Raw genomic sequence first — 144179 nt, 5'->3', positions numbered from 1 at the left:
TGTTAATAAATTGGAAGCCTACATTGACAAGTGATGTTCTAAAGAGAACTTAATTTTGTCCTACTGATTATGATCTGGAGTCTTTCTTGTTCTTAGGCAGCTAAGAAGTCAACACAGAATCAAGCTCCATGTATGTTTCTTTACTTGGGCCATACTGACGTCATTATTATGTGGGACTAACACAATGAAGACATCTCAGAGAGAAAAGACACCAATACGATGCGTGTTACAACACAGTTCTAAACTTTCCTTTTCTCTTATAATGGTAGTATGGTAATATGCATCAGGTCTATGTTTGCCCTATCTATCGACTATTTTCTTTTAGCTAACCTTATATATTGACGATGTGAGTTTATTTAATCACTTTGCAGGTAAAGTCGTCCGTCGTTTTAATGTTGTATATATATAAAAAAAAATAAAACAATAGTTATTGTCAATTTGGATATTGGAATATGAGACTAAAATGAACATTTCTTTTTTATTGTTGGTATTGATTTGAAATCAAGCATAATTTATGCTGTTTTTTAAAGTGTAGTCAAATGGTTACTTACGAACGCATCGTATTGTTCTGAAATATACATGAAAAAGCATTGCCAAATCTATAGAAAGAAGTTTTAGTTTGCTTGGTGAACGCCAAAAAAGGATATAAAACTTTTTAGTGGACACAAGTTTTGTGCATTCGTAGACTAAAAAGGAAAAAATACCTTGTCTTAATATTAAAAGGATTATAAAAAAAAAGTCGCATTGTGGTTCCCATACTTAATATCAGTCAGTTTAATACTTAAAAGTGACGTCTTAATTGTGTTAAAACTTGTTACCTGGCTCTTAAATGAAGTAGAAACGGACGGCAGTTTAAAAGACAAAAATTGTGGTCATTAGTATAATTATGCGACCGGAAAAAAAATTGAAGTAAATGTTATAGATCGCCATCCATGACATTTGTTTGATGCTAAGTTTATTGGTCTCTTTGATATTTAACGATCAAAGAATCTTTACGTTTGTGTTGAAGATGAAGGATGAGTACGAATTGAATGTACTTTAGCTAAAAAGTAATATAGAAAAGTTCATAAATGAGTCGATTCGAATAATAGAGTAATCAAGGGAACCAAGGTTATAGCGGTAATCAAAAGAATGTAATCCAGGGAAAAAGATCAGACATGTGTACAGACGTACACAACAAAGAACACAAAGTATCATACATACAAAGTAACAAAAGCAAATGAGCCACTCGGACTCCACTAAAAACTGGGAGCGTGGACCATGTGCACCAGTAGATTAAGCGTCCTCTGTTTTTCTAGAAACACCCACCGAGTTGCTAATAAAAAGTCAAGTCCGGGATAGACAAACGAGGAAAGGAAAACTATCACACTATAAATGTGTTTTGTTTTGATAGTTGTAAGCTTATATCAATTTTCAGTCAATAATTTAAAATATAATTATTAAATACAACGATAGCAAATATACTTACTTAAATGACAGAAATATGATCAATGTAGAGCCACATCAAACTGATTGTATTACAAGCTGTAAACGAGACAAATTGGATTATGCAGAAAATCTATATTACAGTTACAACATATTAGTTAGTAAGGAAACCAAGTACCTTTAACCAGCGTAACGAAATACAAAGAAAACAATCATACAATAAACCACAATGGTTATTTACTTTTGTTTCTGTGTACTCGTTAATTTAGTTATCTTCAATAGTATGTGTCTATTTTCTTTGTCTGTTCGTTGTCCCTAAATTTTGTTCTTTGTCTGTTCGTTGGGCCTGGATTGTGTTCTTTTTCTGTTGGTTGGTCCTGTATTGTGTTCAATGTATGTTGCTTGTCCCTAGATTATGTTCTTTACCTGTTGATTTGCCTTTATTTGTGTTCTTTGTCTGTTCGTTGGTTCTGCATTTCGTTGGCCCTAGATTGTGTTGTTAGTCCGTACGTTGGCCCTGAATTGTCCTCTATTAATTACCGTTCTAATTCTGGTTTTATTGGTTTTTCTGTCCATAAATTTGAATTGATAGACATTCAATGAGTATACATCAAAGCTTATGGACAAATCTTCAGTTAATTCATTTTTGTTATTTTCAGTTCCTGTGAATATCACTTAATAATGTTTCATTTGGTGATGTTTTGTACTCATTACTATGTAAGTTTTATTCATATTGAATGAAAATTTATAATTTCAGTAATATGGTTTTTGTTTATATAATGTTAGTTTTTTTATCAGCCCCGTATTTTGTCCAAATGATGTCCTATTGGGCCTGGGGTAGCTGTGGTGGGCAGGGGCAACACATAGCTAGTATAAAGACATTGAACAAGGTCACTGTGAAACAAAAAATATATCACACGACAATGTTATCATCCCCAGTAATGCTAAAAGACAAAAGTGTAATAGGTGTACAATAACTGTTGGAATTTCCAATGTTTATTTTGTTGAGTAAATCACATTATACAAGACATATTATATATTGGACGTGATCCAGAAAATTCCAGGAGCAAAAATAAGAACATGGTGACAATGACCTCTAATAACCTTGATGATTATAGTCCCCTGAGTGTAAACTAAAACAACGTAATATAATTTGACAGAGGTCCATACACTCATGGTAATATTATGTAAAGAAGTGTATAAAATCCTAAGGTTTTTGAATCCTTTTGTCTTTTGATCACTTAATTCATTATTGAATAATTATACATTTGGCAATTTGTAACCGTATCACATACATTTTCTACCTACAATAAAAGGTTTTTTTAAATGTGACAGTACAGATTTTCTTTTGTTACTTTGTATGTATGATTTTAGTTACTTTATGTTCTTTGTTGTGTATGTCTGTTTTCCATGTCTGGTCTTTGTCCCTGGATTACATTCTTTTGATTACCGCTATAACCTTGGTTCCCTTGATTACTCCTTCCAAAGTATTAAGACTGCATGCGGCCATTACGATGATCTTTTATTTTGGTTTTGTTTTATTTTTTTTTTTCTTATCTTAACAAATCTTATATATTCAGCAAGGAAAACTCGAATAAAGGTAAATATTCAAATGAAGCTTGGTGACTGATTAATATACCGACGTTGTATTAACTGACAGACTATCTTAACAATTGAACATCAAATCTTAAAAGATAAATTCAAATACAGTTGAAAATATCTACCTCATTATATATTGTAAGTTAAGTTTTGATGTTTTGATGTCGATGAGTTCTAGGTGATTCATTCTGTTGATTTAAAGACAGTTACGTAGCGGTTTTTATAAAAAAATCTGACAGAAGGTGATTGTCAGAATACCACCGAATTCACTTTTATTTTTTATTCAGAATCAGTTACAGACCACATAACCAGTCATAGTTTTTTTCATTTGGGTGTTTCCTTTTCAAATTATATCGATTGTACATGAAATTAACACTAAGCAAGAATTATCGTTCTTGATTTTGTTTGCTGTAGTTAATTTTAGTGGGAGATAAATGTATGATAAATGGACGCTTACACTACCGGTGCAGCTGGTCCATGTTTCGGGTTTTTAGTGACACAACAAAGAACAAGATATAACAAAAATAAACAAACAATACTGTACTGATGTTACTTACTGAAAAGTAATGACTTGATTGACAGAACGAACATTGAAGTGGCAGTCCATGTAAAAATCTGGCAGATCCGATGATATTGGTGGTACGGGGTAATTTTATCCCACTGATCACACTGAGTGTAATGTACATATGTATGTCAAATAATATAATTTTGTTTTGAATATACCATGGATGGCTCTGAAAATGACTTAAAATTTCTCTTAAAAAGCAACCAAATTTTGCTCAACTTAAAGAGTTACCTCTTTTTTTAATGCTTCTTATGTAATTTATTTCTTTTTAATTGTTGCAGTTAATCAAAATCCAACTTTGAGAAAGGATGACTTATGATGTAAAAAAGGATAAAATTATTTTGAAAACAAAATTTGTCATGTGCAACCCTCTGCCTGGTTTTTGCATGGACACCCACTTAATCGTTTACATAAGGAAAGATACATCCCGTTAAAGGAGAAGACATGAACGAGGTTGTTCGCCTTGTACGATCAATGTATCTTTCTTGGAGGTTTTAGCATTTATGTTATAAACGTTATTAAGATGAAATAGCAACAGAATGTTGTACCCGTCTCTGTAAATCAGGAATGTTGACCCCGTCACTGTGAAACAAGAATGTTGACCCCGTCACTGTGAGTCAGGAATTTTCTTTTTTTCGATTTTACACCGATCTTATTACTGTAAAGGAGTTTTTGATTTAAAGGTTTGTTCAGTAATAACTTTATCTCTCCTGTCATAAAAATCTTAAAAGTATCCGAGAGTCTTCTAGATATGGTTCATCGAATAATCTTCATCAATGTTATGCAGTAGTAAAAGCATTTTTTATGGTATATTTTTTTTAAATGGCTACATGACTGGGGTTTCAAAACTTTACGTAAAAAAAGAACTCATATGCATAGGAGAATGTGATAAATTACATTACATTAAGATCAAGAATGCATAGGAATTCTCGACAAAACTCTATGGAAATTAATTACTATGTTCTCAGTGCCACTTAATCTTAAACTCAACAACAAATTCTACAAAAAATAACAATCATTTTTAATTTGTTAACCTGTATAAATGTTATTTTTGTTTCAATTCTGTACGGAAAAGGCGACGAGTTCTTATTGAAACAGTCCAATTCCTTCTTTCTGAGGCAACATCCCTCAGCCCTTTTTTACCACTGTTAATACGATATGCCAGAGCCTACCAGAACTACACGATTGTATTGAACCCTGCTAAACTTCTGACAAATAAGCTGTCGGAATTATTTTATAATACAATATTACAAAAGCGTTACAGTCGACATTATGAACTTGTAGATGTTTAAGCATGGGCATTTCTAACATGAAAACATATTCGTTCACATTGTCTTAGATTTTCTTTTTTTGTTATTACAGATATGGACCAGACGCACTGTTGGAGAACGCCTGACTTTCTGGAAAGCCCAGCACTGTTTCAGTTGCTCGTATGATGTTACAAAACGAAAAAAAGGTTGATTGAGTGATTGTTGGGTTTGCTCAGACGTTAAACCCCAACAATCAATCAATCAACCTTTTTTCCGTTTTGTAACATCATACGAGCAACTATGCTGCTGTTTCTAGAAAGTCTAGAAAGGGGTTTTCCATCAGTCCGTCTGGTCCATATCTGTAATAGGGGACACTGGTATAAACAACCTTTCCATCAAAATAGAAATAGTCTCTCCGAGGCTGTATTATTGTACATACCCCCGAGGCTGTATTATTGAACATGCCACCGAGACTGTATTATTGTACATACCCCCGAGGCTGTATTATTGTACATACCCCCGAGTCTATGTTATTGTATATACCACCTTGGCTGTATTATTGTACATACTCCCGAGGCTGTATTATTGTACATACCCCCAGGCTGTATTATTGTACATACCCCCGAGGCTGTATTATTGTACATACCATCGAGGCTGTATTATTGTACATACCCCCGAGGCTGTATTATTGTACATACCCCGAGGCTGTATTATTGTATATACCCCCAAGACTGTATTATTGACTCTGGTTTCATTTTCGTTTTATTCGAAATGATCATCAGTTACGACAAGTCTAGATCGTCAGTTTATCTTAGTAGTTTCCCACAGTTTATACACTCTTACAAATTTATTTATTACTATGGAAATGAAAAAAGTGTAATACAGTCTTACACGTCGAAGTATCGTTTCAAGTGGAAACTTCGACGTCAAGGCTATAACAGATTACATGTTGACACAAAAATTACATATATCATTGCCACAATTTTTATCCGCCAAACTTTCTTATAAACAGTTTGATTACAAGTATACCAATTTTATTCTAATTTTTTAAGTCAAGCCCTTTTTGTTTTCACAAATACTTGACTTTGTAAGTACCCTCTTCCGTTGATGGTATTGGTGAAATAATCATTTGGTTTTCGGGGGAGCTATTGACCTCTTTTGATAAAGTTCTATCTCCAGTAATTTGTCCTCTTCAAAATGCAATATTTATATTTTACTAAAGAATTTATAATTTTAACCGTACATTCGAAATTGACACGGGAGATAAAAACCCAAAGCTATAAATGCAAATGGTTGCTGTGTTACTGCATTATCTGAAAAGTGTTTCATCATAGTGCTGACCTTGGAAAAACTACTTATATAAAATATTTTGTTTCAAAAAGCAACAAAGAACATCCGGGGAAATATTTTTTTTTGACTGACTCTTGACATCTATACTTGTAGTGAAGTACAGAGAGTACATGAGTACTTTTTTATTATGTCAGTAAAATAATAAGATACACTACAATGGGTTTGTATTTGTTGGATTTATGCTTTGTGTATCTCGTTTTTGTTTAGTTTCGTGCAATTAAAGACTAGAGGGTGACAATATTCACGTTTCCCATATCGAATCTACTTTAGACGTCCTGTGTGGTCTTTGTATTGGTAAAGGTCAAAGTAACGTCTTCGTCATATCAAATAGTAATCAAGGGAACCAAGGTTATAGCGGTAATCAAACGAATGTAATCCAAGAACAAAGACCAGACATGGAAAACAGACAAAAACAACAAAGAACATAAAGTAACTAAAATCATACCTATAAAGTAACAAAAGTAAATGAGCAACTCGGACTCCACTAAAAACTGGGAGCATGGACCAGGTGCACCGGTAGGGTAAGCGTCCTCTGCTTTTCTAGAAACATCCGCCGAGTTGCTTATAAAAAGTCAAGTCCAGGGTAGACAAACAAGGAAAGGAAAACTATGACCCGTTGAATAAATTAGTTATCAACCTAATTTCGAATAAATAGCCAACTTTAATATAGAGTACTCATTTCCTCCTCTTCAATTTTATAAAGAGATTATGTCCGTCATTAGTGACGTCATAAACAACATTGGGAATTTTCTGCCTAGACAAGCGAGATGGTGGGGATTTTTTTTCACAGAGAAGATTTTGAAGGTTTTGAATGTATTGTTTTGGTTATTCCGTTATGTTTCCTTTACCAAACACCTTTTCGAAAACAAAATTCTTTTATTCCTTAACCTAAACTCATTTTTTAACGGACTTGCCTAAATCCAATGCACATAAAATAAACATTGCCCAACCTGAAATCTACTCACCGACATTACAAATTATAGTAATTGATAAAACACAAACTTTAACGGTACGTGGAGAGGATCTAAATTGTGAACAATAAACTGACGTATGTGATAATTAAAATATCAATACACAACAAGGTTCTCCGACTAGCTCACAAGACGATCAATTCTATATTGAAAACATGTAGGATTTGTTTTTATAAACTTCGGTCAGTTAGACCAACGAACATTTAGACAAGAACAAGTAAAGCATACTGATGTACAAGATATACAACCTATTCGAAAATCCCTCTTTGACTTGATACATACGTGAATTCAACATATCAAGACGCTAAACTTATAGACAGAACAGGTTCGTCCGTAGGTGAAAAGCTAGCTGATATTTCATTATTTAGACAATCCCATTTCTACAACAGAATTGAAAATATGCCTTTTCAAAAGTAGAAAGGGGACGACAGGAGTCGAAGACAACCTTCAGAAATAAAGCTGAACTCTCAGGAAAGATGACAAAAACATATGTGAAAAGCATATATCAGGGAGAAATGTCAAAAATAACTAGGACTCTTTTGACGGAAAATGTTTAATTTGTTTATTGCAAAAAGAAACAGTAAAAGTAAGAGAAAGTAGGGAAATTAACCTTGATAATTCTTCTGTAGTACCCAATAAACACTTACCAGATTATAAACAGAATTCACTAAAACATAGAAACTTCAGATGATGGGACCAAAGTTTCTAATATGACTTGCTTCTTTAGACCACATCTATTGTTAAAAAGTGAGAAGGTGTTGTAAGAAAAAGAGCAAAACGAATTGTCCTTTATAACGTCAAGGGTAACGACCCGTATTATAGGGTAAGGATAGCCGTTGCTGCCTATGTTGAGGGTAACGACCTGTATTATAGGGTGAGGATAGCCGTTGTTGCCTACGTTGAGGGTAACGACCCGTATTATAGGGTGAGGATAGCCGTTGCTGCCTAGATACTGGTAGATTACGTGGATCTGGAGTAGGTTCTGTCAAAGATATCTGAGTTTTTAGCAAATTTTGTACCCCTAGTTATGATTGTCCTTTTGAATATTCTGATCATATTCCATTGTCCATGTCATTAGAAACTAGTTTGATGTTTGACATATCATGTCGAGTCTGTCTTCATAAGCGTGTTCTAAACTGGTCAGAAGAAGATGATTTTGAACTTACATGTATCAAACTGAAATCGATAAACTTTTTGACTTTTATGTTCCGGTATTTTATGCTGTAACACAAACAACATAGAGCAGTATGCGCGTATTATAACGAATCGTTTGCACATCGTTTGCACATGGCAGCATACTCGTGAATTCCGTATGGAGTATTTCGTTCCTTTTACAACCTTATTAGAAGGGAAACGATTTAGGTAATTATAATTACAAACAATGGAAGGCCCGACATGAGTGAGTCGAGGTGGATTAAGTCGACAGTGGGACAAGGTCGAGTATTGTCAGATTTGGTTTTTTGCAGATCTCAACGATTTAATACATGAAATTTTATCAAGTAATTATGAACTTATATATTCCTTATATACTTCCTGCAGATGATACAACTATTCTTATTACGACGCTTAACGGTTTTTAGAAAAGGCTAAACATTATTAATGCATATGCAGAGAATTGCAAGCTTCAATACAATGCATCAAAATAGTGTTTTACGTTTTCTGCCAAAAAAGAACCGTAGTTTAAACGAGAAATTGGGACAGAAAAGATAGCCAACAAACTCAAGCAAAACCTTCACTCTCTGTATTATGTTGATTTAAATCCACGCGTTACGTACTCACAAGTAGTGTTATATGGAAGCGTGTAATCCTTCCTACTGGATTTTTTGCTTGTGAAACGTGGGGACCATTTTTTCAATCCGGGATATTAACATTCTTGAAACAACACAAAGATACTTCTCAAGATTCATACTCAGATTTTATAAAAGAAGCCCCGCTAAACCAGGCCTTGAAAACTTATGAAAAAAAATCAATAACGACCCACACTAATGAAATGACCAACTTTTGTGCGATATACGAACATACACACAAATCATACTGAACATAGACTATTATGTCAAGTGGTTTTATATCTAAACAATAACGAAAAATGTTTGTTCCTTATAAAACTATGTTCTTATTAAGGCAGAAAATTGTGAACATTTTCTGAATAGTTGGACAGAAATGTTTTATGAAATAGTCTATATTTAACCGATCAGAGACACCTCCGTCAGCTATTTCGAGCAAGATGATGATGATTTTTTTTATTTCCCTCTTGGGTGGAATGACAGATAACAGCTTATAGGCTGTATAGATATGTCACATAGCGGACTACTTATAAGCTTCACAGTGAATTTAAATCCCCTTCTACGGTCTTATATACTACTTCTCTTATATGTATTTTATTTTGACATGACTTTACTTTGGATTTTATTTGTGTGTAAATAAAGTTTGTCTGTTTGCTTCATTGAATTAGTTTGAGTTGTATATGCTCATGTTTCAATGCAAATAGTTGCAGCATTAACTGAATAATGTTTCATTCATTATGTTGCTGGCCTTGAGGAAAAGTTGACATATTTTGTTTCAAAAAGCAACAAAGAACATCCGAGAGTGTTTTTCCTACGTGTAATTCGGTTTAAAGTACTTTTTATTGGGTCATTAAAAGTCTTGAACTTAGATACGTAGAAAGTATGTGATTTTTTCTTGATAAGATACACTATATTGGATTTATTTTCTTTTCTATATTTTATTCTTTTTTTCTATGCTTTATGTATTTCGTTTTTCTTTTGGCTATATCCACATTGTTCATTCTTTATAGTACATGACATAATTTTAACATTATGATAAACACATGATAGTTTTCAAAGCTAGTGTAATGTACATTTTTTTGTTTTGTAGGCAATCGTTTCTAAACATATTTCCACATGTGTCTTTCTCAGTTTATATCAAAACTAATTTAAGAACAAAACATCTTCTACATTTAAGATGGTTGCTATTGTAAATCTTGCTAAGAATATTTGACTTGTTTTGCTGATGTATGGTTTCACAAAAAAGTGTACAAATTTCGATAGTTATGGATCGACTGTGAAATGCTAACTTCATGGGCTGGAGATTTTGAAATATTACCGCTCAGAAAAGAAAGTCTACGACTAGAGAGTCAATATAATCAAGTTTCTCATTAAGATTCTTCGTAAGACGTCTTGTGTGATCTTTGTATAGATTAAGATCAAAATTATGTTTATCGAATATCAAACGAATATCAAACAGATATCGAATAAGTAACAAACTTTAACATAACGTACTCATTCCCTCCTCTTCAATTTTATAAAGAGGTAATATACATCATTAGTGAGTCATTAACATTTTACTATTACAGTGCAAGTTCTAACAAGATTGAAGTCATCACTACAGAAGTTTTATGGTCGTCATCATGAACTCGTGGATCGTTATGGTGTACCCATCAGCACCATGAAAACTGATGTATTCAACGGGTCATAGTTTTCCTTTCCTCGTTTGTCTACCCCGGAATTGACTTTTTATGAGCAACTCGGCGGGTGTTTCTAGAAAAGCAGAGGACGCTTACCCTACCGGTGCACCTGGTCCATGCTCCCAGTTTTTAGTGGAGTCCGAGTTGCTCATTTACTTTTGTTACTTTGTATGTATGATTTTAGTTACTTTATGTTCTTTGTTGTGTATGTCTGTTTTCCCATGTCTGATCTTTGTCCCTGGATTATATTCTTTTGATTACCGCTATATCCTTGGTTCCCTTGATTACTCTTTCTATGGTTTTAGGCTATATATACTAACGTCATGTAAACAATTATATACTAACTCCATGTAAACAATTATATACGAACTCCATGTAAACAATTATATACTAACGCCATGTAAACAATCATATACTAACGCCATGAAAACTATTATATACGAACTCCATGTAAACAATTATATACTAACTCCATGTAAACCTTTATATACTAACTCCATGGAAACAATTATATACTAACTCCATGTAAACTATCACATACTAACTCCATGTAAACTTTTCTTTTAATGGAGCCTGGGTTACTTTTTTCTTTGTATATTGTAATTAGATTATTCCTTCAGCGCCTGCATATAAAGCTTTCGTATCACAACTCATACGTTATGCCGGAGCTTGTCGTGATTACCCATACTTTTTGTATGGCGCTAGATGTCGTACAATTAGGCTTCTGGAACAGGGTTATGTTGCTACAAAATTGAAGTCATTACTACAGAAGTTTTATGTTCGTCATCATGAACTCGGGGAGTTGTTTATTTACTTTTGTTACTTTGTATGTATTGTTTTAGTTACTTTGTGTTCTTTGTTGTGTATGTCTGTTTTCCATGTCTGGTCTTTGTCCCTGGATTACATTCTTTTAATTTCCGCTAGAATCTTGGTTTACTTGATTACTCTTCCATAGTCTTTGTTGTATGTGACCATTTTCCCTGTCTAGATGTTATCCGTGCATAATATTATTTTGATTACCTTTCGAATCCTGGTCCCCTTTATTTCCATCTTTAGACAGGATTATATGATTGAAGTCAGTGGTTTATGACTTTTTATCTAGTAACAGTATGGAGAATGTCTAGTTTGCAGGCTGTAGATAGCGTTTGTGGGTATCGGTTTTAATTGGTCTCTATGTTATGACATACATATTTATATCGCTAAATCTTGCCAGTTACTGCATGCCAGATAACTTTCTTTTGAATACAAAATATTTTCTTTTATATAAATGGAAACATAGACACTTAATTGTCGATATTCTATGAATAAACATTTGAAGTGTATGAAAGGAATGAGGTTCCACCCTACTTTCTATAAGAAACGATGACTTTATTCTTCATTTTCTTGGGGGAGATTGTTGTTTTGTTTTGTTTTTTATTTTCCTCACTCCTAAAATCAATTAGTTGCATCTACAAACATATGGTTTAGAATTTTTTTTTTCGCGTGCGCTGTTAAACCTAGATTTAACCCACCATTTCGTTTGAATTGCCTGTACCATGTCAGGACCATTGCAGTACTTGCTGCTCCGGTGGTGTACTTTCTATTTTGCCAGATTTGTTTTGGACTTGACCTGGTCATAGATCGGATTAGTGTTCGGTAATTTTGTTGTTACACTTATTATTTGCATATATTATTGTGTAAGTCGACAAAGCACATGATCAATGTTGACTTGATGCATTACATTCATGTGTGTATGTCAACTACTCTTTACCTCGATAACGGAAACGGGATTTTTATATCTAGAGTGATAATGGACTGGGTCTTCGTCTTCTTTTCCCTCTCTATTTTAATTTAATACCTTTATTTTTTCTTTGATAAAAACTAAGGCAAATGGAAAATACGCATTTGCAACCAAGTCCAATCATTTCTTTGAAAACAAGAGTGAAAATAATGTTCCACCGTTTTCAGTTTTATTTTTGTGTGTGTTTTTGTTTAATTAAATTTAGTTGTTGTTTGTGAACCTGTTTTTTTTACTTTATGTTTTGTTTTCTTTTTGTTTTTTGTTTTTTGTTTGTTTTGGTTTTTTTTGGGGGGGAGGGTCAGTTATTGTTTTTTTGTTTTTATTGTATTCATTTTAACTTTAAAATCTGAGCTTTGGTATATTTAATGATCGTTTTTAATATTTGACTAAGTTATGCCACATAACCATCTTCTGGGCAGTTTATGCTTCACAAACCGCTAGTATTGGGCAACATAGTTTGTTTTGTATAAACTAACTGTACTGAAACGTCATTAAAGTCGATTGGTCCACAGACAGCAATTCATAATGCTGTCAGTTATATCAGATGAAGCTAATGATTTTTTGTTTTTTTTTTTTTTTTTTTTTTTTTTTTTTTTTTTTTTTTTTTTTTATTTTTAAATGTTGAGTACTTTTAGACAACGATGAGTGTTTATTTTTATAATTGAAATGAAAAAAAGTGAGTTTTGATATTCTACAATTCATAGTGTATCGATGAAATCATAAGTGCTGTATAATGGTCCCTTAATCGACGTTTGTTTGGCATTCGTTTGAAATTTGTTTGGCATTCGTTTGAAATTAGTTTGACATTCGTTGGAAATTTGTTCGACATTCAGCTGACATTCATTTACATTTGTCCTTCCGTTTTCGTAAACAACGTTTCGCCGTCGCAGCGTACTCATAAAAATCGTTTTGACCCATCAGGGACAATAGCAATCTCAAAATTCCTTAGTTTCTGAATTGGTCCGTGGTACGAACATGTCATACCTACTGTTCAATTTTCCTTTTCGTAGACGATACATTTTGCAAAATAAAGTAACTGAACAAAAATAAATTGAGTAACTAAATGATTAACTGGAAGGGAAATACAGTAAGAACGAAACGATACATCGTGATGTTTAAAGTTATTGCATTTGCACTTAAATTCAAGGTTCAACATTATCTTTCAACATATATGGGTTCAATTTCAGTTACACAGCAGCAAAATTAAGAGCAGTTTTTGATTTGAGTTTACAAGTAGAACTTTCTCAAATTTATCGCATGCTACGCTTTAAAATGTGTTTAGATATACTAATTTGTCTATAGTCAAAGGGAAATTTGTGGTGAAAGTGAACAGATATTGTCGAAGAAAAATCTTCTTTCGTTTCATTGCAATAAGTAGATTGGTCTTCAATAAACGACGAGGAAACCCTCGCACATCAATCATAGTTTGGTAAGTGGACAAAGAATTTGAAGTACACAAGGCATCTCAAGTTATACAAATACAAAGACACAAACAACTCATAGATATTCTTTCTTTTTAACCAAACTCGACCTGACTACAAGGAGAACCTTACTAAAAGAATTTGAAGCGAATCAATTTAAGAATAAATTTTATGTTATTACGACGGACCAACCGAAAACGGGTGAAAATTGAAGAGTGGTTAATGAAAGGTAACTTGAGCTATTGTTTCGTAATATGTCAAGATTGAATATAAATAATACTGAAAATTTCGGTATCATGTATTCTATAAAGGTGTAACCTCTGGAGCCAACCTTTCATCGGGAGAATCAAAACAAAATACATCGGAAGATCTATGTCCAAATGTAAATTATATACATGAAGTACTCAAAACAAAACATATTTAGAGAAAAAAATAAGCTAAGTCCAACACTAAGTGGTTACACGGCATGAAGCATTTTTTCTTTATTTTGTTGACGTGTGACGTATATATACAAAGTTTTAAGGAAGCTGCCAACCAGCAAACTTAATGGGTATCGGATCTTCGAGTCATGACGATGCAGCACAAACAAAAAAATTATATCCAAACCATCTGACACACATCATGAGCACTTATATAAATATATATATAATTTCATTTGTGGAATAAATTACGTCGTAGCGCCGTTGTCGTGTGGCTATCCACTTTATCACTTTCTACCATTTTAACCTGTTTTACAGACATCGGTTATACCCTGTTTTTTTTTGTTTTTTGTTTTTTGTTGTTTTTTTTTTTTTAGTTTTAATCGGAAGAACGAAATTTTAGCCGAGAAGTTGAATAACTCAATTATACTTAATAATTATGTGACATTACAAATAATGACTTTTCACAACTGCCACCCCGTGAACATGGAGTGTCCATCGTCTCCATTTATCTGTTTAGTATGCCATAATCCTGTTTGTATCCATACTTCATTTCCAGGAGACAGGTTCAGGACAACAATATTTGTCGCCGATCCCTTGTCATCGTGGTCTCCAGCGTCCGAATACATTGTGGCAATTCGTACGCCATCTTTTACGATCTCAGAAGAAAGGAATTTGCGTATTTCGGCAGTAATAGTCCATGCAAATACATACGTCCCAGCGTTCTTTGCCCTAAATATACCGTCCAATGGGTTGTATGCATTTCCATTGTTAGTTATCACATGATCGAATTTAATTGTCTGGTGGTCACCTACCCCAGTTTGCGTAGAACTTACATAAGCTGAAAATGATGTTTTAGTGGCCTGTCCAATATCTGACTCCAACAATCGTGACTGTCCTGAAAAAGAAGAATTATTGATATCAGGGTCTATTTAAAAAGGTTTCCAATAAATCCATCCCTTTAAATGAAGCGTCTTTAATTTATGTGTATATGAAATATCAGCAAAGAAGCGTCAACAATACATCAAAATCCGAGTACATGACCTGAACACGGGAAACCAAGACAATCTGCATACACAATATAGCAAACCGGTAAAATGGATTCCATATAAAAACTGAAAAAAAATAGGAAAAACAAGACGTAAAAAAATCCTAAAGCACTAGCAATATGAACTCCCACAAAAAAAAAAACCCGGAAGTGACTCCAGTATTCTAGAAGTGCTAGAGGTCGTCTGGCTATTTTCTGACTTGGTGCCATCTTGCCCTCTAGCATACCTGACATGTTGAAAGTCACCGAAAATAAACACGTGCTTTAAAATATTTTAAGTCTCTTATTTATATAAAAAGAAGTTTAACCCATCGGAAATCAAGCGATTTAATCCTAAATTTTAGTTAAATATCTAGAAAACATTTTTAATGAAGACATTTAAAAAAGTGACCAGTCATTTTGAATTAGGTCACTAACTTTACGAAATATAAATTGGTAATGGCAATTCGTTGGTTAATATAATATTTTCGTTTCGCAAATTAAAATCCGTAATTTTATCAACCGGGTATACCCATTCAAAATGCTGAAAACCAAATGTAAAGTTCATTGCGAGACCCGACAGGGTAGTCAAGGACGTTAAAAAAAACCCTTAGTTAGTTAGTAAAGTTCATTTAAACTGCTTTTACAAATGATTTCCTTTTCCGGTGCACCTGGTCCATGCTCCCAGTTTTTAGTGGAGTCCGAGTTGCTCATTTGCTTTTGTTACTTTGTATGTATTATTTTAGTTACTTTTTGTGTATGTCTGTTTTCCATGTCTGGTCTTTGTCCCTGGATTACAATCTTTTGATTACCGCTATAACCTTGGTTCCCTTGATTACTCTTCCAGGGTCGCTAGATTTTCTCTTCGGGTAGGTCATTTGTTCTTCACATTAGTCACCTATCCCGTGTTAGGGTAAAAAAATTGTATACAATGTTTTAATGGTGTATTAAAAACTATAATTCTGCCGATTTCAAAGAACGTCGGAACGACCGGTATTCAATATAGCGCTCTGAAATAAGAAGTTGGGGTATGGAGGAACGGAATTCCAACCTCTTACGTTGTAGGAGTATTACACCATATACTCAAGGTAAAATAATTAAGTATTTTGATTCTTTTACTGAGTTTAAGTCAGGAATAGATACAGAGTGACAAGCCTGGTGGATGCCCCTCCTCTTACTTGGGATTTTTTTTTGGCGTGAAATCATGATTTTTCGCAAATTCCATTTTTTTTTTATCTCAATATCGCTTTGCACGGCCTCCAATTCTATTTACGCTCCACCCCGCTTGTATCCGTCCCTGAAAATAAACCTTCTAATTCCCTCTCCTTTCAAGATAAAGGACAATCTTTCATGTCGGGACGATTTATTGGGCACAACCCCAAAACGTCTGAACACCTTTTGTTTCAAAAAATTAAACACGTTCACACGCAAATTGTACACGTATGCAAATTCCAGGTAAATGTTCACGAATGCAAAATCAAGTCGATACTTACGTCCATTATATTTACATGAAGTTTCTAGTTCCTCAATCCTATTCTCCAGAATTTTATTTTTTGTTACAAGTTTTTGGAGTGTGTTTTGTATTTCGTTCACGGATCGTAATAAACTTGAATCCGTTTTCCCTAGGCCTGAAAAAAGAGCAAAAAACCACACGAGTTTCAACCTTATCATATTGGACCGTTTGAACGAGATAAACGGTCATTTGAAACATGTGACTTCGGTTGATTGAAGATTAGCTCGCTGTAAGATGAGCCAAAATGTGAAATCGAAGAATTTCTTCTCGGTTTTGTAATGATTATTAACAATACAGCTAAGAGTACCGTAATATTTTTTTTTTACTTTATTTCACAATTCAGGTGTAAAGATCATGTAGCAACACATGTGGATAAACAATTTAATTCATCAAGTTCGTCACATTTACATCTGTTATACTATTACTACTAAATAACTAATAATATATTTGTTGTTTTGGGAGTAAAATAGAAAAATACGGTAAGTATCGAACAGTTGCATATTTAAAACGTTAAACTTGTTTATATATCATTTTAAAGGAGACGTAACACATTTTTTTTCAATTTTGGGTTTATTTCATTTATTAGCGAGCACCGCGAAGCGGTATGAGCTCTACGGTTGTTACATGTACTATCTAAATTTCCCTTAAGGTTCCCCAATGTACTAACGAAGAAAAAGTCATGTCCCGGAAGTAACAGAATTTTAGAAAGTGTCTGTCCTTACGGAGAAAATTCATCGCTTCCTTAAACCAAACAAATAAAAATACTTTGGTTTAGATTACGTTTCAGTAAGAATAAATTCATCTGTTCTGATAGTTTTCGAGTCTTTCTCTATTATTTATACTAATTAAAAGAAGTGAATATGATGTTTTTAAAAAGTTCGGGAAACACGTGGATGTACGTACGTGTATCTTCGCTGTTCCACTGTCGCTGTTGTCAAAAACCTACCCGCCTTGGAAAAAAATATAACTCCCATTACACTCTCCAAATCGAAGCATAGCTTTTCTAAGATACGAAAGGCAATCATTTTCTTGTTTGGTCGTCTGAATTTTGTTTACGTCACATGATATGTGTAAAATATTCCCATCATCCGTGGAGAACTGTAATATTTATGGTACCTGTACAGATTGATCTGACGGGCCAAAACAGAAAAGGATGTTACTAGAGATGCCCTTAAGGAATAAAAAATGTAAAGTATTGCGAAGTGCTTTAAAGTTATCGACCAATTTGAAGGTGAGGGGTATGGAGATGGAACTTCGAAGAAAAAAACTAATTTTTTTCTCATGTTATTCATTTATTGAAAAAAAAACTTCCCCATTTATTAAGAAGGCAGATTTTCAAACAAAAACATTGATTTCGCTAGGTACTGAAATATAAATGAAAATATTAGCATATGCGAAAATTTTCATCCGGGTCAATCCGACCCCCCCCCCCCGTAATGTTCTTTATTATGTTTACGAAACTCGTACCGACGGTACATGTAAGCTCACGGTGCTCGCTGATTTAGGCAATGCCTACCCCATATTAGACCTAATATATATAATCAAAACGCCTCTTGTAGTCAGCCACGTCGTTTAAAGAGGTAGACCTAGGGTAAGAGACATAACTCTAGAATTCAGTAATATGTTTGCATTATATATTCAATTTCACCAGAATGAAATCAGTCTAAGTTACTTTGCTGCTCATATGGGATTGGTGTTAAATGCTGAATACAAACGTTCCAAAGATTTGTAAGAGTTGTGTTCCTTACCCTAGGTCTACCTCCTTAATTGAAGACAAATTCAAAATCGACTTGACCCAAGCCATACGAATTTAATTAGCAATGTGGTCACGTGACCGTGTTACGTCATTGATTCTCAATTCATATATCAAGTGGTTGAAATTTGCATTACCAAGGAGTTATGATAACCCATAAGGTTTTCGTGGTGAAACTTCCTTATGTTTTATTTTTTTTTTATTTTTATTTTTTTTCTGCTAAAATTAAATATTTTAACTAACCTATAAAAAAATATTGTCCGTACCACAAAAATCTCCTTAAACTCACCTAGGGTAACCTATTATATACTGTGTATTGTGTCAAATAATTCTTCATGTAAATTGTTTTATTTCAAAATCCGTAAGACAAAAGTAATTCAACACCTGCTTCGACACCTGCGTCACCAGTCGCCGATCCATGTTAAGATAATAGAAGCCGCCCACTCTTTCTCTTGGCATTAATTAAGTCGATCGGGCTTTTTTATTGATATAACACAGAGTCAAAGAAAGAAGGATACACAGATTGTCACTATTTTAGTTGTACCCTCCTGTTAGTGAGCAAAGTATTTGTGTATTCGCCACGCGAGCATGTATACCTAACGAAAATGTAAAGCTGACAGAAAACGAGAAGAACTTAAGTCTTCTTACTTTCTAAACACGATTATCGCACTAATACACAGATCAGTGGACCACTCTACATCATATATACAATCTGTTTTCGAAGATTTATTAATTTTTTCGGGCACGTGTATACATTTTCAATGCACCCAAATGGATCTTTTCCGGCAAATAAATGGAAGTCGATATATAAAAAAAAAATTCGGTTATTTTATTTTCTGATAGTTTAGGCAAATAAATGGGCAATGTATCATGGTTCTTGGTTGATGATTTACAGCGATTTCATTCTGGGTAACAAATATGACATAGCACTTCTATATATGGTAATTGAGCGCTACTTCCTGTATTCATTTATGCAAATTAATCAGGTCGTTGTAAAACACAAATAAATCATTGTAACTTTATTTAGCGCTAACTTGATGAGAACACGTTTGTTACACTCGTATTTAAATATACTATAGTTTTTAATAAATGTAAACGTTTGTAAAAGGATATTTGTGTGTGTGTGTGTGTGTGACGTTTCCTTTAAGTCAAATCTGGCATTGTCTTCAGTAATATTTGTTTGTTGACTTAAAGGTTTTAGGTACTCTAATTATTTTCCGCGATAATTACAGGCTCCTCTTATTCTCACCTTCTTGCTATGAAGAGAAAGTCAAAATTAGATGATCTTTTCCGGCGATTAAATGGAAGTCGATATATAAAAAAGCATTTCTGATATTTCATTTTCGGATAGTTTAGGCAAATAAATGGGCAATGTATCGTGGTTCTTGGTAGATGATTTACAGCGTTTTCATTCTGGGTGACAAATATGTCACAGTGTCAAAGATGAAATGTTTCCGGCAAGTTTTGCGTCTTATAACTTAATTTACATTTTTTAATTTGAATTCATAATTAAAATGATAATTTTAATGGCAGTTAGAAAGGTGCAATATCTAAAAAAAGTAGAGTTTTCTAAATATAGATAAATTAAAAAGGGTAAAAAAAATGTCTCAAACATGATTTTAACGCCTCGAAATCCGACTTCAACATAAACCTAACATAATGTACTTCTAACAGTGAACAACGCGGCGATTTACATGCATGCAATACGCAATTATTCAGATTGCAATATTAATGCGATCAAAGGAAGATACTTCGACCGAACCGAAAATAATTTATCTTATAAAATCATAAAAAGGCAGCGTCTGTTACTCGTGTGTTTTTTACCCTTATATTCTTCACGTTGGATTCTTAAGCCTCATTCTCATGGCAAAGTTTGCTTATTTAAATTGCATGTATGTAATTTTACCCATGGGTGCAAATTCGTCCATGTGAACGCATTTAGTACTCACGTGTGTACATTTTCAATTGGTCGGGACCAAGTGCAAATTAACTTTTGCACATGTGCAAATGTATTTGGGTGTGTATTTTTCTAATCTGTTTACATTTGAACGCAGACCAAAATTAACGTACGGGAGTTCTCAACAAATACAGGGAGAATTCTGCGTGGACAAAAAACAAAGGAAACATTTGGCCATATTATAGATAAGCATATTAGTCATTTATTGTTCCACTGGAAAGTTTGTTTGTTTGTTGGGGTTTAACGTCCGAGCAGCAATATTTCAGCTATATTCAGACGATCCACTGGAAAGAAAATCTAGCTGGGTGGAAAAGGTGATGCGCTGAAAAATTGAATGATAAAACAAATCTGTCGCATGCAACTATTATTTTCGATGTGCTCAAGGTTATCAATTCCGGTTTTTAAAGGAGCACTATTCTTTTAAAATACATTTATAGATGATCTTTTTCACGCCAGATAATAGTTTACCGGTCTACCGACAGCGGATAACCGAGCCACAGTCGTGTCAGAGACAAGACTTCCCGGAACTTCCCGTACCGTAGTAGCATAAAGTGCTCATCTGAAGACAGTTTAAGAGATAGATTTGAGTGATTTCTGAGTTTCCCTATGAAAAGAACTATTTACAAGGTCGTGCCATTAGATATATCGTGCTATTATTTACAAGATACAAAAAATGTTGTAGACTAAAGGCGTTTCCCGAAATGGATCCAACTTGACATTATGCAAAATGGCGGGGTGCAGGCTATCATTTCATTATTTTGTGCCAAACTACATTTATTGCATATTGTTAGGGACATTTTCTAACAATAGAAAGGTGGTTCTTTACCCGGAACCTTCTCACTATACATGTACATGTAATGACGTTATCGAATTTTGTATAGAATTAGCTAGTTGTAATTATGTCATCAAAAGCTGTAAAACGTTGAGATTTTACATCTTTTGATGACATTTTTTACCAACATCCACGTCATTCTGTAACTGCATTTTCTGTCCAATCTTTCTTTATTTCTTTATCTGTTTTGTTTATCATGGTTATATCACATTTGAGACTTGTTATCTCGGTATGTAGTTTCTTCCTCCATATATAAGTTTTCCTTCCTTAAAAACTTTTTTTTTAATTTTATGTGAATCAGAAGGCAATTTTTGTGTTTTTTTGTTTTTTGTTTTATTTTTTTTTGTAAATTGCCAATACTGAGGACTACAGTTTTGTCTACTTCTGTAGCATATACTGAATTTAGGAATACTTTATTCATATTTGCTGAGGATTCAACACATTTGCTAATTGTACGTGTTTTCATGATAATTGATCCTTTACTAAAAAGAAATTTGTAAATGTGTGGGTTCTGGAAGGATACATGGATATACCTGCCATTGAGCATGATTATACTACACGATGACACAATAACAACTCTATTTACATAGTCAACAAAATTTATTTCACAAATTTGACAAAGATTTTTTTTACAAGAAAGACGACCATGATAACTAAGGAAATAAAAAGAAATATATAAATAGTAGCACTACTGTTACCAACAACAAAAATAATATGGTTCATAGATATCTGCTTCACAAGCCAAAATAATGAAAAGTACAACTTGACCCATAATGCATCTGTAATGGTCAGGTGACCAATAGATGCCATGGTAACATGAATATGTAAAACTTGACCCATGATGCACCAGTGGAAATCATGCAACCAGTAGATGCCATGGTAACATGAACATGAAGTAAGACTCATGATGCATCATTACAAGTCATGTGACAAGTAGATGCCATGGTAACATGAATAAATATGTTGAAATGGTTATTAATGACTTATATTAAACTAATATGCTGCAAATTAATGGGCACATACTGACATATTTCAGATAACAAATGGAGACAAACTCAGATCAGTTATGTTTATTATCTATTAGAAAATGAATGAAGTTTTGTGAGACTAAAGAGCCTTTTTACCTTTCAATGTTCATTTCAATTCATATATTAGGACAATTTGAGTCAGATATTCAAAATCATACTGTCACAAACAAATAGGTCTACATAAAAGTCTGGTATATTTTCATTACTTCATATTCATTTCGGTTTCTTTTGTATAAATTTCATTTAATGATTAAATCATTTAAAAACAAATCCAAGATTTTTTTCCTCAACTTCTGAACGGTAAATAACTATTCTTGCAACAGAAATATAAACAAACTTAAAATTAACAATCAACTAAAATTTTCTTTACTCAAATCATGAAAGTTACTTTGGTCATAAGATAACTTTGTGAAATTGATACAAAATATTTACAAATTATTTCTATATTTGCCAATAAAAGTTCATGTTAAAACTTTTCATTCTCAATTTCTATTAAAATACTAGGCCTCCATCAAATAATGTAATGAGTGCGACTAGAAATAATGTGCTCAATGCTTTTATATACAAAGCAACAAGCCTTCACTTAAAGTGAAAAAATATGGGTACAAATATTTCACACATATAATTTACATCTCAATATTCAAAATAGTAACAAAATAAATCCTAGTTTGTCTTAGATTAACAGTCAACAGACACAAATGCTTAATAGATACAGAACATTAACAGTCAACCGACACAAATGCTTAATAGACACAGAACAGAGATAGTGGTAATATGATGATGTTTATTGATGGCGACACTTAATTGATTCTGAATTATGCTGCAAAGTAACAACAATTTCAATGATAAAAATATGATAATGATTCTATTATCCCCTACAATTAGGGCCATTAAATTGAACCCTTGTTTCTCATACTTTAAGAATAACAGTAAAATAAACCTTGAACATCAGGGTATATATGTGTGTGTACCCTTGACTCACATTCTTCTATAATTAGGCAATTCACAATCAATTATAAGTATCTTATGCCTTGACCTTTTAATTGAGTATATGCTGCCTGAAGACATCTTTCAATTATATTTTCTCCAAAGACACCACTTTAAAGGTTGAAAGCTGAAGATATGCTTAAAATACAAAAACATTCTTTATGCAAAACACACATGTCTATAAGATTAACATAATCCCTGCTAAAAGAAGAGGCTCAGGAAACCAACGATTTGATTTGAATTGCCTAACCCTGTTTTCCTATCACAGGCCAAACAAAGCTTATATCAGTTTCATCAGCCATACCAGTTATTGGGTTGAAAAAACAAAAAGTATTTTCTTTCCATAACGCCATCTTGATATAGTTGTTTACAATTAATAACAAATGTACTTTAAAGTTCTCTAAATTTCCCCTTAAAGGACCTTCCAGGTTTTTCTATTCTGGGGAAGAAGTATTTTTTACATAAATCATTTTTTATCTTATCAATGTATCAGCTATTCTAAATGGTACTTCATAACTGCATACTAGAATAAACAGAGAAACTTATACACTTATAGGCCTCAATAAAAAGGTAAAACTTTACATAGGGCTTCACTTAAAAGACATGACCATCTCAAATGCTATAAAAAGTTGTGGGGATGACCAATGAAGTACACACTATTTTCTTTTTTTTTCAAGTCAAAACATCACTATTCCTTTTCCAAAATCAAAATTGGAATGTGATTTCAGACACAATGTACACACTGAAAAATATTGTCTTCTTAAAAGTTTTGCATTTTTCAAAACTATCACTATGTCTTATATCCATAAAGATATATAACTGCTAACTTAAAAGTGTCACAAACCTCAGACTGCTAAATTGCAGAATATCTCAGTAAGTCTTGTTAAACCTTATATAAGAAACCTCTAACAATTTCAACAAAACCATCTTCTCATTACAAATCTTTATACAATATTTCAAAGAAAAACATTCTTAAATATATATATATATATATATATATATATATCTTACACATTTATACAAGAACATTAGTTTAGAATCTGAAATTAAAACAATACAAAATATATTTTCTTCTCAACAAACTCAGGTACCAATAACTATTCGGCAGAAAAAATTCTTTCTCACGTAATGTAGAACTAATTATCTTAAAGTTTTTTTTATGTCATTTATGCATGAAGCAATTATGCAAGGTGATAGCATTGCCCCTTTTAATAAATAAATTTTTGCAATGATGTTCTTAATTTGTATACAAACACAAACAGGGCCAAAATTATACGTTGTTTCCATGAGAACAATCTTATGACAGATTTTACATTTCAAAAGTAGGTTTATATTGAAGATGTTCAAAACAGAAGCTATCACAGAAACATATTGCACTAAGGCTATACAAATAGGGAACATCTGAAAATTTATCTATATACAAAATATCTACTACAAGTCATTCAAATACAAAGTAAATAGACAAGTTCCTAAAATATCTCCATATCACAAAACACTAACAATGTGTGAACAAATTTGGGTTCATTTTACAATTTAATATCAAAACTCATATAACAATACGAGACACAAAAAGTCACTGGTTTATTTCATTCTTGTAGTGGTCCTCTCTAATACAAGGCATGTATTTATAACAAAAAAGTTCCAACAATATCATCTCTAGGTCTCTGTCTGCCCATCGCTCCTGAACAAGCCCAATTAGCTAACTATTCTGGCCTTTATCTATTACTTTCTTCTATTGCTAAAGTCTAGAAAAGCCCACAAATCACTTATTTAGGAGTCTCCCTCTTCCATTGGTTCTGACTCTTGTTCAATAGAACTACTACAAAATAAAATGTAAAATTGATTACTGTGTACATATTATAGCTAACAGACCAATTCAATTTGACCTTCACTATAGAGGAATATTGGTGAAGAGTCAAAGTTTTATACATCTTTGTACCAACAGAAAGTGCTTTATAAAAATACATTAAAAGTACTGCTCTTGTTAAAATACATTTTTTCGCACACTTTCAGTGGTAAGTCAAGTGGTAAAGACAGAAAAGGAGCATGTTAAAGCATTGGCTTCTTAAAATAAATTGCAAATAAGCCTCTATAATAATAAGAATTATACCTCCATACTAGAAGAAGAGGAAGAAAAATTGTACCTCATTACTAGATGAAGAGGCGGAAGAAAAGAAAAATTGTACCTCCCTACTAGAAGAAGAAGGATCACTACTATTATGGCTAACTTACAATACTTTAGAAATGTAAAATAAAGTTTCCCACAAAAAATTTACCAAGTCTTGTGATTAAGGGTCTCAACTGAATAGAATCAAGTCAGAAGAGAGTTGATTGCTTTATCTTATAAGTGTTTACCTCCTCTTTCCAGCAACCATTGATAAAGAAGCCAGGGCTGACACTGTATCAGCTTCCTCCATCTCCCGTTTTTGTGCCTCAATCAATGAATACTGAATAGTTCCAAGGTATTTCTGTACTGGCCAATACTTGGCTGAAATTATATTTCGTATAAACAGTTGATTTACATTTAACTCATAAACTGATGAATCAAATTCAATGTTGACACATACTATGTCCCAGTAGTCTTTTTTCAAACAAGTCAATTGCAGCTTTGATCATTGTAAGTAAATCTCTGGTATGGGTTTCATAAAATCTCATAACTGAGATATTCTTCCAAGCCATGAGTTTCTCCTCATCTTTATTTTCAAGCCATGAATTTTAGGTTGAGGTAAGATTAGAGGACAGTATGAAGATAAGATTTATTATGAAAGTAGGCCATATTAGTGTACAAACCTTGTAATTTGAGAACTTCTTCAAAAGTGTGTAAGGCGTGGGCACATGGTGGTCTCTGTAATTCCTCTTCTTTCACAGATGGTAACTATAATAGATATTTTATACCTACAGCATACCAACCACATATTACACATACAAACATATACTGCTATTTTCAGAGAACTTGCCTTTTTCACAACCAATACACATTAAAATTTTGTCTTTTCCACAATCTATTTATCAGAACTATAATATCAATAGCAATTTGTCTTTTCCTCAATCTTTATATCTTAATTTGGACATTGTTAACGTGTCAGAATAATATCTTAATTGATGAGAATTAAGTTTAAGAAGATAGATGACAGATACATGTGCAGGGACCATAAACATTAAAAGCTAAATCACTTATTCAAGTAAAACAAACCTAACTTGGATATATCATTCTTCAATAAAATAAGGGAAGGGTTGAGCACATGTAACATTCTACACAAAAAAACAATACCATACCTCATCACCTGATAAAGCTTTGACACACATCTCTGCAGCATCAGTAATAGAGGACAAATCATATCCACCTTCCAATGCTAAAATTATCTTCCCTTCTGCCAATGACATCAACTCTCTAGTCATATGACCAAAACCTGAAAAATTAGTCAGTGTTTATATAAGCTTAAAAACTCAGTAAAATGTTTGGGTTGAACTTTCCACAAAAAAATAAATTTTTAAGTTGGGAATTGAAATATGACTTGATTTCAAGGTTATTGTGAATTTAACTATGACAGGGTTTCATTGTCATTAAGAATTTAACTATGACAGGATTTCAGGGTAATTGAGACTAATCCAGGTAATTGAAATTTACTACGACTAGATTCCAGGTTATTTAAAATTTAACTATGGCAGGGTTTCTGGGTTATTGAGAATTCAACTATGGCAGGGTTTCTGGGTTATTGAGAATTCAACTATGGCAGGGTTTCTGGGTTATTGAGAATTCAACTATGGCAGGGTTTCTGGGTTATTGAGAATTTAACTATGGCAGGGTTTCTGGGTTATTGAGAATTTAACTATGGCAGGGTTTCTGGGTTATTGATAACTATATTAAGCCTGGGTTTCTAGGTAATTGAAACATATACAAGATTTTCTTTCTTCTATGGAATTCATTGTATATTACTAAGTAAATACATATTAATTTAAAATACACAACTTACATTCAGGAGACACTTCATAACCCCCTAGAGGTGGAGGATGACCTCTGGCTGCGTCAAAGCCTGATGATACCAATACTGCTTCTGGACGAAATTCTCTGGCGATAGGCATTATGATAGTTCTGAAAAAATATACAATGATTATAGCCATTTTTTTGTTTTATTTTTTATTTACAATGCTTTGCTTTTACTATACTGTATGTGAAAGAGAAGCTAAATGTAAACATTTGATAAACCAGTAAAAACATGTTAAAAAATGATGTCCCCTGACAGATTCAGTCAGTTTTCAGGTTGCAGCAGATTTTGACAGTCAATTTATTAATATTTTAATGTAAGCTTATATGACCTTCTTTTATTTAATTTGTTATACATGTATATCTAAAGATAATAATTACATCTAAAACTCCAAGTTCTTATTTTGTGAGGGAAGTAAATATTTACCAACTTCTACTTACCTAAAGGCTGCTAAATATTCTGCATCACCCATTGGGGGTTCGAGGCCACCTCCAAAGGCTATGTTGACATTGAACCCTTGACCTTTATCTGTACCACATTCTTCAATGGATCCAGTTCCAGGGAAAAAGTTACCATTGTCATGACGATGAATAGATATGTAGAGTACATTTGGGTCATCATAAAAAATTTGCTGTGTAGAATTACCATGATGTACATCCTGAAAATATAATGCTGGAATAAACACATAGCTACATCATATAATATACATATTATCATACTTAAAGACTTTTTGTTTCCTTTCTTAGATATATCTGACAGTCCATAAAATGGACCACCAAGCTTTCAAATAAAGGAGGTGACATCATGATTTGAAAAAAGCCATGTATGATTTTCTATTTTCTCTCCAAATAAGCAGGATTCATAATTCATAATTTTTTTTACTACAATAATCAATCACTTTTAAGGACTTGCTAGGCCTATTTTGATAAATCAAGGATAAAGATTTTTGTACCGCAGATTTTTTTACACAGATTTTCCTAAACAGACAAAAATGAAACGCTAGGAGTATGGTCTATTTAGGAATAAACCAAAAATTTAAGTGATAATCAACAATCAAGTTTCAGTACTTTAAGTACAATTTGTTTTTACTTTCATTAATGCTTTGATAAATCAAAAAGTTTCAAGGACCTTTCTCAAATTTCCTCTTCTTTCATGTTTTTGGTTTTCCCATTTTCTTTACTAATTACTTTCATGGTTCTTAAGCAGCTAGTTGAACCCAGTAAATAGATCAAAGACATACAAGTTGTTAACTCACCCAATCCACTATCAATATCTTTTCTAGTTTCATTTTCTCCCTTAACTGCTTAGCTGCAATAGCCACAGAATTGAAATAACAAAATCCCCTGAAAAAAAGATAAGTATAATTATTGTTAACAATTCTTGTATGAATTACTCTAATGGTAGATAAACATGGAGCCTCAAACACAGAGTAAATCTCAGAACTTTTTCGTATTTAATATTATTACATATATACAGAAAACTGAAAGCTGAGAAATCAAGAAACCAGCCTAAACTGGACACTTTTTAATGACTTTTTATCTAAATTTAAAAGTATTACCCAACACATGACTAAATCAAACCAATTTCAAAATCCAATAAGGGGTTCAATTTAGATTTCTCTATATAGAGGTAGATTTCTTCAAGAATGCTGATTTGTACCAATATCTGCTTGACATGGAAATTCTTTGGATAACACCATAATTTTCAGGGTGCCAATTCAATAATTGGCTGTCTCATTAATTTTCACAAATGCACAGATTTATTTTCAAGGATTTTTAATGTCACTTTCACATATACATTTCTGCATCAAAATGGAGATAACTGTATTGTATATGAAGATTTGTCGTTGCCAATCACGTATTTGATGGAGGTGAATTTGATCCAATTACTGGGTCCGTTTAAGTGTTGCCAGTTAACTGAATTTGCCACCATAAAATCAACATTACAATAGGGTTATCTCCTAATTCTGGTAAGGTATTCCCATATTTAGAAGTGTAGGATTCTGATTATAACATTAAATATTGTATAAATGTTTTCCTTTTTTGTGTGTGTAGTAAATATCATGTTTTCTTTTTTTTGTGTGTGTAGTAAATATCATGTTTTCTTTTTTTGTGTGTGTAGTAAATATCATGTTATCTTTTTTGTGTGTGTAGTAAATATCATGTTCTCTTTTTTTTTTGTGTGTGTAGTAAATATCATGTTTTCTTTTTTATGTGTGTAGTAAATATCATGTTTTCTTTTTTTTGTGTAGTAAATATCATGTTTTCTTTTTTTGTGTGTGTAGTAAATATCATCTTTTCTTTTTTTGTGTGTAGTAAATATCATGTTTTCTTTTTTTGTGTGTGTAGTAAACATCATGTTTTCTTTTTTTTTGTGTGTAGTAAATATGTTTTCTTTTTTTGTGTGTGTAGTAAATATCATGTTCTCTTTTTTTTTTGTGTGTGTGTGTAGTAAATATCATGTTTTCTTTTTTTTTTTTGTGTGAGTAAATATCATGTTTTCTTTTTCAGGTTGAGATTTTTTTTTGGCATAACATAATTAATTTCTGCGGTAGACAAACAGTTCAATAAATTAAGCAAAGATGAATAACTATTTTATATTCATATATTGTTTGCATTACATTATTTTTGCATTCAAACTTTAACAGTAAATATAGTAAAGGTTACTGTATTCTTCTATGTATAATTCAACTGTTTCTATACACTAAAACAATGACCTTCTAGAATTTTTTCCCAGGATTCAGAACCAAAGTTGTCAACAAAAACAACATTGAGCCATTTTGTATTTTTTACCTCCATTGTCGGGAAAGGGGTGCGCGGAATACACAGATGTGTGTAATACACGGAAGAATACGGTAAATCACCATGAAAATAAACACTTATACAGTAAGAACTAGACAATAAATGGATGTTTAAACTCACATAGGCTGATGGGATTCAGCATGATGCCCAGGAGGTCTTACTACTGCAAAGCCATTCTGAAAAATAACACACAAATTTAGTTTCTTCAATGATATACTATAGTACAAATACATAAAATGTTGTGATGACTTGCAGAATTCTGAAGAACATTATAATGTCTTATCTACTGCATCAGAAAGCATGCAACAGTAATTTTATCACTTTACAGTAATTTCCTGTTCTTTCAAGAATTTTTTTTTTAATATTTTATGCATCTGTTTTTTTTTTAAGATATAAATCAATTTACTGATTTTTCGCATTTAGTCTGTTATGTTAATGTTTTTTTGGTTTGTTTTTAACAGGACTTCTTTAGTGTCTGATTCAAATACCTAACAATAATTCGTAATGACAAGTATATCACAGCAATTCTCTTCTAGCTATGTTAAATTGTGAAATTTCATAAAATTTTTTTATCCCATATCTTTTTATGTGCAAATAGGTTATACATGTATTCAAATTAAAGACGAAAAATAATCTATAAATAGGTGTCATATGAATCTGTTACCTGTTTTTACTTAAGCATTAATTGCAGACATAATTTTACAGAGGTGTCAATCTTAAAAGATGAATACACTATATAGAAACACAAGTAAGAATGGTAAAATCTAAAAATGGGCAAACATTGAATTATAATCTAAAACTGGAAAAAAAATCATGTAAAAAAATGAATGACTAACCTTCAACTCCCTTGACACTACTTTCAATGACAGGTCAACTACACACCCCACAGCCTACAAGTAGATATACAAGATAATTATACATGATTTAAAATCAACACAGACATCTCCAAAATGTATTCCAATAGAGCTGGAGTGTAAGCTTCACTTAACCTAACAGCCATTCAATATAATGTCCTATCATATCATTTTTCTTTTTAATTTGCTTGATTTTCTGATGTATTTTTTTTTCAATAATTTTTCCCTTCAAAATTCTATATTTGGATTAAGAAGTAATTCAATTTAATATACATTTTTTTTTTTTAATTCATATATTATGATGTCTCTCCAGTCAAGGTCTAAAGATATAAGAGTTATCTTTCTTTGTATGGTATCGCTGTGTTATGATTATCTAATGCCCACAGGTACACTATTTATGGTCTACAAAATATTAATTAACATTCCAATTCCTTAATATGAGAAGTAAATGATTAAAATCAAGAAATATCAAAGTTCACTTCTACCACGTTATGAAGGGAAATTCCATGTCAATAAACTTAATAACCTTCAAATAAGAGGAAGAAAAGAAAACGAATTCCAATAAATTAATCATTAAGAAGATCTCCAAAGACCTCAATAACAGAAAAAGGAAATGTCATTACAATTATCAAAGTTTGTTACTGCATTACATGCAAGAAAATAACCTATCTCAACAAAGCATTGCATAATAAACCCTGTAACTAAATCATTATACACTGATATGCACCACCAAAAAAACTATTTCTAAGTCAATGTAGGAATCAGTTTAACCAGGAATGTTAAGAGCTATTCATCAAAAACAAAACCACATATACATTCATAACATTGGAGACCACTAAAAACAGGAAGCACGGACCAGGTATACTGGTAAAACTAGAAAAGACAATTCCCTTGGCAGTACATTGGTGGGATTTGACTTTAAATTATGTGTCTCAGAACATGCCAATGTTTAAAAGGAGATAATTCATTTGTTCAGTTCTATATACCAAAACCATTTAAGTTATAAAGTCTTGTCTAAGAAAAAAATAAACCAACCTTATTTTTCAACTTGTTACACTACAATCAATACCTTCAGATCAATATCAAAAATTTGAAATAAGACTACAAAATTCTATAGTCTTCAAACTATTCATTTGTTACACAATAAAACATCAAACAAATAATGTTTGATCACAATGCCCTTGATTCACACAAAGAAAGAACTATTGAATGTTATTTTCCTGTACATTTTTACGTCAATGCCTTTATGACGTCAAGACTGCACACTGTATATACCTGGGGAGAACTAATTACCAAATAATTACCCAGGATTATAAGTGGATGCAAAGTACCCAAGACCATTATGTCAATTTTGATGAAAAATTGGTATTGTTCAGTAAAATCAATATTCCCAATTAAATTTGAGGGTTAATCTAATGGTTTACATAACGTATGTTCTATTAATCATGTGATCAGTAAGTAATCTGATTTTAGTCAAATTCAAGGTTGTGAAATCTGCATATTACTACTAAAGATATTTAAAAAAGCACAAGGTCAATTTTATATAAAATTGTCTTTAAGAAAACTTCACTTCAATTAGATATTAGAAACCTAAAGTAATACACTTAACAGGCTTGAGTCGAAGATATGGGTCAATAACTAACTCTGCAACAGTTGACCTCTTTATAAGAAAATATCAAAAATTACTCTGTATTTTTATCAGATTATTTTCACAATCAACAAATGATTCTTATCTAGGCCACCTTACAGGGTAAATATGACACACTTCAAACGGCATGGCAAAATTACTGATCATACCCTCTCAATAAGGCTAAATCGGTCCTCCGGGGGAAATTGTTTTCTTAGTAATATAAGGTCAATTAAAAAGATAGAAGTAAAATGGTATCAAACACAGCACCATTGACTTTTAAAAAGCCCGGGTTGTTGTCTGGTCAAACAACCATACCAAAGACTTTGTCATACTGGCTATGTTCAACCACCAAGACCTGATATAGTTATATTTCGTAGTTACATTGTATATTGGAGTAAGATGACATGATTTCCTGTAGGCTGATGCTTCTGTAAGCTTACATTAAACAAAGAATATAGTTTCTATACAGGGCGCGATAAGCCCAATAGATTAAATGTCATCCAATCCTCAAAATGACAATAGATGTAACTAATTTTGTAACTTAACTGGGTATGGTTTGCAGAGTTTGGAACACTTGGCAGCATTTTCAAAATATAACACATTCAAGGTGTGAAAGAACCTTCGGTGTGGACAAATTTGAAAATTATCAACAGAACTCTTTTGAAACAGGGTGTGAAATAACACACTGGAAAAAACATATTGGAAGTCAATTATAGAAATGGTGTAAAACAGATCAATGGTATGACCTTTGATTTTTTTTACCACCAGAGAGAGACCAGTTATACCAAAACACGGGAAATGTTCCCAAGTCACAAGTATAATGATCATTAATAGCAAAAATAGTTTTATTTCAATTCATAATGTGGCAAAATTTGGCAAGATTTGATACCTACCCACCTAATAGCTAATTAACAGAACATTCAATGTTACATATATCAATTAGGTTTCTGAAGAATTTTGTTTACATACTATATCAGTAACCATGGTAACAGACATTATTACCTATAGATTTGAGAACAGGTGTAAGGGAGAAAATTAAACAGTGGTTTTTTTAATGCTTTCAAATCAATACTACACCTCAAGGTACATGTCCATGGCAAACAGAAAAACAAGGAATGGTTAAATATGCCTGGCATGGATAACTGGTATGAAATAGTAATAGCCAGTAATGGTAAAAAATGGCAAAACTTGAAATTTTACAAGAAGATCTATCAGACATATCATCGTGATTTGCAAAATGTTTTGATTGAAAACGAAATAATATATTTTCAGCTCCTATCTCCTACAGGGTACTTAAGATACACTGTACAACATATTTTCAATGAAACATAATTGAGATGATCAGCAAGTTGCCATGCAATAAAAAATGGGTTTGGAAAATTTAATTTCTTCGAAAGTTCATGCTCTTAATTTAAAAAAATTAGAAAATAAAAAATATTGTTTGTGAATATAAAAGGGTTGGCAGTATAAGTAACATCACCAGAAAATCCAGACTAATATTTTGTTTTTCAACTAGGAAATTCACTTAAGTCTAAAGTATGGTAATTAAAAATCCTTTTAAACACTCCCATTAAAGTATCAGTAGTCTTTGGCTGATAAAATGTTGTGCATGTTTATAACTGAATTTTCAAAGAAATACTCTTTACTCTTAATTGTTCCTGAGAAAGACTTAATCATGACACAAACAATAAAAATTGTCATAAAATTGAGCGAATCAAAGCAGAGCTTTATATGTCATCTTCATTCTGAAATAGTCACTTTGAAAAGAAGATCAAATTTTTCTAAGATTAATCATCTGCTTTTTATGGACTTCAGATAAAAGAACTGAGAAAAATGTTGGCTGTTGTGCAGTGGAACAGATTAGAGTATAAATTAAGGAGTGTCATGGATGGACTAGGACCTTCGCCAGTCAATCTCTCAATGTAGTAGCTTTACAAGAACATAGGGGAGATGTATCATTACAACCCTACCATCCATCTCCAGATTTGCTATTTCATGATTATTTATATTTAATCCATTAAATGTTATTAAATTATGACACTGAACACACTTTAATACATTTGTAGAACTGATACATACTCCATTTTCACTTTCATAGGTAATGTTGATAAAGGACATTAAACAACTCACTGTTCTAGCAGCTATATAGGTGTGCATTTCATTCCACACAGTATCTGAATCAACACCTATACCTCCACAAGGTAACAAGAAAAATCGCATGTTTTCTGAAAAAAAAAGGGGGGAATCTATAAACATATGGCACAGAAAATATATAAACAAAAGTATTATGTTCAATATACACTTAGAATACTGAGAGTAGTCCTACCAATATTCTCAACATTGTAAAACCACCCTGTGTAAGTTCATGTGTCCAAAGTGTGGAGTTTTATCTACATCAGGAAACAGACAGACAGACATGGTGTTTAGTTCATACCTGCTGCTTAAACGATTTGTAATAATGCAATTACATTTTTTCTTTTTTTTTTATTTTAAGTCAAATGAAATTTTCTTTTTTTTTAAATCCAAACAGTAAACTAATCCATTTATTAAAAATTCCAATATCTAACCCAACACAAATCTGATTAATGTTTTTTTTAAAACAAAAAACATTTACTAAAGAATCATTTTTTAAACTCATAAACATTGCCTTACAATCAAAATGGAACAATGCCCTCATTAAACAGAGAAGACAAAACAGAATTACATAATACAGTCACAAATACCTAAAGCAATGTTGTTTCATTATTTTTCATATCCTGAAAAAAGGACACTGAATATGTTCACCATGTTCTTCATGAAAAGTGTTTCTAGAAAACGTTTTTCTAAAAGATGTAACATGTATTTTCCATAATCTGGGATGATTTTACAGTCGTCAAACAAAACTGATAAAATAGAAAATAAATAAACAGTAAAAAAAAAGAACTGTAATGGTAAAATCCGGATTTCCATTAGCAGAATTCCGCTAAAAAGCAGGGAAAAAAATCATCCCTGCATAATGGTCAATTCAAATAGAATACTTTAATTTTTTTCTACACTCACTGCATCTATTCATCCCTCTCAATCCTTAATTTTCCTCCCCCCTTTTTTCTATCTTGTCTAGCAAGCATTTAGTTACATTGTATATCGAAATTGTTGGACTTCTACAAAACAGGTAAAATATTCTGGCATTGAGGAGATATAGCAGTTAGAAATATTGTTGATGAAAGATTTAATGGATGGAAGGACAAAGGAAAAACAACAGCTATATTCTGGGTAAAGGTTTTACATATGATATTCTGGGTAAAGGTTTTACATGTGACATTCTGGGTAAAGGTTTTACATATGATATTCTGGGTAAAGGTTTTACATATGATATTCTGGGTAAAGGTTTTACATATGACATTCTGGGTAAAGGTTTTACATATGATATTCTGGGTAAAGGTTTTACATATGATATTCTGGGTAAAGGTTTTACATATGATATTCTGGGTAAAGGTTTTACATATGACATTCTGGGTAAAGGTTTTACATATGATATTCTGGGTAAAGGTTTTACATATGATATTCTGGGTAAAGGTTTTACATATGATATTCTGGGTAAAGGTTTTACATATGATATTCTGGGTAAAGGTTTTACATGTGACATTCTGGGTAAAGGTTTTACATATATTCTGGGTAAAGGTTTTACATATGACATTCTGGGTAAAGGTTTTACATATGATATTCTGGGTAAAGGTTTTACATATGACATTCTGGGTAAAGGTTTTACATATGACATTCTGGGTAAAGGTTTTACATATGATATTCTGGGTAAAGGTTTTACATGTGACATTCTGGGTAAAGGTTTTACATATATTCTGGGTAAAGGTTTTACATATGACATTCTGGGTAAAGGTTTTACATATGATATTCTGGGTAAAGGTTTTACATGTGACATTCTGGGTAAAGGTTTTACATATATTCTGGGTAAAGGTTTTACATATGATATTCTGGGTAAAGGTTTTACATGTGACATTCTGGGTAAAGGTTTTACATATGACATTCTGGGTAAAGGTTTTACATATGATATTCTGGGTAAAGGTTTTACATGTGACATTCTGGGTAAAGGTTTTACATATATTCTGGGTAAAGGTTTTACATATGACATTCTGGGTAAAGGTTTTACATATGACATTCTGGGTAAAGGTTTTACATGTGACATTCTGGGTAAAGGTTTTACATATGATATTCTGGGTAAAGGTTTTACATATGATATTCTGGGTAAAGGTTTTACATATGATATTCTGGGTAAAGGTTTTACATATGATATTCTGGGTAAAGGTTTTACATGTGACATTCTGGGTAAAGGTTTTACATATATTCTGGGTAAAGGTTTTACATATGACATTCTGGGTAAAGGTTTTACATATGACATTCTGGGTAAAGGTTTTACATGTGACATTCTGGGTAAAGGTTTTACATATGATATTCTGGGTAAAGGTTTTACATATGATATTCTGGGTAAAGGTTTTACATATGATATTCTGGGTAAAGGTTTTACATATGATATTCTGGGTAAAGCTTTACATGTGACATTCTGGGTAAAGGTTTTACATATATTCTGGGTAAAGGTTTTACATATGATATTCTGGGTAAAGGTTTTACATATGACATTCTGGGTAAAGGTTTTACATGTGACATTCTGGGTAAAGGTTTTATATATGATATTCTGGATAAAGGTTTTACATATGATATTCTGGGTAAAGGTTTTACATGTGACATTCTGGGTAAAGGTTTTATATATGATATTCTGGATAAAGGTTTTACATATGATATTCTGGGTAAAGGTTTTACATGTGACATTCTGGGTAAAGGTTTTATATATGATATTCTGGGTAAAGGTTTTACATATGATATTCTGGGTAAAGGTTTTACATATGACATTCTGGGTAAAGGTTTTACATGTGACATTCTGGGTAAAGGTTTTACAAATATTCTGGATAAAGGTTTTACATATGATATTCTGGGTAAAGGTTTTACATGTGACATTCTGGGTAAAGGTTTTATATATGATATTCTGGGTAAAGGTTTTACATATGACATTCTGGGTAAAGGTTTTGTATATGAACCAACTTCATATCACAAGTTTTGTAAGCAAAGTAAATCAAGAAAATAAATGTTTGATAATGAGTCCCTTTGTCATTAAATACATATTTTAGAATGTTTTAGTTACAAAATTAAAAAGCTGAAGTCCGAATAATTGGTTTATACTAACTAGTTTGATTTAGTTTTAAATTTTATTAGTTAATAGAAATTAAGTGCAGTTAAAGGAAAATATTGATGTATACATGAGTCATAAAAGTAGAATGTAGCAGATGATAATATTTCTTAACTGATCCATATTTTGGTTTATAAGAGACTGAAGTGATTAAGTTTCTAAAGTTAATGAAGCTGACATTTCAATGCTAACTACTTCCTGGTAAGATAAGAAAGCATTCACATGATAACGTCTCGAGAAATATTCTTGAAAAGTTCTATTGATTGTAAGTTTTGAAATGCATGAAATGGAATTTTGTTCTAGACAAAAGTGTATTGTCAAAATATTGTGATTTTGTCATTCTAGAGCCAAAAGACATTATTATTTGTTGTGTCAGGAAAACTTGTCATTCTAATCATAATGATGGCAAATAATTTTTTTTTTTAAATGTGAGTAGATTGCAATCCTGTCATGTTTACCATAAAAAATAAACACATCCTTAAATAAATTGACAGTACTAATGTATTACATTAATTATATACACCTGTGTCAGTTAAAAACAGCCAATGATAGACTGTCATGAACTTACATGGTATACCTAACTGCTTTGTTAAGGAACGGTCAAAATATACTTTTATCCTACAATCTCTCAGCATCCTGGATGAGGGAGTCACAATTCAGACCTCTTGACTGCATGTTTCATATGAAATTTCATTTGGTGTTTGAATCGATGCAATGTTTTTACAACTTTTCAAACAAACTTTACTTCACAAGGACAATAGTGACATCATAATACTACTAAATTCCTAACAGTCTATATTTGTAGGAATAAGTTAGAATTTACATCACACTTAACACACTTCACTATATCTAATCAAGTAAGTCTTACCAAACAATGTTGGATCAAGCCGTTGCCTGTTCAGTGGGTTTGTACCATACAATAGTGTGTGAGCTTCAGTGTGACAACTCTGTAACTCTTCCATACTGGCTTTTCTGCTCTTGATTCTCTGATAAAAACAATGAGCGATAATGGATGATTATTCCTATCACCTTGAGCCAGTATTATAGAGCATGGGTAGTACATGTACTAGTTTCATTATAATAAATTCAGCATCCAAAAGATGCTAAAGCAACCATAATTTGTTTCTCTTTTTTTCTTATTCAGAATAGATTCCACCACACAAATAGCACTGTAAAAGTAATGGCCATAATTAAAATTATCAATAATTATTTAGTGACTTTCAGTGTTTATGGTACTTTCCTAGAAGCCAGAAATTTGTTTAAGTTTTAGTGCAGTTTTAGTTGAGTTCAAGATTTATGCTTTTGGCTATAAGATGAAAGTAAACAGCTGTACTAAAGCATTATATGCCCATTATCAGCTTTATTTAAATAGTCGAATAACTTTATAACAATTATTGCCAACACCAGAATTAAACATAAAGTTGCACACATTGTTGTGCTAGGTATACCCCCATTTGTAGACGAAGTTAATGTCGGAAAAAACCTGAAACACCAAACAATGAATGCCCATCTTTATGAAGCCACACACTTAACTTGAAGTTAATCCAAGTACTGGAAGATAATTGTGACTCAATCACATGGATAGGCAAGGTGATTCCAATCCATTCAAAAAAATATAAAAAAATACTGTACTTATGTAGGAAATAGTTGGAATACATTACATCCACCTACATGTTGAACTATGTAAATTGTATTGAAATGATACATGTAGTGATTTACACTTCATTTGAACTTTCTGCACTGTGAACAATAAATTGGAATATTGAATCAATAATGAGATGGATATCATAACAATGCTGTCATTTTTTATTAAGTTACATAAGAATCTCACTGACGTCATGTTAGTCTGACATAAAATATAAATTTTTTTCTGTCACATACTTGAAATACAAGTCTTTTGGCAATAATTGGAAATTTTATTCTAACTTCTCACACAATAAAAAATAAGTCATCAAAATGACTGAAAAAAATGTTGTGAAACAAAAATACAGCATGTTAATTCTTTGCCTACTTGATATTAGTGTAGATCCAACACTTATAACTTATCCTTTGATGATATCAACTGAAATAAAACCTTAAGAAGGAAATCCTTTACAAGATAAAACACACTATAAAGAAAGGATGCTATTACAAAGAGAACAATTGAAATTTGTGACCACTTATCATCTGCAAAAACCTGAAGTTGAGACAGGTGTCATTAACAGAGTTATTTCCACTTTCCCTCCACTACATATTCTGTTCTTATTTTCTGGGTGATTGTGACATGGTACCTACCTCATGTCTAGTGGTGAGACCAGTTTCATGCAACCTCGACCATATACTATGAAGTCTGCCCTCATTTTCAGGGTCATTGTGACATGGTACCTACCTCACATCTAGTGGCAAGACCAGTTTCATGTAACCTTGACCATTTACTATGAAGTCTGCCCTCTTTTTCTGGGTCATTGTGACATGGTACCTACCTCACATCTTGTGGTGAGACCAGTTTCATGTAACCTTGACCAAATACTATGAAGTCTGCCCTCATTTTCTGGGTGATTTGAGTTGTTGTTACATGTACACTGATGTTTCTGCATGATTGAATCATAAGCTAGGCCTATAAATAGATTACCAGTATATAAATAATCATACAGATTCACAAGATAGCGCTGTTTATAGTGGTTTCAAAATAGGCCTAGGAAACCCAATTCACGCTAAAGGCTTAAATATTTGTTCATGGTATAATGAGTATTTCATATTTTGTTCTTGACTGACAAATAACATTTCTGTTATACATCTTTGTAGCCTATGCATCCAATTAAATTACTTCACAAGAATCTGCTGACTGGAGTGCTTATGCACTGAATAATACTTATCACCTCCTTATCATTATCATTATTAGAAAGGATTATGATGAATGGTCCAGAGATAAACCTTTAGTGTTTGTCAAGGTCAACTTCCACAATTTGATGATAATATACAAGGATGATGAGGTTGAGACATTGTATAAAATGCTTTGTCTAGAATGTTCCAGGCAACCCCATTAAATTGAAAACATGTATTTTAAAATCTTTAAGTTGACATATGTGTACAATCCTTCATGATGATATACTCAATCTAAACAACATTAAAGCTTTAAGGAAACTCATAATAGGAAGTTTATCTAAGAGAGGGATGCACTGAACAAAATCATAAATTCCTGATGTCAAAATTTATGAGGGGCAAACAAAACTACTGTCTACCTGTGGTGTATCTATATCGTGTAACAGTTGGATCTGTGTCAGATGTCTGTTGTGGTAGATTAGAGAATGTGACTAATGGACTGGACTGTGTCCTAGCCAATGGTCGATGGTGATGGTGTCTACGTTTAATTGGATGGTTCTCCCTCGGATGGTTCGGCAATGTTGGTTGTGGTTTCACTGTTTCACTCGATGATTCATCCATTTTACTTTCCTTCACAACAATGACATCATCTGAGTCTTGCTCTCGTGATTCTCTCATTTCCTACAAAAAAAGAACAAATTTGACTTACTAACATATTCTATTTAATTCTCTTATTTTAAGATAAAATAATACTTCAAAAGAACAATAAGATTTCTAGTTCTTAGACCAATTTCCTTATCAAACTTCATACATCAACTTTCCATTTCCTTAAACTAGTATTTTTTTTTAATTAAATGTATCCATTAATAAGCCTCAGTATACCTCTTCCTTCCAACATACCTGTTGTAGTTTAGCCTCGGTTTCCTCGTCTACATTTTCCATTCCTGTACGTTGTAATATGACTTGACGTATGTTCTGCTTGACTTGTTGTGAGTGCTGTTGCTGCATCAACAGATTCTGTTGTTGTAAGAAGGGATGACCTAGTGGTAATGGGGCAGATTGTGTCCTGCCTAATGGTTTATGTCTGAAATTATGTTATGTATTGAGTTAATAGGGAATGATCATCAGTATCTGGCAGAAAGTTAGCCATCCATTATAATGGACAGGCACAAGCCTACATCTTTGTATTTTTGAACTAGTAACATGATATTACCTGGTTTGTGGTGACTTACACTTATAAATAGTGAAATAATCTGATGTTAATGATGTCACAGTACAAAACTGTGTTATACAAAATAATTTAGTTTACTCAAACAGAGAGTCCCAATCAGAAAGCTTGCCAAAAGTCAAATTAAATTATTTTCCTGTTAAGGTCTGTTTAATATCTACCAGTGAATTCTAGATGCTGGGTGTGTTAGATTATGACCTTTAAACATCTAGATGTGGGTCTGTTTGATAATTACCTTTAAACATCTAGATGCTGGGTCAGTTTAGATATTTACCTATGAATTCTAGATGCTGGGTGGGTTTCTGATGACGGACTTGCTGTACTAGATGGCATGGGGTTATAGGGACTGACATGTGGCACTATTTTTCCTTGACTCCTTGTCTCTTCTATAAGTTTCATTTGTGTAGATATGTAGGCAGGATGCTGAGGTGGTATTTCTCCTTCCATACCTGCTGTTATTTTGAAAAAAAAATCATTATCATTTAGCAAACAGGCTTCAGCAAATTTTCAAAACAATATATGCAATTTGGTAATGTATGATATATCAATGAACTGTATAATGTTTCATATGAATTCATTCACAATTTGAGTGCATGTACTTATACTATGGTTGTATCTCTTTTAGTATTATTTTTCTGACATAGTTGGTATATTTTGGCTTTTTACCATTTGACCTTAAAGAATGCTCTTCCATGAAAACGCAAGATACCTGATCGCAATTTTGTTTCCCGATTGGCCAAATACTGATAAGATAGTGGCGTTTGAAAAAGAAACTATCGAAATTGTGTGCCATGTGTTAATTCCTGAACGAAATGCAGAAAATTATAAGTAGAAAGAATATTTTACCGTGTCAGCTATCTTTTTTTTTTTAAGATAGCACTTTTTCACAATTAGTATGATATGTTCATGATAATAATAACCAAAAAATATCCTCCATACTTTACTTCTTGGTATGCAATCCTGTTTATTTTCTGTGAACAAGTTTATCCTTTGCAGTCACAAAAATTGTTTTAAGAACATGTATAGATAGGTTTTTCAAAGAAGTTTTTACCACAGACATTTTTTTTCCATATTATGTGCTTCAGGGCATTTTCTAAATGGTTTGTATGTAATGGTAATACAACAGTCCAAAAAATAATGTTGGATGTGAACAAACTGACAGAGGAATTGCATGGGTGACATATAAGGCTGCTTACCAGGCATATTGGGAAAATATGGTACTCCTGGTTGATGTGGGTGGGGCAAGTTCATCCTCCCTGCCTCTAATGCCCGGAGTTCACTGTCTGAATGTGGTGATGAATTATTATTACCCTAAAAACAGAAATTATTGTAGCAGTTATAATATTATATTTGTTACAGGAATCAAGATTCCTAAATCTGTGCAATATTTGTTAAAATACAAACTGATTTACAATAATGTACTGTTTTATTTCTATAAATTTACGCCATCAAGTCAATAGATTGATTCAAAACAATTTACTCATAAAACTAATCTAATTTGCTGTGGTTGTGTAATTTCAAATGAGAACATCATATTTTTGACATCCACCTGTTTTATATACAATAAATTGTTTAATATCGGTGTAGGGAAGAGACAACCTATGAAAATAAAAAATTCAATTGTGCAAACAGTAGGTTCACAACCACTTTAAACTTTGTATAAAAAGGAGAGATAGTAACTTGATTCCAAACTTTGGCATAGCACTCATGTACTTTAGACTGGTGACCTTGAATTACTTAATAAACTAGTTTTTTTCTTTTGCTTTTTTATTGACAAACAAGGCAGTTTCCTGTATGTAAACCACACAACCTGTTTGTGGCTTTTAGATTGTTGTTTCTGTCAGTATAGTCTACACTTTATAATATTTGAAGATTTGTATGGCCACAGGGATAATGTTTACAAACCTGACCTTTGACCTTCTTATCATGATCTCGAAAATTTTGTCCTTTTCAATTAACTGCAACAGTAGGCTAATTTTTAACAAGGAAACTTAGTTCACAACTGTCTTGATGTAAGAAAAATAGTTATCCCACTTTTATAATTCATGTTGGTCATTACAATTGCCAGGAACTGATGAAGTCCTTAAAACTTACCGAAGAAGATGGTGGACGACCTAGTGATATATTTGGCAAGGAAGGTGATAGGTGGAGATCATTTCCATGGTAACCAACAGATCTATATAATGAAGCCATCTGATAGCTACATGAGTCCTGAAATAATATATTGATTAAACTATAAAGATCACCTGTCTTATGTAACCAGAATTTTTCTTCCCTTGAAAGGTCACTGGTTTCACTAGGATCACCTCTGAACATAATCTACCTACACTTTCACAGCTGATTTTAACACTATTATACTCTATATTATTATCACTATTTACTATTTCAAATGTCTTTGTATCTACATAACAAAACAAATTACAGACCAACAGAAAGAACTTATGTGAAAAACAACTTAAAAATGTGTCATTTATCTCACATGTCTCATGTGATTGTTAGGTCAACTTAAAATGTGTCTTTTATCTCATGTGATATTGTTAGGTCTACTTAAAATGTGCCATTTATCTCATGTAATATTGTTCTGTCAACTTTACAGTTTCCGCTCTACAGATGACATATTATCGTTAAACAATCCTAATTTCGGGGATTTGATATATCACATCTACCCAAAAGAACTTAAGATAAAGTATACTACAGACACTGTGAAGTCAGCCTCATATCTTGACATACACTTAGAAATTGATGGTAAAAGAAAACTATTGTCCAAACTTTACGACAAAAGTGATGACTTTTCATTAAGAATTGTGAACTTTCCTTTCATCTGTGGCAACATCCCTTCAGCACCTGCACAAGGAGTTTTTATATCACAACTCACAAGTATGCCAGAGCTTGCCTTAACTATGCAGACTTTTTGAATTGCGCTCGACTTCTTACAATTAGGCTTCTGGAGCAGGGTTATGTTTGCTACAAGATGAGAAGTTTTATGGTCGTCATCATGAACTTGTGGATCATTACAGTGTATCCATCTGCACCATGAAAACTGATTTGTTCAATGTGTCATTGTTATCCTTTCCTCTTTCGTTTATCTTAGATCCGACTTTTTATGGGCAACTCGGCAGATGTTTCCAGAAAAGCAGAGGACGCTTACCCTACTGGTGCACCTGGTCCATGCTCCCAGTTTTCTGTGAAGTCCAAGTTGCTCATTTACTTTTGTTACTTTGTATGTATTATTTTATTTACTTTATGTTCTTTGTTGTGTATGTCTATTTTCTATGTCTGGTCTTTGTCCCTGGGTTACATTCTTTTGATTACCTTTAGAATCTTGGTTGCCTTGATTACTTTTAACCTCCTTCCACTATAGTAGACATGAACTGATACACAGGTAATTTTCTCTTAAACTATTTTATCATTCAAAATATTGTTTCTTCCCTTATTCTATAACAGATTCTACTATTTGTGGGTCATCAATATTGTATGATTCTGGATTCTGTCAAGGTTACATACATAACTTACCAATATCCGTGAATAAAATAAATAATTAAAATTTTCAAAAAAATAGAAAAACAAAAACAACAAAAGAATATTCTACAAAATTTCACTTTCACTTGATATATACCAAGTGTGGAGAAAGAACATGGCTACTGAAGTCTAATAATTCCTTGCCTAATATAGAGATCTTATTTTATTAGCCCCCAAATAAAAGTACAATTCTCTAACTGTAACCTATATCTTAACACCTTGAAAAATTAATTTTATGTCCCTTGTTTTCCATTGTTAACTTAATTTCAGCGAAAATCATAGGAAAAGAGAGGAAAAAAGTTCTCAGCAGGAGACTGCTTTAATTACCCACTAGTATTGTCACGATCTCCAGCATTGTCAATTAAAAACTTACTTCACGTTCAATTACACCAATCATTGATAAAAATAGAAAAAAATTCCTGTTAAGTGAACCAGATCAGGTGTATTGTTTTCATCCTATCAGTCAATCTAGTAGAAATCAATACTTTAATCTAAATCCTTTATAGATATGGGGTTAATGACAAATTCTCAATTAAGACTGGTTACTTTTCTCATTTTATTTACATCAACTCCACACCTACAGTTTATATGCTGATATACAGGCATGACTCAAATGGCCTTGTTCCATAGCAGTTAATGACAAAAATTCCATTAGATACAAGCCTACACTAGACATGACCTATTAAAGGCTTCCTTTGTCCTAAATAACTTATATCATTGGTCTGCATAATAATAAATTATGTAACAACTGACTTAAGTCATGGGAAGACGTCATTAAGAACTGCTAAGTGTTCATTACCATTTTTTTTTTTTTTTAATGCAAAAGAGTTCTAATGTTTCAGAACTATCCCTGGTCAGCCAAGCACAATAGATAAATAACACTGCTGGAAGTTCAGATGGAATGATGTTATTCTAGAAAATTATGGACAAGGGTCATATTTAACATCAAATACATCATATATTATATCATAAAGCAATAAATTTGAAACTTTCTATAATGATATGTAAATCATCATTATTTTGACATTTTCTTCTAATTAAAATACACCCCCAACTAAAACTCTTGATTTGGAAATTTATGACTGTTCTGCACTAAAAATGATTATATTTTTTTTTAATAAAACTTCAAATGGTGAAAAACTATGAAAAAAACATTTAGAAGTACCAGACATCAAATCATAGTTGTTTTCAGTACCATCATACACAGCCTATGGTAGAGGTGGCACAAGGTGCAGAAAAAAACACTGATTAAACAAATGATGCTTTTTAGGTCTACACATTCCATTTTAATTAAACCAAGTCAAGAACAATATTTAACTCTTGCCAATTTCATATACAATTTTATCTTCACAACAAATGAATAACAAACTAAGATTGGTGTTTGGAGGTTTTTGTCTGATTATCCGTATATATTAAGTATGCTATACTTAACACATTTGGCTTCTACATATGTTTTGAACAGAATGAAGAACTACCAATTATAGTTAGGGAAATCAATAACAGACTACTACCTTTTTTGATGGTTGAATTTTTTTTAATCCCATCAATTATCAGCCCAAAACTGGGAACAGATTCTTGAGACGTATGCTGCTTTAGATTCCTTCTGAATGTTATCATTCTATAATCTCCAGATAAACCCATATCATTTATGTTATGGGATAGTTCTACTAATGCATCAAAATTGAATAAAATTGGCAATTGTAATTAGTGCCCTAAAAACAGCAGTAGACAAGGAATTGTTACATCATTATTCTGTCATTCTACAGACCGATTACTGAATTTTATCTTTACAAGCAAAACATATGAAGGCTCTTGCGTCATAGGCAACAAAAATTTTGGTATTTTAATGAATATTTTCAAAAAGTTCAAAGATCTTAAGATAAATTTACAGTTTAGATTCATTTTTCCACATGTTGATGAGGTATAAATCACTGTAAGCGGTACTATACAGGTGATACATCTAAATTAAATTATATTACCAACTCATTTAATAAGGCTATTTTTGTTCCTGAAGATGCACATTCATTTTCTTACAATGCTATCATCACCTCTCTTCACTTAGGAAGGGAAGGGAAAACACTCACTGCAGTGGAATTTTAAATCTTGCCATAATCTTCCACAATCTACCACTCAAATGTTAAAAATTTACACAGGTAAAATAACCAGTGCAGTACTGTAATCTAGACTTCTAAAAAATGGAAATACAACAACAGAAAGAAACAGTTCACTAAAGTCCAGAACTCACAACAACAGGAAGAAAAAATTCACCAAAGTCTGGAACTCACAACAACAGGAAGAAACAATTCACCAAAGTCTGGAACTCAAGACAAATGGTAGAAACAAGTCAACAAAACTTGAACTCACACAACAGGAAGAAATAATTCAAGAAAGTCTGGAACTCGCCACAACAGGAAGAAACAATTCACCAAAGTCTGGAACTTGCCACAACAGGAAGAAACAATTCACCAAAGTCTGATAAAAGTTTGTGACACCATTATTTGAGTTATTGGACATGAACCAATGGATTAACCAATCGACACTGGTATACAATATGTCTCTTCTAAAATGTGGGTCTCAACAATTATAATTGGTTAAAGAGCTAAGTAGGTCACAAGGTAATGTTGAGCCCTCACTTTTAGCTTGAGTCAGAATTTTATACCAACACGGATTTGTTGCTGTTCATAACCTTTCCAAGCATGGTGTTTTGGTCTATTTTAAATTTATGTTTAGAATATAGGAGTGAATCTATGTGGTCTAAAAAAAATTTTCCCTCCCATAATGAAAAGGCAGTTAATACAAACTGCATGTTTTTTTTAAAAAAAACCCCCAACAGATACAGAATGAGCTACAACCATTCAACACTGTTCACACAGGTGCTAGAACCAAAGAAACCAAGTCTATGTCAGATCTTAAAAAAGGAATTCTCATCATTCATCAAAAAGTAGAAACTGTTTACATCAAATCTTCATCAATATATTTACTGAGGCAATGGCCATAAAGATGAAACTTACACTTATCTCAAATTTAAAGAATCAATCATTTAATCAGAAAAACTCGGTAAAGTAGGAGCGAAAATGTGCATGAAACCTTCCAGACAACCAGGTGAAACGTTTGTGTCCCTAGTGGAACAGCTGTTCTTGTTTTGCAGTTTACGTTATAATTGATAATTTATCTATTATATTATAAACTAGAATAATTCAGAAGCCTAATATTTGGCACAGTTCCCTATAGCAAGAAATTGTGTGTAGAATTTTCATGTCCTTTGCCAAAATGTTTCATTAGGAAAAAGTTAGAGCAGTTTACAAGTAAACATCTCTTTAAACATTTGTTCAAAATCAGAAAAGGGTCTGAACCAATTAACAATCGCCAAGCCTTTCAGATGATTTCTATTCCATAACAGAGTTCCTAAAAGCTTTCTAACCACTTTACAATGTTCGTATTATATGGATGAATTGTGTCTTACCATTGCTTCTTTGGCAAATCTGTCTAGTTAAAGGGTTTAACTCTATTGTAGGACAACATGTAGTATTTACTAGATGTACTGTCCTTTAAAGCAACTAAAATAATTTAACATTAAGTTGCATATGTGGTCAAGCTAGATATATCACTACTTGTATGGCATTCCCACATATGTGGTCAAGCTAGATATATCACTACTTGTATGGCATTCCCACATATGTGGTCAAGCTAGATATATCACTACTTGTATGGCAATCCCACATATGTGGTCAAGCTAGATATATCACTACTTGTATGGCAATCCCCCATATGTGGTCAAGCTAGATATATCACTACTTGTATGGCAATCCCACATATGTGGTCAAGCTAGATATATCACTACTTGTATGGCAATCCCACATATGTCATCAAGCTAGATATATCACTATTTGTATGGCAATCCCACATATGTGGTCAAGCTAGATATATCACTGCTTGTATGGCAATGATATATCACTACTTGTATGTCAATCCCACATAATTATAAGTTGGTATAGGAACATGTGCCTTATCTATATAAAGTCACATACCATATTTGATATTACTACACCCAGTGTGAGTTATGATTCTTCAGGTATAGACAGACAGATGCAATGACAGATGGCTGGACCAGGTGATTCCAATAAACCACCCACTACTTGAGTGGGGGTGTAATACCAATTAAAGATCTTAAACCAAGAATAACCAACTGCAAAAAACCCTGAAAGGTCAAGGAAGACATCTTGATTTTTTTAACATAAAACTTCACATTTTTTTTCTATAAATAATCCTTATAAACTTATTGTGCTATCTGATATTTTTATGAATCTTTAACCCTGGGTTAGTGATTGAATAAAGAATATATAACCTTAAGATATTCAGACTTTAATTCTGGGAATGAAATTAGAGATTTTCTTGATAATATAAGGCAAACAAAATATCAATAAAAAGTTATATAGACACATGCGACTTTACATAACTCATCAAAAATGATTCCAAAGCTGAGCAGGAAATATCAACTATAAAAAGACGACGTAAAATTATCTGAATATCCTTATTTAGAAGAAGACACAGAATACTACTTATTGATTAGGCCATTACAGAGGCATTCTGATCAAATTAAAGGATCTATATTAAGATTCTGATCTTCCTTGCACAGCTTAATCAAGAGGATAATTACTAATGGAGGATACTGTATAATAAATCTCATCCCTGATTAAGACAAACTGGTATTTCTATAAAGGTTAAACACCTCATAATAACAATTTAAGAAAAGCTTGTAAATTGAAATGGAAAATCAATCCTCTGGGACAATTCATTGTAAACAAAATTCAGGTTGTTGACTTTGAAGTTGTCCTGAGATCTTCATTCATAACCCATGACAAGTGTACACTCGCAGCAGTAAAACTATATGTCTTGGACACTTTGAGGGGCAACATAAAGCTATCAGCTACCTACTTTATAAATCTACACTGCTAAATTATCTTTCTTACCTTGATATTCATTTGGACTAAAACAGACCAGGGTATGATGCCATATCTATGTTACCACTTTCAAGACTTAAAACCATCAACATTATAACATTACAACTGGAGAGAAGTGATGTCTCTCACTCATAACATCACAACTGGAGAGAAGTGATGTCTCTCACTCGTAACACAAGTGGAGAGAAACTCATAACATCACATCACTACAGGGGATAAGTGATGTCTCTCAGTCATACCATGACAACTGGAGAGAGGTGACGTCTCTCACTCATGACACACAACTGGAGAGAGGTGATGTCTCTCATTCATAACACACAACGAGAGAGGTGATGTCTCTTATAACATCACAACTGGAGAGAATGATGTCTCTCACTCATAACACACAACTGGAGAGAAACTCATAACATCACATCATTACAGGAGAAAAGTGATGTCTCTCAGTCATACCATCACAACTGGAGAGAGGTGATGTCTCTCACTCATAACACACAACTGGAGAGAGGTGATGTCTCTCACTCATAACATCACAACAGGAGAGAGGTGATGTCTCTCACTCATAACATCACAACTAGAGAGAGGTGATGTCTCTCACTCGTAACACACAACTGGACAGAAACTCGCAACATCACATCACATTAGAAGAAAAAAGATGTCTATCACTCATAACATTACAACAGGAGAGAAATGATGTCTCTCAGTCATACCATCACAACTGGAGAGAGGTGATGTCTCTCACTCATAACACACAACTGGAGAGAGGTGATGTCTCTCACTCATAACACACAACTGGAGAGAAACTCATAACATCACATCACTACAGGAGAGAAGTGATGTCTCTCAGTCATACCATCACAAATGGAGAGAGGTGATGTCTCTCACTCATAACAAACAACTGGAGAGGTTATGTCTCTCACTCATAACATCACAGCTGGAGAGAAGTAGTCTCACTCTTAACATCACAACAGAAGAAAGGTTATATCTCCCACCCATACCACAAGAAAAGAGAGGTTATATCTCCCACCCATACCACAACAAAAGAGAGGTTATATCTCCCACCCATACCACAACAAAAGAGAGGTTATATCTCTCTCATAAAAATAGTCATCTCATGAAAATGGAGAGAAGATTGTTCAATATATTTTTGTGTGATGTTCTTCACTGAAAAATTCTCAATAGTCCAATCCCTTCTGCGACTCAATTTAAAGGATCAAAACTTTTGTCACAGAGCTTACTCCATGACACGTACAAAAATATTGGAGTAATTCAGCCTACTTGATTCTTAGAAAATGTAATCACTAAGACCTGTTTTACAGTATTGAGTAATGCAGAGAAATGGAAGGAGGGGAATACACAGAGAAGTCATTCTTCTATACATCCTAAGTTTTTATGTGGTAAAATGATTAACAGTTTGTAAAGAAACAGTAAATGCATAAATTGCATGTCAAATAAATCTCAGAACTACAAGGTAGAAAACTTCATTAAGGATTGTTAAAAGAAAAATACTTGACTACCAAAGATAATTCGGTAAATCAATGCCAAGAGCTACATGCTAGAATAACCTAATATTTGTGTAAAAAACAAATTCTAGAGTGAAGAATTTAATTATCTCTTGTCTTATCACAAACCATATTGGTCTATTTTGGACATAATAACTAATAAACATGACAATACTCTGATATTTTAGGATTAGAAATTCAAAAATAGAACTCAGTGATTGAGAAATTAATTGTTATTCCTGAGAAAAATCACAGAACACTGATAAATCACAATAATAATAGTTACAGAACCCATGCAGAAGTCTGTTAGGCCAAAGCAGATGGGAAAGTGTGAAACTAAAAACACTGATCAATTCAAGGTATCACACAAAAATAGTTTAATCCATGAATGTGAAAAACAATTGCTTTAAGACAAAGGCAAGCTCAGAGTTTCCATATATTAATTTTCAAACTTACAATTGTGAAGATCTTTTAAATTTTTCATATTCAATTCAATCTTCACACAAATTTCCATTAAGTTAAAATTTTCTTAAAAAAACTAACAATCTCAAGCCTTTTCAAGTGAAAATGATGAAAACAAAGAAAAAATAAATAAAATCCTTAAATATATTTATAAGAAAACTGAATGAGAACCTAACAGCAAACTTGGTGTGGCCCATCATGTAGGTGAAAGTTCTAATATCAGAAAGAAATGCCTTATCTCTTAGAAATAAACATTGTCTAGAACAGAAAAGTGTCTAAGTATATACAAGCATTTGAAAATGAAAAAAAATCAGATTCTGGCATCCAGCTAGAAAATTGACAGTGCAAGAATCAACAAAATTTCCTTTGCCCTGGAATGTTAAACTTTGTTCTAAATGTACCCACAATAACACAAAATTTAATAACAAGAATCATTTAAAACCAAAATAAACACAGTGTGTTCCTTTTCATTGATAGCTCTGCCAGTGTTTAAGGAGTATCTTCATAAACAAATCTATTTTTGATCCTAAGAGCCAAAAATATAACTTGTTATTGAGACACAAGAGCTGTAATGCCTATCAATTTCTAACGAATATGCCAAGAATTTAATCGGTATCATAGACTGTTTTGCTGAATTCCTATCATCAAGCCATAATACTTCTAAAGGGATTCTTTCAGGATAGTGAAATACTGCAATAAAAATATAACAGAGAATAACATATTTGAATACTTTGCCAGATCTTACAGAAATGTTGAATACCAGGTGTTAGCATATAAATATAAAATATATATATATAGAATCAAGGGAGACAATCCTGTACAAGTTCATGTCACCAAATTGACAAGTTTTAGGTCTGTCTTGTATTCTTTGCCCCCCATAGACTTTTATAGTATACCTTAAACAAGGAGTTTCAATCTTACTTTTGCCCATGTTTATTCATTAAGGAAATGTCAAAAATAATTTTTAGGTCCATTTTAGAAAAAAAAAGCACTAACTTTGGTACACAAGGACAGGTCGAACTAAAAACAGACTTTTTCTACTTCACTTCTATTTTGAGTTCATAAATAGACCCCTTCTCTGAAGTATTATTTTTCATGAAAATACTGTTTTTCCTCAAAAACAAGTTTTTTGTGTCATAGCTTGATATTTACCCTGTAGTTTTGATGAAAAATGATAGTCATTTGCCAAAAAACAGAAACAGGAAAAGGCAAAAAAGAAGCACTATATTTTTAGCCTCCATGTTTTGACGTACACCTGCTCAGGAATATGTAATACAAGACTGATACCTTTAATCCACTGTAAAGAATATGATTGCCATGTATATGACCATATCAGTGATAAAGACAAGAACATGAAGTGAAAAATGTCAGAAGTAATGGACACACATACAGAAAAATAAGACTAACAGACCAAAACACTGTTTAAACATTGTAGACTAGAGGAATCTTAACAGAGTAATATTAGCAAGCCACTTCTTCAATATATTAATTCACATTTGAAATAACAGACAGTTTTTATACTGATATCCCATTCATCAAAATGACAATATGCTTATATATATCAATCAATCAATCAGTTTTGATCCAAACATATTTTCTACTAGAGAGCATCTATTACACTCAATATCTCAAAGATGTAACCTCCTACTGAATGTCAAGCCAAAGATGTAACCTCCTTACTGAATGTAAAACCAAATATCTGTGATCATGAAAGAGATGTATTTACCATGTATTTAGGGAAGTAAAAAGTACACAATTTATTTCATACATCATAAAGTATCAAAAATACTCATGTAACATGCATGACCCTTAAGTTAAGTACATACTTAGGCCAAAATAATGACTTCAAACCTAGAGAGGATGACATGTTTCTTGTTTTTTTTTTTAATTAAAGGACAGAGCATAGTCATTTATCTAAAATGACAGTGAAATATAAGCAATTAGGAAAATGTATAATTAATTTTAAACTATACATGACCTGAGTTTATAACATGGTACATTCAGGGGCAAATTTTAACATCATTATGGTAAATGATAAAGCAATGATCTTATGTAATGACTGGGGAGATACAGGCAGAATAGGATTAAATTTAAACCTTAGATTAGAGATAAGTTTACTGCCATTTTGGTGCATAAAGCCAATTATATAATTGTATTACATGTGGGGGAAAAACCAAATTGTTTTTCAAATTTAATGAACAAGATCAATCTATACTGTCAGGGATGGGAACCTCATTTAGCAATATTTTAAAGTACCCTAGCTCTATAAAAGAGTTTCCTATACAAGTCTTAAATAAATTCCAAATCTTGTCAGGAAGCCATGTGTGCATGTATGATGACCAACAAAAAGACAGGACAAAAATTTACTTTGACTGGGATGTAATTTGACTATGAGCAGTCATGGGGAACTTGCAAGTCACTTGAATCCTCAAAACTAATTCTTGTGACCATGTCCGAACTAGGCAATAACCCATAATGAAAAGATGTTCATTCAAGTATTTTTTACCATTTTCAATGCTTTTTTTTATTTCGATATGCAGTAAATTCAATACTTCTTAGTAAAAAAAAAAATAAAACTTAATTAGTTTATCTTCCAAAAGAGCACCATTTATGATGTGCAAATGAGACAGGAAAATGTTACCAATAAGTTGTTCAACCCCTATACATGGTCGTAGAACAAGTCATAAATGCTTGCTTTCCAAATTACTTTGTATTGCTATTTCATAATCAAATTGGTATTCGTATATTGGTATATCAAATTATTATGTATAATATAATTAATAATCTTGTCACTTTTAAACACAAAGACTAGAAATAGGCAACTCTTTACATACATAGCACAGTAAGTGCTCCCATTCTACTCCTGAAGAGTGCAAATACTTGCTTTGTCAGGCAAATAACAGTCAAACTGGTAGAAAAAAAACACATCTATTAGGGACATATGCATTTAGCTGTCAGAATAAATTACATTTTATGTACAACTGCTAAGTAACAATTTCTTGGTCATAAGCATGTATGTTACTCACAGACGAAATAAATTTGGCCAATTTCCTTAGAGATGCCATCAAAACAAGTCATCACATAACCAGTACACCTGTTATGATCTGAAACATTCATGATTAAGAACTGTTTTCTGTCTCTCAATCAGCACAACCAAAAGAATATAAAATCATTAGTACACCCCACCCCACCCCTGTCTGTTACATCAGTAGTACACCCCACCCATGTCTGTTACATCATTAGTACACCCCACCCATATCTGTTACATCATTCGTACACCCCACCCCACCCCTGTCTGTTACATCATTCGTACACCCCACCCCACCCCTGTCTGTTACATCAGTAATACACCCCACCCCACCCCTGTCTGTTACATCATTCGTACACCCCACCCATATCTGTTACATCATTAGTACACCCCACCCCACCCCTGTCTGTTACATCAGTAATACACCCCACCCCATCCCTGTCTGTTACATCATTCGTACACCCCACCCATCTGTTAAATCATTAGTACACCCCACCACACCCCTGCCTGTTACATCATTTGTACACCCACCCCACCCCTGTCTGTTACATCATAAGTACACCCCACCCCACCCCATTTTATACAACCAATGACTCACCTCTTTAGAATGAAGTGATGCAAGGCTACCATTGGGTAGAGCATGAGGCCCAGCAGGGGGTGAGTTTGGTCCAGAATCAGAATTGCTACTACAGTCAACTGAAAATAGAAAGTATTTCATTACATACATATTTCAAATAGTTATATTTACTACTTGTTCCAAATGTCTTTCAACTAAATCAATAACACTGATATATTAAATATCTTTGAAGTGTCTACACAGTCTTCCTATTTCTTCTAAAATGCAGTGCTGTATTTGGTCTACCTGACATTAAACAGTGTATTCCTAGGAAATTAAGGACCCACTAAAAATAACTGACAAGAGACTGAAACTGAAAAAAAGATCTGACATTGATAGTTTAAATCGTCTTCTTAAAGAATAATAGTTATGTCTGGGCTTGTGGATTATCTCTGCATTTTTATTTGAACAGTTAGTGTTGTTAAGGGCATGCCACACACAGCATTGAAAACTCATTCTCTGATGCAACAAAACATTCATATGACTAAAATTCTAGATCTTGTTCATGCTTTATTCTATTTGAAACTTCAGGTAACAAACCAAAACCACAGAGACGAGTCTTCACAATCTTTAAATGTGATTTGTGATAAAATGTCACTAATTTCAATCCATTGTCACATATATAGATGTCTACTGGCAGGTTATATTGTCCTAATGTATGTAAAAAACCCTAATTTGAAGATGAATACCTACTTTTAAGTTAAAAGTACCATCACTATGAAATAGAGATTAGTAGAAGCATTCAGTTTGCTTGTCAATTTCTATAAATGAAATTGTGGCAATGACAGTTTCATATGATCTATGCAAGAAGTATAGTAGATACAGAATGAGTTGATATTGGAGCACAGGATGAACTGCACTGACATTGATGAGAATGTATTAACAAATCAAAATTTTTTTGATAATTTGTTCACTCAGTGTTTGGGAAACAGTGAACAAAAAATGGAGGTTCTAGTAAAAACATATTGAAGTGCAATCTAAAAAAAAACGATTTTTTTTTATTTTTTTAAATAACTGGCTCAAAATTTGAAATTTTGAAATACACACCAAACCATGTTTCAACAACCTCAGACACACTGTGTGACTTAATGCTTAAAAAGTTATCGAAACACTGCATCCATATATAAAAACAGTTGTGTACCATTCCTAGCTTCAAGAACCAAACTATACTTCAATACACAACTCATCTTTGCTACCAGAATTCAAGAGAGTTTTATTTATCAGCAAAACACTCCAGTAGGGAAATATTATAAAACTACCTCCAAAGTTCACTTACAAATATCGTCATTTGATACCTTTCTCTTCCTACTTCATAAATGGAAAGGTTGATTTTGGAATACTTACTGGATAATGGTTTGCGTTTAAGGAAACTGGCTTTGTCTTTGCGCCGGAGAATTGGACTGTGGGTAATTCTCCGTTGACTCTCCAGTTTTTGCTTCAATGCTGATCGCACCTTAAGGTTCGGTTCAGAAGCTGAAAACAATAATATCTACATGACAAACAAGCCTCCACAATCAAAACAAAACAAATAGGATTTTCCTTCCTTTATCTTGTTAGAAATGAAATTTTAAACAAGTTTTTTTTTTGTATTCTGATAACATTATGTGGTTTAGCTACACTTATATGTCCAAATAATGATGTTTCAATTATAAATTACTCTCTTAAAAGAGGTCGGAAAATCCCTGAGTACACGTCAACAGCAAGGATAATGCAATGCTACTAATCATTAAAGAACATTGTTTGTTGCTAAGGAAATACAATCTACAGGTATATACTAGCAACTGTAAATTCATCAACAACAGTAACATTATTCAGTATTCTAAAACAGTATGGAGGGGTAATACATGTGGTATTCTAACTTTTAACTCACAACTTTTACTCATTCCTGAGCCAACACCGATCAGGGCTCTGTGGTTTAACTCACGACTTTTACTCATTCCTGAGCCAACATCGATCAGGGCTCTGTGGTTTAATTTCGTACCCACCAAACATTACTAATGAACTACATGTACTGTAGGATTTAAACCAACTGCAAAACTGTTAATGCTACTATTTGACAATTCATATTTTAGGCTGTATTTTATGAATAACATTTGCAAAATCCTGAATTTTTTTTTTTAAACAGAATTTCTATGGAAAGCTTCAGAACCTGTATAGTATAATTTGCTGTCAAATTTTGTAGAAAATACTGAGAATTTGTAAAGGTAAATATCTCTGCAAGTGGGCTGATTATAAGTAAATTATATGGGTATAGAACACATGGGCATTGGTAAGACAAGGAGCTACTTGAATACTATAAACTATACAGATAATACATGTAGAATTACATAAAAAATTATGACTATTGTTGAACTACCTCCTCTTACAGGACTATGTTCAGTTTGGACTAATTCTTCAGATTATATAGGTGAGCAGCAGAGAGGGGATATCATTGTGGACTAATTAAAGGTGAGCAGCAGAGAGGGGATATCATTGTGGACTAATTATAGGTGAGCAGCAGAGAGGGGATATCATTGTGGACTAATTATAGGTGAGCAGCAGAGAGGGGATATCATTGTGGACTAATTAAAGGTGAGCAGCAGAGAGGGGATGTCATTGTGGACTAATTAAAGGTGAGCAGCAGAGAGGGGATGTCATTGTGGACTAATTAAAGGTGAGCAGCAGAGAGGGGATGTCATTGTGGACTAATTAAAGGTGAGCAGCAGAGAGGGGATGTCATTGTGGACTAATTATAGGTGAGCAGCAGAGAGGGGATGTCATTGTGGACTAATTATAGGTGAGCAGCAGAGAGGGGATGTCATTGTGGACTAATTAAAGGTGAGGAGCAGAGAGGGGATGTCATTGTGGACTAATTAAAGGTGAGGAGCCGAGAGGGGATGTCATTGTGGACTAATTAAAGGTGAGGAGCAGAGAGGGGATATCATTGTGGACTAATTAATAGCCTATTGGAATAGACAGTTTATCACTTTATAAAGCATTTCCACTAAGAACTATAGTACTATAAAAGAAGAGTGTTCCAATGTCCCCCGTGAAAAAAAAGTGAGGAAATCTTTAAATTCCCTGAAATTATTGTAAAAATCAATCAACCGTAACTAAAGTTGAACTTAATCTGTAACTTCTCATAGTAAGACTACATACATAATCTAAAATCAATTGGTGAAAGCATTACAAAAAAGTGCAGAAAACTGTAAATTCACTGAAATTTTCTAAGTTCAAGGGCCGTAACTTCCATAAAAATCATTCACCGTAACCAAAGTCGAACTTAATCTGTAACTTCTCATAGTAAGACTACATACAAAATCTAAAAACAATTGGTGAAAGCATTACAAGAACAAGTGCAGAAAACTGTAAATTCACTGAAATTTTCAAAGTCCAAGGGCCGTAACTTCCGTAAAAAATCATTCAATCGTAACAAAAGTCGAATTTAATCCCTTCATAATAAGGTCACATACCAAAAACAAACTTATTTGATAAAAGCATAACAAAAAAAAGTGCGGAAAACGTGTCGTGACAAAAAGAAGTTCATTTTCATTCAACTTTGGATTTTACATAGCAGGAAAAACAATAAACTCTTAAAATTCCCCAAACTAATGAATAAATGATTAGGAAGATTCATTCGTAAGTGAAATCTGAATGGGAAGTTCACAAGAAGATACTACCTAATATTTTGATCCAAAATTCATTAACATTAATGAATAACTGATTAGAAGAAACTGACCAATTTTTGTCAATGAAAGTTAGGTCTATATCAACTCGTTTGATGTAGATCTACAAGAATTTAACTAACACTGAAGTTTGACTTGGTTGGCCTACAAATAACCAATACTCATGCTGGGTGTCATAAAAACTAAAATTAAGAAATTCAATTATTGGAATTGTGAAATTAAGTTTAACATGGGTTACAAGTTTTCACATTCATAAAACTGTTTTACAACAAAAGACAAGTGATATGGAGAATGAAATTAACAGTGCCATGATGATATAGATCGAGCTAGGAACAGAACAAAAACTTGATATACAAAAAACATGAAGTTTAAATGAAGCTATAATAATGAGATTCTGAGTAGCAAGTTTCAATATGTCAAAACATTACTCCATTATGTACTTTAACTGTATCTATCTAAATGGAATCCTAATATTTTTTTTTCATATTGACACTGACTTTTAATGTCACAAATGCCACCAACTTTAATACTAATGGTGAAAAACAAGAGAATTTTGAAAGGTCTACCCATACCTTACAAAGGTATTTATTCCATTAGAGGTGACAAAAAGGATTTATTATGACACTACATCATTCAAATCTTTTATAACACTGGTAATTTTGCATGCGTCATATATCACAACAACTCAATAATATTGTCATCACACTATTGTATGCAGAACAAATCAAGGAGAAATATCCATGCATAAATAAAAACATAACACAATAAAAGTGTTAGTGACCAGTTAATCAGAGAACTCCAAAATGTTGTTCTAGCCTGCTTTTACTGAACCCCTAAGTACTGGATCTAGGACAGGTGCCACATTTAAACTGATTCAAATCATTTATTGTCACTGAAATGATGGAACAAATATCCTGCTAGGAAAATACAAGGTATATAGAATATTCACTATAATTCAAATGTATGTGATGGTAGTTCTTTTGAGGAAGTCATTATTTTTTCCCTGGTAGGAGCACCAGTCTTTAAAGTAAACAACTTTTTTTAGATTTAAAATAAAAAGAACTATGGAAACGTTTACAGTTACGATTTATATTCTGGTACACTTACAGGACTCAAATCTCCCATTTACAGGCAAAGTGAAAAACAAACAGTATATGGCTACATTGAAACTACATACATAAAACCTATGATAATGTTGCCTTGAGAAAGTATATATAATCAATATCAAAGTAAATCCCAAACTTTCAAAATTACTTTAATTAACTATTTATCCATTTTCCAGGGTAAATTTGTTTTTGTCTTGTGCCAATAGTACTAACACATTGAAAAAATATTAAAAGGTTACATTTGTCTTTGATAAGTATTATTGTTTAAGTGATTTTATTTTAGTATTCCAATAAACAGATGAACGTATAATATGATAGTCTGACCATAAAATCTATAGAAATTCTCTATTGTAGAGAACATTATCAGTAAACAATCCATTTGGTGCTAAAAGAAATGGGTATGTCTAATGACATATTCAAAACTCTCAATGTGGATAGTACAGCTGATAAAGACAGAATGAAAAATGGATTCTTAAGCCTTGAACTTTCTTTTCAGAGGTAACAAAAATTGAAACATGTAAAATAAATGCTAACTATATACAGGTCAGTAACACTCTATTTTCCCAATAAAATATATGGTACATTAGTATTAAATTATGTATATGTTTGGTGGCGAGGATACACTAATTGTAAAGTAGCATGTTAGAAATTAGAAACCAAAATTAAATACAGTGAATGCATTCAAAACGAGATTCACACGCAAAATCTTTTAGAAAAAAGTTGTAATTTTTCCAATAAAGACTTTATTTCGGTTATTTGATGTGGGAGACATGATTTATTTATTTGATTAGTCAGAAGTCACTTACAATTTTAAGCACAAAATGACTTCCCTAGAATATTGTGGTACAGGTTCATCAACTCTTCATAAAAGTGTGAGTAGTGTATTTACTGAGCACACAAACATAACTTAAAGTGTGAGAAAGACACAAACTGGAAATAAAACAGGCAAAACACACACTCAGAACTTACCTGTCTTACGCAGTGGAAAATCATCTCTATCATATTTTCCAAGTAGGTGGGGACCAAAAGGGGGAGACAACCCAGACTGAGGAGGTGAATTCTGTTCAACCCTGCAACAATTTATTAACAACCAAAATTACATGAATTTCCTTCAAAAATATGATTCCAATTCCATCGATATCTATGTCTTTAAGCATGTTCTTACAACTGTTTTGCTTATTATTCACACTGTGTTTCTGCTTAGTATTCTTTTGTTTTGACAGCAGAGATTTCATTCTAACTAATACTAATCTAAATAATCATGTAATTAATTTTTATAACTAAACAAGAATTTCAAAACAGTTTATCTCATATAACTTAACCTACTTATCAAAATAATTCAGTTTTCCAAAATTAAAATGAAGAGCCACTAGGTTTGGATGCACTTTTGCTTTCATTTCATAATACTAACCAGTTATGGAATGGAGGTGAGTTCCGTGCTGCAGCCTCACGATGCTTTTTCGTCAACACAAACTCCTGTAACCTCAACTTGACCTCTGATGATGCCACAGCACCTAAAATAAATAACATATATACTTAATATTTCAGTTGCCCGATTGTTTTGATAATTAACGGATACATTTCAATAGAATTTTATTTCTGAACAAATTCATAAGTCTCCTGTCTTATTTTCAATTTTAATTTTTCTTTTTCTTTTTTTTTTTTTGGCTTTTTTAGTGCAATGGTAATTCATACAAAAACAAAGCTGGATACCAGTCACACTGCAACAGTAACAAAGGAAACATTGTTTTTATCAGTATTCAATATTGAATAGATGGATCTAAAATTGTAGAACTATTTTAGAGACATCTGCCTGATACATGTCATTAACTTTCATAGTATTATTTTAAAATAACTCCTTAGTATTATAGATATTGATATTGATGTTTCATCTTTTACATAATAATATAAGTTAATGAAACAATGAAAAAAAAAACAACATCTGTATAACCATAAACAAAGCTGTCACATCAAACAACTGAAAAAAACTTAATGTTTCTTTTGTCATCTAATGCAACTCATTACTATAAATATTACAATGTTATCATTGTCCTTAGATTCTTCATACCATTTGAGTCTTTGAAAAGTACAAAATCTTTTGATTCTGTTTTATTCTTTAATTGTACATTGGGTAAAAACCAGAACAAAAAGAAAGAAGAATCAATTTTACAGTAGAAGAAAAACAAACTTGTTAAACATAGATCTTTCTTCATTCTATAGAAAAAAAAGATATTTCCTACTATTTGCTTTATTAAACAAAGATGATCATACATTTAGTCTTCTACACTTCAGCTGAGAAACAAAGATATTCCTCTACTTGGCCTTGATCACTCCAGTTGAAATAAAAAAAGGCTTTTTTCTCTTTTGCTGACACTTTGTGGATAATTTTGTACTATATGGGGTAGAAAAATATGCTCAGCTAATTATCTATGGTTTCCTGGTCATTACATAGGTTTTATATATCATGTGTCCCCATTACTATGTGCACATGAACTAAAGAGTATGTACTGAACAATGGCCCTGGGCTAAACAATATACAATGGACAACAGTGTTTCTCTGGATTCTGTGCCTTTTTCATGGAAAAACTTTATTAAAAGGACCATCATGAAGATCTGCATCATGTTCTTTAATATTTCTCTCCAAAACTGGACTGATATAATATGTAAAATACAATGAAGAAAATTAAATAAATTTTTTTTCAAGGATTTTGAAAAATTGAAATTTAATATTTTTTTTCGAAATAAAAAAAGTGGTTTTTATTATAGCTTGGAGTTATGTATGGTAGTCCTCATACAGGTGAACAGACAGATAGACAGACAGACAGACAGCCAATATAGATTTGGTCATGGAAGGGGTACTCATTATTATATCTAAAATTATCACAATAATCCATAGTACTAGCAAGGACAATGTTAAGGTTGTACTCTTCATTTCCAACACTTCAAACTGATTTCATACAACAAAGGAACTATTACTGTCTATCAAGTGCAATGAAACTTGTTAAAATAATTTACATTTTTACCAAGAAAATAATCTTTTTTTATTCTAAGTGGATGACATTCAGACAACTTTAAAACAATACCTTTGTTACCTCCTGACTAAGAATTATATATTGAGAGTGACCATATCTCAGTTGTATATATACCGTAAATGCATTTTTATTGCTCAAGTAGAACAGTTTAATTATTTTAAAAAAATCAAGGACACTACTTGCCCAAAATTTATGATTACATCTAATCTTATTTATATCTGCTTCGAAATTTTATAAGCTTTATATTAGAAACACAACAAAAATTGAAAATCTGCTCAGTTGTTGTTCTTATATATGTGAAAAACTACTGTCTGACCCCTATGTTCTATTTTTAGTAATGGCGGCCATGTTTTTCAACGGATCAAAAATCCCCACATCAATTCTATGCAGAATACCCCAAGAAACATTCATACCAAGTTTGGTTCCAATTGGTCAAGTAGTTTCAGAGGAGAAGAGTTTTGAAAAATTGTTAATGATGACGGACGATGACAATGGACACCAAGTGATGGCCATAGCTCACATGGCCTTCAGCCAGGTGAGCTAAAAATTGTTTAGTTTTTTTTAGTCAACCAATAGTAATGAGTACACCTATCTCCTGAGTAATTAGGAAGTTAGAGACATTCCTAGATATCTATCATTTTATCTGATTTGATCACTTGCAGCGAAGATGAATGGACACCCTACCCACATATAATCTTGTAATTACTATTTTTTGCTTGTATAATGTAATGCTTCCACAGAGCTGATTTGGAATTAATAAAAATTCATTAGTGTAAAATTGTACTGACTTGATCTTACTATAAATAAATCTTTATACAGTTTGCAAAGATCAATGTAATTTTTAGAAACATAATTTGATTGTCACGTTGAACATATGATTCTAACATAAGATTTCTAAATTTAGCTTATATCATCTTCCGTCCAACTGTAACAAATCTGATTTCCTTTAAATCCTTTCAATTTCAGCCTGGAGGCCGATCTCTGATTTACGTTCTCAATTAGAGGAATCTATTTTTATTTTGTCATAAATGCACTAACAACTTAGTAATAAGACACAATGTCTTAAGAGGAAGCCACAACAATAATGATATATTTAATACCATAATAGAATTTACTAAGAAAGCTTTTTTTTTTCAAAAGAAAATTTAGATCTGCTCATAAAGGTCAAGATTTCTGTACATATAAAAGCTTGATAATTTAGGCAACAAAACTATTTGTGTTTTAAATATACATTCAGTAAACAACTACATGAAAATAGATTACCAGTAAAAAGAATATCCAAAACCATTCAACTGTTGTTTACATTGTAACATCTTACTCCTGGTTTAGGAAGATCAAAAAGTCCTTATATACATTCATTCTGAGATATTTTTTTTAGGTTATAATAAGAAAAAAATATGGGAAAGCCATGTATTACATCAGCCTCAATGAGGGAGTACCTACTGGAGTTGCAGATGTTTATGGCCATACAAGAGATTGTGTATCACATCCCAAGTATTTCATCCCTTGCTGAATATGTCAATTAGGGCAGGTTTTAGGTCATAATGTACCATTTCCTATCTTATTTTTCCTGTACTTACTTTCTTCATTCTTTGTCTTGTTTTTCAGCTGCTCTAATCTCTCCTTTTCCATTCTTTCTTTTTCAATTCTATGTCTTTCCTGTAATTTTTGCTGTTCTTGCAGAAACTCTTGCTGTTTTTGTAATAATAAAAGATGCTGAAAAACAAGATTGCAAAGAGCTAATACTAACTAAAAATGGTACTTAAAGGTCAAAAACCAGAAAGCAAATGAAGTTTAAAAACTTGTACTGTTCATGTCAATCAAATTATAAAAAAAATCTTCATATACTGGAAGTGCATGTACCTTTAACAAAATATCTCATTCCTACATGGACTTCATACTTAATACATGAATAGCCAATCATTCAAAAACATCATAATGGCTACAGTTTATAGTTCATTCAAGTCAGTAATTATTGTAATTTTCTTCAATTTAAGGCCAAAAAAAATTTAATGTATTTTGTGATTTTTTTTCGATATGTAAATTGTCTGTAATGTAAATCAAGGCAGTCACACATTTTTTGCAATAAATTCTTAAGTTACAATATGAAACTATATACATCAATATCAAGTTCAATTCCCATTTATTAATATTATAGTGTAATTATATATAATTTTTTTTTCTGATTCTCAATCAATAACTAAATCATGTTAGCTTATACACAATCCCTACAAAAAGTACTTGTTTAACTGTGAGTATACCATATATGGTAGCATTATAACAGGCTATGCCAATCTCATTTAATTTGTCACAGAATCAATGCCTTAAAAGCCTACTCAAAAAACATCAAGATCTTTATAGATTTAATACCCAACTACCAATAAGAGGAAGCAATAATTTCTCCCTTACAGTAAATAAGGCTATTTTTAGAGACATTGGAGAATAAATAGATCCCTTTTGCTTAAGATGCTCTACAAAATCAATTAAGAAACAAAAATATAGAAAAATCTTCTTCCAATACAAGACAGGATAATGTTTTATTGCCCGCAGTAAGGTTATTTATAACCTAGAGATGATCGATTCCTAAACAGCGCCAGTCTAATTGAACTATATTTGGACAAGAATCGTGGCAAACAAAAGGAAGTAACCTAGGATAGCAAACAAGTTTTATTTTTTTCATCTCATCGAAACAATTCCTGACTTTCAATGATTAATTATTTTTCGCCCACAAGGTTTCTGAGAACACCTAATTTTTCGTACAAGTCATTGCACTACGGCACAAAAATAACAAATAACAACCTAATATATGAATTCTATGAAAATTCATTTATCAATTATGCCTTTTACATAGTATATGAGACAATATAATACAGACAGTATCTCTTCATTCCACAATACATGCTATGGTCTAAGATGTTGTAAATCAGTATGTTTTTATTCTTGTACTTTTAAAAAAAAATTTTGCAATCGGGGGAGTATCCTCCCACTTCTAAATTAATTCTATATTGCAATTATACTGATGTCAACTTAGTCATATTTTCACAACAATTACAGTACTTCATATCACAAGAAGAAATCAGATAATACAGTATATTTTCAAAAACAAGAAATACTGATCCACTATACATATCTTTGAGAATTAGTCAATGGAGATTAGTTTTTGGCTTCATTTCCATGGTTACTAATTCTCTAGAATTATCTCAAATAGTCATATTTGTAGGTAAAACTTTAAGTTTGTATTAGAAAAGATGTGACATTTTATTGAATGTGAGATGTTTTCCAAGGGACTATTTTGCGCCCTCTTTTCATTACAAAAAAATAGCGAAAAAATGATATGTTGACATACATACAGTATTTGAAATGTGACAAGCTTGTCCAGAGAATGCTGTGTAATATTCCAAAACTTATCCATGACAATTTCTGCTAGAGTTTCAGTTTAACAATTGCATGTAGAATAATACTTCAGTAACATGCAACTTTTGGAAAGCTGATTATAAATGTCTAAATCAAATTTCATCGAAGTGCTATGGAGCCATACAATTTACCTTCTATTCAATAAAAATACATGTACCCTAATGTCACTTCCAGCAATAAAAGAAATGAGTTTATAAACAACCAGTACTTTTAAATCTAGAGGTTATTCTTTACTTAGACATTTAATAAATATCTCTGTAAACATCATAAAAGGCCAAATTACTAAATACTACATCTTTACAAAAGGAATGATAGTAATATTCTAACAAAGGTCAAATCGTGTTAAAATGTCTGTGCACCTCAGATTATGTGACATCCTCAAGTCACTACTATCAAATATAAATCCATTCAAATGTGCGTGTTTATGAGATAAGTGATTACTACATGAAGGGGAAAAGGAGCTCCATCTACCAGGGCACTCATACACAATGATATGAACAGTATCAGATGTTTCCTCTCTATGATAGGCAACCACTGGTGTTCAATTTTTTTTCATCCATATTTTGAAGCACTTCAAGGCAGATTTAACTAAAAAAAGTTTCAATATTTTCCATTTACCTAATCAATTATTTTGAGGATGCTGTTTCAAACAATAATGAGCCTGATCATATTGACTAAAACTTGAAATGGACAATATTTCCATTAGAAACAAATGTGAAATATTATTGTAATTATTCTTTAATACTGTCATGTTTAATAATAAAGGGTGAATTAAAAGCAGTGCACAAAAGTTTTATTGATGAAAAGCTGGGAAACACTACTTAGATATGAATAAAATCAACAGAGCAGTATTACGTTGAAAATAGTTTGTGTACTTAATTTTTTAAAAGTTAAATTTTACTCCTAAATAAACACTTTGGTAGATACTGTAAATGTACTAATTTTCAAAGATTCTGTTTACTGGAAATATTCAAGTGTATCATTTTTGCAAGTTCAAAAAAATTATTTGCATTACAAAATGGTAATAATCAATTTCGCTGGTAATTTTCATGATTTTCTGTCCACCGCAAAAAAAAAAAAAAAATTTGGTACACCACATAATAATATGTTTACAATATATGAAACAGGTTTTAAGTATAGTTTATTTTTACAAGTGAGGATTTTACTACATGAACAATTTTTGGATGCTTCACTTTCTAGATCAATTGCTAACGTAAATTGACGAAAAACATTAAAAAAAAAAAGCCAATGTGAAATTCAACCAGTGGTAAAGATGATAGGGTAGGAAACCTGATGAGAACGAACAATACCCAGAAAAGTCATTGAAGTTGTAATTACCATTCTCTCTCTTTCTCTGACACCAACCTGTTGAACTTTAATATGCTCCTGCATCTGTTTCTCATGTTCCTGTGCCAGCTGCTGCTGCTGCTGACGGAATTGTTGGAGAAGGAGCTGTTGCTGAAACTCTTGCTGTTGTTTCAGTGATGCTATTTGTTGCTGAAGTTGGTCGCTGTTGTACATATTGCCTGGAGGATGCCGTCGGTCAAGTATCGGAGAAGCCAGTGGGGATTGGTTTAAATCTGAAATTAAATCATAACATCAGTACTTCCAAATAGGGCTTCCATTCCATCCTTATGGTAACAATTCTTTCTACATTTTAGAGGTTTTCCTACATTTTTCCAGGACTTGGACCTGTGTCCAATTGTCAATAAACAAGAAATATACAACCAAATAGTTAACTGACACTTTATACCAGAGAAGTCTGCTTCACTCTTCACACAGAGAACAGATTACATGTCCCCACATGGTCAATAACAAAAACATTAAGATAAGAAATAATTCAGAAGTTTGTCCCTAACTAACCATTTAAGTACCAGTCCACATAAAATTCGGACACTACCAATGGTAAAGTGATTCATGGTCAAGAAAACCCACCAAACAAATGATGCTTTTTTAGTATACATATGCTATTCTTTCACATAACAACAACCTTTTCTGTATTCAGATTTGCACTTTTGAGAAAATCATACATTTATCTCCCACTATAAGCAACTAATTGAAGGCAAATCAAGAACGATAACTCTTTACAGAGTGCAAATTTCATGTACAATCTATAAATTTTTTATCTCAAGAGCGCAACAACCAAATGAAAAACTAAGAGTTACGTGATAAAATAATAATTTGGTGGGTTTTTGACATGTTAAATCACCTTCTGTCTGATTTTTAGAAAGACTGCTACTTAAGTTGTAATGAAAATGACTTACCATCTTTCATTGTTCAAAATAACAAGAAAATTCCAAAGTCACAGTAAATCCAAATCAGATAATCTTCCAGCCTCAAAAATTGACTGGTCATAGGAAAGAAATGTTCCTGTACACCTTATTGTATAATACTGAATTCTCTACACTACGCAGAGTTAATACAATGAAGTGCTAATTATATGTTTCTATTTTCTACATGTCACTTTGCGTCATTCATACTCATTTTCACATCTCCAAGTTGTGACTTCCCAATATGCAACCAACTTATAAAGAATCAATATTTATAATTCACGCCGATCTTATGCCATAGTTCAAATATAAAAGAAAAGAAGTGTTTTCTTATGATAGTCTAAAATCACACAATAACGTGCTATTACAAAAATTGTTTTCCAATAATCATTTCTGTTGAGATATATTTTTCAAATACATATATTACAAAAGCTTATTTCAAAGCCTTGGGTGATGTTTTTTCTTCAACCTTTTCTTCATTTATATAATTCTGATTTTATTTTCAGAATTCTAATTTATAATTTTTTTTCTTGAACATTGAACATTTATGATTTTTTACGATTTTCTAGGATCTTGTACTTTTTTTAATCAACAATTTTTTTTTATTTCCTCAGAAAGCAGAGTAGAGTTTCTCTTGAATTATTACAATGTTAATATGTAGCAAAAAATTGCCCAGCTTAATAAAACCACAACCATTTGTTTGACTTCATTCCTATAAAAAAGGATTGTCATTTTTGTAAAAAGAATCTGTCTAGGAAAGTGCTTAAGCATACCTAGGATAGGAAACTTACTCAAAGTCTAGTCAGTCCTGACTACAATTTTTCAATATATTTACTATATGGCTATATAGATTTTTGCTCAAAAGAGCCAGCCCTGCCAAAATATAGCCATCTACCATTCATGGTAAGTAAAGAACATGATATTTGTCACCAAACTGTTTAGTGCTTGTTTTCCTGGTCTATTAATAGCAACAACTACAAACATCTGACAACATTACTTTATAATCTTCTTGATTAACTTAAGACTCATGAATAACTGATCAGTTCCTATTTTCGGCAATATTTCATGTTATGAACAGTTGGTCAGTCACAACACATGTCTAGTTTCATGAAGTATAAACAAGGTTCTTTTAAGGGAGCTGTTCCACAAATACTTAATTTTACATACTATTGATAAATGTAAATAAAAGTTTCTCCCATTGTAAGTAAGTGATTAAAAATGCATGCAAATTTTTAACCATCGGCGGGGGTTTAAATTTCTGCAAGACTTTTCCTGCTATTTCACATTTCCAACTTTTCTACAGATTTCATGGGAAAAACAGATTCAGATACAATGCTCTCAATAGTTAAATTTTAGATTTAACCCACTTGCTAAAGCTCATGGGTCGAAATCTAAAATGTAACTATCTCCAGTGGAGAAATCTTGTAATCCCCTTGAGACTGAAGGATAATCTATGTATCATTCCCTGTTGTGTTCAAGTCTATGTGTGGCTTAAGGTAACTTAAAAAATCTAATTTAAATAAATCTTTCTTATCTTAGAATAGCATGAATGACAAAGTTTAATTCAAATCCAGCAAAGTAATATTTGATTTTAACAGACAGACAGACAGACAGGAAGAACAATAACTGAAGTTTCTTTGGAAAAGAAGACATTCTACTTAAATACAAGAAAACAAAACTGAACAGAGAGAATGCCATAAAGGAGCCATCCTACCTAAAACCCATGTAAGCTGTTAAGCACAACAAATCTGATGAAATTCTTTAAATCGTTGTTTATAGAACTACAGCACCTACTCTGTTTGAGAACATTATAAAAACAGTTCTCAGACATGTGTTCGGTGAACTGTTTCATGGACTTCAACAATTACCATATGGGAAGTCACCACAAACAATTTGGACAAGTTATATTTATCCCTGAATATAAGTGTCATGTCATTTGAGAACAATCCTTCCAAGCCATGAATTTTTAATTTGTACATGAAAGTTACTTCACTATATAAAGAACATCTTTACCTGAATTAATATCAATATACAAAAAAAAATCTATGAATAGTTGAAGTAATATAAAAGGAGTATGCATACTTTGGTAAATTCAGGTGACCTACAGAGCATATTGTATCCGATATAATTTTTTATGCTTTGTCTTTGAGGGACAGAGCTATTTGTACTTTGTAGATGATGCAGAGCATGTTGTTATGTATGACCAATGAAAGTATGCAAGAGTTCCTTAATACCCACTCTCAACTGTCTAAAAAGTTCAAACAATCACTTTGGAATTACATACGTCATATTTGATAGAAAGTTTTTGAACCATTCAATTTTTACAGTTTCAAGACCCCCTACAGAAACAGGACATCTGTGATGCTATGTCTCTCATAACTAGTCTACAGATCCAAAACCCACTAAGACATACAAGTCAGTTACCTTAAGCAATCAAAACTTCAGAAAATATTTTGTCCTTCAAAATTTATTATCTAAAAATAAACATAAATAATTCAATTAAATCTCCATCAGGTTCCTAAGTTGTTTGTTTCTTGATTACTGACATATTAATTAACAGATTATAACTTCAGATAACACAAGACCTTTTTTTCTGTTTTGATGTCCAGAGGTTTGATGTAATAATCTATGCAACTAACATAACCCCTGACTAAGTCCAAGCCATGTCTATACAGACTAACAGTGTGATGGCGGCCATGTCCCAATTCTAGACTGACTGAGCGTAATGGCCACCATATTCGATTACTATAGGCTGAGTTTACACAATGAGGTCACAAAGAACCTTCAGCTATAGGACAAAGTAAAAATTAAGCTACAATCGGTATAAGAAATGACATCTTACTCAGACCTTAGGATAAAATCACTAAAAAATGACCTATCAACAAAATGAAAGCCACAATAATATATCTTATGTATAGTTATGTGTCATGTCTATGTTCTATAACATGCTCTCTATATGTGGAACAGTTTACAATGCATGTAAATAGTATTAATTTGTGGAGCAGATTCTGCCTCCCTTATGTCCTCCCTTTTAACAATCATATCTTGTTTTCTTTCTTCATGGTTTTAATTCCTTCTTTAAAAGATTTTTATACATTCTTGGTGTTGCTTTTACAAAAAAAATAAAAAGACTTTGTTTTCCTCCTCTAAAAACTTCTACTAGTGAAAACATCAAGATCTATTTTAATTTAAGAACTCACAGTAACTCCTAAAAAATTTGATTTTTGGAATATTCAATTTTTATTTAGAGAAATTATAAATTTTCCTGTACCCATTTAAGCCATAGTTCACAGCGATGAAAAAATATCATTGACGAACTTACCAATAACATTTTTCTCATGTAGAAACTTATGTAGCCTGACTTAAAAAAAGACCTTGTTGTCCAGATATACATAGTCCCCATTGATAGCTACATTCTCGTTGTGTTTGATCTGAGCTTTTTACTGCAATTATAGTAGTTCCCCAATCCACACCTCTGTTTTTCAGCCCTCCCCTCTATGTTTTCCCCATCTTACATCTCCACTTTTACTATTATAAGTTTGACAGATTACTTCTCCTGATTCTGTTGAAGGTCAGTCAAGGTCATTTCCTTCACGTCATATTTATGTAACTTTTTCATTCTAATAGGGACTGAATCTTGGTAATGTGAAGGAATCTGAAACATAAATGTCTCAAAATTGTTCTGTTAGAACTTACAAATAATTGTTTGAACTTTTAACTACGCGGGGGTGTCCTTGGAAGTCTTGAATATTCCTAAGTGTTGGTTGAAACATCTCTAATATAACAACACAGATGTCACCATCATGTGCTTTATCAACAAAGTATGTATTTGATAATGCCCTGTTGTGTGAGGGTTTCCACTTCATTCATTCAAGACCCATGGGTGGCCTTAAGCTGACACTTTTCATCCTAGTGGGGTTGTGGTCTCTTTGATATATTCACCATAACCATTCTCATTATATTTGAGTACAAACAAACCTAAAATCATAATATTCATGTATACCAATAGGTGATTAATTTCCATGGACTCAGTCCTATGCTGACTCAGGCAAGACTATGGTTGAAATTTTTGAACATAAGAACTCACAAACTTCTGTAATGATTAGCCTCTACTTTCCATCTTATTGATGGGTAACTAATCCATCATCAACTGTTGTAAGGTTCGGAGACATGTCCACGTTTCAAGACATACAATGTTATATTTAAACCAAGCACCTCCTTTAATTCTAAAATACAGAAATGTTTGTTTATCTCTCTGACAAACCCTAAGATCAATAACTGATTAATATAATTGTTTATTATCAATTTTCTTTCAAATTCCACCATTTTGATCCAAAACATTTTTGATCTTTGATGGCATTTAAATGAGAAGCAATCAACATTATTATAGATTTGAGATAACTTACAGAATCTGATTTTATATAACTTACATTTATAATGAGAGCATCCATAGACCTGATTACACCGACAATATTGGTACTTCTTTTTGTCCATTTTCTGCTTCCATACTGGTATTGATGGAAGTTTGAACACAGATTTAGTTTCCTCTTTTGTCATTTTGGAAGATAAGCAGTGCTGATAAATATGTCAATTTCTTACTAAAACATCATTTTTTTTTCACTGATGTTACACAAAATTGTCATAAAACGGTAACAGATGAGGCCATTATTACTGAAACTAGGTCAAATCTCCTAGTGTCGAATTTAACATGTGAAAACTTGTAGAATCCTTTCTATATATTCTTATGTATTCCTACTATCACTTATCAATGTTCATATGATTTTTAAATTTGAAAATACAATGAATAATAAAAAGCTAAAACACACTGAATTTTAAAAATTATACCGAAACATGTCACAGTTTATGTTCATTGACAAAAAATAATTAATAACCAAAATAGCTATTTATGCAAAATCAGAACAGAATGAATGAAATGTATGAAGTATGCCATAATGGATATTCAATTAAAGTTTCCTAAACTTTTCACGGCTATAATTTCTACAACTTAAGATGCTGTTTACTTCCAATAAAAAATCCTCACAAAAAGTTATAAAACCAACTTGGGTTTACATAATTCACATCAAACCAACTCCAAATATATATTCACAATTCCTGACATCTGAAATTTTTCCTAAGAATGTTTAAGAAACTATTTATAACACAGGCTGACTTTCATTGCAAGCTTGATACATACAACTGACAAATCTAACAGACTGAAAAAAAAAATTCAGTAAAATAGTCTCGTCACAAGTAACGTGTTCGTCAACTAGAACATGGAATGCCTCAGGCATTGAATATTTGTCAGCACGGAAAACAAATGTGACACGAGGACACTTATATTAATATCTTGTATTTCCATACAGGTATCAATGATTACCATAGCATGGTATAAGTTGATGTATTCTTATATCATTATTTTCCCCAATACATCAGATGGTCCTATAGTTAGTAAACTCTTTAAAAAGGGATAAAATGACACTCATGTTATAGGGCAGATGATTGAGCATTTGAAACAAATTGCTAACATGTGCCAGCCTTATCAGACCATCACTGGTAGGTTTTGTCCAAATATGATATTCTATCAAATTTTCAAGATAAACTGTTTGTTAAAAGTAGCTGAACCACACTATGGTTATTTTTATATAAAAAAAAATATATGCCTATGTATTTCCTGTAACCTTGCACAAAAAAGTGATGTCATATTTATCTGAAAGCAGTTATACCTATACATATAATATTCATAAAATTGTCACAGACAATAAATTTAGAGACAGCAAATGTTCTAATCAGTAGAGCAACGGAATATCAACATTTTTCAGTCTTGATCTATTAACTCTATATTCATCTTCGGCCAATTAAAACTGAACAGATATTAAAAAAACATTTCAGATGAGAAATTGTACAATATTGGTTTTCATTATGACCGTTAGAAAAAATTATATTTATTTCCAAATTAAATATGGAAATAATGATAAATCAGTCATATTTTTCCCGTATTTTTTATCGATAATTCAATCTAATGATAAATACCTATAACATAAATATGAACGGAAACTATGAATAAAAATACATTATAAAATATCTATTTATATATAAATTACATCCTTGTATGAAAATATGTCACCAGCAAGTAAATATACAAAAATAACTATTTAATGAGTTTTTTTTTTTATACTTTATTCTAAATTACCTATCCAATAAAATGGCAACTACTAGGAATTTATTCATGCAATAATATAGGTTATAGAACTGTTGATTAAAATAACTTAGTACATATAAATTAAAGGAAAAATAGCAAAAAAATATATGATAACCATCAGGCACCTAATTCTAATTTTTGCTGCATTTAAAGATAATGAACTTCAAACAGAACTACATGTACTACCTTCTTATTTTCCCATTTAATATATCTTACAAAATTGTCTTAAGATTGTCCCTACCTGCCAAAATATGACTTTGTTGACACACAAATCTGAAATTTTCCTCTGCTTTACAGGAACATTGGATAGACTTAGACTAATGGTTGTTTATCCCGATTCACGATCAATAGGACCAAGTTATATTTAGAAATTGCTGCTATATAATCATAGCATCGTATGGATAACTTGTCAATTAAAGAAGTCGGTTGCTATATATAGAAATTAATCAGGAGGCAGCAACAAATTCACTGGACAAGATTTATAATAAATCTATTAACTGAATAATTAGTTTTCCTGTACACCAATACTTATATTCAGGTAAAGGTTATAGTACTCTACAGGACAGTCAGATTGTAAGACAGAGTAGATCCAAACACTTTGAAAAGGAGGGTGCAGCCAGTGTTCTCCAGAAAAAGGGGGTGCTAGGACATTATTTGCCTCTTTTTTTTTTATTTTACACATAAAAATAACAAATTTTCCATTAAAATGAGGGGTGCCAACCTGCTGCACCCTCACTATGGATCAGCTACTGTTAGTGTAGTCAAGTACATTATAAAAAATACATTGTTGTTGTTTCCACACAGAAGACCTACTGTATGATCTTTTATCGCTCTTAAAAGACAAACTTTCAACCTCTAGAAGTACCCATTCATACAATTATCAATATGGTTCAGTTTTCAGGAGTTCAAATTTACCTTCAAGAGTAAAATGTCCTGAACATTTTTCACTTCTGAAATGATAAATCCACTAGAAGAAAGTGAAAGGTAATCCATATGCTAAGAATAAATGTAAAGTTTGTTTTAGGTCCAGAACATAGCTAAATTTTATGGTCCTGCATCAGAAATAAAGGGTCCAAAGCCCTCAGAACAATGCTATTTTGAGCCCTTGCTAAACAGTAACATCATTCAATAAAAGACACTGTTTGGTGATTTATTTCAAATTTGAAGTAACAACTTTTACCAGTTAGTAGAGGTGTGTGTGGTCATATCATTTAATGGTGACTTAATGGTGCATTCATGTTGCTCTTAAACTTGGTTAAGAACAACTTACAGTCATTAACCAATCTATTCTTTAATCCATATTTTTGGCATCCATCAATACCATTGTTATTACAGTCAAAAGGAACTAAGCTTTAAATTGTTCACTTTTATTTTAAATGGTGAAAATCTTTAAAAAATGTCTGCATGTATAACATTTCCAGATTTAAGTAGGGCATTTACATTAACCTGTCTCAATTTGAGACCAAAGGTCTTATATGTAAAGGCCTTAACTTCAGTGTTGGGGGAACTTCCACGATTACAAAAACATTGAACTGGAAGTAGTATATATTTTCAGGTTTGAAATTATTCAAACACCTAAATCACACTGATCCCTCAATCCTTAATACCAAACCAGTAAAACAGAAATTAAAACACAGTTGTATTTGTGAAAATATAAAAAAATTCCCTCTTATTTTCAAATTGACCTCTACATATTGCATACTAACACCAATATTAACATCTTCATATATACAATAAATTTATGATTCTGCCTTCACTGAAAATATATAATTATACACCATAGAAATACTGGTCATGCCCCACTTTCTATGCATATCAGAACAATGCTCCAACCTCCATGCATATCAGGACAATGCTCGCAAGGCTTCTAACTCTACATACATGTAACAAGAGCATACTCATCAGAATAAATGTATATAATAAAAGTTAAACCACTGTCACATCATGCTCATGAAAATATTCATACGTGTGATTATCCAATGTGTGTTAATATACTGATTTGTAATTCTTTATATTACATGCCATAACCATTTAAGGTAATTATGTTCTAGCTCATAAATATTATCTATTGTCTATTGTCATCATGTTCCCAGCTCCACATGTAACACAGGAATAATTGTCTTGCCCCAACCTCTACATATAACATGGGAATACTTGTCATGTTCCCAACTCCAAATGTAACACATGAATAATTGTCTTGCCCCCATCTCTACATGTAACATAGGAATACTCATCATGTTCCCAGCTCCACATGTAACACAGGAATAATTGTTTTTCCCCCATCTCTACACGTAACATGGGAATACTCGTTAAGTTCCCATCTCTACATTTAACATGGGAATACTCATCAGGTTCCCAACTCAACACGTAACACAGGAATTTATTGTCTTGCCCCCACCAAAAATTTAACATGGGAATACTTGTCATGTTCCCAGCTACATGTGTAACACAGGAATTTATTGTCTTGTCCCTACCACTACATGTAACATGGGAATACTTGTCATGTTCCACTCCTACATATAACACAGGAATACTTGTAATGTCACAACTTTACACATTATATGGGAATACTGATCATGCCCTACCTCAACATGTAACATGAGGTTACTTGTAATGCCCCACCTTTACATGTAACATAGGAAAACTCATCATGTTACTAACACTGCATGTAGCATGGGAATAGTGGTCATACTCCGACATTTCCATGTATTACAGAAATATTTGTCATATGCTCACTTCTACAACATATCAATATCTCCATTCTGAGCTTAACATCAAGATCATAAGTAATATAACATCTAAATGTGAAAAGAAAAGGAGGATTTGGAAAAAAGCGCTTTCTCTACTCTTTTAAAATTATTCCCTGGACATATTTTCTACATTTCAGTTTCCCATGATGTCAATCAAAGACAAAATTTACAATGAAAAATGGAAATGTCACAAATAACTAAAAAATATATCCTCCTTCCAGAATTTTTTTAGTTTTCCCATCTGAGATTATAATTAAACACGTGTAAGTCTTATTAAATAGAAAATTACAAATGATAATTAAAGTGAATCCAGTTTTACATCAAGTTCACATGTCTTTATAATATCCTTATTTCTTACATCAATCTAGCTATATCTTTCCTATTTTTATTGAATAGTAAAAAACAGCATTTGTGATGTACCACCTTAAAAACCAGAAAAAATCACATCCAGATCAAAATAATTTTATTTCTATCAGATCAAAAGTCCAGTATTATTCAAGAACACTGATTTTTTTTTTTAAGATATAAAAAGAAATAATCTTTGACAGTTAAATACAATCAATCAATCAATCTAAATAGTTGAATAATAAAAGTAGGACATAGTAAAATGAAAATAGAGGAAAACTAGGACAAAGTCAAATGACAGTAGAGTAAAACTAGGACAGTCAAATGAAAGTAGAGTAAAATTAGGACAAAATAAAATGAAAATAGAGTAACACTTAGACAAGGTAAAATGAAAGTAGAGTCAAACTGGGACAAAGTAAAATAAAAGTAGTGTAACACAAGGACAAATTATATTATATGGCATCAAATCTTTAAGTTCAATAACTTAAGACAGATGGACAGACAAATCAGCAGTATCCTACAAGCTTTTTTAATCAACCACTCAAACGAGCTAATTACTCAAAAAGCAATTTAAATCCCATAACAAAATCTTAATTAAGCATAAAAAAACAAGACAGTGACATTTCCTGAATTTATATGTCAAATGGTGACAATAAGACAGTTGATTAGTTAACTATCATATATTTCAAGCCCAACCAGGAAGTAAATTTCTAAATAATTTTCAAGGATATATGATCGGAATCAAATGAGTATAATCTGCTGGAGGTCAGAAAAACATCAAGATATTTTGCTCAAATCACAAAATTGGGCACATATCTATAATGTTCTGAAATTGTGTTTGTTTTTTAATGAAAAATAAATAAATAACATAAAATCTTGTATTCAAAATTTCTGTCAAATAAAAGAATTTATCAAAATGTATTAATTTTTAAAAAAATGAAAATATGGTAAACACTGTATTGGATTACTTTGCCACTACATATACATTTTCTTTTAGTAATGATTTATTAAAATAATTTTCCACTCAAGATGGAAAAACCAAGCTTCCCAACATACAAGCCTACAAGAGCATGTCAAAATCTTAATTTTACCATAGAGAGTGGAGTAATAGTTTGAATCAAGAATGACCTGATGGAGAATCAATTCCTCCCATAAAATCTGTAGAAAACTTGGATAATGAAAAGTTGCAAATATTAAATCACTTCCCAGAATTTAAAAAGTCACCAGCATTTTAATCACCAGTGTAGAATGGGAAAAAAGATATATACCAAGTGTAGTATGTTATTCATCACCATTAACCATCATATGGTTTGTAAGTCTCGTCATGTGACTCCGTGTTTTCATGAGAATGGGTCCTAATCTACCATTAAAATGCATAGAAATTTGTCAATTTCAGAGCAATGGGTTCAGTACGTAAAAGAAATCCACATTTTCGTGTAAAAATACCAGTAAAAATGACAAATATCTATTTCCACATGATAAATGTCCTAAGAAAAATTGTAATACAGCATTTTGAGATCCCGGAAGTAAACAATAAAATGCAGACTGGTCTTTGGATTACAATACGCTTTACATCAGATATTCTGGTTAGGAAACTGAAACTAGAACGAGACTTACAGACCCTATTGACATAGAAGCAGCAAGATTCTTTAAAAAATGTATATGGACTAGAAATAAATCATTACAATAAAGATGGAAACTGTGGAACTTGACTTCAAGCATTCATCATAGTGAGTTCAATGAACACCAGCCCTAAGTTATCATAAATGTATAGCTAGAAGAGGATCATCTTTCATGTCTTTACTTTTTTTCTGGGTCACGAACTCCATAAAAGTCTTACAAGATGATATACATACCCAGGAAACTAAGTTGTCCCTAGGTGACATCCCCTAGATCAACATTTGGTAAATCGTACAATTTTGCAACTTTATATGTCTAGAAGACTTCAAGGAGACATAACTGATCACATGTTATTTGTAAACAATTTATACATAAGAAAAATCAACTCATAAAAGTGTAGAGAAGGAACTGTGGAAGGCCTGGTGATGAAACATTTTTCCATGAGGTTGAAAAAGACAATTATGTACTCTAAATGTTCCAAGAGGAATTTAAACACAATAAAAAAATCTTAAACAAAAATTTTAAAAAAAGCAACATACAGAATGTTTTTCATACATCTGTAACTTTTAAAAAAAAAATAAGTATAACCTAAAATTTAACAATAAAACTTAAATACCATATGAAATATCAAGTGAATCCTATATAAAGGTCATACCTAGAACAAAGAAAAGTGCTCCTTCTAATCAAGGTTAACATTACAAATAATTTGGATGAAAGACCAGGATAATATGATAATACAGGAAGACCTTCAGTACTAGTATACATGTACTAACCTGGTTTCCTGCTTATGTGAGTAAAATGATTGTTGATCTCCATGGTAGATTCATGAGGAACTAAAGGATCTGAAAATATAGCACAGAAATGTTCAAATTCAAACTTGTGAAACCAATGGATCTGAAAATATAACACAGAAATGTTAAAACTCAGTAAAAATGGTTGGAACTAACAAAGATCAATTAAAGGTTCTGTTAATACAGGTATCTGGTTTATAAAGGGTTCTGTTAACAGAGGTTACTGGTTTTAAAAGGGCAGTTAATATAGGTTACTGTTTTATATAGGTTGGTTAACACAGGACACTGGTTTACAGAGGTCAGTTAACATGATCTACTGTTTTATCAAGGTCAGTTAACGCATATTACTGGTTTATAGAAGTCAGTTAGCACAGGCTAATGTTTAACAGAGGTCAGTTAACACAGTTTACTGGTTTATAGGGGTCAGTTAACACATTTTGGTGTTTTTAAAGAGGTCAGTTAAAGCATTTTACTGTTTTATAAAGGTCACTAAACACAGGTTAATGTTTATAGGTGTCATTTAACACAGGTTACTGGATTAAAGTACATGTTTTACTATCTATAAAGAGATCAGATAACACATTTTACTGTTTACAAAGGTCAGTTAACACAGGTTACTGTTTTATAAAGGTCAGTTAGCATTGGTTACTGTTTTACAGAGGTCCTTTTACACAGATTATTGGTTTATAGAGGTCAGTTAACACATTTTACTGTTTTACAGAGGTCAGTTAACACAGGTTAATGGTTTATAGAAACCAGTGAACACTGGTAAGTGGTTTTACAAAGTATTCTGGTTTATTGAAAGTCATCTTTAGACAGGTTTCTGGTTTATTTTTAGCTTGATGTCATCAGATTTCTAGTTAATATAAAGAAAAATAATTGTTCTAAAAATATCTTTCAGATTTATATAGTAAAGGTTAATAATAAGTTAATAGAAATAAATATATTTCAAAACACCAAATTTAAACACTGCTATTAAATGTTCAAGCTTGTCACAAATCAATAACTAAATTGTCTCTCGGTGACATCACCTTTGTCACCATTTGGTAAATCGTGCAATTTTGTAACTTATCCATCTTTTTTATGCCTTAAAGACCTAAAGAAGACATAACTGATCACAAGTTATTTGTAAACAATTTTCCAAGAATTGAATTATTAAAAATCAAAGTGCTGATAGCACTGGCAGTTTTTGATTCTTGTGAAAATTGTAGCATGAACACAAATTCAAAGATTATATGATGTTAAATAAAATTGTGATCATACATTGTATTTAAAATTCTTTTATAAACTGTTATTTTTATATATGTATAAACTGAAAGTCAAACTATACTACTGATCCAACTTCACACACATTTACTTTTTTTTTTGGTTTAATTTTTTTGTTCCACTTCACCTTTTTCCCCAATTTTTAATCTATCCAAAAGTTATGTGCATTTATATTCAAAAGATATATTAACAGAGTATTTATCCTACATAACAAATATACTTAAATAAAACCAATATCAACTTAAGAATACATTATCCTTAACTCAGAGTTTTCAAAAACTAGACACTTTTATCAATTTGAATTTTCCCACTAATTTAACTTGGTTGAAATCACTGCTCTTCACTTCCTGTTTATAAATGGTAAAATATTAATGATAGGATGGATAATTTAACTTAGGATTGTGTTAAAATGAAAATATTAAACACATTTTATCCTTCTCTACATTACTACATTAGAGATAATTTCCCTAAATGTAAATTTATTACTAAATATCTTTCAAGGCCAAAAAGGAGTTCCTCAAATCTTGAGGTGGTATGAAAACTAGATCTTAATTTTATTTGCACAAATAATAGAATATTATTGAACAGATAAATTGCAAGAAACCCATTCATTAACTTGTTATAAAAGAGGTATTGAATGATATAAAAGGAATTACATTTGGACTATATTTTTGTGTAGTGTTCAGAGATAATAGGGAAGTTCCAGTGATAGACCGGTGACATAAGGTACTTCGAAGGATCAAAAACCCCAAAAACCCACATATGTCAGTGAACTTTACTAATTCTAAACTTAAGGACCATAACTGCTAATAAAATGCTTCCCGGAGTGCTGCTGAATACAACCGCAGAGGATGAACCCTGAACAGATGTGGCGAATTTGAAAATAAAATTCAAGCATGATACAGATCTGATTTTGTTTGTGACACATTATTAAATAATAAAGAAACAAATCTACAAACTTTTATGAAAATTGCTTGGAATGTTTTGAAGTTATTGTGCAAATATGGGAAATCCACTTTTTTATGAATCAAGTCCCAAAACTTGAGAATCAAAAATCGGAAATTCAAAACATTTCAGAAAGGAGTTAACAACAATAAAAAATATATACCATAAGTTTTACAAAAAATATGTACAACCACTAGTTTAAGTCTGAAAACTGTGAAATTGGGGGGATTTCATATTTCGAAGGTCTTAAAAGTTCCAGGACTCAAAACCATAAAACTGAAAAATCACGAAAACTGAAGATGTGCTCATACTTACATAAAGAAAAGAATCGCAAAACATAAAACCAACCTATTTTTGCATAAATAAAGTTTCATAACTCAAAAACAAAGAAGCAGAAATTAATATAAATAGATAGGATGCTCACATCCAAAGTATAAAAAATTCCTTGCAGTATTTTGGACTTATTGTGAACAACAGAAGTATAGGACACATTCACTGTAATATATCTGGCAGATAAAAGAGAACTTGTGTAGTCATGAAAATCATTAGTCAGGAAAAAAAGTAATGAAATTTATATGATTATAACAGGGGTAAACATTGAGTACTTGTGTGTAAAAACTGTTGTATGGATGAGAATCACAACAAATATAGCCATTCATTTTTTTTTTCATTTTTTTTTTATTATAAAATTTTCCTTGCTAAAAACAAATTTGATAAGGAAGAAAGAGCCAATACAACCACATAATGTAACCAATGACTTTACAATAACACAAATTAACATAAAGCTGTAGTACATCTGTGACAAAATATTTCATGTTTTTATTGGTTGATAAAAACAACAGATGGACAGATTTAAGTGCAAGACTGTCCTGAAGTCAGTAGGCCACTATATATGTCTAAGCATGTTTTCCATTCATTTTCTTTAGTCTGCACCAAAAACTTTTTAATCAACTAGTCAACAGACATTTTAAAAGGATTATAATTCTACTTATTAGACAAGACTGCAGTGTTTTTTTTTTGTTTTTTTTTTACAATAATAAATCCCCTAGGCCAAAAAAGTGGAAGTGTTTACTGTACCCTGCAGAAAAAAAATAAGGTTGGTAGGTATTTTTTAATATTTTTTTTCACAACTTCCCCTACCATGAGGGTGGGACTAATCACAGTTTCATTCTAACATATGATAAAACACTCATTGTTTTTCAAATTGAAATCATGGTGTCTGTGAAATATCCACAAACTTTGTATTGTCATTGAATGGGGATAATTACACTTGTCTTTTCCTATCAATGGGTGCATTCTTTGAAAGTTAGACACAAGACTCTTGACTAGACATGGAACCCATGTTTGTTTGAATTAGTAATAGACAAAACTGGAGGGGGACGGAGCAAAATTTCAAGATTTTTCATTTTCCCCTAATTTTTCCAATAAAAATGTTAAAGGTTGGCGTCAGAAAATAGGGTCGGTTTTGGGTACCATAAACATACCTATATTTTTCTTTTTGGCCTTATTACAATCTATCCTCCAAAGACAACATCAAAACAAGAAAATAAAGGAGGGACATGTTTTTTTTTAACTAGTCCAAACAGACCAGTAGTAATAGAAAATTACTACTCCAATCAAAACGTACAAGTCCAGGAAATCAGACTAAAGTGGCAGACTGTTCTTAGTTTGGTTCTGATTTTATTTGCATTTAAACAGTATACTTGACAATTAGCAATAAAATTGGGAATGTCACACCTTTCATGCATATTTTCATCTTTATTCACAAAACCACAAAACGTATGGAATCCTATAATGGTTCTGCAGTGTAATCATTGTACCTGCAACTCATAGACAATTGTACCATAAAGTGGGTGTCATACATCAAAAGAAAGGCTGGGATTATCATTCATTTTTTTAATTTATCATCTTTTTGTAGGGGAGGGAAGGGGATTATTGCGTCTTAAGCTGTCTAGGTATTAGTGACCAAAAACAAACACTTTCCTTGTTTCTGACAATCCATATATTTGTCCCAACCATTCAGGGTTCCAAGCAACATCCTGAGAAGCATTTTATAGTATATAACAAAGCCCATTCGCCAATCAACTTTACCATTAAATGTTTTTTTTGTTTAAATTGAAATTTTACTTATATAAATTTCATTCATATTGTTATATTTCACCTACTAAAGAATCAATCCATATAAAATTCCTTTTCTATCTATATACACTTTCATGTACAGAACTATATTCCTTTCAACATACCAGGAGAAAACCATGCATTCATTTTTGAACTGTGCATCAACAAAATTAAGAACGATAAATCTGGTAAAGTGAAATTTTCAAGTATACTCATAAGTGCAATAACTGAATGAAAATACCAGTGATCGAATTTAAGGGGAAATACGTGCTAAATGCAAGTTGAAATTAATTCCACTCGCGAAAATTTGCAAGTGGAATTCTATATGTTATATAGGTAAAGCCCAGAAATATAAAAAAAAAACTCTGATTTGGCACATGTAAATTTTTAGTACTTGCTAACTTTAGCCAGTGAAAATTATTCTGAAATTCAATCCCTGAAAATACTAATGCTGGTTATGTGTATGTTTCTGAACAAGTTTCAAGAGTAAATTTTGGGATTTTTGTTCATGCATGAATCATATTCTGGCTGATTACACTTGGGGTACAATTGGATTTTACAAGAGCATGCAGCTACCACACAAAAAGTAAAATATTTTTTGCTTGGTTGCATGTTAACTATACCCATCAATCATTTTAAGAAAGGTGAAGTTATATCACATTGACGTCAATGCATATTTAAAATTGGATCATTTTTGGGTCATATTTTTGTCGCGTTCTACTTAATATATATGTAAGAAAGGAATACACTAAAATCAAATCTTTAAACTCATAATTTGGTCAATTGCTAGCAAAAAACTGTTACTTCAATTATGTTATGAATGTGGGTACAACTTATTTTTCTGCCTGCCTCAGGAGAAACTATAAACCATGAAATGATCGGACCATTCATAATGTCGATCACAGATCATACATTAATATTAGTGTGTACCAAAATATTATATAAAGATAAAACTGACAGGAAGTAAATGGCTCACCGATTTCAGTATTCTTGTTTTTGAGGTACAACTCCTCACGACAATATTACAAGTCAATTTGCTATCGGGTATGTGCAAGTCTGTTAGATATATCTGTTAAATGATTATGTACCAAGGACAGCTAACCTTATGACCTTTGCATGCATCATCTTTACATAGACAGGGATCGAATTTAAGAAACCTTCCACTGGGTAAATTTTGCAAGAACTGATAATGTACGTTCACTTAAACTAAGTTTCTTGGTTATTTCTGGACCAAACTAATAATTTGTCTAGTATTCAACATTCAAATTGTAGCAAGTGAAAATAATTTCTACCAACAAAACTGAATTTTAACTTGCATTTGGCAAGTATTTCCCCTTAAAATTGAATCACTGATAGAGTAGCGACCCTGTAGAAAAGATTAGTAAAAATACTAACTAGTCCATTAATAAAGTTTGAATTTTTTTGGCATTTCAAAAGAAAGGATTCAACCAATCTATCTTTTTCAAAGTTAAATTGATTGTTCAGTTTATCACTTTCATATCAGAATCCTACTGCTAATATATCAAGTCCAATTTATAAACTAGATTTTATTCAAAATCTACCCATTTGCATATTCTATAAATGGCATGTATATTGTATATAAAGTAGGAATGAATGAAGGGGTGAACTCTGACTAGACAAGAACACATACCTAATGCAGATTAAATATTCACCACAATTCAAGGTACTATGTGAATATGAAAATAAGAGATGCAGTACAATTGCATAGGAGATTCAGCAAATGCCAAGCAAGGAAAAATGAAACCTATACAGGTCACCCATCGGCCTTCAATGATGGGTAAAACCCACACCATAAAGCAAGCTCTAAAAGCCCCATCAATAAAAAGATGTGAAACTTTTCATAAAAGATGAAAATGTACCTTTTCTACAGAAAAAAACATTAAAACAAATAACTATATGACATGAAAAACAATCACTGGCCTTTCTCAAAAAAACTTTTGAAGAAATATTATCACTGGCCTTTCTCAAAAAAACTTTTGAAGAAATACTATCACTGGCCTTTCTCAAAAAAACTTTTGAAGAAATATTATCACTGGCCTTTCTCAAAAAAACTTCGAAGAAATATTAAAAATCAGAAAGGTACAGAAAAAAATCATTGTCCACTGATACAAGTATGAATTGACATGTACATGTATTATCATGATGATATAGGACAACAGAACAAAAATATATGAACATAAGTCTAACCTGACTTAATTAATGAATCTTTCCTGCTTACCTGTGTCTTGTGAAAAGAAAAATTCCAAATTCAACAAGAATCCTGATATTGATTACTTCAAATTATTTTGCACTGTTAAACTTCTAAAAATAAGCCCATTATATGAAGGTTTTCTCCAAACTTACCCAGCCCTCAGAATAAATCACTGTTTTTTTCACAGCTGAAGTATTTTATTAATGCCATCAGATAAAATAGGATTCAAAATGCTCTTATCAACAGAACAAAGTTATTTTTAGCTCTTCTCGACAAAATTACTCTTTAATAAATTGAAGGCTGCCTTAGCAAAGCACAGTGTGGGGTAGAATTCTATTCTAAAAACCAATGGCATCCTGTTGTTTTCCAAATTAGATATAGTCTTCTTAAAAAAGAACAAGGTTTCGTTCTGTATTTCATAGGGGAATGTTCACAAAAATAAGCAACTCAAATAGTCTCAGCGAGTTCTAGAAATATCACTGAATAGTACTTTTTTACTACTTATAATAACTACAAATAAATAATGATACTAAGAATAATAAATAGGTGACTGAAACGTGTCAACAATTGTCAGAAAATTCTCGCATCTAGTTTGAGAATATGCAAAGATGAAGCCAGATAGTCAGAATTAAAGCATTTCAATATTTATGTATTTGTACATATCTTGGGTCACTATGGGGAAGCCGTGTAATCTTCTACACAGGATTTGACAAATAAAGTATTGCAAACAACAATAGATTTCCTCAAGACTTGACACACCTAGGAAGCTTATAGCAGAGCCCCAACCCCCCCCCCTCCCAGAATTCGACATACTGGAAAACTGTCTTCTTAAAGACTGACATACCAATGAAATGGGCCATCCATACATAAAATCCATCTGGGTTTCTGACAAACCAGAAAAAAAAGGAACAGATATGGTGAAATGCAACAAATCCTTCATACAAATAGTCCTTACTGAGATCACTATTAGGTCTTCAGTAAGTGTAAACACATCTTCAAGTAAGCTCTGAAGAATAGCGGAATTATGATTAATTTGATTAACTGCAGTTACTTTACAAAGGTACTACCAAAACAATGACTTCATTGACTTTGTCACAGCCAACATTATAGAATCACAGTTAGCTAAGTTTCTGGAGCACAACTAATGAGGCTGCTATTAAAATACTCACACTATCAATAATCTATTTATAAATTTATGTACTACACCCCCCTTTTTTTCTTGGAACTCCTTACCATTAGGAGTTTTAAATATTAAGCTAAACAAAGAATTTCAGCACATTGACAAGATTCAAAAAGTGTTGGTTATCTTTAAATATGACATCATAATTCAATGTTAACAACATAAGATAGAACACTTCTCATTAAAATGACCTTCATGAAAACTGATCTCCTACATGCATACAGACATCCAAGCATCCAGAGTGGATCAAATTTTACAGCCTTTAGACATGATTCATAGCAATACCTCATTCATTTCATAGAGAATGTGCATAAATTTAAAGGGGTTAACTATGTCATAATAACATTTGCATACAATGTGTTAAAGAAATTAAGAATACCACTTACAGTTCTGTCAGGCTAATGGTGTTTATATTATCATTAAAACACAGGGGGTCAAACTTTGATTAAATATCTATTTTGGTATGTTACTTTATATAGTAGATGTAATATAAACACAGGTTTTAAGCAAATTTAACTTTGTTTGTTCAGTTAGTTATCTTCACATAGATACTAAAAGATTAAAGCTCAAGGGCAAAAATACAACTGACAATGCCATAGGGGTCACATAATAAGTGTTCAGAAAAATCTTTATAATAATAAAAATAAAAAGAGAGCTCACTTTAATAGAAGAAAAGTTGATAAAAAATGGTGCTAAATTAGGTTAATCCAATGATTGGTCTCAATGCCACTGCCACATCCAAACAAAACAGATTTACATGTAGTAAAATAATATAGAAAAAAAAACAGAAAACTCTTATTTAATACTTAAATATATATATTAGCAATATTTACTATTTTTATCATATATACAGACTTCAAAGCAGTACAATTTTACTCAAAAATACAGTTTTGTTGGTAAACAGCTGGCAACAACTCTTTCTAAGTTCACTTTATATAACTTGAATCTAATCTTGAACATGTTACCATTCCATTTTAAAACCTAACAAGTCAGAAGAATACAAAAACATGTTCATTATTTTTTGCAAATGTTACACACAAACTTAATGAATTATTTGCACAATTCCAAACCTATGGTTTTGTATTATGTGACTATGATGATGGGGTACCAGATGTCCATTAAGAAAAAAATAAGAGTTTAAAATAGGTCAAAGTAGATTACTATACTATGGTACTTGTTAGCTTAAATTTCACGTCCAGGTTCTTTTACTTTCAAAAATCAATAGAGAAAGAAACTCAGTAATACTTAAGACTTGTGTAAGGTAAATACATTTTAGTATTTAGACAGAGCACATAAATGGCTCCTTTCCACCACAATTTTCCAGTCATTATTTCTACAGCTAACTCTGTATAATACTTTTTGTCTAAAAATATCTACCTTAAATTCCATGCCAAAGTCAAGGCCTAGTTAAGGCCTTCCAAACATTGATATGAATTCTATGATTTGAAAGCCATTATCAATAACCACACTATCTATAACTTATCTTGAATTTGTTCAAAACTTGGCAATCACCTGAATTCAATCTATTTTGTAGTAATAGCCTGAGACAACAGCAAATTAACATTCCACAGGAGATGCCAAGTGAGGTCAGCGTATGTATTTCCTACCCTGACCTTCGTCATGGCTCTTGTGACGTCAGAATCTTCACCTTCATAAAGGAAACTGTTCTAAAAAATTCTCATTATCACCCCTGCCTTAATGAAAACTGACGATCACACAAAATATTTGAGCTATTTATAGCCTTAAGATCTATATGTGCCCACAGACAGCTATACTAGCAGAAATACAACCTGGAAAAAACATCATATCAAACAGCTTGTTTTTGCCAAAATTTATAATAGCTGCCAAAATATTTCCATCTCTGAGCCTATTTAGAATGTATTTTTATGCAATTAATTTTCACTAGTTCTGATAAAATCTTTGTGCTTCCCTATCTCTCAGAATAATTATAGCAAACTGACAAACAAATTGATAGGAAAAATATTTCTATGTAATCTACTTTATATTGTTTGCTTGGCATACCTTTGGCAAGCTTGCTTAAAATAGCTGTATTTTATTGTTGTCATGTTTAAAAATAAAAATTTAATACCCTCCATACCTTTTTTTCCTTCCATCACCCCCATAGTGTCAATACATCTTTCTTACATTTATAAAATCAATGAAAAAAGGAATGATAACTGAAAGGAGCAAGACAGGATAGGTAAGCAGTTGTCCATTTTTTTTAATAATTCACAGTACAGATCTAGATACTGTAAATATTTATCTTATCTTTGTTTTTGAATTGCATATTTTGATTTTAAATCAATCTAAAGGCTACTTTCACTTTAACTTCACTTCCCTAACCCATTTCTACTGGCTTGTCTGATACCTATTGCAGTTTGACTGAAAGTCTTTTGTTAGCCTCTGGTGCCAAACAATGCTTAGCATAATGGTAAAATACACAGACCTGATTTTATAAGGTCAACAAACCAAGTGAAAATTTTTAAAATCAGAAGTAAATATACAAAAAAGCGAAAATTATAATGGTAAAACCTAGATTTGAAAAAGCAGAAGAGAATCAGGTTTGAATACTGATTAAAACAAGCCAAATTCCCCTTTAAAGAAAATCAGGACTGTCTTGTAGCCAAGCTAAAGTATACAAAGCCATGAGTCTATTGAACCCTATCTGTGTGTTTCGTTGGGTTCTCCCACTGTAATTTCAGAATACATGTTACTATTTCAGTTAAACTTTAATACATTGACATTTCTTTCTGTATACATGGCAATCAATTTACCATTTATGACATAAATGTTTATACAGAAATAGAAAATCTTCAAATGTGATTTAATTATATCAATAGTACATTTATCAAACTGTAAGAAGGTTAGGAAAACAGATTTTCCCTGTAAAAGGTGATTAACCAGCCCAAAATAGCAAAGCTTATGTAGATTGGAGAACTTGGAGACATAAAACCATATAATACTACAAATTCAGCTGACTGAACATGAAAGGCATAACCATTCAATGACGTCATAAATGATATTTAATATCTAAACTTGTCGAGGTACATGATAAAACTTATAGGTTTCACTTGTTCTGATGGCAATAAACAAAAAAATTCACGAAATACCCAAGCTGTCTCCATACATTGTCTTATTACTTATATTAACTGTAACTGCTTTTGATGAGATTTGGATAGAAAAATGAATTTTAGAGTATCAAAAACTGATGATTTAAGTGCCAGTCTCTGTAAGAATCAGGCAGTGGGTGGAACATGGTATGAAAAAACAATTCATTTTGCAAGTTTAATTTGACCATTTGCACTATCTTAATCAAGGATAAAAGACATGATTTCCTGTATCATTTTGGTACATTGAGGGAAAATTTCATTGAAATGCACTGAAAATGAATCTTTAAAGGGCAGATAACTCAATCATAAACCTCATTTTTCTAACATTCTATTGAAAAATTTCTGAACAAATCCAAGATCAAATAATGGTCTTTTCAAATAGAGAAAGCATCCTTGAATGGAATTATACTATCAGATTGGTGGGATTTTGACATGCTTGTTTATGATTTTCCCCATTTTGCCTGATTCTTACAAAATCTAACACTTAAAGTGTCAGGTACAGTAAAATCTGCCTAAACCAAACCCTGAATAACCTAAAAACCAGTCTAAAACAAACCCTGAATAACCTAAAACCTGTCTGAACAAACCCTGAATAACCTAAAACCTGTCTAAACCAAACCTGAATAATCTAAAAACCAGTCTAAACCAAACCCTGAATAACCTAAAAACCAGTCTATCTGTAGTTTTTGCCATATATTATGAAAATGATCTGTAAAATCCTGCAGTCAGAATTTGAAGAAACAAGGAATAATCACATCTGTTGTAGGCATACCTTTATCTACTTGTTCTGATATTGGTACACAACTATCATATATATATATATATATATATATATATATATATATATATATATATATATATATATATATATATATATATATACATTGCAAACATACTTCACCTAAGAAAACAACCTTTTGTAATCTTTTTAAAAAACTTGGCCCAATACTAATTTGCAAAGAGACGAGACAGACTAACCATGAACTTCACTAAACCGAGAAAGTCATATTTAATGTACATAAATATATCATAATACTACAACGGTATTCATGCGGTTCTGAACTTTGACAAAGACAGTAGTTTGAAATACTATTCCATACAAACTCTTTATTATGTGGAAATATAATACGTTTTTGATGGTCTTATCCACAGCAAGGTCACCTTAACAACACCAATGTGAAGCGTCAGATTGATCCAATATATAAGAAATTCAAACCTGTCAAGATATCCATAACTGGTTTCAAACCAAGGGCATATTATCTCAGTGTTTATAGCAGGTAACAATAGCTTGTGAACTAAGAAAATAGATGTTAGAACTGATTTTTGACCAAGGGATATTTAAATATGCACAGTCATTTCCTTGTAGCAGTTTTAAATGATTAGAATTCTATACTGAAATAGTAAACAATATCAATTTCTTTCTCTTTCTTTAAAAAGATTCCATTTCATTCTGTAAGACCAAAAAAGAAATATAATATTGAATGAGTGCAACAGAATGCCAGAAGTCAGTGAAGATGTCACGTTTGCCTAGAATTGGTACTACTGGTGTCATTTCATTAGCGTGTCAAATAAAACACAATATGTTTGATGTAGTCAGTAATGAAAACTTTATTTTGTTACCATCTCAAAAAATTTCTATCTTCCAAATACAAAATACCAGTCATACTTCATGTTTCAAGGAGTAACCTCAAATCAGATGTAATAGAGCCAAATACATAGGAAGATCTTAATCCAAAAATAAATCGTATACAAGTACTCAAATCCAAAAACATCTAAGTCAAATCAAGAACCAAGAGATTATGTACAATACAAAGCCTTTGTGTGTAAGGGCTTTTTAAGTTTATCATACTGAAAATTTCAATATATGATATATGATATAATTAGAGTCTGATGACAGAGCGAATGAATACTTTTGGGGGTTCCTATTTCTAAATACTTAACTGATACAATGGTCCAAATTGTCAAAGTTTATGTTTGTGATCGTGGATCATTATGGTGTATCCATCTTCACCATGTGTACCAATAGTTGACAGTTGTTGACAACATTTGTTCATGGTGTCATAGTTTTCCTTTTTGCTTTATCTACTCAAATGTTGGTTCCTCAGATTATTCTTTCACAAAAATTAAATGTCTATTTACCTTTATCTAACCACAAGTATTAAGAAGGAATATGTTGCTATTAGAAACAAAAATCATTTGATCATTTCTTTTTTGGAAGGGTATTTAGCTTGAAAGAGCATTAAAGATAATCAAATAAATAGATAACTTTAAGTGAAAAAATGCTTTCAATGGAAAATAACTCTGATAGAAAAAAAAATATCTTAGAACACACCTCTGATTCCACTATAACCAATTCAATGTGGAAGGAAATGGTAAAAGGAAGTAACAAATGACACACATGCAATATCACAGCATTGATTCAGGTCAAATAAACACTTAAAATCACAACTTAGAAGGAAAGATGATGATGACACCACTGACACAATGATAACGTCATATCCCATCATTGTGTCAACACCATCCTATTATTCTGGAAAAAAAATGTCAAAACAAAAGATTAGCAATATTATACCTTACCAGAATTTGCAGATGAATGTCCGATAAAAATCTAAAACCTCACATGTAATACATAACCAAATTAAAATAATACACTTACATGTATTTTCACATATATATATCAAAAAGAAAATCCATAATAATAGGTGCTAATTGATGACATAGGGACAATCTCGCCTTTCAGGAAAACATCACCAGGAGCCATAAACCAGGTGACAGATCTAGTAATAAACAGCCTTTACCATCACACAAATATCCAGAAGAAAATACATAAATTAATTAAGAGCTAATTATGTATAAACAAGCATTAAAAACAACTTCAGGTAATAAGCCAGATAAAAGTCAGGCTGTGTATATTTAGGTTATGGGATAATAAAACTAATTATACTGCTTCAGATTATTCAGTATTTTCATCATTATAATAACACAAGCACTTCAAAAGTCAAAGTTCACAGATATAGTAAGAGTTGCCTGTCCTCGATATATGGTCCCATAACTACATCAAGCATTGCAGTGTACTTACATCTCATTACTACTAACAGCTGATAAAAGTTCCTTTTTGTCAGAATTATGTGCTTTATAAAGATTTGTTTTAAGAAAGGACAAAACTACTGTGAACACCCCATCAAAAGGATACCTCAGTATTTACTAGGACTTTCAAAATGTAAAACCCTTAAGTAAAGCCCAACCTTGACAGAGTAATAAAAGGGAATCACAGGTTTCTATTTAGGACCCTTGTACTCATGCCTTGTGAAAATGTTCTCACCCTAGATAGCAAATCTAATAGACCTTTCACAGTGCCTTGTTATTTGCACAATGTTTACATCAAGTTTCATTAAAATTCATACTGAACAGTTTAAGAGGAATATTGTTTTAGGGTACACAGATAGATGGATGGACAGACAGATGGATAAAATCATGAGTGTATACCCCTCCCACATCTTTTTTATGAGGAGTAAGTGTACATTCTGAATAATATCATATTTAAAGGAAGCTGTAATAATTCTTACAGGATTCTGAGAGAGCAGGGCTTCATTGTCAGAGTTAATATTCCACTGAACAAAAAGATATTTTTTTGGCCTTATATATAATACCACAATTCTGTAATGCTATTTTCAAATATGAAAAAAAAATGTTCAAAAGCTCTGATGTAAACAAGTGAGGAGTATCAGGTAAGACTGTGATATAATGATACTAATTTATATGTACATGATGGGTTCTCTACAGCTTTAATTAATGCATACACAGGGTTTTCATTAATTCTCAGCCCTACATGTTAAAGCATTTATATAACATCTATCCATGAAATACAGCACCAATACCTTATCAATGCTATAACATCTACATACATATTTGGTTTTTAAATCACAACCAACTGACACCATGAACAATTTCTGTGGTTTTTATTCAGGTTTTTCTAAACCAACTAATTACATGCCTTCATACAGGGGTTCTTAGTGGTACTCCAAGGACCAGGACTTCTGACATAAAACCATTAAATTTTCATTTACAAGGGTCCAGGACCTTCCACTCTAGTCATTTAAACTTTTATAGGACTTTCAAGTGGACCATTGATTGAAATTTATTAAAAGGTCAGGACTTCCACTCTTAAAAGTAAATTTAGACCCCAGCTTCAGCTATTCATCCTCCATTTTAGGCTAATATAAATGATGCTAAATAAGACTTATTCATTAGCCTGTTAGTTCATTCCTCTGTATATATATAACCTGTATCCATGGTAAATATGTTGGTTTTTCTATGTCTTTGATCACATGTCTTGGAGAACAACTATGTTACCATATATGATGTCATGAATGACCTATTTCCCATACTATGTTATTCTGTTTCACAGGTGTACCGCCATTAGATTACCATAACAATGAATATTTTTGTAAAGTCAAACAAATAAATCAACAGAAACACTGAAACCAAAAGAACCTGATCAGAAAGAGTTTGACCATAATTTGCTTAAATTCAAAACCGGTTCACATTTTAACAATAAGAACTACATGCAAGTCATCGGTGGTTGTCATAAAATTCATCCATGTTTGTCATAAAATTTACAAATAGCTGTTTTATTGCATAGAAATAATTAACCAAATTTTTATTTGAATTCACAGTGTTCAAAGTTTCATGTTACTCTGACATCACTAATTCATAGCCTTAATCCTCTAACAATTTAAGGTAGTAATTATACTATCACATAAACAAATCCCTAATATAGCTAAGCATAAATATCAATTCCAATATTTCTGAATTTACTATGTTTAAAATTTCATGACACTCAGATGACACATTTTACCCATTAAGTATAGGATATAACTAATTCATGAACAAACAATCTAAACCTCATTAACAATTCATGAGTAAAGTGCACCTTCTTGAATAAATTAACTGATTTTTGTTTTTTGTCTAAAGGCTTTCAGTTTGTATCAATGTGCAGTTATCTTTCATTTTTGATTATACTAACACGGTGCAGATGGGAATAAATACAACAGTATAGTGTAGACATTCAAGTTTTTACCTAGGCAAGCTTGACTTCAATAGATGAAGTGTACATGTAGATGGGTAAATGCTCGATGAAGACACTCCTCTGTTTATATAACAAACCAAAAACTCTTGAGTATATTCCGAAAGTTGGCAACTATTCACATTTTAATAAAAAAAAATAGGGTTTGGTCTAGTATCCAGAAATAATGATGATTTCTGACCCTTTTTCAAACAGGGAACCATAGACAGCAAGCAAAACAAACCTATGAAACTCAACAGATCAGATATCAAGCTTGTCAAATTAAAATATTTTGTTTTTATTTTTTATTTTTTTTATGATATAAAAGAGTAATCAAGGGAACCAAGGTTATAGCCAGGAACAAAAGACCAGACATGGAAAACAGACACACACAACAAAGAACAGAGATTAACTAAAATCATACATACAAAGTAACAAAAGCAAATGAGCAACTCGGACTCCACTAAAAACTGGGAGCATGCACCAGGTGCACTGATAAGGTAAGCATCCTCTGCTTTTCTAGAAACACCCGCGGAGTTGCTCATAAAAAGTCAAGTCCGGGGTAGACGAAAGAGGAAAGGAAAACTATGACACGTTGAACAAATCAGTTTTCATGGCACAGATGGATACATCATAACGATCCACGAGTTCATGGTGACAGCCATAAAACTTTTGTATTGATGACTTCAATCTTGTAACAACATAACCCTGCTGCAGAAGCCTATTTGTTAGAATTCTAGCGTGGTACAAAAAGTCTGCGTAGTCTCAGCAAGCTCTGGCATAATGTATGATTTGTGATATGAACACTCCATACACAGGTACTGAAGCGATGTCACCACAGATGAAAGGAAAGTTGCCAATTTAAAAGGCATGGTAAGTGGAAAACACTGCCTTCTGCATTTAGATTCAGAACTATTATTTAGATATTTATACACAATACTTACACCTAAAGTTCATGAATTGACCATTCGAAGACATTGTTCCAATATGTTATCTTAAAATAACACTAGATTATAATCCATTCAATAGTGATCCTCTATAATTACTTCTCCTGCATCTCGGACTAAATTCAAGCAAACAACATTTATCAATTCTTGTAGTTTGTTTTTATACTATTACCAATCAAAGTTCATCAATCTCCAACTTAGTTTCAAATATTGTCCTTTACTCTTATGTTCCACTAGAATTAATCCTCATGTAAGAAATTACTTGTAAACACTACTTGGTGCAAGTTTACAAAGCACTGAAACGTCAGCAGGATTACAGAACAGACCAACAGAGTCCACTATCTCAATCTTACTACGTCACAAATCCAGTGGAAAGACCAATACTGTCCATGTATGATCTGAGTCCAATATTTTCAGTCCAATAATCCTCAACAAGAGTATGACTTAAACGCAACTGAGTGTAAACCAATATAACAACTGACTAGGTGGAAGAACGGTGGAGAATTAAGTCAATATAGCTCCATTCACCTGAGTAGTAAACAATTATGATCATTTATAATGGCTCAAAGTAACGCCTTTGTAATTGTATTGACTCGACACAAAACTTATACAGCAACTTTGATACTACTGGCCTACAAATAACCACGCATATAATCTTCCTTACACAAACAAGAGAGAAGTTTAATGTGTGAGTAACACCCAAACACTACAGCCTTCAGCCTTCACCTTGTGTGTGTTAGATCTAATCTTCAAGTAAGTATAGCCACTGTTATTTAAATACTACAAGTATACAATAGATATGTATTTATGTGTACTGGTGTTACATGTGGTTTTTAAATTAAATATTAATCCTATTTACATTGTTCATAACATGATTTGAAACAATGATCGTTTCCTGTGTAACTTTAAATGATCATAATAAACGTATGGGTCTTAAACCTTTATAAACATATAGAAATAAAATTAGACATTATAAATTTACAATGTAAAACAACTTGTTTGAAAACTATTTAAGGACACTGAAAAAAGGCCAGAATTGAAATATAATATCACATCAAAATGCTAAATGAGGTCAATTAAAAAATAAGAAAAGGAATCATTTTGTGATCATTAACAGCCTCTACTGATTAGGATCAAAGTAACCATCCCTAAATGTACTTGAATGTCAAATAAAAAAAAAAAAACAGCTACATGTTTTTCACAATTCATTTATAACTAGAATTTAAGTGACCTACAACAAAAAATGTACTAGTATGTGATAATTAACATGTACATGTATAAACTTTGTGATAATTAACATGTACATGTATAAACTTTGATACATTTTTTTCTATCCTCAATAGACAAACTAGGTGTTAGAAATACTGGTTGTTTATATTTAAAATCTATTGTAAACACAAATATTCAAACCTTGTTTGCAAGGGATTTTACAATGTGAATCCCTTCCAATTACAACAATAATTATGTTTCAGACTTCAAAAGAAAAAAGTACTCTTGGACTTAAGGTTTAAGGTTCATAGTTCAGACTTACCAGGTAATTATATCTAGACTTTGATATATCAGGAAGCTCAAGTATTTTTCAGTGAATATTTTTGTAAAAATTGATACCAAGATATGTCACAGTAATAGATTTCACTGTTTGGACTTCAGTTTTTAATGACTAACATTACTGTTATATATATATATACACACATACACACACACATGGGAATATCATTTGGTGGAAGGGAGGCAACTCAATTTAAATATAAGCAAAGCACCTGTTGAAATACGATCTTGGAAAGGTTCAATAACACATTTTATCATAATTGACGTCAATGAAGTGCTAAATATAATCAAACCAAGACACATTTTCTTTGCATTGGTCCTCAGATAAAAGAAAACCACAAGTATTCATAGCGAAAATATCTAGTTCAATGAAGACTGAAGAGAAAAAAAATTCAATATCTCAAATTAGTTTTCTGTTGTTCTATCAAACTGCACCTGAACACCTACAAATCAATTTCATGCATGTTTTGTTTGGTTATGTAATGCTTTACTTATAATGTGTTTAAAGTGTCATAAATATGTTGTACTTTTCCTTTACAAAGAATAAGCCATTTTTTTCTATTTGTAAAAGTCTCTACAAATTCAAATTACCAGTAATTATTTTTTTGTGATTTTTACCGTTTTTGCAGTTATTGTAATGGAGTTAATATTGCATTTGATGGAATTTACATTATGGAATTCATTTCAGTGATGTTCAAATTTATCCAATCTAAATAGTTTTCATTTCATATGACAATAGCATTCCCTTTCACTTTCTACTAGATATATATATTCCTCTATGTAAGCCTATTTTTGAACCTTTTTTGTTTTGATTGGAACCAGGGCCTAATAACTTGAACTATTCGTTTTTTATTACGTTTAGGTCAAAGTGAGGGAATGAATCTGAAGTGAATAACCAACCTGCCCCACCATTTATGCAGTCTATTCATAAATCGTTACAAATTGAAATGAACAAATTTGAATCCAGAGCAAATTAAAAATGTTAAAGGGAAAACATATTTCATTTTAAAATTTAAATATACAACTAATTCATTGAACAAACAAATAAAAACCATTATTGAGAAGCTAAAATAAACCGATGCAGGAGGGGATTTCTGAGTTAACCAAAGGACATTTGAAAAGAATAACTTTCAATGTTAGGACTCAAATGTGTCATTTAATGATCATATATGAATGCAAATTTCGATATTGATAAACGTGACCATAGAACGTGGTATGAAATATTTTGAACAATCTATAATTGGTATGAAATGATTTTTAAAACCTCAAATGTTTACAATAGATTGTTCTTTTTAGAGGACAAAGCCAAAAAAAAAAAAAAAAAAAAACATGACCGAAAATCAAAAACCTCTCAGGTCAAGTTCAAATTTACTTTATAGAGTTGAAATTTCTGGACTTTTTTGCTTTCTTAACAAAAGGTCCACCAAATGATAAGAGCACATGATAACAGTTAAGGCTACTTATACAAAAGCAATCTTAGACAATCAATTTTGTCTATGCAGTAAGGGCTGCTCTGACTTCCAAAATTGTGTCTCCAGAAAAATTGCCAGCTGCCAATTTTTTTCATCAATTTTCAATAATTGGAGCCAAAATGGGTACACAAAAAATCATTCTAATTTTTTTTAAATATGACATTATTAAGTCCACTGTTGAGTTATCTTTGCCAATTCATCAAAATAACCCCTTCATTCATGACATAAATATATCCAAGATTGACTCTTGATGCATATATAAAGCAAGTTTTAAGATCTAGTCTTAGTTGGGACCTAAAATTATTAGTCACTTTTTTTATGCAAAATAATAAAGAATTACTCCAGAAACAGGTGTTTCTATCAAGAACTGTATTTTACTATGCTCATATAATCCTGTATTTTAAAACATATTGACCTTTGTTTTTTGTGGTCTAATTAAATTCATTTAAAAAAATAAATTGATTCTTAATTTATAAGTTTCAATAAATGCGATTCTTTTTCGAGTAATACAAATTTCTAACATCAAATACTAAGGAGGCATGGACCATTAATTGTGTATCTTTACTATTCTTTTTTGTTCTCTTACACTCATGCTTGATATCTGAATATGATGACTTAAGCGTTCAGTGTTTCTTTAATTAGATTTTGGAAATCCCCATACTATTGGATTACTGATTTTCCCAGCATAAAAAGCCACATGGCAAAAGTGTAAACAAATGTCATCCATTTTCTTTTATCAATTCTTACATTTTCAAAGTGTTTTAGACACATTCTGATGGGATAATCATTGTTGATTGGATTAAATTTATTCTGTTATAAGATAAATCTGTTTCTGAATGTATCACATGGTTTAACAAGGCTATTGTTGCCTCATGCACATGGCCATGATTGTGTTTACCTCTGAACAGAATTTTGATTGGCTCAATAATATATTCACATCTGATTGGCACCTCCCATGAGGATATTGTGTGTCACAGTCACCTGGTCTAAATATCTTTGATTGGCTTCAGTTGTAAAATGGTTATGGTCAATTAACTCTCACCAGGTGTCAACACAATTGTTCAATTGGAGAGGATAAACTTCCTGCCAATTTTAAAATACAAAACCTAGGGTCAAGAAAATCTCTAACTGGTCATTTTTGTTGCCAGATAAAAAAAAATTGCAAATTGCGACATTGGCGAAGCCCAGCGTGATCATTGACAGTCAAACCTGTCTTAGTGACATTCCAAGGACGGCAAAATCCTGGTTACATAAGACAGGTGATTTTTATATGCAGGTTAATTTCATATTGATTGCATTACTTAGTAGTATGTTACTGCTGAATACAGGTGGTTGCTTGACTGTATCCAGTATAGCCCTTATGTTACATGCCAGTCCACAACATTCAGTACTTAATGACACAAAATAGATGAACAACTAATTATTTATAGTAACAGTAGATGCAATCTGTTCTTAAATATTTCACTACATTATCTACCACCCACACTTCAGATCCTTGTCTCAATCACATCACCCTATCTGAGATACCATAATCAACAGTAATTGAATATTGATCAATTGATCATCAGAAGATTTCAGCATATTCATTTTGGGTTTTTATTCATGGACAGGTTATATATATCTATATATTTTTCAACTCTGATACATACATGTAAATGTAAGTGGTTTTTGGTATCTAGTAATCAAAGCAGGGCTTGAAAAGTCTAATTCTCTATTTATTTCTTGTCCACAATTTCCTCTAGCCAAAACATTCGACCTGAAGATTAAGTTTCCTACCTCTAGGTATTCTGTTTTCATGGTTTGTATAGTTAATCATTATACTTAAGACATTAGAGGTAAATAGATTGATTTTATTTAATTCCACTTCAGTTACTAAGGCCTTATCACATCAAGAACAATTCAACTTGAAACCTTGAAACTTTTCAGGATTGATTTTGATTTTTTACCAAATTATGCAAAATAACCAACTTTCTGGAAGTTAACCCTTCACAAGAAATGTGACAAATTGTAATAGATTCAGGATGTCACATGACTAGACTTATAAGCCCAGCTCCTAACAGAATTCCCACAAAAAATCACCACAAAGGATTATTCAAGGCCTACTAATTCAAAAAGAACTTCCAGGTCTTAGGCTGTTTTCCAGGTCATGTAGGGATACAATAAGTACTCCACTTCTCCTATTGCTATGTACAACAGTTTACACCATATTGTTAAGTACACATGTACCAATAGATATAAAGAACTACTCACTTGAGCAATTCTTTTATTTTCCAATTAGCCTTTGAAATTACAGGAAATAATGGTTTCTTGAAATTGTTGTTTATCATGGTTATGCCCAGGCAAACAATATATCTACCATCATGAAATAACTAAATTTTTCATTGGATTTCTGACAGTTAAGAATAACTCAATCAATGAATGTTCTAAGACGAACCTTTTTCTACAATTAATCAGAACACTGGATAATACTGTGTCTATGACTTTATCCAGTACATGGTACAATGCTTACTAAGTAACATTAAATCTATATACGATTTAGACCTGATCCATTATCCACTAGCTCTATGGCATGTAAAAATTTATGAGGGCTAGCAGAACACTGGTATAGAAGTATTTGAATATATATAGGGAATCATTGAAATCAGGTAAATAGAAAGTTTTTGGACTGGCTTCACCCTAAGAACTATGTCCATTACAGCTCCTCCAAGCTCTGTTGACCAAATACTGCCAATGATAACGCATACAGAGAATTAAACATCTTTCAGCACATTGTATTTTCAAGTTCATGGAAGTATTTGTAAATGTCTTTTAATATTATGACTTGTTTCAGTTTTTTTAAATGCTGAGATTTTAGAAAATTGTATCTTGAAGTCCATGGAAGTATTTGTGGATAGTTTTTAAAGTATAACTTGTTTCATTTTTATTTAAATATTGTCAGTATCTAAGAGAAAAGGTCTTATCTGCAATAGATAGACTGGATTAATTATCCATTGTATACCAAAACAAATTAGTGAATCTGCAGTTTTCGCAGACATTACGAAATCCTGATGAACCTTCATAAATGTTTGCTTTCATTTTTTATAAAAATCGCATGACAAAAATTACTTTGTAAATAAACATTAACACTGAACAATTACAGGGCTAGTTAAATACCAGCAATGACATGATTGAAATGGAAATGTTATCATTGGACTAAATCAACTATCAGAATGCAAAATTATTAAGGAAACTAAGGCCCAATTTCTTAACAACCAGTTACTGTTAAAGTAGGGTTTTTAATTTTTTTCATAATAATTTGGGTTTTACTGTTTTGGTAGTAGGCGAGGGGATTCCAAAATAAAATAAAAATGTGTGCAAAGGAACTCTGCCTTTTTCTCAAGGATTCTGACCACAAGTAGGGTCTATTAAAAAAATGTTCAAAATTTTAACTAGAATCTGTAGATAAAAACCCTACTGATCCCAAAAGTGAATACAAAAACAAATGTGCTCATAAAAAGGCAGATAGAGAAACATTTTTGCTCAAAATTTCACTTTGAGTCAGGAATTTCCAAAATAAGCACCACTGCAATCATTATGTCTGACAGTTTTTTTTTATGATCCTATAAATTTGAACAAAATCCTTGAGCAGTTTTTAGTTGGTTGCATCAATTAAGTGTTCCTAAAGTGTAGCATATTCAAACTCAGCTAAGTCCCATAACTCCTCTAAAATTGTCAAATTGAAATGGTGACAAAATATGATCAACTACATATGGTGACTAATAATCCTAAAAATTTGAACAACATCCATTGAGCAGTTTTCAGGCAGTTGTGTCCTCAAAGTCAGGTGAGACGGCTAGATGGACACCAGCATTTCTATGTTCCCTTCTGTGTTCTCACGGGGCACAATAATTACCCAAATCAGATAAAACATGTCAACCTATAATGAATTAACTTACATAAATATACATAACCTTTTTATGGTACAGAGCTTCATCATACTGGAGTGCAGACACTCTGATATGATCGAAATAAGGGAAATATCTACTCAATAAGAATGAGGTATGGGAAAAAATTACTATTATAATGCAGATTGAGAAGTCAAGTTGGTGAGATGAGAGTGTTAGTCAACTTGGTGAGATGAGAGTGTTAGTCAACTTGGTGAGATGAGAGTGTTAGTCAACTTGGTGAGATGAGAGTGTTACATGTACACTCCAACCTATTAATCCTAGTTTACATTTAAAATAAATCTAAACAAGGCAGCCACAACAACTAATACCTGGTTTTAGTCATGTTTACAAAGCCCTTCAAAAACATAAATATACATATTTTTCCCTTTCAATGTATGAATTAATAAAATTGTCTTAGCAAAGGGAAAGGATTATGATATAACTGAACCACACACAAGTAATTCACAACAGCTTCATTTGTATGCCTATCCAGACTTCATAAATACATCAAATCTTGTACTCTTGGAGTACATGTAAACTTCAAGTATATGCAGTTGTTTACTTAAATTTATAAATATTAGCAAGATCTCAGGAAGGTAAATTTGATCTTCTCATTGCTTGCAAAAGCACAAGTGAAATTTATATTCCCTATGTAAATATGTATAAAAACCACTAATGAGCCCACAGAATACTTTAGAAGCACTTTACATGTGTACTTAATTGTAAACAATTACATTCAAATTTAAAGCTGAAAAGAACGTTTTATGAAATATTTCTTTTGTTTACATTACAATGATATTTTCACCAATTGTCAACAATTTACTTCACTGTATGTACATCTAGAACATCAAAGATGTATACAAGCTTTACTGAACTATTTGTATAAACCAAATTCCCTCTCAACATGTTGCCTCATCTGAAAAGTGCAACAAGGTCAGAGGTCAAAAAGGAAGGTCAGCAAAAAATTGTGGTTAAAAACTAGATGCTCCAAGAAGCCTGAATCACAAACCTGGTTCATTTTCACCTTTCAAGGTCAACTCCAGTAGGGTATCATCCTACAACTTTGACACATGGAGACTTTTGTAAGCCATATCATAAGGACCATTTCATCAATTGAGAAGTTTATTTTTCTTTCTAACATAGTTTTCAAGGTATTGGCTAAAAATTGAAAGAAAAAAATGTTTTAGTGCATTTCAAGGCCAATTACTCTAACAAGGAGTCGTTCTACAACTCTGACCCAATGGAAGACTTCTGTAGAACTCTTGAAGCTGAAGATAGAAAGTCAAATTTATTTTTCAGAATCTCTTATAGTTTTTGAGATATATGTAGAAATTGGTGACTTGATACCTGAAGTCTATAAATAGCAACAGCAACCATGCTTTATACTTGATCTATATACAGGAATGATTTTACATGTTCAACAAACTAAGTCGAAAATTGGAAAAATGTGAAGTAAATATACATTTTTTAAAAATCCTAACGGTAAAATCTGGATTTGAAATAGCAGAATTCTACTATAAAATGGAAAAAATTATGTTTGTGTACCGTCAATAAAATTTTCGAAGAAGATACCCTAAGGATGCTGGTGAATAAGTTTGGTAATAATCCACAGAGTAGTTTCAGAGGAGAAGACATTTTAAAGTAAAGTTAACAACGACAGATGATGAGGACCTAAAGTGATGTCAGCAGCTTAGGCCAGGCGAGCTAAAAAAAATTATTATAACACTTTGATTAATGGAGTGAAAAGGTCACCTATAGAAAAAGAATCTCCAGACAAGAGCAGACCTGAAATCACTGATTTCAAGTAATCAAAGTTGAAATTTGAGCTTAAGAAGGATTTGAGGAAAAAATGAAATTGATATTGGTTATGAAACTGGGCCAAGAGGACTGGGCCTTACTTGATAAACATGTCTTTTTTTAAATCTAAAGCATCACTGAACAGTGTACATGAGTTGGGTCAAGCTGGCAATTAAAAGCATCACTGGACAGCATATGTGAGTTGGGTCAAGCTGGAAATCTAAAGCATCACTGGACAGTGTATGTGAGTTGGGTCAAGCTGGAAATCTAAAGCATCACTGGACTGTGTATGTGAGTTGGGTCAAGCTGGAAATCTAAAGCATCACTGGACAGTGTATGTGAGTTGGGTCAAGCTGAAAATCTAAAGCATCAATGGACAGCGTATGTGAGTTGGGTCAAGCTGGAAATCTAAAGCATCAATGGACAGCGTATGTGAGTTGGGTCAAGCTGGAAATCTAAAGCATCAATGGACAGTGTATGTGAGTTGGGTCAAGCTGGAAATCTAAGCATCAATGGACAGTGTATGTGAGTTGAGTCAAGCTGTACAGCAGCTGGACAAGAAGCTGTTTAAGTTACATTTCATTTAATTCAGGCACTTTATAAACCTTAACCAAAAAAGCTTAGAGAAAATTAAAAGAAACACCAAGGCTCAAAGAACCATTATTGTTTCAGTTAAGTATAAACAGTTAATATAAGAATAAACTAGAACATCCAGAGAAAAATTCCAAGTGAGCCAAGAGCATTGGAGACCTTTTTTCTTAGTTATCATTAGTAGTTCAGATGCAGACCAAAGTAGAGGCTCCAGGAACCTTTTGATGAGAGTAATAAAGATATACTTATAGGCTCCAGGGACCCTTGTTTCATATACGCATTAGAGAAGTACCAATGTACCAAATCAATACAAGCATTACTTACTTCACTTACATTTTTCAATAATCTATTCTAACATCTCCAACCATTTACTCACTAAAAATAAATTACCCTCCTTCCTTATGAACCAGGAAGTATATTAAAGCAAGTAAAGGGTTTTTTAGTGAAACAGATTGTTAGTACATCTAGCAGTATTACTACAATCAACACATTAACATTTTGTCAAAGGTTGCATATAAAATCAACATAAACAGCTATGCTTCTAAGCATACTGAATTATTTGTAGAATATTATTGGAAAAAAAACTCTGTTCTTTGAAGGATAGACTTTGACACTTCCTGATAGAGCTAAGTGATCACTGAATCTCTGGTCACAAAAGAATGTTCTTTTTCTAAAAATATACATACATAATGCACTGTAAAATGATGTTAATGATTCCTGTATGTACACTTGATAGGACAGTAAGGACAATACATGTCTCCACTAAAAATCTAAATCAAACTTTCTTTCAATATACAAGTAGCTAAGACTGAACAATTTCATTTCCATAGTGAGGCCCAATAAAGAAACTTTAATTGTCAGCGCAGGGACAGGTTTCAGATTTTGAAAAGGGTGGTCCAAGCTATTACTCCCTTATTTTTGTCCAAATTTACCACATAATTAATAACATTTGCCAACAAAAAGAGGTGAGTTTCCAACCTCTAGAATTCCCAAAATATCCACCACTGCAGGGTAAGTGTTGGAACATCAAACTATACAGAAGAGAGAAGTCAGTGTTGCAGGATTTTGGAAAAAAATTTGGTCTCCACAGGACACCAAATCTGCTTTCTAGCATGATTATGGCAATATTTGTTAAGTTTAAATTGATACTATAAACACAAATAACTTCTTTATTTTTTCCTTAGCGTGGACATTACTAAATAAAGAGGGATCATTCGGTTCAATGTAAAACAATTATTCATTTATTTGGCCTAAGGCACTCAAGAAGGCAGATGTGACAAAGTACAGAAAAAGAAATCGTAATACATTATTAATACATTTTAGATATATTTTTTCTCCTTCAGGATTATGTGGTGAATATCCTTCATGTGTGCAAGCTTGATTGAACATTATATTACTTAACAAGGCAATTCTTTTGATACTATAAAAAGAAAGAAACCAAGGCCAAGTCAGGGGACTTCAGAACATGTACATCTGTAAACTACCCTATAGCTGGTAACTTTTACTGGGTGCAAATTCCACATATTTCAGTGGTATGAAGTCACTATTAATTGTGTGCTTAGTGCCACCATCTGTTAAAATTATAATCAGAAATATTTTACTTCTACTTTTTTGCCACAACAATCACCCAGTTTTACTAAAATAGCCTGCCATGCGGTACTATAAATAAGACATACAGTCAAGCCCAAAAAATTGGAAGGTGAAGGAACCATGCAAAATTGTACAAGTTATTCATGATTGAAGTCATGTTAGGCAGTTTATAAACCAGAATTATTTTGGTTGGATGTTTTTGCCTTCAATGAATTGTTGTGCTCATACTGTACTTCACTTTTTCAGGATATGACATAGTATAGTAAGATAATTTGTGCTGAGTTATATATCAGTTATGTGGTAAATGCAGTGCTACATTGAGTAATCATATTTATTTTTTTTCTATATCAATAATGTCACATGTTGTTTTGAATAAATAAAGATGAGGAATATCACCAAAAAAAATATGCACTACAACAGAAACAAAAAAAATTTATATTCACAAACATTGTCATTAAATTCTTCATTTATGGTTGTTGGTTGTCCTGTACCATAGTTATAAAAGGGGATACCATTTCAACAAATAAAAGTTATGAGTATAATTTTTATACTTATTAAAATACCATTGCTGGTGTTTATCCCCAAGAGTGATTAAAATTTGTTTCTTTTGAATACCCAAGCTACTTTGTAGTAATCTAATACAAAATATCAAAGCATAAAAGTCTAAGTATTTTAAAAACAAACTTGAATCATAGTTTTCAATAAAACAATCACCTTTCCAGCTAAATACATATTGTAGCTAACTCTGAGACACCTAAGGTAATTAACCTCAGTAGCTAACCCGAGACACCTGAGGTAATGAAACAGAGTAGCTAACTATGAGACACCTGAGGTAATTAACCTCAGTAGCTAACTCTGAGACTCCTGAGGTAATTAACCTCAAAATGTATCTGTGGACTGACTGAAAACTTCTTTTTATCCAAGATTTCAATTCATCCGAGTTCCAAGTCAACAGAGGTTAAATTGCATTGGAGTAAGGTGAGTTTTGCTGGAACCATCAAAATAGTTTGATTTATCCGAAAATTTGACTCTTCCAATTTCGACATCATCACGGTTTGACTGTATTTTAACTTATAAATCTAAATGATAAAAAACTTCTTTAATCTGGACAGGGAACCAGTATAATTAAGTCCTGTTATTCCTGCTTACTGGTAGGGAGATCAGGAAATGATTTTTTAAATATATTGATTATATCGTTGAGCTGTAGGGAAAATAGCTGGGGTAGCAGGCATCCTTTTTATGAGCTTTTCTAATTTTTGGGAAGTTTTTGTTGTTTTCAGGGAACTATTTTAGCTATTTGCCTGCAGAACAGGAACAGGAGATTGCACAAATCATGATGTTAGCATTCACAACTCATAAACATAATTAAAGAACAGAGCAGTAAACAAAAAGATCCATACATGTACTGGAGGTATGATGGGGCAACACAGTACAAATTCTTATGCTGAGACTGGTTGAGGAGAAACACAGAAATCTGTAACCAAATATTGAACAGACAGACAGACAATGTTTGAACAAACTATACAGACAGAAGAACAGGTGGATGAAAAATGTGATTTCAGTAGCTCCATATTTTTACAGTGGGTAACAATAAACAGATAGGAGAGTAAACAAATGAATCAGGCCCTACTTTGATATATAGTCTGGGAAGACTGAAACAGTGATTTATCAGATTTAAGGCCAATAAGGTTATATAAGGATTAAAGTACAATGTTTCTGCCTCATAGTAAACAGATTCAAAGAAAACAGATTGTGACTCAATCAAATGAAAATCTGATTCAAAAGCATTATAAATTATCTTGGCACAGTGTCAAATAATTCACAAGAAATAGAAGATAAACAACTGTTTTCACATATATAGTTTTTTCATTCAGGATTTTGTCTGGTGAATGGCCTACAGCAGCAATTCATAAATCTATCAAAAAAAATCAATCAGCTCCAAATCTACTGCAGCAGCTGCATCAACATGCAAAATATGCTATAGATACCAATTGAATGCCTACTGGGAATTCTTCTCTTCTAAAGTAAGGAATTAAATTGAATAGGCATTAATTGCAAATTAATTACCCAAGCAGTTACAAATTGCTGGCTTGTTAAATCCCATATATTTGATGCAGCATTGAAATTTGATATTCTGTTTTTTGTTTGTTTTTTTTTTTAACAAATGAATCATTTCAGTCAAACAATTATAATCTTGTACCACAATAACATAAGCAAAGGGAAATAACTTTAAAGTGCAACATTAATACCTTTAGAATGGAATATTGATTTGTTTTGAAAAAAAAAATTAACATTTGAACATTCCATCTCACAATCATCTAAAACTTTCCAATATTTTTTAGCATAAGGTGTAATTTGTTGGATAAAAAATATGACATCTAATTGATTTCATCAGTTGTAATAACTGAAGCTTTACTTTGATACATTCAGAAAGGAGAAACAAATTTGCATTGTCTCTGAAAACTGAACATTTCAATAGAAAGGGAAGTAACTAAGTTTGATTGCAGGTTTAACTAAATACAATCCCTCATGAACACCATACCAAACTATGTTTAAATCTTTCTGATTTGGTAGTCCTTAAGACTACATACCTCTTAAAGTTAGTGTCAAACCTTAGAAGAGCAATCACAATCACGTAGAACATATCAACACATAAAACTTTTAATCAATCCATCCACTGGGAGCAGAGATAATTGCCACGAAATTAGGACTGACGGACAAGTTTTGCTGAAAATGCTATAGTTGCTAAAAAGGCCAAAATTCAAGAGCTGTAATTTCTACAATTTTTGTCCAAGTGAAACTTCCTGACAGTATGCACATGTGGTAATATTTCATCCTATAAAGTAACATAACAATGCTGCAAACAGCTTAGAAAATAGTTTGGAAGGACAGGTGGACGAACACACTGGTTGACACCAATATACCCTCATAAAACTTTATTTGCCGAAGGTATAATTATCTTCTATTTACAGATTATAAACTTTCAATCTTTGTAAAGTTACTGATAACCATTCCTTAAAGTCTGACAAAACCCAAACATTAGTCTTGAGATGAGGGTTTCTTCAGATTATAAGGATTAGTTATCAGTATTGACTACATATTGAATATACACATATACACAAGTCATTAGTGTGAGATGGGAATTAAAACCATGTATCTCCTCACACTTAAAAAAAAAATGGATGATATCTCAAAGTTGCTGATTTGTAACTAAATTAAAGGTAAATTTCAGAAATCTTCATAATGTTCCAGCTAACAAGTAACCTAATAGTTACGTACCCATAAGATACAATTACATAGAGAAATACAAGACAATAATCTATGTTCGCCATCAGAGAATTTCAGAACCATTATTGATTCTTTGTTCTAAAATTAAATTTGTACTTTTATAATTCATTTTCAATAATATGACAAAAATCTATTACAAAAACCTTTCTTTTCCTGCTTGTATACATCTGGATAGAATGATTGATTATGGTTTAACATCCTAAGGAAGATATTTCATGCAATTCAGGACGAGAATGACTGACTAATTGACAAGACCCTGTTTTGTAGTAGTCATAGATTCTGATCACTATTGCACTAGTGCACAGAAGCAAAAACCACAGGTTGGCATGCTACCTCACTCTGATGCATTATTCTGACTTCCCCTATATATTGTGTGCTTGACAGTGAAGCAGTGACTATAAATATTGAATTCTTCAATGAGACACAACAAGAGATCCAACTCATGATCCCAACACTCAAGGCAGGCAGGCTACCCTTAGACCAAGGAGCCAGTTATATACTTCTACAAAAAACTAAATGATAAATTTGAACAAGTACTCCAATAAATGTAAAACCATTATATAAAAATATTATATTTATTTATATTAGAGGATTGTGTGTCTGATAACCCTACTGAATGATTTATTTCTCCCTTTGGTACATACACAATTCCTACTATAAGACTCTATTTATTGTCAACTTTGTATCCTACAAATTAAGAGGTCGGAAGAACAGCCTTTGTATACAAACCTTTTACTTCCAAGCACCAAATCACAAACGGCACATAGAAATCAGCAGAATCATAGTAAAAAATCACCATTTAAAGGTTTTTAGAAAATTTCTTTACCTTTACATAGGAGAAGGTGACTGAACTATAGAAAAATGTATGACCCACCTAAAGAGAAAGTCAAGCAATCCTGGAATTCCTTTGCAAAAGCAGTTTAAATGAACTTTACATTAACAGTTTTCAGAATTTTGAATTGGTACATCCTGTTAACATTGTTTTGCATTTTAATTTGTTAAACAGAACTCTTAAATTCACAGTTGGATTGTCATTACCAATTAAAAGTTTGTTTTGTCAAAAAAATATTTTATGACCTAACTCAAATTGGACAGTCACTTTGAAAACTGTTGTCATTTAAAATCTTTTTCATGATGGGCAAGGCTAATCACTATATTCTGAATGGTTTTTTTTGCTATTCTACATATTATAGGGGCAAGTAAATTTCAATCAAGGCCAGTTCAGTTTCAACATAACATGATTTTTGACCACTAGAACAAATCTTTTTTCAACCCCTGATTTAGATAAGATTTTCTCCTGTCTATTGAAAATTTTACTAAATACTTCTGTTACCTTCACAATGAAAGCTATAAATTACAAAGGACCAAATTAATAATATATCACTTCAGTGCATGAATTACTTTAGCTACATATTAAACAATGGTCCAAATAAGAATCAGGCAGTAATCATGAAAACCTGATCAAACCAATCACTATTAAAGATTTACCATCTTTATTAAGGTCCAAAATATTCATTGCAAGACAGTATAAATACCAGAGCAGAAACTCTGTATAAAGCACACTTTTCTATCACACTCTTCTTAAGAAAAAAAGTCATTTTTTACAGCATTGTAATGTAAAACGGTAGAGAATAACACTTACAAATATTACTACTGCAGAATGTATTACAAATTGGTTAATCAGTGGTCACATCAGCACAAAAACAATTAACAAAAAATCAATCAATCTTAACTTATTATTTTAGAAGAAACTGAGTACTTTTCAACCAACAACTTATATCTTAACCTACAATATATCCATCAGAGCTCGAGATAAAGGAGGCTACAGAAACAGCTTGTTCTGCATCTTTTTTGGACCTACATGTCAAGTTCGAAAACAGTAGTCGCCTCAGCACTAAAATTTATGATAAAAGAGATGACTTTATTTTAACCCTTATCATGCTGCATCCAGATTTATCCAGGATTGGCTCTGTTCCATTTTATTGGTTCTGGTAGTATTAAGTGTTCATCTAAGTTTAGGGAAGCACAATTTGTTTCCAAGTCTTAGATTTTGCTGACAGTTGACCATTACCTGTATTTTAAGGTCCAACTACAGTTTCAAAGTTTCAAAAACATTCACTGACCCCTTCTCAAGTTAAAATCTGGAAACCCTCAGGGAATGGACGGATGGACAGGCAAAGCTATCAGAGGGTATCATATAATACTCCACTTTGTGTGGTGGGGTATAATTAAAGGGCTCATTACAGATTATAAACAAAAATACATGTACATGTGGATTAAAATTTCAGCATGCTTTTTAAGATTTTATTATTTTTTTCTGTCAAAGTGGAAATAATCTTAATTATATGCAGCATATTATTTCATGTATGCACCAAATGCATTAAGGTTATTCTGAATTGACTAAAAAAATACATAAATTGATCCTTTTAATTAAATTTAAGTATCCAAATATAATAAATAAAACATAAAAGAAATTATTGACAGAAAATTGGCAAGATTGAAAATAAATTTACATTAAATTAAAGAGCCATTAGTGCAAAATCAGGACTTGAAAAAGTGGAAATTTGTTGAACAGAAAAAGATCAAAGAACTGTTAGCACTAGGTGTTTTTGATTCTTGTGAAAATTGTAGCATGAACGAAATTTAAGATTACATGATGTAAAATGAAACTATAATCAGACAGTTTCATTTTCCATATTATTTAGAACTGTTTTTCCTAATACGTATAAACTAAATGTCAATCAATACTTCTGATTTCTGAAGTAAAAACTGTAATTGATAATTAAACAGTATCCAACTTCACACACATTTACAAATTTTGTTCTGTTTCACTTTTTTCCAATTTTTTTTAACCTGTCCAAAAGTCAACTTGCAATCACATTCAAAAGCATTTCAACAGAGTATTATCCTAGACTGTAGTTATACTCAAATGAAACCAATTTCAGCATACAAAATAATTTCCTTGAACAATATAAGATTTTCAAAACTAGACACTTTATATAAATTTTCCCATCAATTTTACCTGGTTAAAATCACTGCTCTTTACTTCCTGTTTATTAATCACAAATATGAATGACAGGATGGAGATTCTGACTGATACTTGTATTAAATGGAGAATTCTTTGCAAATTTAATGCTTCTTAATAAATTACTGCAAAAACTTCATTCCCTAAATGCTAATTTATTACTAAATATTTTTCAAGGCCAAATTGAAGTCCCTCGAATCTTCAATTCATTTGACGACTAGATCTTAATTTTATTTGCAGAAATAATAGAATTTTATTGAGCTGAATAATTGTCAGAAACATATTTAGAAGATGTATTGAGAGATAGATATAAAAGGAATTACATTTGGACTATATTTTTGTGTAGTGTTCAGAAATAGTAGGGAAGTTCCAGGCATGAACCTGTGACATAAGGTATTTGATCCTAAAAGATCAAAAACCCAAAAATCATCCCTGCATTGATAATTTTACTGTAACAAGTAAAAGTTATTCCATAGGATGAATGGGGAACATTTTTCATCCATACACAAAACATGCTAGTTCTGAAATTAGATTGGGCCAAAAATAAATATGTGTGATTACTGTACCCTGCTGAAAAAAAAATTGGTAAGTCGATTTATTTAATTTTTTTTTTATTTTGAAACTTGTGCATACAGTTCATTTATACAGATAATTAAACATTTCCATTGCAGAAACCAGATACTTACAATAATATATGATACATTGGTGTTTAGTAGCAGATTTCTTGTTCAAATACATGTTGCAGACCTGGAGGTCACTGTGTTTATATATGAACTTGCCGATAAAGGTTGCAAACCAGAACGTAATTTCGAATTTTCTTCCCCAAGTATGCTGATAAAAAAAGATTAAGGTCCGGAAAGATAAAATAAGGAGGGTTGAGGTACAGCAAACGCACAAATTATTTGTTTGGCCTTATACATGAGCATTAATCAAAATAACTCATGCCAACAACATATACATTGTAGGCATCATTTGTATGCACAAATCAAAAGATGATACATGTAATATTGTGATTAAGTACATTCACGCAACTGTAGATGAGAGGTGACTTTTCATGCTTATAAGACTGTTAAACATATTGCTGAACATACTACACAAACCAAACCAATATTTTAGCAGCATTAGCTGTAAGATCTAAAACAGTTCCTACCTTACTAGATAGATTGCAATGATTATACTTACCAATAGGCTCCTGGAAACCAGAGTCCACACTGCCTTTATATACCAGCTTTCTGTTCACATCTAAAAAGAAAATTTGCCAAAAAATAATGATATATTGAGAAGAAAACATTTTACATTTGTATTATTTCTCTGGTTACAGCCCTTCAGTTTTCAAAGTATGAGAAATAAGTTTTGAGTAAAAGGCATTGCATTATCCTGACCAAAATCATCAACCCATTAGAGTCAGGGCAAAAACATCGACCCCTTGGAGTCATGGCAAAAACATCGACCACTTAGAGTCAGGGCAAAAACATCAACCCCTTAGGGTCAGGGCAAAAACATCAACCCTTTAGGTTCAGGGAAAAAAACATCCACCCCTTAGAGTCAGGGAAAAAACATCAACCCCTAGGGTCAGGGCCAAAAAAAAACCTTGGCATCTAAAAATCTGCAACCACTTGAAGTAAATGTGGTAAATTCTTTAAAGGCAAAGAGTGAAAGCAGCCCACCACCAGTGCCAATGTCTGTTAGTAACTTTTGCACCGTGCACATTTTTCTATTGATATTTTTCTTAAATAATTTATTTTTTGTTTTTACATCATTACTATGTCATCATAGCTTAAGAACAATTCAATACTTACATGGATAGTTATTCGACATGATCCTGAATTCTCCTCATAAAAATAGTATTGAATTTCTCAATGGTACACAATATAATATCAATTTCTCCTCGTCACAAACAAGCCTTTGGAATTAACCAAAATATCAATGCCTTGCCTGCAGTCCTTGTAATCTAATAGCAAGTGGCTAACAAACTAATCAAGTCATCATCTGCAATTAAAAAATGTTGAAACATTTCTATATTTAGCAACAAGTAATAAATCTTCACTCAGCAGAAGCACGATATTTATGGCAATAATCAGTGAAAATCTATTGATTTTTACCAAGCCAAGTCTAAGTACAAACAACCTAAAATGTTGTTGGAACAAAACAATACAGAGTTGATAACAGGGATTGAAATAATAACTTTCCTGCTGGAAATTTAATGACAGGCAAGTTTAAGTCAAATTAAGTTTGCCTGCTGGGCAACCTAAGTTTGGATGTTTTTTCTGTTCAACTTATTACAATGGCAACTTCACTCTTGGCCAGCTCAGTTTTGACAAAACTTGCCAGCTTGACAAGTTTGACAAACTTTCTTATTTCTACCCATGGGTATTACATGTTTTTAGCTCCTTAACCTAAATTTCCTAAAAGGAGGGATAGGGAGAATACTAAATCTTGACAATCTCTCCTGAAATTTAATACCAAAAAGAAACATTTCTTCCTACGATAATTTTGTTCTAACTTGTAACCATTTCTACACTAAAATCTATCTGAAAATTTCTAGAACTAATATTGGCACTTATTTTTCATAGATATGAAATTAATCATCTTAAATATTTTCTGTATTTAGAGTGTTTGCAAACAAAGTTCCTTATTTATACATGTGTCTGTGAATGTTACTTGTTGAAAATACAACATGTCCTGTATTTATGACAGAACTACAGAGTGATCCTGAAATAAGACACAAGTTGTTATCCTCAATTCAAGACATTTTCAAAAAGTTCCTTTACAACAGAATAAATTGGAATAAGAAGTATTTTATGGATACCAGATTTTTATTACCATAGGTATCATGTTTGTTGATAAAACAAAGCAATTTCATGATAATGTTTTTGGAATTGTTATATTATTGGATTGAAGTATAATATTGCATTATCTAGGGAGTGTCAATACACATTACATAATGTACAATATCCTTTATATCCATGCAGTAATTTTTTTATTTAAAGCAAACACTTATTTTTTTTGTGAAACCAGAAGTTTTATTTCCTTATGTCACATCACTCTTAATGTATTGTTTGCACTAGTGCAATACATAAAATGTATGTATTATGAAAGTTATTATAAAGCAATAAGTAACTGCATAAAGTCTGATAAAATAAGTTTTATTAACCATGCAATATATCTGTATTTGCACAAAAGCTGTTCGATCATTTTCAGAAAAGAATCAAAGTGTTCCGAAATTGACTCCAATGATATAACATTGTTGTCATACGTCAGCACAAAATATCTGTTGCTGATCATTCCAAAATGCATTTTATTTGTTGTTGAAACTGCCAGATGGATATTTATAGATGAAAACAAGGTCAATTAACAGCATGGCTGAGTGGACAAAAAAATGAGATGTACATTGTACTTGTTTGTAGTATTTATATTTATAATCTATTGCTGTTTTGTGTCGGGTTGTAAGTGGGTGGCAGTGACATGGCCTGATGTGTCTCGTTTTGTGTCAGGTTGTAAGTGGGTAGCAGTGACATGGCCTGATGTGTCTGGTTTCATGTCAGGTTGTAAGTGGGTGGCAGTGACATGGCCTGATGTGTCTGGTTTCGTGTCAGGTTGTAAGTGGGTGGCAGTGACATGGCCTGATGTGTCTCATTTTGTATCCGGTTGTAAATGGGTGGCAGTGACATGGCCTGATGTGTCTCGTTTTGTGTTGTGTTGTAAGTGGATGGCAGTGACATGGCCTGACGTGTCTCGTTTTGTGTCAGGTTGTAAGTGGGTGGCAGTGACATGGCCTGATGTTTCTTGTTTTGCGTCAGGTTGTAAGTGGGCGGCAGTGACATGGCCTGATGTGTCTTGTTTTGCGTTGGGTTGTAAGTGGACGGCAGTGACATGGCCTGATGTGTCTCGTTTTGTGTCATGTTGTAAGTGGATGGCAGTGACATGGCCTGACGTGTCTCATTTTGTGTCGGGTTGTAAGTGGGTGGCAGTGACATGGCCTGATGTGTCTTGTTTTGCATCGGGTTGTAAGTGGGCGGCAGTGACATGGCCTGATGTGTCTTGTTTTGCGTCGGGTTGTAAGTGGGCGGCAGTGACATGGCCTGATGTGTCTTGTTTTGCGTCGGGTTGTAAGTGGACGGCAGTAACATGGCCTGATGTGTCTCCTATAGCTTATGTTTAATGTTACACATGCCAAATCCAATTAAAGTATTCTTAGTCTTACTTCAAATAGAAAGTTTTGGTCACTACAAGAACTATTCAAATATAAGATCAAAACTCTGCTAGTGTTAGTTTTACCCTTGTGAAAATTATAGCAAGAACAGATTTTGAAAGCTTTCATTATGTAAAATAAAACTGTAATCATAATTTTTCAGTACTCCAATTAATTGGGATTGTTTTTTTTCTAATAAATATAAGTTGAATTTCAATTTCTACTACTGATTTCAGATATAAACTGTAGATCAATAGATAAACAGTATTTTTGTTTCATTTCAAATTTTCAAATTTTCAAACCTGTCCAAAAACTAATTTGTAATTACACGAATATTGAAAAACAATTTTAACAGAGTATTTATTCCTACACTGTCATTATACTCAAATAAAACCAATTACAGCTTAAGCTTTAATAGATATACCAGTACATATTATTTTCTAAAAAACGACAATTTTTTTAAATTTGAATTTTCCCACCAAATATCGTGGCTAAAACTACTGCTCTTCACTTAACGATTATCAATCATAAAATATTCATGAAATGAAAAATATTTTTAATGGTAAGAATTTTAAATGGAACATGCTTAAGATGTTTAATGAACTTAATTTTTCTAAATTTAAATTTATAACAATACTTTTGTCAGGCTAAAAATTACTATTAATACATTAATTTCCATGGTTCCTAATTTTGCAGACTTTGTCAAGTGAACATATTCGCTGATATCAACTTTCACCAATTAAAAAAATGATAAGCTTTATATAGTAAAAAATAAATTTCGCTGGTACTTTTTGTCGCGTCTTTGATGTTCACCACAAACAAAGTGATAATTAGTAAACAGCAAAAATTATTACTTTTACAGTATCATGTTGAATAATTTCCTGACACATGTTTACTGATTTTGTACGATTTATTGAATGAAATAAAAAAAAAATGATGTTTGGACTACATTTCTGGCAGTGTTCAGGAATAATCAAAGGAAGTTTCTGATGAACCAGTTACATCAGTGCTGTCCACCTAAAAATGTATAAAAGAGTACATTGTATTAATATAGCACAAACGGATTTCTGAAATGTTTATAAGTATCGGTATATATAATAAAAATGTTTTGGTGAATATTTATATTATCACTCACAGAGTATAATAATGCACTTCCAAACTTGTACAATATAATATCAGCTGGGGACAACATGTTCAATATCTTAAGCATGTTAAAGTACAGATCATTAAAAACCTTCATCTTTTCAGGACTATTTTCTGATTGAACCATTTTTTTGCCACTTTATGTTGTTGACAGCGCCTATTTTGTGTAATTGAACCATTGTTTTGCCACTTTACGTTGTTAACAGCGCCTATTTTGTGTAATTTGTAACTCAAAATAAGAACATATTAAAATTAGAACTTTGCGTAATGTTTATATACCGGTATACATATTCATTATTGAAGTTATGACAAACTTTGACAATTATTTAATATGAATTTCACATATTGAACTTAAAGCAGCATATGCTATCATTAAATCATGCATATATCGAGAATATCTGTGGACAAACATACGACGATGATGATAATGCTGTGGTCCAGACATATGATAGTTCATTGAATATGTTTGTTCCATTGAGATCAAATAAGTTACAAATATTAATTATAACCCATGTACTTGTAACATATGTGTATGATAAATTATAAGCTACAATGACAGTAATTACACTAAATTTAATTACAGAGTAATTTGTGGTTTCATGCTTATTTGATACCTAAAGTATGATAGTCAATATTGCTTACTGATTTAAATAATAAATATACATGTATTTTTGGATTGTAAAGTACTTGTATAGTAATCAAAGGAGATAAGTGTTCTATAATGTAGGGGTATTGTATTTATATTCTTCAACATGCTTAAAATGTAGGAAAAAAATTATTAAATATTTCTCCACAATACAAGTAGGAGATGAATATTACAAAAACAATGTGCAAAGTTTAAATAATACATGTAATATGCTCAATTCTTTATTATTGAAAGATCATACTGAGTACATGAAGGTACCATTCACAACATAAAGAGCAAAAAGTTCAACTGCACTGAAAATGTAGAAAAACATTTGTCAAATGTAATTATAATACAAGATGCCCATCTTAATATAATAATAATAATAATAATAATAATAATAATACTATTATTATAATAATTTATATATAATAATAATAGATTTCAAGAGGGAAACACGATTAGTTTACAACTAATCTTCCCTGACATCCTAAGACAAAAAACATAACTACAGATGTTAATTTCAATGCCATAAATTGAGTACTAGTAAATAAGATGTGAATGCATGCCAACAAAGTCATCATTTTGGATTATAGTACATGTAAATACAGTTGGATTATTCTTTTGCCTGTTGTTCCATAAGGAAGATTTTTAATTTCTGCTTAAAAAGGACTTATTCCATTTGCACTTCTGATTTCATTTGGGAGGGTATTCCAATGACATGGGCCAGAGTAAAAAAAAATATGCCTGAATAAAATATATACATTTTGTATATAATATTGTGTATATAAATAGTGTGCAAATTTAACAAAAAATTGGATCATTACTTTTTGAGTTACAGATTACACAAAGTAAGACCTTCAACAACATTAAGTAACAAAAAAATGGCTAAGTTCCAAATGCAAAAAAATATAAAGGAATAAAATAACCGAATTTCTTCATAATAAGTAGTACACATCTTCAATATCTACATAAACATTGTACAAAGTTTGAATGAAATTGATATAAAATGTTTTGAGTTATAGTTTTTACTAGTTGGAGAGAATAGAGATTACTAGACCTGCTTTCACCTTTGTTGTTAATGATGGTGGAAGTCAAAGTGCTGCTAGCACTGGGTGTTTTTGATTCTAGTGAAAAGTTTAGCATTAACAAACTTCAAAAGATTACATGATGTAAAATGAAATTATTATCATACATTTGCATTTTCCATATTATTTAAAACTGTTTTTCCTAATAAGTATAAACTGAAAGTCAATCAATTAGTAATTTCTGAAGAAAAAACTGTAATCCATAGCTAAACAGTATCCAACTTCACACACATTTTCACCTTTTCAGGGAGTGTATATTATAAAAGACATAAGGTATTTCAATAAATCAAAAACCCAAAATAGACCATTTTAATATTTTGTTTTATTTTCAGTGAAGCATACAAATACACAAGTAATGACAGAGATGATTTTACGAGGTCAACACACAAAATGGAAATAGGCAAAATCTGAAGTAAATATACAGTAAAAAAAAGAATCATTACGGTAAAATCTGGATTTTAAACAGCGGAAATCCGCAAAAAAAAACGGAAGAAAATCATCCCTGTAATGATGAATTTGAAATGGAAAGTAAATTTCTTTTTATAGGTGTTCATAGTGCATCAAACATTAACAAAACATACAATGAACAGTTGCAAGTTAGAAATGCATTATACATTTTTTGGTACACTGTGAAGAACATTTTTTGGTACACTGTGAAGAACATTAATTGGTACACTGTGATGATGAACATTGTCATGTAAATTGTTTCTTCTAAAAATTAATGATGCATTATCATTATAAACAAATGCCTCACAAGAACAGATAAATTTTTATAATTTTTTTAAGATATTAAGATAAATGTGGACTTAAGGTGTTATAATTAGTAGCTGCTGTAATGTCAAAGGTCATGTGAGAATTGTTAGTAGGTTACTGCAAGAGCTCAAGAAGCACTTAGATATGTATAAAGTATCAACTATACATATAAACATCACGCTTGCTGTGAAAAATATAGACAATATCAGTATTTTGACTTGCAATAAAAACAATACATAGACGACACTTAGAACAGGGGTAAAATGAAGGCTTTGGTAAGTATTTTTATGATTTGTGCAAAAATTTGTATCTCATTTTTCATTTGCAGTATGTACACTTATTGTCCTTTATACTGCAATCCTAAATATCTTGATCATTTTTATCAAATTTAATCTTAAAATTCCACTGATGATCCCAAAAGTGAAGCTTACTTGAACATGTCATTCGTGCTACGGTACAAAAGTAGATGGAACTTAAGTATTCTATACTCTTCAATGATCCTATAGAAATGTATTTACTGTCATCACAAACAGAACAATTGCAGGAAAAATATATACATTACAGAATTTTCATTGAATGATACAAATAAAGAATAACTTTATTGTTTGGACTCATTACTACAAATATATTGCTTCATTTTCCTCATTATATATATTCAATATGTTTTTTCATACAAGGACATCCATGGAATTTATATCTCATTATGAAATACCATCTGCCAGTTTATAAATGTTTCTGTTTTCCAAGGAAGAATTATAGTTAAAATTTACTCTGTTTGCTTTCATGGATTTAGAGGTGTTTGGATACATATGCTGAAAATCTAATTGAAAGGGCTAGATTCAGTTCACCCCAAATATCGCCTGACAAGTAAACCACATTTTCCTAACAGTGTATTCCAGAAAAAGTCTGCATTAATAAAGTAATATATTCAAGTTTGGATTTAACTTAGGGTATAATGCTACTGCTCATAGATCAATCCTCATAAGAATCCACATTTTCATAGATAAGGCAGAGGAAAAAAACCTGTTTCCACTCACATGCTCCAAAAACACTAGGGTAGGTAGGCAAAACAATTTTATTCTTTGAAAGTTCTTGACTGGTTTGTGTTGTAGACACATTCACACTCCAATAGTGCTGGTCAAAGAGTAATCAAGGGAAATAAAAAAAATGGCCAAAAAAAAACTGTAGGTTTAGTAAATAGAATTAGTGTAGGTAGGATTAGTGGGAACAAAGGTAATTTTTTTTTAGGCCTAACAGTATTTTGACCAATTTTACCCCTGTCCACCCTAGTTAGTCTTAAATTAAATACTTGCCACAAGCGACATGAAATTCATTAACGGACAAGAAGATCTTTGAAAAAGATTAAAAATTAGTTGCGTCAATCTTGTTGCAAATGTATTCTAAGAGGAAAAACATATGCAAGTAATTGTAAAATGAATGAAATTTGAATAAAATCATGAATTCTCACTACTTTGTTTCAATACAGATAATTCTGATACATCAAGTGTAACCAAATATTTTTACTGACCATTGAAAATTAAATTTATTTTTTTTGCAATAAAATTTTGAAAGTCATCAATCATATTTTAAATTCCTGTAGCAAGAAAATCATCTGCTATGTACAGGATGCATGTACATAAAGTTACATATGGGTGTCCATTACCCCATGTACATAAAGTTACATATGGGTGTCCATTACCCAATGTACATTAAGTTACATATGGGTTTCCATTACCCCATGTACATAAAGTTACATATGGGTGTCCATTATATAATGTACATAAAAATACATATGGGGGTCATTGCCCCATGTACATAAAGTTACATATGGGTGTCCATTACCCCATGTACATAAAAATACATATGGGTTTCCATTACCCCATGTACATAAAGTTACATATGGGTTTCCATTACCCCATGTACATAAAGTTACATATGGGCGTCCATTACCCAATGTACATTAAGTTACATATGGGTTTCCATTACCCCATGTACATAAAAATACATATGGGGGTCATTGCCCCATGTACATAAAGTTACACATGGGGGTCCATTGACCAATATTCCATTTAATGCAATAGTAACCTTTAATTATACCACAATATACTTTTTCTTAATAAAATTCACGTGAACCTTATTACTATATTTGTATTCAGATGAGTTGACTATTGATTGGTCAAGATTTTCACAAGTTTTTGCTCTCCCTAAAACTATTGACCACAAGTGTAATTATAGTTCACAAAATTTTTATTGCTGTTATTGACTGGCTAGGTTTTTAACACTTCTCAGCACTCATTGTTATTCATGGTCGAGTCCACAGGTTCGAAATGTCAGTCAGACAACGGATACATCATAGATGGTGCACAGTCGGCAGGTCAATTTGCCTATTGTCTCCTCAAGATAAAAAATATGACTGTGTATGTCACTACTAGAATAGATATATGGAGTTCCTAATATCATGATATCTAGTATATTGTCTCTTTCAGTCTTTAGTATAAATTAGTGTCTATTGCCTCTTTCTGTAATAAAACACCAACTGAGTATATATTTGGGGACTAGTAAGTATACTTTCATCTAAGTTGCAACTATAGTTGTACATCAGGGAAAATAAACTTGCTAGTCCCCTCCTACCCAGTCTTTAAGTATAAAATATGTACCGCTGGACAATACATATTCCATTTCAATAATATTTCAGAAGGCCAATTACAGGTAATAGACATTTATTCACAAAACAGATTAGTCCATAAAATGGGCTACAAATTGAGATACATGTAGTTCATCTGTACTACCATGTTGCTAAGTTAAATCTTAAAACAGGCATTAAGGAATGGTGATAAGATAGAGGTTTTTCTTTTTCAAATATCAGAATAATTTGAAGGAGATAAGTCACCAAAAACAGAAGATCAGAACTTTGATTCAAAAGAACACATTTCATTGAAATAAAACTTTTTACAGTTCGTAAATTGCCCATCAGTGGATCTAAAACTGCCTTTATCCTGAACATGTAACAGTCACATAATTTAGACTTAATTTGAAAATAACTGGGAGCAACACTGTTCTCCTGTCATTTAATTACACCTCTGAATATAGAATGCCATTTTGTCTGATTCAATCAATTAATAGAAGCTGAAGGCCATTGGGAATGAAGAGGAATTGATTTTCTGATTAAAGTTCTATTTTTAGTAACAAACCAATAGATATTGTTCCATAAACTCATGATCAATCATTCTTTCCTTAAATCTCGTACAGAGTTAAATCGCTGCTAACATTTCCTACTTCTATGAAATACATGCACTATTGCAGAAATTGCATTGATCTGAAATCTAGATAGTATGCTAGTAGCTGTTTTTGTAAAGAGCTTGTGCATGAATTTTATGGTCAGTATTGCTATCCACATTAATCCTTTTAAATTTGTTTGACTTTGACTCAAGTCATCATCCGGGAATCTGAAAAAAAATTATTGTTTCTAACTCCTGTGTGACTCCTAATCCTTACTTGGCTGGAGTCTTTACCCCAAAAATCAATGCCAGCCTTCCATTGTGGTACTGGATCTTCCAGTACAATGTATATATGTATTTACATAGGTCAGAGACCTTCAACTGTATTCACTGACAATTTATTGAGGACTTCTGATTCTACTCAGCATGCTCAAGAGATTTGAATATTAAAAAAGTCCCTGACCTGCCACTCTTTACAGTAAATAAGGACCCCTGTTTGATCTATCATTCATGATAAAATAATCATAAAATAAAAGTTACCTTTATTCTGACTTGCATTTTTCTCTATTTCATGCAAATACTCATTCAGTCTGACCATACACATACAGCTATGCAGCCAGTCAGACCTTGAGGGTGTAAAGTCAGTCAGACTGTGTAAAGCGAGTATAAAGTCTGTCTCACCTTGAGGATGTAAAGTCAGTCAGACCATGTACAGCCAGTCAGACCTTGAGAGTAGACAGTCATTCTGACCTTGAGGATGTACAGTCAGTCTGACATAAAGGGTTTACAGTCAGTCTGATCTTGAGGGCATGAAGAAAGCTTTCAAGTGTTTTGCAAAAAAAAAAAAAAATAAGGACCATTTTTATGGCAAACTCATTAATAAATAAGTGCTAATTTTAGGAATTTATAGGGCTTTACAGACAAAAATTAGGGTTAAATTTACTTATTCAATTTATTCAATCAACCCTAACAAAGAATTGTCTGACAATTTTGACTCAATGAAGACTTTGGTACGATTTATTATAAGGATCATTTATCAACTGACAGTTTCTTTTTATCTATTATAGTTTTCAATAAATTGGCTGAATCTATAAAAAACAAACACCATTTCAACTGATCAGTTCTATGCAGGATACACAAAGGAACATTCACACCAAGTTTACCTCTCATTATTCAAGTAGTGGCAGAGGAGAAGAATTTTGAAAAATTTTTAATAATAATGGACAAGACAACAGACACCGACGATGACAGACACCAAGTGATGGCAATAGTTCATAGTGATCTATGGCCAGGTCAGCTAGGCCATTAATAAAAGAATCTTTGTTTCCCCTTTATCCGGGTCATGATTTTAAGACAGACCATGCAGGCGTTTTTTTTGTTTTTTTTTTTAAAGTTATCTGCAAATTCTAGTCAACGATTAGATTTATTCCTTTTGGCTTGCCTCTCAAAGCTGGCAGAAACACACAGCGTGAAGTATCTTACACCTCCAGTTGCCATGCTTTGGCATTTAATCAACCTCCATATTTATCGCAGGAAGACAAGGAAAAAAATTACCTGACATGAAACGTTTTAGTGACTGCCGGAAGTGACTTCTGATTAATTCTTGTATCGGGACCAATGATGGACACAATTTCTGGAATTTACGAAAGCAAAAAAGAAAAAAAGACAGATTTTCCAGAAAAAAATGTTTTGACCCGGTGGCCTTTTTCAGACCTGGTCGGCAAAGGGGAAATAAACTTAATTTTAATTTTGGCCATAAAAATACAAAAACTAATTACCAACAAAGATCATACAAGTGCTCATAACAGCAATACTGAATACTGCTGATAACTACCAACATGTCTATGAGATGTTAATTTAATCAATAAATTCATTTTCTGAAAGTATACCAAGGCTAAATTTCATGAATTTCAACACTAAATTCATGTTAAATCATTGCAACTTTCAAAATTTTGAAAATGTAGGAATTTCAACAAAAAATTAGGGCTTTTATAGAATAATGAACCAAAAAAAAAGAAAATAAGGAAAATAAGGGTCTGCTTGAAACCCTGTATAAAGTCATTCAGACCTTGAGGGTGTATAGTCAGACCTTAAGGGTATATGGTCAGACCTTGAGGGTATATGGTCAGACCTAGAGGGTATATGGTCAGACCTTGAGGGTGTATGGTCAGACCTTGAGGGTATACGGTCAGACCTTGCGGGTGTATGGTCAGACCTTGAGGGTATATGGTCAGACCTTAAGGGTATACCTCTAACATGTCTAAGTTAGGATAAAATTGGCAATTTTTTCCAAGAAAAAAAGGGAGTTCCATTCACTAAACCCCAGGATTTATAGCAGAGTTATAAACAATTGTACAATGAAATGCGCAACCTAAGGATGTTATTACAGTAAGGAACAACAATTTACCAATTCATCCACTCTTTTCCTCCCCAAAATCTCAGCAAAAAAATTAACAAATTAAAGCACAAAAATCCAGGGAAAGTTGAGGAACACTGCATACTATGCATATGTAGGAGTGAAGCTGTGAAATGTATTGGCATCAAAATGTAAAGACTGATGTCCACAACTTGACAACAATTATGCCAAGCAACTGTGTTAAAAAGGCAGGACTGCCAAGCTTTCAAGACACAAATGCATGAGAATTAGCAAAAGTTTGAAAGATGAAAGGCATTATAAACAGTTAGTACATGTGTATACTAACCACCAATTTTTTTTTTTCAAGTAGCACTGATATTTTTTGCAAAGGAGAAAGTTCAGTAAAGACCCCTTTTGGCCACATAATGCAGGCCATTTTCAAATCAAAATTTGATTAAAACTGATTTCTAGGTATTGGTAGTAAAGTATAATGGTTGCAAACACTGAATTTAATATGTTTTTAATGTGATTTATGACATTATCCCAGAAATAACAATATGCATTTATGTAACTTTTACAAAAAGCTTTTAAAATTTCTGCAATTTTTAAGATGTTTTTTTTTTGTGTGGAATGGAAGAGGCCACACATCTATTCACTCGAGATAATTTCACATGACTTGGAACTGACAACTATACACAAAATATATGAAGCATGAGAGTCAACACTCATATGGCCACTGTTAAAAGAGTGAACAACTACACAAAATTTGGTGTTGTCCAGCTTTTTAACAGATTTTCCCAATCTCAAACAAGTTTAAAGTGCATACATGGCCATATATGTTCAAATTATTACCATAAATTAATCAAATTAACTATAAAGAGCTGATGAACCAACATAAAGTTTTCTTCATACAGACTCTGTTTTTGCCCTTACTAAACCAACTTCTTTCATCCGTTACAAATAAAACATCATGACCTTCCAGGGCTTATTTATATGTAACTCAAAATATATTACTTTTTACTGACCAAATGTTAGTTTCAAAAAGTTTACAAATCTCTTCAACAAATGAGTTTGTGTTGCAATTTATATAATAAAATCATAAAGCCTCCATTACAATTAAAAAAGAAAGGGGACATTGCTCCACTGTTAACTGTTTGAGTAATGAGATGTAAGAAGTGGATGGCAATAACATATTTATATAAGGGCTTATAAATAATTGCTTTTTAGTACAAAAAATAGGTCAACACCTAATTTCAAGTTTATAGTTTTAGAAACAGACCAACATTTAGATAAGTTTTTTTGTGCTGTATAATCCCTGGAAGTTGAATCTTTACTTCCTAAGACCACGGTGGTGAACATGGTTTAAAGAAATGAATAGGCATGATAGGGCTTGGTTCAAAATATGATTATTTACGAAAGTGGGTTAGTAAGCAAAAACTATGAAAGGCGTAATGCATTGAAGATTTGACCACACAACATCAAAACAATGACAAAAATATACCTATACTAAACATGAATAGGCAATGCGCAATTCAAAATGAGAAGAAATGCTAAATTAACTGGAAACTCTTCGCATTTTCGTCAGACAGTTCTTCTGTAATTCGCCATTTTCTTCCCACGTGACATAAAAGAACCAACCATTTGGCCAATACACAACCTATTAATAGTAACGTTTGTTTGGTTTATCGAATGTCATTTATAAATAGTTGGCCTGAATATACAATCAATATTTATTTACACAGAATTCAGAGTTCGTGCGTGACAAAATTTCCTTAAATAGAAATGAACTTGGTAAGCTGCCAAGTGATAGCATTTTGTTATATTTTTTTTATCAATTAAATGCGGATGTCAATGAAAGCACTTTAAAATCAAATTCTATGTAGTACAAAATATTATTTATAAGACTGCAAGTCTTTTAAAATTGTCAATTCATTTAAAACCCAGACATTGCCAGTAGTAGGGACCGGATTCTTGGCGCAGAAAAATCCACATAGTCAGGGGCGGATCCAGGATTTGAGTTTAGGGGGAGGGGGCGTTAATTGAATTAATTGCCTTGCAAAGCAAGGCAAAATAATTATGGAGTGAAACTTGCGGTGAAAAATGTTTTTCTTACCGATTTAGGGGTGAACACCCCGTAAGCCAGTCCTTGGATCCGCGCCTGATAGTCATAACCCGACTTGTCGATATAATGGCAGCAGGGTCCGGGGAGTTGATATTTGATAGAAAGTCTCTGTGTGGTCAGAGCTGGGACAAGGGGCTTTATATATTACTAAATATATGAATAGCAGGTACATAACATAAAACAACTGTTCATGTACATAAAAATAAATTAAAAGCACACAGTTTAGCATGCATACCATTCAAAGCATAAGCAGTACAATTATAAGCAATAAAAGTAAATACAAGCCAAAATAAAATGAAAAAAAATATGCAAGCATGCAATACATCGATCTACATTCTGAGCCCTTCCAGCACTGAAGCTAGCTTTTAAATTGTGAGAAGCTACTTTCATTCCTGATATTTTCAGGCAAGTTGTTCAATAAAAATACCAAAATGGTATTGCCAAAGTTCTTACCTGTGGCATATCCAAAATATTGCTGTACCTGAAAGAGTAATTGTATTGTTTTTTACTGGCTTAACACCAGAATATTGAGACAATTTGGAGATAAGTTATATTTAAAATTTTGAATGTTTCAAGTGCAATGGTTCTGAGGCAACGGATCTGTAGAGAAGGCAGCTGGGCTCTCTGTAATAAATCCAAATGTGACGAGATGTAATCATTATAGACGAATATAGGGTGCTCGTTCCTGCACTTTCTCTAATTTCTGCCAAGCCAAAGGGCAAAAATTAAAATTGCTAAGAAAGAATGTATGAAAAATTGTAATTTTATTAAGCCTGGAAAGAAATGGGCTCAATCGTATTAGAACACTGAGTTGCTGAGCTGCTTTTTTACATATATTAATTACCAATGTGGACGTCAAATTTCAGCTGATGGACAATTTCTATACTTAACAATTTGACTACTTCACAAGTTAATTTTGAACTTCAGTTTTTTGGTTCATTTCAAAAGTTTTTCCCCAACTGCTATTACCTGAATCTTCTAAGGATTTGCCTGCATGCTGTTTAGTTTAAACCATTCTGACAGCCGATTTGATTCTTTTCCAAGGGTTGATATAAGATTTCCATAGTCTAGACTTGAAAATGATAGAGTACTATCGTCCGCATAGTTATAGAGTAATCCATATTTTATGAAGTAAAAATATCGTTTGAAGATACATAAAAAAGAGTGGATCCAATATAGAGCCTTGCATGACCCTTTCATGAATGCCAGTCCAACTGCTAAGAATGTTTTCGAGTTTAATATGCTGTTTTCTACCGGTCAGATAAGATTTTAGTAAGGAGACAGAATGTGGTGTGATACCATATGATAGCAATTTATCCACCAAAATTTCGTGTGGAAGGCAGTCAAAGGCAGCAGAGAGGTCCATGAGAACAGCTGCCAAATAGTAACTTTTTTGTCTAGGGGCTCTCTCCAACTCTCCAGCAGTATTACATGTAACAGTGTGGTCTGACACCCACGCCCCTCGCGAAACGCACATAAATACCAATTACATATTTTATCGTAAAAATCAGCTAGTTGGATCTCAAGTACTTTTTCATATATTCTTGAAATCATAAATTACTACAGACACTGTGAAGTCTTGACCTATACTTAGAGATCGATGGTAAAGGAAAACTACCGACCAAACTTGTATATTGGAGTGACCTGTGCTTCTTTTAGTCTGTCAGGAAAACGCTAAATTCAGTAGTATTATTTATAAGTGTTGTAATTTGAGGCCTCTTCAGAGATTTACCTTCAACCTTTGCTGGAATTCCATTAGAACCTTTAGTAACTTTTTTATGTTTATTTTGTTAATAACTTTATCAACCTTTTCTGGTGTTACCTTTTCAAATTCAAAACTTACTTCTTGTTCTCGATTATTTTCAATTTCATTTTTACTTTGGTGTTTGTCTTTTTTATAGATGATGTCATTTCCAACGGTATCTGCTAATGTAGAGAAAAGGGGTTAAAAATATTGGTCCAGCATTTTGATAGATATTGAACAGCCCCTGACAAAAAAATAAAATACGTATATAAATTAATTATATCGACCAAACCAAGATCTTCACCATTCACTAGGTCTGGTTAGGCATTTTTACCCTTTGGAAAAGGAGGTAACCCCTTTCCGGAGCTGTTGTTGCACCACCATATGAAGATCCAGGTATAGTTTAATATAATGTTCCTAGTGGCTCGGACCCCTAAGCTCGAAAAAAATTTTTTTTTAATACATAGAAAAAGATGGAAATCAATTGAGTGCCACCCTAACATACACAATCAGCGAGCCCCTTTTTTCGTATTCGAAATATCTAGATCCGTCCTATCTGATACGTCTGTCCTGTCATGCAGGCTTAAGAAAGATTGTCTGTTACATCATTTAGAAGTTAGTCAAAGTGCTCATATACTGAATATACTCAATATCGAAAAAGTTTAACAGAGTTTCTCTACGCCTCATATAAATCAGCGTCAAATTGCAATGATAAGAATAAGTTCAAAAGTCATTGGTTCTCATTGGATCGAGTGGTTGGAAAGCGTGGGGCTTCTGCATTGCTTACAATTGAAAGCAAAGAGTTAAATATAACTATGCTATACATAAATCCTTGTTGAGATTGAAAATATTGAAAGTATTGGTCTGACAGCGAATATATACTTACGGAACTTGCATCAATTTAAACCACTTCGAGAAGAAAACAATAAACAATGTCAGAAATATTGAACTATTACATGTATGAAGACTAGACTTTTCACCTTGAGGCGACATCGCTTCTGTTCGAAGATTACATAGAAATATTTCAACAAGTTTTGTCATGTAAGATTGAACTTTTTACATAGTGTAAATTAAATGCATATTCTAAGATTTAAACTGTTCCGATCTCGATCTTCAATGAAAATGTGGATATCACTGTTTTCTTTTTCGGAATGTTTCCCCTGACAAGTGTACCAGGGAGTGTAAGTCAATGCAATTACAGAGGACAATACGAACGTGTTAATTTTGCATTGGTTTTTGATAATTTTATTTGATAACATAAAAGGGTTTCGTGCTGAAGCTCCCTCGTGTTTTAAACCTTTTTGCAAATATTAAATACTTCAACTGACCTATACAATATTATCAGTAAAGCTCCCTTAAACCCACCTAGGGTCACCTATTATATACTGTGTATTGTGTCTAATTCAGCTCCATGTAAATTGCATGTTATTTTATTTTAAAATCCGTAAGACAAAAGATATTCAATTAAATTACAATTATTATCGAAATCATATATATCTGCGTCGATACCTGTGTGATGAGTCGCCGAACGAAACCGCCCACACTATCTCTTGATCATAATTATGTCTACCGGGCTTGTTTATTAACATAACCGAGCGGCAAAGAAAGAACTATTCACAGAATGTCACTATTTTAGTTGTACCCTCCAGTTCAAGTCCTGAATTAGTGTGCAAAGTAGTCCTGTATTCACCACGATGAAAATTTCATTTTTGTGCCAAAGCTATTTTTATATGCATTTCATTCTACAATGATTGATCTATGGGAACCTAATGCTGTGTGTTCATGTCGTATGTAGGTCCAACCAAGAATACCGTTTTCATGATGATGGTACGAGAACACAATTAATATAGTTCCAACTTTGGTAGTAGATACCTTCCACATTTTTTCATATTTTTACTGGAAACTTATTTGCTGAAGTTTTGCCTCTAGTTGGTAGAAAATAGGTTAAAATTAAATGGGATTTTTTTTCATTAATCAATTCTGACTAAAAATTGTGATTTGGTTCAGTGGAAGAAGGTTAAAATTTAGGACTTCTAACTCAGTTCATTTGTCATGTTCTCCCCATCTCCGAATTATATGTATTAATTTCAGAAAATGATGGTAAAATTTTCTACAATTTATATATAAAATCCTGTTTGTACATATCTTTAGGCCAGAGAAGTTTTATTCAGTTTGCACCGATGGAATTTTTTTAATCTGCTCAAATGTGTATATTGAAATGCACTTGAAAATTAATTGCGGTCTCGTGCCTGATGTTGAATGTGACGCTTCTTGTTAAAATGATTTTGATTATAATACCATCCACAGGGCATTGTTAAAATCCAACACCACCCAAAGAGAGATAACGCCAATTAAATTGTATTGGCTTTTAACTAGACAGGTTCCCGATCGCAATATTCAGTAGTCCCGGGAACCAGGATAGCTTTTAACTATCTTCTTTGAAATTATTACGGGGCCAAGTGTCAAAAAATATAGTTTGGCGTCTCGATTCACCAGTTCGACAATATTAAGCTGAAAATTAACACTTAAAAATGTTTAAAATATCATTCATTTGGGATATTGAAGACAGCATTTCCGTCCGTGAAGTTATCTGCCGGAAGCCCTTTTGTCATTCTTATTCTTACAAATACTCGAAGCTACTCACGTGACTTCCGAGTGAAAATACAGGTCTCAGTATCGTATTAATTTTCCCATAGACTTATACAGTGAAGTGCATATTTTTAAGATTTTTTAAAAAATATGTAAATTGATTGATTCAATAAAACTTTCACTTATGTAGCATTTCTAAGGACATGTGAAAAAATAATTTCCCGCAAAGAAAATAGGGTGAGTCCACGAAGATCGGACAGAAGGCACGAAACCACAATTAATTTTCCCACTATCTTCTTTATAACCTTTCTCTAATTTAAAAAAATTCCACCGGCGCCATTCAATTCAGATTTTCAGGGATGTTAATTTGAACTTTCCAACAACTTATACGAAAATAAAAAAAAAATACCATTATTTTTTTTTATTTATATGCATAAACACAGAGATACTCTAAAAAAAATGACCCAAAATGGCTTCCGGATGTCACAAACTTGACCTTTTTTGACCTCACCAAATCACAACCTAAATGTCAAATTTCTCATTTCAACACATTCACCAAAATAATTTCATTATTCCTCTTCCATTTGAGCAGAAAAAGAAAGAGAAATTCTGAAAGGAAGTGTTTCTAAAATTTTTTTGAAAAATCCCCTATTATTATAGGAACTACACAACGAAAAGCTAAGGGCAGATAATTGTGGTATCGTACCAGAAAAGTAGTCTTGAACTATAAATAGCCATTTTCCGTACTTTCACTTTCGTTTTGCACTCACCAAACCAACCTTTTCAGTGGAACATTTTTATGATATTATGTTAGATTTTCTTTTTAAAAAGTTCTTCATCTTACAGTGTGATATTTGCTCTATTTTTAGGTCATTGTTCATATCTTTTGACAAAACATTAGTTTGTAGGAAGGCAAAAAGAAAATGCACTATATTTTTATAGCATCCATGTTTTGACGTACACCCGCTCAGGGATATGCAATACGATACTGGTACCTACATGTGTCATCGTAGCAGTGAACCAGTTTGTGTAAATGAATACTAAACTGTCCAACATTATGCATAATTATCAAATTCAATTTATAATTCAATTAATCGACCTCTAGTTCGAAACTGTGGGTCAAATCATCCAAACCTAAGCCAAATCGATCAAATCAATCCTATCCTGCGATATATGTACCTCCCAATAAACCTAAGAGTCCTGTAAAGGCGCTTAAATACACTCAAAATTACGTATTGCATGGCTATAGATAGTAAAATGTAAAAAATAGTTAAAACAACGTATAAGTACCATGTTTGGTCATTTCATGGACCTAACTAATTGACTCAAACCACTGTGTCCGAACTATAGTTTGTCCACGTATGTGGAGAGAACCACGCTTCGTACACCTAGAAGACACCACCTGTAGAGTTTTCAGAGAATGATCCTTTAACCCTCTACAGATTGCAAAAGTTTCGCCCGTACCAATTTTTCCATTTTATGTTGGCAGTCAAAATTAGGCTATGTCCCTTATAGATCCTTGTTCTACATAAAATATCTGAAACCGGATGTAAAAACAGTCAGTCAATCAATCATGTTTTAGACCATGCCAGATTCAGATGAAAAGAAAATTTTAAAAATCTTTATCTTTACGTTACCTGAGATTACCAGGGTTTAAGGGACTTTATCAATTGTCTGATGGCTTCCTTTATATCTGGTGTAACGAAGAAAGAAGTTTAATAAAACACTGTTTATTGCTTGGAATATCTACAAATTATTTTAGCAGATTCACTTGAACATTAATTTAGAATTCAAAAAAGCAATACGAATTCAAGAACAATAACTCTTCTCTTTTAAGCTATAAACAAAGACAAATTACATATTAATTGTTATCAAATATTATTTTTTATCTTTTTTTATTTATTACAACTTCGTTTCTTACCTAATTTAAATTCTTTGATAATTTGTGTTCACAACATTGATTAATTCTATCTCACATTTATCAACCTGTTTTCCACAGTATATTCTAAGTTATTGAGCATTGTAATAGTAAAGTAAGTCTGTATAACATGAAAGGAAGAGGACCTGTAAAAGCCCGAACAAGCTTGTTGCAAAATCCTATTGATTTATTTTTGTTTTGTTTTTGTTTGTTTTTGTTTTTGGTTTTTGTTTTTGTTTTTTGTTTTGTTTTGTTTTGTTTTTTGTTTTTTTGTTTTTTGTTTTTGTTTTTGTTTTTTTGTAAATCGTATTTTCAAAATGTGTGTTATTTTTCAATAAAATATGTTTAAACCAAACTAAGTGAAGCAGCGTTCCAACCATGGTAGATTGCTGAAAAGTTAAAAAAAAAAGTTCCTCCATAATTCTTATTTAAGGTAAGAAAACGGTTACACCAAAATAATCTCATTTAACTGAAATATAACTACAACGGCAATCGAGGCGATTCCAGATGGAGTCCAAGACAATCGATTTCTAATCGAACGCTGAGAACAAGGAAGTCACTAGTGATAAGAACATTTTTTCCACACCGGTCAAGCGGTATGAAAATTGAAGCAAATTAGAGAAGGTGTTTTCTTCTACATATTGATATTCAAGTTCAGTTGATTATGTATTGGCATGATTATACTCGAAAATTCACCAAACTTTTTATGTACAATTTCTACAAAGAATTTGAAAAATTCAATGAGGGTTGATGATAGTTCCTAATATGCATATGATATTTTTTTAACCTTTTTGTCTTTCTCAAGATTTTGATGAAACTTTGATTCATGCATATTATATATGAATAAAGAAACAGATCGGCTATGAGAGGAGCAAAATTTGTGTCTAGTGGAAGGACGATAATTTTGTCGAAAAAGTGAACAGTAAGATATCAAGAAGCCGGATCCAGACACTTTGAAAAGGGAGTCTGCCAGCCGAGGTTGCCTAGAAAAAAGGGGGTGCTAGGACATTATTTGCCATTTTTGGTCAATTTTACACGGAAAAATGACACATTTTTCAATAAAAAGGGGGTGCCAACCCCCTGCAACCCCCTTCTGGATCCGCCACTGAGGAGAAACTCGAGCATATCGATCACTTGTTGATCGGTGTAACATATTTCCTATCGTGGCACAACAGTGTTTGTTTATATATAACAGTTTAAGTTTATCATTTGGGTTAATGACATATTTGATATTAATAATATTTGGGCGTTGATAAAAGTGTTAATTAATATACATCTTACTAGATTGATTAAAAAGGGGATATTTCATAATATTGTGAAACTTGTAACCAATCTCATTCAAATTGCAGAGAGTACAGTGTATATGTTCTCTTGAACATCATTCCATCTACCATGCCATGCTCAATAGAAAAGTGATGGTTTGTTGCTCTTAATTTACAAAAAAGTCAAATAAAAAATTTTTATCATCAGGAATGGAGAAGCACTTTTCAAAAGAAAATCTTACTTGAAAAGGCTATAGTTAATAGCTTTCGGATAGAAGATAATTTCGACTGTTTCGAGACCATTCTCTGTTTCCCACCATATTAAATAAGAAGATATCGTCCAAATTCACCAAATATCATACAATTTGGTGCTGTCCTTTTCAAGTTCAGTAATTAATTTACAAAATTTAAGATGGACTCTTTCAATACAATCAATATTACTAAAGCCCCAGACTTCTAAGCCATACAGAATGGGTTTTACAGTCATGTCAAATAAGTCTTACCCACAGAAAATTCATGAATTGTGATTTTGTAACCTTGTTAAAATTTCATACATGATCCCCGCCCTTTATCTGCTTGCAATTGTATTGCTTTTTCAAACTTACCTCTTTTTGATAGAAATATCCCTAAATAATCACTTCCGCCATTAAGTACAGTATCATCTGCATATAGTAATATAAATATTTTCATAAATAAACTGAATTCATTTTCTATTTCATCTGATAATTAAATTAGCCCTAAGATATCACTCCTGTCCACAAAGTCTTCTAAGTCGTTTAAGAACAATGTAAATAAGAAAGGTGACAAGTTTTCACCTGGTCTAACTCCAATTTCACGTGGGAAATATTCTGATGTACAGTTATCATAAACGATGTTTGAATGAATATTCTTGTACATATTTTGTATAATACTTTTACCATTGATATCATTTATAATACATTTATGCCAGAGCCCATCTCTCCAAACTTTACCAAACGCCTTCTCAAAATCTGCGAAGGCACAATATAACTTTCTTTCTGTTTCAGAATTTCGAAAAACGAATATAAGGTAAATACATTATATACAGCTAAATATAATTGGCGAAAACCACACTGATTTACTTTCAGTATTGAAAAGTTTTCCGAATAACTGTTAAGGCGTTCGCTCAAAATTGCAGTAAAAATTTTGCCAAGGCAGCACACAATTGTGATCGGCCTAATATTTTTAGGGTCATGACTCTCACCCTTATTCTTAAATTTGGAACAATATTGCCAATAAGCCAAGAGTTTGGCATTATACCTGTATCAAATATTAAATTGAATAAAACTTCATACACTTCTATAAACTGTCGTGAGGTACTTTTAATGTACCCGTTTACAATTAGATCTCCATCCGGAGCTTTCTTGTTTTTCAGTTTGCAAATGCACTTCAGAATTATCTATTTTTTTTCTTTTGTTATATTCTGTGGAATTGCAGTTAAATCTAAAACTAGGCGATTCGTGCTGCAAGAATTCGGTTAGTATGTCTTGCTAGATTTTAAGCATAAAAATAAGTTTTCATTGTTTGTCATGTCGTAAAATGACAAGAGTAAACTGCATTTACGACAATAGTTGTAATCTTAATCGTTTAAGAATATTATATCAACCGTATTAAAGGCTACATATTCATGGCTTAGGTGCTTTAATGAAATCGTTATTTATCTCCGAAAGATTTTAAACTTTGAACTGATTTATATTTCTATGAAATGCTTTTAGAAAGAAGATACAAAGGAAAGGCTGGTTTAAGGATTATCTACTGATAGAAAAAAGAAAGTTGGGCCTAAAACAGTTGCTCATCTCTTCTACCAATCCAAGCTGGTGTACCAAAAGGGTCAGTTCTGGGTCCCTTACTATTTTTTATCTACAACTCCAATCCTTAATCCGCCTTTTTGTTGATGATACATCTTTGGGTAAAATAACTTTAGAAATGATACTCCAAATATCAAAACAGGAAATGATTTGGAGGAACTTAAAGACAGGTCAAATAAGTGGTTAATGAGTAACCAAGGGAACCAATGTTATCAAAAGAATGTAATCCAGGGACAAAGACCAGACATGGAAAACAGACCTACACAACAAAGAACATAAAGTAACTAAAATCATACAAAGTAACAAAAGCAAACGAGCAACTCGGATTCCACTAGAAACTGGGAGCATGGAACAGGTGCACCGGTAGGGTAAGCGTCCTCTGCTTTTCTAATAAAAAGTCAAGTCCGGGGTAGACAAACGAGGAAAGGAAAACTATGACCCGTTGAATAAATCAGTTTTCATGTTGCAGATGGATACACCATAACGATCCACGAGTTCATGATGACGACCATAAAACTTCTGCAGTGATGACTTCAATCTTGTAGCAACATAACCCTGTTCCAGAAGCTATTTGTGAGAGTTCTAGCGTGACACAAAAAGTCAGTGCAGTTTCGGCAAGCTCTGGCATAATCTATGAGTTGTGATATGAACACTATACGCAGGTGCTGAAGGGATGTTGCCGCAGATGAAAGGAAAGTTGACAATCCTGAATGAAAAGTCATCACGTTTGTCATAAAGTTTGGTCAATAGTTTTCCTTTACCATCGATTTCCAAGTGTAGGTCAAGATATGATGCTGACTTCACAGTGTCTGTAGTATCCTTTATCTCAAGTTCTTTGGGGGTAGATGTGATGTATCAAATCCCCAAAACTAGGATTGTTTAAAGAAAATATGTCATCTATATAGCGGAAACTGAGATTAAAGGATCTAGCCAAACGATATTCGTTCTTTCGGATAAGATCAGCTATAAAGTTAGCCTCATAAGAGTGAAGGAATAAGTCAGCAAGTAAAGGAGCACAATTTGTTCCCATTGGAATGTCGACCGTTTGTAGAAAAACACGTCCACCACACTGGACAAATATGTTGTCGATTAAAAATTCCAGCATTTTGTAAATATCTTCCTCTGTATATTTGGAAGATGATTTGGAATTATTTCTTACAAAGTATGAGGAATCTCTACCAAGAACTATATATTTGTATCTAGGTGTACCATCTTTTTTGGAAAAATAACGATGTATAATGTTTTAAGTCGGGATTTTAACTGAGTATAGGGAATAGAAGTATACAGTGTTGAAAAATCATAGGTTTTAATGCTATTATATTCAGATAATAGTCTAGAACTGATTGTCTCCAAACAATCGCTCGGATTTTTCAGGATCCACATTGAATTAATACCAATACGGGAGTAACAAGTGTTTTGGTAGAAGCGTAGACCCTCTTTGACAGTTGTGAGTATAGAAGTTAAAAGTTTTGAAAGAGGTTTGGTGGTACATTTTGCAGATCCACCTATGAAACGTTGTTTGTATAGATTCTTGTGGAGTTTAGGAATCCAGTACATAGACGGTAAATCACAATCGCCGTTCCTGGTAGAGAGACCAAAAAGAGGATAGCACAGATTTATGGTTTTCCACAATCTCTCCTTTGGCGATTGTGATAGCAGTATAGGTCTTATCACTGCTATTATTTTCTACGTCTACCTCTGATAATAAACATTGGATGTAAAACGTTTTGCAGACAAAAACAATGTTGTATTGGGCTTTGTCTGCTCGTACGACAACATATTTGTCATGTAAAGTAGTCAATGTTTTTGCTACATCGGAGTCTTTGAAAACTGATGTAGCCTTGGCACTCAATCACCTACTTAAAACTTTCATTCGTTTCAAAATTAAAGATCTCACGACAGAGAATCAATGTCTTCTTGTTCTCGTTTTATTCATCTTCTTGCATAGTCCTCGACGGCATTCATAAGAACTTAAAGTTATAATTCCAATTTATGGAGCGCGGTTCATGGAACTTGGGACCTTTAGAAAGGATATTACGCAGAGATTCGTTTTCGTTGATGGTTAAAGCTCCCGCAACGTTAATGAATTTTAACCCAGATAAAACTGAAATAATAATTTTCTCAACTTCCAAACACAAGATGACATATCGTTTTCCCTTAATGATAAGATTATTACGATAACAAAACGTCACAGACATCTTGGAATAACTTTGTCACAAGATATTAAATGGAATAGCCAAATATATTCCATTGTTAAAATGTTAATAGGCAATTAAACATTTTAAGAAAGTTAAAATATATTAAGCTCAATAGGGATGCTTTACCAAAATCTATACAGTATACATCCGCCCGCTTTTTTGAATATGGTTGTAAGGTTTGTTATAATTGTGGAATACTAAACGTATATAAACCTGAAAACCGACAACTTGATGCTGTAGAATCGTTACAGAGTTACCGATATTTACAAAAACAGGATTTTTTTTACTCTAAAGCAGGCTGGAAGCCACTGTCGAAAAGAAGAAACTTTAGAAAACTGCATTTATTTTACAACATTGTCAACAAGGTACCCGAATATCTCAATAGCCTTGCATCCCCTGATGTTCAAAGTTTAACTTAATACAGCCATTCTGTACGCTGTCGTTAACATCCGAATCATTCATTCCTTCTGTGATTAAAGCATGGAACAAACTCGACTCATCCGGTCGCGACCTAGGCTTTCTTTCAAAATTCAAGGCAGCACTAAAAGATGAATTTTCATAAACAACTACAACTTCATATTATTCTTACGGCCCACGAAAACTTAACATAGAACTCTCCCAACTCCGTTGTTCGGCTTCGTTTCTAAATGGATATCTTGCTAAAACTAAGATACTAATTAGTGTCTAGCCTAGCGTGTAATTGTGGTGCTAAAATCGAAGATGTAAATCATTTCTTCTTTGTATGTCCTTTTTACAATGATATCGGAAACGACCTTATTCATAAACTGAATTCGCTACCTATGGAGATAGAAAGTAGTATTCTCTTAAGTGGGCATCAAGATCTTACAAACAAATAAAAGTAGGAACCGTAGACGAAGCAAGACATCGAAACGATTCCTCGTCGTTTAAAATACATGGAGGTGTCAGGTCCACGCGTAAATTATATGTATTTGTTTATCTTTTGTTTTGTTATTTTATTTACCCAATTACTATTAGTTGTGTTGTTTGTTTTTTGTTTGTTTGTTTGTTGTTGTTTTCTTTTGCATGTCATTACTGTATATCCTTGTAGTATACTCTGTGTATTATTGTAAGAGTAATCAAGGGAACCAAGGTTATAGCGGTAATCCAAAGAATGTAATCCAGGGACAAAGACCAGACATGGAAAACAGACATGTAAAAAGTGTAATTCTTTGGAGAAGCTCTTCATAAGTTTGACTAACTTGTACTTATCACATTTGTTAGAAGCTACAACAAAAAAAATTCACCTTTTGTGTTTAGACTTTCCCATGTACAATAAAAACAACAACATTGTGAAAAATTCAGACAAAAAAAAAAAAAGAAAAGAAAGAACTGCCTGCGCTGAACTAGAAATTCTCTAAATCTACAAGATTTATTTCAATGTTCCAATCATTTGCTTATGAGAAATACTGCAATCATGTGAATGGTACAATGATTGCTTGGAAAACAGTCAACACATTTCATAATGATTCATTTCTGACTTGACTCCCCGTGTCTATTTTCGTGAACTAAGCATGGTTTTTTTCCAGGTTTCAAAATATGTAGTCACTGGCAGCATTAACCTAATATTACAGGAACAGGTCACTCCTTACAAAGTCTTTATAATGTACGAGATGAAGGGTAATAACAAAATTACCGAACTGATAAAATATAGGAATAATCTAAAAGGAAAGTCCGTATAACAAATGGGAATATCTAGGCAACAACCGGAAAGTTATTATAAGCATTTCAAAATGAAAGGTGGATGAAATGTCGGTAAAACCAGTAGTCAAAACAGTACAGAAGATATGAACAATAAATGAAAATAAAAGAACTAAATACAATAACCATAATGTAAATCCTACCCACGTGCGTCAAGAAGTCTTTGTGTGGAAAGTGTGTCAAGTTCCAGAT

The 144179-nt window shown here is 32.2% G+C and overlaps 2 protein-coding genes across 15 annotated transcripts; both read right to left on the bottom strand.

Annotated features, from left to right (window-relative positions):
- Positions 1 to 14654: 14654 nt before the first annotated feature.
- On the bottom strand, positions 14655 to 16973 carry LOC148603772 (complement C1q tumor necrosis factor-related protein 2-like). Its single transcript, XM_088553388.1, has 2 exons — positions 16764 to 16973; positions 14655 to 15141 (listed from the first exon to the last, which is right to left on the bottom strand). The coding sequence occupies exons 1-2, from the start codon at positions 16939 to 16941 to the stop codon at positions 14708 to 14710; spliced, it is 612 nt and encodes a 203-aa protein (XP_088409514.1). The 5' UTR covers positions 16942 to 16973; the 3' UTR covers positions 14655 to 14707.
- Positions 16974 to 24854: 7881 nt separating this feature from the next.
- Positions 24855 to 130233, bottom strand: LOC148603771 (histone deacetylase 4-like). Of its 14 annotated transcripts, none has more exons than XM_088552453.1 (27): positions 130111 to 130233; positions 117034 to 117223; positions 116417 to 116476; positions 81137 to 81205; positions 68518 to 68759; positions 65346 to 65481; positions 62145 to 62247; positions 61703 to 61803; positions 57307 to 57435; positions 55945 to 56042; positions 43972 to 44088; positions 43074 to 43188; positions 42152 to 42329; positions 41550 to 41733; positions 41069 to 41330; positions 40310 to 40443; positions 38716 to 38833; positions 34742 to 34836; positions 30964 to 31017; positions 30248 to 30303; positions 28582 to 28669; positions 27767 to 27984; positions 27315 to 27433; positions 26617 to 26750; positions 26131 to 26215; positions 25696 to 25828; positions 24855 to 25159 (listed from the first exon to the last, which is right to left on the bottom strand). In XM_088552453.1, exons 2-27 carry the CDS (start codon positions 117050 to 117052, stop codon positions 25111 to 25113), a joined length of 3096 nt encoding a protein of 1031 aa, XP_088408579.1. In that variant the 5' UTR covers positions 117053 to 117223; positions 130111 to 130233; the 3' UTR covers positions 24855 to 25110. The 14 variants fall into 14 exon arrangements, with proteins under 14 accessions (XP_088408579.1, XP_088408580.1, XP_088408588.1 ...); XM_088552454.1 differs by having other exon boundaries at positions 42152 to 42326; XM_088552462.1 differs by lacking the exon at positions 57307 to 57435.
- Between the last annotated feature and the right edge of the window lie 13946 nt (positions 130234 to 144179).

Source organism: Perna viridis, chromosome 11, assembly GCF_037379345.1.
Source record: "Perna viridis isolate PV_CMFRI_1.1 ecotype Kerala chromosome 11, ASM3737934v1, whole genome shotgun sequence".
Lineage (NCBI taxonomy): Eukaryota > Metazoa > Mollusca > Bivalvia > Mytilida > Mytilidae > Perna > Perna viridis.
The sequence above is the reverse complement of the archived record's forward strand: the minus strand, read 5'-3'. Positions and strand labels throughout refer to the sequence as shown.

Bases quoted from the DNA above. Each gene is read 5' to 3' on its own strand.
- LOC148603772 (XM_088553388.1), bottom strand. From the start codon at position 16,941: ATGATAAGGTTGAAACTCGTGTGGTTTTTTGCTCTTTTTTCAGGCCTA. The intron at 15,142-16,763 runs GTAAGTATCGAC...CTTCTTTTTCAG, and splicing joins TTCATGTAAATATAATGGAC to GACAGTCACGATTGTTGGAG.
- LOC148603771 (XM_088552453.1), bottom strand. The intron at 42,330-43,073 runs GTAAGCAGCCTT...TCAAAATAACAG, and splicing joins ATATTTTCCCAATATGCCTG to CAGGTATGGAAGGAGAAATA. The intron at 25,160-25,695 runs GTAAACACTTAT...TTTATTTTGTAG, and splicing joins ATGGTTGCTGGAAAGAGGAG to TAGTTCTATTGAACAAGAGT.